Here is a 106,982-nt window from a genome sequence, read left to right as displayed (position 1 = left end):
AGAGGGGTGTGTTAGGCAGAAGATAAAGAACCTTGATGAAGGAATACTCCGCTAGGATATCTTCCTCAAGGCCAGGAGGGTGAGCAGGGGCACTGTCCTACACCAGCAGGCATTTCAGAGGGAGGCGCTTCTCTTCCAAGAATTTCTTCACTGTTGGGCCGAAACACAGATTTACCCACTCGGTGAACAAAAGCCTCTTTACCCAGGCTTTCGCATTAGCCCTCCACATCACTGGAAGCTTCTCCTTAAGCACTTTGTGGGCCTTGAAGGCTCGAGGAGTCTCGGAATGATAGACAAGTAGGGGCTTCACCTCACAATCCTCACTGGCATTCGAATAAAGTGCGAGCGTAAGCCTGTCTTTCATAGGCGTATGCCCGGGTAGCTTCTTCTCTTCCTCTGTGATGTACGTCCGACGAGGTATTTTTTTTTCCAAAAAAGGCCAGTCTCATCACAGTTGAAGACTTGCTGAGAACTGTAGCCTTCCTTGATCACCATCTCGTCGAACGTCTTTTTAAAGGCTTCGGTCGCTTTCGTGTCTGAGCTGGCCACCTCCCCACTGAATGGATGCCAGTCCGTTTACGGAATTTCTCGAACCACCCATGCGAAGCCTTGAAGTCTGGGGTTGACGTTGATGTCCCTTCTCACCCGTCGTCTTCGGCCTGGGCAATCAAATCGACGAAAATAGCACTGGCCTTGTGGCAGATTGCCATCTCCATTATCGTATCGCCCGCGATTTCTTTGTCTTTTATCCAGACAAGAAGAAGCCTTTCCATTTCATCGTGCACGTGGGTCCTCTTGCTGGACCAAATAGTGACGCCCTTGGTAGGTGTAGCTGCTTTGATGGCATCCTTCTGCTTAAGGATGGTGCCTATTGTCGACGGATTTCGGCCGTATTCCTTGGCGATCACACTCGATCGCATACCATCTTCATTCTTCTTGATAATCTCCATCTTCGTCTCCAAAGAGAGCATCCTCTTCTTTCCGTGAATTTCAACTTTCTTGGGACCCATGACTACGTATACACTACGTAATTATGTTATGTACTACGTATACGTATGTAGTAAAGTTCTCACACAACACGATAATGTATACTACAACGAAATCACTAACGAATTTACGTTAATAAACGAAATCGTAAAAACGAACGAAAACCCCGCGCGTACGATACAGATGATGCCGAGCAGTGGCCGAAGAAGCCCGCCGCTACATAGATGCATCATGGGAGGGATGCTGACCAATAGGAGAGAAGGATCTCATGGCGGTGACTAGCATCAGGAACCAATGGGAGAGCGGGAGGATGGTGGCGAGTCTACTCAGTTGGCGGCGCGCGAGTTTCAAAATTGTTATCGGTGGTCAAAGCGAATCTCGGACTTTACAGCAACAACCCTTCGTATCTTGAGCAATTTTCGTACGTAGAGCCGTAAAATTTTTCGTATTTGCTTTCGTATCTCGAGTTTTTCGTAAGTTGAGCTTTTCATATCTCGAGGTACCACTGTACTTGATAGCCTCCAAACATGAAGAGACAGGGATTCTACCGACTGGTGGAACCTTTCCGCATGGGGCTGACACAGATGATGTCGCCAAGGGGGAATCTCCTGAACCTCTGACAACAACGACAGCAGGTCTGGAAACCATTCCGCCTGAGGCCAAAAAGGGGCTACCAAAGTCATCCTGAGACCCTGTGAACTCATCAGCCTGTTCAGAACCTAACGAATCAAACAAAACGGAGGGAAGGCATACACCTCCAGGTAGTCCCAGGGATGTTGGAATGCGTCCTCTGCCAATGCTAAAGGATATGGAACCACTGAACAGAACACCTCCAGCTTCCTGTTAAAGCATGTCGCGGAAAGGTCTACCATGAGTTTCCCCTAAATCTGGAAAAGCTGGTCTGCCACCACTTGATGAAGGGACCACTCTGTGCCTAGGATCTGATCCCTGCAACTGAGTTTGTCTGCGACCACGTTCCGTTTCCCTGGGATATACCTGACTGAGAGCTCTACCGAATTGCTGACTGCCCACTGGTGAAGCTCGACGGTCAAGGCGTGAAGTCGATGTGAAACCAGGTCCCCCTGTTTGTTCCCATAGGCTACGACCGTGGTGTTGTCCGACATCAGAATGACCCTCTACCTTCAAACAAAACTCTTTCAGACGCAGGAAAGCCGCCTTCAACTCTAAGACGTTGATATGTTGCTGCTTGTCCTCAAAACTCCAAACGCCTGAAGCGATGAGGACACCTAAATGAGCGCCCCAACCTGCGAGGAAGGCGTCCAAGAACAGAAGGCAGTCCGGTGGGAGAGAAAGCAGAGGGACACCCTTCAACAGATCCTGGTTGTCCAACCAGAATCTGGTTCCAGAGACAGAGGAACCCTAAACAGGGGAGAGTCCCTCGCCGGAGACCAGAATTCTCTCAGTCTCCATTGCAGACACCGAAGATGAAGACGCCCATGAGGGACCAGCTTCTCCAGGGAAGACAATACTCCCAGAAGAACCTGCCACTGATGAGGTGACTGATGTGACTTTGACAGGAAGTTGCACGCTACCGCCCGTAACTTCAATCTCTGATCCGACGGGAAAACTTTTGCCAATGTCATATCGATGACCATGCCCAGGTAGAGAATCCTTTGAGTGGATACGAGGTTAGACTTTTCCTGGTTGACTAATATGCCCAGGTCCAGACTGAACCGAAGTAGACGATCCCCGTCCTGCAGCAGTTTCTGCCTGGAAACTGCCATGACTAACCAATCATCGAGGTACCTCAGCAAACGGATACCCTGAGCATGGGCCCAACTTGACACGAGAGAGAAGACCCTTGTGAACAGTTGAGGGGTCGTCGTCAGCCCGAAGCACAAGACTTTGAATTCGAAGATCTTGCCTGCAAGAGAGAAGCGAAGGAACTTCCTGGACGTGGGATGAACAGGGATTTGAAGTATGCTTCCCTTAAGTCTATCGACAGCATGAAGTTGCCTTCCCTCACGGCTGCCAGCACCGAGCAGGGGATCTCCATCTTGAACCGTGTCTTTCTGACAAAGTGATTCAAGGTGGATAAGTCGATCACAGGCCTCCATCCTCCCGATGCCTTGGGCACCAAGATGATGTGACTGTAAAACCCGAGGGACGGATGCACTACTTCCTCTATCGCATCTTTGTCCAGCATTTTCTGCACTCCTCCCGAAGAGCCAAGAACTTCAGAGAATCTGGAGGATATGCCTTCCTGAGCATGTGGCTTGTCCAACAGAGGAGGATGAGAAGTCGACTGGCAGTAGGTATCCACCCCAAAGGACATCTACCACCTACTTTCTTCCCGCCCCATAACTCTGCCACTTGGCCCAATGGCCAGCCAGGCAATCCCCCCAACCCGTGTGCAGGGAGAGGGAGAGGCGCCTAACCTACTGACGACCCCCTTTACCTCTGCCCCTTGGGGCCCTTCTTGGCTTAAAGGAACGAGAGCAAAAGGGGCGTTGATCTTATGACTTGGGCTATGTCGAACGGGAAGGCCCTACCGAACTTGAGGTCCTCGACAGCCTACGAGGCGATGATCTCCTTGACTGTTGCTGGACAGGGGGAGGAGGAGGAGGGCGTCTTTGAGGACGAGACTCCGACTTAGACACGACCTGGCGCACCAGTTGGTCTTTGGTATCGGCCTGGCGCCGGTCTATCGCATTTTCGAGTTCTGTCCGAGGAAACAAAGATTGAGACACCAACAGATCTCCATTCCTCAATGCCAGCAAGGACTCGGTGTTGAGCGATCTCTCCAAATTAGACACTGAGGTGAGCCAAATATGAAAAAGCCTTGCCCCCAGACTGCAACAGACTGGCAAGCGAGGAGGCACTCACCAACCCTTCCGGAGACCTGTCGGAAGCTGTCTTGGCAATAACCGCAGACCAGAGATCCAGCCAAGAAACCGTCTGCAACATGGAGGCCGCCGTAGATTCCAATGCCGAGGCATCTTCCGGAGACAAGGACGGAGCCACCAACCTCACCTGTTCCAAAGTCAAACCCAGCTTCAGGCGAATGACATCTGGGTTAAGATGGCGTGACAACAAAAATGCAGAGCTCGTAGCATAGTACTTCCCATGTCTCGTGAGAGGCGGGGGTAGTAGTTTGGAAGAGCCCCTAGAGCGAAGTGACCCGTCCCGGTCTGAAACAGAGGTGTTACCCTTCTGCAAGGTCGACTGAACGTGCCCTTACAAAGGAAGCTGAAGAGATGATTTGGGGTCCTGAGTAGCTCCCGCCAAGGCTTACAAGCAAGAAGGAGTGTAAGACGACTGAGCCTTAGTCCTACTTTCCAAATTGTTAAACCCATGAATGAGATCAACAACTTCCAAAAAGGAAGACAGAAACTCTTGTCTGGGCTGGGTCCAAGCGTCGGCCACCGAGACGAACCCATTATAACACTAGGAACATCACTTACCTCAACAGATGACTCCTCATGTCCATGAATGATCACAGGCGTGGCGGATGTACGTACATGAGATGGGGGGAAAACTTAAACACTCGAGATCGAAGGAGAATCCCTTAGAGTCGAACTCTTGGAAGCACCAGTGAGAGAGGCAGGCAAACACTCCAGCTGCACCAACTCCGTGCTCACTACCTTTGACCTTTTGACAGGCGGCATGAGATCCTTACGGCGACGAATAGGCCTTGGAGAAGGAGCACTAACATCACGTGCACGGGCAGGGGAGGTTGCAACACGCTCGTGATGTGCATGGATGGGATGGGGGGGGGACACGCGTCACTCCGACTCGAAGCGGCAGCAGACACTGGTGGAGCAATACAAGATGGCCGACTGCTGCTACCCACTAAGACGAGGCCGGGAGGAGGGGGGGATGGTCTGGCCAGAACAGGAAGGAAGGGTGCGAGCCTCCACAAAATGCACTAGCAACCCCTCCAAGGACAGGGTACCCCCTAGCCCAAGCATCTTCCAAATCGCCGCCATTTTGGACGCCTCCGAGTCTGGAAGAGAAGAGATTGATGAAAAAGCCTCACCCTTCTAGGGAACCAAATAACTCCCGGGGAAGGAGGGGCTACATTACAAACATTACCCTGGAGGCCTCCCGATACTTCCACTGACGAATCAATGGAAGAAAAGGAAGGAGATGCAGGGACAACGCTACTAAGAGGGTTGGCTACCGCGGAAGACGAAAACACGGGAATAGGCGTAAAACCCTTCCCAAGTAGGAAGAGTCGAAACCCTCCAATGTTCTCTCTTGCCATAAAACGACCTCCACTGCCCCTTAGGCCATGCCCAGCATTCCGTGCAAAGATTCGTAATAGTACAAAAATTAGAACGACATCTACTGCATGTGATGTGTGGGTCGGTCACTGCCGAAGACAAAATATGAGAACACGAAAAACCTGGAACTCCAGAGCCCATATGCTAACGCTGAGAAGGAGCAGAAGCCATAATACCAGCCAAACACATAAACACACACACTAAAAGAAACGAAACGGGCAATGAACCGGGAAAAGGCCAAGAAAGGTGAAACACAACTCTCGCCCAGGTGGTCAAAAGAAAGACTGGCGTAGCGGCGTGGTCCTTGACCACTCCTAATCCAAGCTACGCATGCGTTGCCAGATATCACAAGATTCCTTGCTTTCATCTGCTTTTTAACCGGATCCAGCTGGGCGCTAGAAATGATCCTATTGTTAAGACCGAAGGTTCGCGTATGAACAAAAGCAGAGAGAAAAATGCTTTCGCTGCAGTAGTGATGTTCAATTACACTCTTGGCCCCACAGTTCTGAAATCCAAAAAATTCCAAAAACCGAAACGCATCTGGCCCCAAGGATTTCGGATGAAGTATTGTGTACCTGTCTTGATGTTTACATTAATATTTGAAAATTAGTAAATTATTTATTTATCATACAAAAAACATACATCTCTGAGAGAGAGAGAGAGAGAGAGAGAGAGAGAGAGAGAGAGAGAGAGAGAGAGAGAGAGAGAGAGAGAGAGAGAGAGAGAATTATTGTATAAAATTTTCTTATTAAAATTATCAATACAATATTAATCAATACCTATTAATATTTGAAAATTGGTAAATCATTTTTGTTTCACAAAAATATATTTAGTCATGAAAATAACTTCAAAATACAATACTAATTATTGAAGATTTATCATCAGAAAAGCCCGCAAATATGCAAATTTCTCAAGAATAATGGGTAGATATGGTCCAAAGAAATATCCGCAAGTGAGTCCACAAATCTCAAGAACGGGAATATAGGTGGTTGATTGTATTACATACACAAATTTTTCTCGTGTATGATGTGACCCCTTAAAGTTAGATTCACAATTGAATTTTCAAGTTATATGAGAGTATATAAGGTAAACTCTTTAAACCTTAAATTTGCTGCTTTATCATCCCCCTCCTCTTCAAATTTTTAGTTAAACATAGCATCAACAGCCTCACACCGTAGTATGCCAACGACGAAGTCAGATGACCAGATCTTGGTACAGTACGTGTCCAATTCTTATCTTGGTACAGTATGTGTCCAATTCTTATCTTGGTACAGTACGTGTCCAATTCTTGTTTGTTTTCTTATCTTGGTACAGTATGTGTCCAATTCTTGTTTGTTATTCAATTTCTTTTTGTACGGAATAATCAAAGTCATTCTACATTGACTCTCCAGAATTAGCTGATAATAATCACTATACCATATATGTATATGGTAGGCAGTCCCCGGCTTACGATGGCTCCGGCTTACGACGTTCCGAGGTTACGGGTTTTCTTAAATATTCATTGAAAAATCCACCCTGGGTTATGACGTTTGCTCCGAGTTCACGACGCTTTTAAAAAACGCATACTATGATAAAAATCCTTTATAGTTTAGCACAGTATATTAATAAAAATAAGTTTCCGGTTAGATTACAACAAAAATTTTGAGGTTATGATGATTTTCAACACTTTTTTTATGTCGTATCATATGCGAACTAGTTTCCGAGCGAATGGCTACTAGCTTATGATGTTCCAAGTTTACAACAGTTTTCAATATAATGCATACTATATAAAAATAATCATTCTTGTTTACAGTAATAATAAAAATGATATTGTTATGTTACAATAAAGTTTCATACATACTTACCTGGCAGATATATACATAGCTAAGACTCCGTCGTCCCCGACAGAATTCAAATTTCGCGCCACTCGCTACAGGTAGGTCAGGTGATCTACCGGCCTGCCCTGGGCGGCAGGGACTTCTAGGAACCATCCCCGTTTTCTATCATATTTTCTCTCTCCACCTGTCCTCCTGCGGGGAGGCTGGGTGGGGCCTTTAATTGTATATATCTGCCAGGTAAGTATGTATGAAACTTTATTGTAACATAACAATATCATTTTCATACAATCAACTTACCTGTCAGATATATACATAGCTGATTGGCACCCTTCGGTGGAGGGTAAGAGACAGCTACTATATGGAATAGACACGGTAAAACAACATATGTTGTAGGTATAAATAAAAAACCTTGGTTCCTACTGATAGGTGGTAGACTTCGTGGGTGTTTGCCCAGTAGTCTGCATCACCTCAAGAAACTTTAGCGAGATATGTGATCTATGGCCAAGAGTTCTTGTGGGTCTGCCGATGGGGTCTTACCCACTTACTCAGCAGAGCCTAAAAGGACTTTGTCAATGGGTGCTGATCACTTATATGACAATACACCTTATGAAGGAGCACACAACCAATCCCGACCACCTGATCCTAACCATATGTTAGAACTAAAGATTGTTACGAGTTATCCCCGAACTCGTCACAACAACCGTAACTCAAAACCACTACGCACATACATAATTTTCAAAAAAAAATTTATACTCAACTAATGGATATGACAAGAATTCTCTTACTGAACAACATAGACGGCCGCCCGTGCTAGCCTAAGTCCTCCATTGTTCGAAGAGATTCGATCATATCCAAACAGAAGAAAAGTATATACATTTAAGGATTGGTGTCGGCTCCCGTACCCAGAATCGTATCTGCCGATACGATAGGACCTAGAGAAAAGCACTTCTCATACGTCACACGCACGTCTTTCAAGTAATGAGATGCAAATACTGAGTTGCATCTCCAATATGTCGTATCTATTATGTTTTTAAGCGACATATTCTTATAAAACGCGAGAGACGTCGCAACCGCTCTTACTTCATGAGCTTTTACTCTCAGTAGTTGTAATGTTCGTCAGGACAGACCTTATGAGCGTCCGTAATGACGTTTCTTACAAAGAACGCTAGAGCATTCTTGGACATCAGTCTTGTGGGGTCTTTTACCGCGCACCAAAGACCTTGTCTAGAGCCTCCCCAACTGACGCTTCCTCTGAAGATAGAACTTCAGAGCTCTAACAGGGCATAGAGACCTCTCTGCTTCTCTGCCTACGAGACTCGACATTCCTTTGACTTCGAATGACCTAGGCCAGGGATTCGTGGGATTCTCGTTTTTCGCGCTAAAAAACAGGGTCTTAAACGAGCAATAGCCGAGTCTCCCTTGAATCCTACTTTATCCTGCAGAGCTTGTAACTCACTAATTCTTTTTTGCTGTCGCTAATGATAAAAGGAATAGGCATTTTCTAGTTATGTCTCTAAAGATGCCAGATGCGGAGGCTCGAATCTATCCGAAGACAGATATTTGAGGACTTCGTCCAAGTTCCAGTTCGGAGGTACTGGTTCCTTAGACTTTGAAGTCTCAAAAGATCTTATGAGATCGTGGAGGGATCTTTGTTATTTGCCAGATCTAATCCTCGTTCCTGAATACAGCCGAGAGCATACTTCTGTATCCCTTTATTGTGGATACGGCTAGATGAGATTTTTACTCTCAGGAATAGCAAGAAATCAGCAATTTCCGCTATAGAGGTAGAGGAGGAGGACAACTTCTTGGCTCTACACCACCTTCTAAAGACCTCCCACTTCGACTGGTATATCTTTCGTAGTGGAGGTTCTGCGAGCTCTCGCGATCGCGCTTGCCACTTCGCGAGAAAAGCCTCTCGCTCTGACAAGTCTTTCGATAGTCGAAAGGCAGTCAGAGCAGAGAGCGGGGAGTTTGATGGTACCTTGAAGTTGGTGGGTTGTTTTAGAAGATCCGTCCTTCCTGGTAGGATCTTGGAAAGTCTACGATCCACTCTACCACCTCCGTGAACCATTCCTGGGCCGGCCAAAAGGGGGCTATTAATGTCATCCTCGTCTCTTTGACGCCACAAACTTTTTCATTACTAACCCCAGGATTTGAATGGGGAAAAGAGTAAAACGTCCACTCGAGACCAGTTAGCAGGAAGGCGTTCTACCATAATCGCTCTTGGATCTTCCACGACCGAGCAAAACACTGGGAGCCTTTTTGAAATGTATGTTGCGAAGAGATCCACATGAGTAGTTTCCCCACAGAGACCAGAGATCGAGACACACTTCCTCGTGCAGAGTCCATTCTGTATGAAGGACCTGGTTCCTCCTGCTGAGCCTGTCCGCCCTCACATTCCTTACTCCCTGTACGAACCTTGTCAGCAGGGAGATGTTCCTGTGAGACGTCCAAAGTATAGGTCCCTCGTGTTCGTAAAGGAACGAGGAGTGTGTCCCTCCCTGTTTCCGAATGTAGGCAAGTGCGGTGGTGTTGTCCACGTTTACTTGCACTACCTTGTCTCTCACCAGAGGTTCTAGGCTCTTCAAGCCAGGTGTACGGCGAAGAGCTCTTTGCAGTTTATGTGCCAGGACACCTGTGCTGGTTCCCAGGTGCCTGACACTTCCTCTGAGCCTAATGTCGCTCCCCAACACCCGTCTCCGACGCGTCGGAGGAACAACACTAGGTCTGGGTTCTGTGTCTTAGAGAGATCCCTTTGTTCTCTTCCAGAGGTAGCAACCACACTGTAGGTGTGCCTTTATCTCCACTGGAATGGGAAAAAACGTCCGACAGTTGTCCGTTTTCCAGCTCCAAGACTTCTTGAGGAAGAATTGAAGTGGACGGATATGAAGTCTTCCTAGTGGGAAGAACTGTTCCAGCGAGAAAGCGTCCCCAGGAAGGCTCAACCATTCCCTCGCTGACGTTTGTTGCTTCTCTAAGAAGAGAGAGATTATCCTCAAACCTTTGCGGTTCTCTCTTGCGAAGGAAAAACTCGAAAACCCCGAGAATCCATCCGAATCCCCAGATAGACTAGGTCTTGTCTGGGGGTCAGTTGAGACTTCTCGAGGTTCACAAGCAATCCCAACGCCTTGGTCAAATCCAGAGTTAACTTTAGGTCCTCCAAGCACTGTCTCTCCGATCTGGCCCTGATGAGCCAGTCGTCTAGATACATAGAGACATTCACTCCTTTGAGATGAAGAAATCTCGCCACATTCCTCATCAGGCTTGTGAAGACCTGAGGAGCTGTGGACAGGCCGAAACACAAGGCTCTGAACTGAAAGATCCTTCCCCCGTCATGAAACGGAGGTACTTCTTCGACGAAGGGTTTGGAATAGGGACGTTGGAAAGTAGGCGTCCTGGAGATCTAGAGACACCATCCAATCTCCTTGTCGTAATGACGCTAGGACTGAAGCAGAAGTCTCCATGGAGAACTTCTCCTTCTGAACAAATTTGTTCAGAGCGCTGACGTCTAGTACTGGTCTCCAGCTTCCCCGAGGCTTTCGCCACTAGAAAAAAGGCGATTGTAAAACCCCGGGGGAGTTTTGATCCAGTACTAGTCTATTGCACTCTTGTCCCCACATTTGTTCCACCATCGATCGAAGAGTATCCCTCAGCACAGGGTCCTGTACTGGTGATAGTTCCCTTGGTATTGACGTTAGGGGAGGAGTATTCAGGAAAGGGATACGATATCCCTTCCTTATGATATTCAGTGAGACGCGTCTGCGGTCTATCAGTGTCCAGGCCTCCACGAATCCCAGGAGCCTGGCACTACTGTGCTTGGAGGAGAAATGTTTCATTTTCCCTTTTTAAAGGGACGAAAGGCGGACCTACCTCTCTCTCTGGAGCCTTCCTTCTTGCGGGAGGTCTGGAGATCGGACCACCTCGAAAGGGCTGCATAGAGAGCTAGGTTCTTTCTTGTCAGAAACTAAAGCAGGTTTCTTCTTCCTAGCCGACTGCGTCAGAAGATCCTGCGTCGCCTTCTCAGTTAAAGAGTGAGCCACGTCCTTCACTAACTGAGAAGGGAACAAATAGTCAGACAGAGGTGCATACAGTAGAGCTGCCCTCTGAGCATGCGAGACTGCCTTTGTAAGAAGGCGCCATACACCGTCCTTTTCTTCAAAAGACCTGCTCCAAATAATGAAGAGACTTCAAAAGATCCATCCTGTACCGCTTTGTCGATGCAAGACAAAACGCATAACGGGCTTCAGTTCGATTCCCTGTGAATCGTGAGCTTTCTTGGACATCACCCCAAGGGACCAATCTAAGAAGTTGAAGACTTCCAATACATGGAAAAGTCCCTTGAGGAATGAATCCAGTTCTGAAATACTCAGTGATTATCGAGCAGAATTAAGACTTGGACGCCTTGAAGCGTCAACTAACGTCGAAAAATCTGCCTCTGTTGTAGAAGGGAGAGCGATACCCATAATCCTCCCCGTCTTGTACCATATGCCTCTTTTCCCAGCTAACCTTGCGGGAGGCATGCAAAATACTGTCCTGACTAAGTCTTTCTTCGACTTCATCCAGGAGTCTAGGCGTAAAGCCCGCTTCATCGAGATGGTGGGCTTCATCTTCAGAAAAGACGAGGGCTTCTTTGCCTTCGCACTCGAAAAGAGCGAGCGCGGAGAAGGAGGAGCAGCCGGAGTCAACTCGTCTCCGTATTCCTCCAGAAGCATGGTAGTCAACACCTTATAGTTGGACAAGCCTCTCTTCCATGATCGTCATCATCCGAGTTTTCCTCCAACTCTGGATAAATCTGAGTTTCCGTTCTCCTTTCGAACTTTCCTCTTCTGGAGGAGACAAACTCCTGATAGGAGAGGGCTAAGGGAATGAAAGTCTTTTTCCCCTTTCCTTTTTCCCGTTGTTTTTTGATCGACTTGGAAGGCGTCACAACCTGCGGCTTCTCTTGCGCTTTAGAAGACGTCTTGTATGACGCTTCCCGCGCTCCGAGCGTCATGTATGACGTCTCTTGTTGACGTCTTGATGACGCTTCGCGTCTGGAAGACGCTTCGCTCTCTAAGGGCTTCTACTCGGCGTCACAATCTTGGACGGAGCGTCACGTCTAAGATCCGCTTGAAAATGACGCTTCACTTCTAAAAGACGTCTTTCGTTTCTCTTGTCTTACAAACACTCTCGTCAGCCCCCGTTTTCTTCGAGCAGGTGCGAGAGGACGAGACTTCTTAATGTAAGCGTCACGTTCCTTCCGACGGGGCGCTCAAAACCAAAACCCACAAGAGATGACAGTTGTTCCTGAACCGCCATGATGATCTTTCTTGACGCTTCTCCACGTCTAGTGCATGACGTCTCTCGTCATCACTCGGGGAAGAAGCCTGATGGGGTACTTCCTCGTAAGCGTCAGGTGACGCTGACGCCACCTTCGCTTCTTAATAGCAGACGGGGCGTCATCCGAGAAGCGCTCTGGACTCGAATCAATGTCTTGCTTCATATGACGCTTCAGCGGTCTCGATAAGTTCGACTCCTTCCACCCTCGTTTAGGTGAGGGACGAGGGAGAGGACGAGAAACACTCGCGAAGGACGCTTTTCCTATAGCGCCCTTGAGCTGGCTGCCATGAAGCAGAGCTAGCTGAAGGGACGTCTGACCGTTTGGGGATTCCCCACGACCCCCTTAAGGCTTTCGACTTTCCTTTCCTCTGGGCCATTGTGAGCTTGGAAGAGGTCTAGGCCTGGGAGCGTCGCAGGGACGATCAAACGCCCCTCCACAACACTGGGAGAACTCACTTCACTGAAATGTTCACTCTCACTAGCCTTACCTTTGGAGTCAGCCATCTTGGACTTCATGTCTCTAATAGTAGCCTTCAGATTGGCGTATTTCCGATGCCGAATCCGAAAAAGCACTCTGAGAATGAGATATATAGGGAGAATCTACATCCGTAGGATTAGAATTATCCGTGAAAGGCTCAATAGGCCTTGAACACACACCTTTCAGTCGTCTAACTCTATCCCTCTCTAACTTCTTCAAATAAGAAGTCAAAGTCTTCCACTCTTCTGCATTCAATCCCTCGCATTCCTTACAAGTATTAATAGCAGAACACTGGACCCCCCTACATTTACGGTATACAGTGTGAGGATCAACCGAAGCCTTCGGTATCCTCACCCTGCAGCCTACATTCACACACATTCTCACACTCACATTAGAATCAGACATACTGAGAAAAATCCAAAAGAGTTATTCCAAAAACAGTCCACAGTAAGCAATAGCGAATGCCAAAACACGATCCAAATACGTCACCAAAAAGCCGAAAACGTTGATCAAATGTTGAAAAATGAATCTAGTCAGGAGGTAATAACAACAATGTTGATACACCGGCGACAGAGAAAATATGATAGAAAACGGGATGGTTCCTAGTCCTGCCGCCCAGGGCAGGCCGGTAGATCACCTGACCTACCTGTAGCGAGTGGCGCGAAATTTGAATTTCTGTCGGGGACGACGGAGTCTTAGCTATGTATATATCTGACAGGTAAGTTGATTGTATGAAAAACTAAGTTTGTGGTTAGATTACAACGCAAATTCAAATGTCACAACGTTTTTCGATGCTTTTTAGTGACGCCTCATATGCGGAACTATAGTTTCCGAGCGAATGAATAATAGCTTACGATGCGCAAAGTTTACAACAGTATTCAAAAGCGCATATATATGAAAAAATCATTGCTCGTTTCCAGTAATAATAAAAAAACTAAGTTTCTGGTTAGATTACAACACAAATTCAAAGGTTACAACGGTTTTTTTATGCTTTTTAACGATACCTCATACGCAGAACTAGTTTTTTGAGTGGAGGGCGCATAAATTAATTTACGCTATTAACTGTAAGGTAAACTGACCGTACAACGACCTAGCAGGATCAAGGACGCTGTGCAGCGTAACAATACCAAACAACGCCACTTCAATCGCGTGGTTGCCTTCATTTCGCTAGGTTGTGTCTTGCTACGTTGCTGAATTTTTAGCATTTTTCGTGCCTTTACTATGGCTCCCAAACGGCAGAGTACTTCCTCCGATGATAGTTCATCAAAGAAGAGGAAGGTCATCACCATGGAGGTAAAGTACGACGTCATGAAACGTTCTGAGAAGGGAGAGACCAACACCGAGATAGGTCGTGCTTTGGGCCTTAGCAGGACGACGGTGGTAACCATAGTGAAGGATAAGGAACGCATTCTCAAGCACGTTAAGGATGCTGCACCGATGAAGGCAACGGTGATTAACGTGAAGCAACGTAGCTAGAGCATTGTGGAAATGGAGAAGTTGCTGATGATCTGGCTGGAGGACCAGAACCAGCGACGTGTTCCAGTGAGCCTAAGTGTGATCCAGGAGAAGGCTAGAGAGCTGCATGAGGCAGTAATGAAAAAGTATGGAGAAGGCAGTGCTAGTGGTGAATTTTCCGCGAGAGGTTGGTTTAACCGTTTTAAGGCTCGTGCAAATTTGCATAATGTGAAGCTACAAGGTGAAGCTACTAGTGCTGATAGCGAAGCAGCAGAAAGTTTTCCTAGTGGTTGTGCTGAAAATAATTAAGGATGGTGGTTACACTGCTGACCAAGTTTTTAATGTAGATGAGACTGGCTTATTTTGGAAAAGAATGCCCAACTGTACGTACCTTTCCAAGGAGGAGAAGTCAGCACCTGGCCATAAAGCTGGTAAGGAGCGACTGACTTTACTCTTTGGGGCCAATGCAAGTAGCGACTTGAAACTTAAGCCCTTGCTGGTGTATTTGGCCGAGAATCCGAGGGCTTTCAAGGGCATTTTCAAGAGTCAACTCCCTGTCATTTGGAAGTCGAACAAGAAGGCTTGGGTTACCTTGATGGTCTTCGAAGATTGGTTCAATGACCATTTCGTGCCAGCAGTGGAACGGTATTTGTCTTCGAAGGGTCTGCCTTTTAAGGTGCTTTTAGTTTTAGACAATGCCCTTGGTCACCCTTCAAATTTGAGCAACATGCACCCTAATGTGAAGGTGGTGTACCTTCCACTAAATACAACATCACTGATACAGCTGATGGACCAGGGAGTAATTGCTAACTTTAAGGCTTACTACCTTAGAAGGACAATACGTTCTGCTTTGAGGGCCATCGAAGGTAACAAGGAGTTGACTCTGAAACAGTTTTGGAAGGGCTACAACATTGCTGATGCAGTCAGGAACATTGCAAGTGCTTGGGACGAGTTGAAGACGACCACTTTAAATGGGGCCTGGAAGAAACTGTGTCCACAGTTTTGAAGGCTTTGACCAGGCAGAAGACGTCGAAACTGTGACGAGGAAAATCGTAGGGCTAAGCAAGAGGCTGCAACTAGATCTGGAAGCTGACGATGTTACAGAGCTGCTGGCATCCCATGGAGAGGAATTGTCAGCAGAGGACCTCCTTGAGCTGGAGCAGCAGATGATTGAGGAGGAGTTAGAGGTACCAGACCCAAAACCGAGGTCATTAACTGTCAAAGGCTTGTCAGAGGGTTTTACTCATCTGGAGGGAGCCTGGGCTTCTTTTGAGGGAGAAGACCCTAACGTTGCCAGGTTTGACAAAATCCGGAGAGGGATCATGGATTTGGTAACTTTCTACAAGGAGACCCTGAAGGAGAAGCAGGTGAAGAAAAGTGTGCAGTCTAGGCTTGATACTTTCTTCCACAAGTCTCCAGTACCACCTCCCACTCCTAGTCCTGGTAAGGAATTCTGAACTCTTTAACTAATTTATTTTGTTTACATACTGTAATATAAAATGTGTTAATTTTTTAATGTACATATACTAAATGTTAGTGTAATTGTAACTTCATTAATTTTCATCATTTGTATTTTATTGCAGAAGTGGTGACAATTCCAGATCCCCCTGTACTACCTGGACCCTCTGTAGCAGCCTGTCCACCTCTAGCAGGTAAGAAATTTCATTTTTCTCATTTTCATGTTGGAAATTGTTTACTACATTATGACATACATACTATGTACACTACTACAATGTGTTAATTTTATGTTGCCTAACCTAATATTTTTCTTTATGTATCATTCCAGACCCCTTTGATAGTGAGGATGACCCAGATGACCCTGAGCCTTTCCATGGTTTTGATGTCTCGCCCTATTCATCAGGTAAGGAATCCTTAACAATTTTTTAAAATGTATTATAAATTGCTAATAGAAATTGTATAAAAAAAAGTGTACTATGTACACTAAGTACTACTACTCCACCTTATTATGTACCCTATCATTCTTCCAGATCTAGATGTAGCCTCTTCAGAGCCCAAATCAGTTGATACAACAACAATGACCTCTCCAACTCCATCAGGTAAAAGAATTCTTCATTTTTTTAATTGTACATATGTCAAACAGTAAATAATACTACTACATACATATACCTATTGTGTGGAGAAGTTAATACTCTTATCTTTTTATTTTTTATCATTCCAGACTCCCAAGCACCTGCAAGTTCCACTCCATAGCCAGCCACTCTCATCTACCATATGCCCATCCCAGTAAGCAAGCAACACTAGAATTTGGTAAGTAAACTTTTTTTTTTTATGAATGTTTATACATTACATAGTAATATTATACTATGTACATATTGCAGTGTACTACTTTACTAATAATATGTACATTATCATTCCAGACTGACATGCACCTTGTAACTTACATAAACCAGACCTCTACATAGCCTACATCTCTTCATTTCACCAAAGGTAAAGAATTCTCAACTGTTTTTAATGTGTATAAATTGTTAATTATGGAACAGTACATTTTGTACTTGAGTGGTTACATACTGTCCTTTAATATTCTATATCATTCCAGGCTGCCCATCATCTTTTCAAGCTCTCTCATCCTAGCCTGTCATCTGTATAAAGCACACTGAAGTTAGGTATGGAATTCATCTTTTTTTAAGTTTTTACTCTACCTAGTAATAAACAAAGCTTTCTGAAATATACCTGAAATAATACATATAGAACTTCTATTACTGTACATACACATATGTACATACTACCCTGTAATTATCCTTATCATTGCCGGCTCCCTACACATGCATACTATCTCCATCACCATCTCCCACAACCTAGCTAACAGCTTTGAGACTCACAAGTATGTAAGGAATTCCTAACTAAGTTTTATACATGTTATATCTTATAAACCACTGTATGGCATACTGTATGTAACTTACTATGCATAGAGGACTTACTACATATGTACAGTACTATTAATATATTTTTTTGTACATTCCGAATCCCAGAAAACCCCCTGAATGAGGTAGCTATGTGGCCACAAAAAACTTTGTCCAGGGTTACATAGCATACAACTTTAAACAAAATAAAAGTAAGGAAAATTATACATACATTCACTCTTTTTACTCTTGATATACTCTAATTTACATATTGCATTCAGGACTTTGTGTAGTATTTTGTACTAATTGTGTACTTTTACCTTCCAGAACCACCATTTTTGGATGAAAATAACTCCAGGTTGTACATAAAACTTCAGGAAACTACATGTAGTGTACCCAAAGGATTACTAGTAAGGTTTCTATAACTTTTTTTATTAGTTTAATACATTTATCCGACGTTCTGGCTTACGACGATTTTCGGGTTACGACGCATCTCAAGAACGGAACCCCCGTCGTAACCCGGGGACTGCCTGTATACTGTAGTGTATGCTAGGCTACCATATATGTATGTATAGATAGTACCCAATACCCTAGTGTGGGCTAGGCTAAATTCGCGATAAAATTTTAACAACAAACAAAGGGGTTTTTGGAGCCTAACCCCATTGTAAGTAGGACAATATCTACTTTCATGTAAATACCTCACTATAGGAGGAGGTATTCTTATCAGGTAAAATATATAAAATATTAAAATGTTAATAGCTTGGTTCTTGGATGAAAATAATTTAACTTTTTACATCTGTAAGTTATAACATCATAATATACCACTAGATAACACAAATCTTTAAAACTGTACTTACCTGCAGTATGTGAAATAGGAAGCGACTGATCACGTACGCAAAAATCTGAAACTGCATTTTCATCCAAAGAATCAGAACCATTCTGATGTTGTGTTGCTTGACTATATGCTTCACAGACAAGGTTACTACAGAACTCTTCAGCAGCATGAGTCATATACGCTTCAAAAATATCAGGACTATCCATACACCTGAAAAGTTATTGGTAAAAAACCATGACAAAAAATTGGTGTTGTAAATGAAATCCTCGCTTTAAAATCCTATAGCCCCACCAATTAAACAGGAAACTTGATTTACACTAATGAAATTAACCTCCAGTGGATAAACTTACAGGATGCTCCAATCACCAAAGAAGAGAAGTTGAAAATCAGTTTGAAAATTTCAGACAGTTTAGCAAACAAAATTATCAAGTATTACTGCTCAAAAAAATTATTTCAGAGAGGCTTGCAGACAATTCTGCTCACCAATTTCATGCCTCGTTGAGCAACAAATTTATTATTTGATCTTCTAATCCCTTTACAGGCAGTCCCCCAGGTTACATCAGGGGTTCTGTTCCTATGCCACGATGAAGCCAATAAACGGCATATCCAGACATCTTTGAAAATCTTAAGAAAACATCACTTTTAATCCTGTGGGTGTCTTGAAAACAACATAACCTGCATATGATTGAGTTTTTCATCAAAACACCTCCAAATTTTGACTACTGTCATTTTGGAGCCCCATAGTTCCAGTATGCTGTTGGACTGACAACATAAACCCAGAAAAACCAATGTTACCCGGGAAATAATTTTTGATGAATACGTATATTTAAAGAGCAACGTAACCTTAGAACAATGTAAGCAGAGTCTAATATAACCAGGGGACTGCCTGTATTTGGATATTGTCAATTTTACTTCAATGGCCTACCAACACATCACTTTTTAATAGAAATAGCTATTTACTGTAGTTTACTGATGGCATAAAAAACTTACCAATAGAGAATGCTTTACCTTTTTTAATTTTAATTTCATTTTAATTTGATGTGCAGAATAAAAGCATGTATCTTACATAGTAAACACACGCTTACTGTGTGTAGTGGTAATCTTTACCTACAAAGAACCTACAAAGAACACTTTACCTATTAATTTTTTTGGTCTGAATACTGTACTGTATATTACGGTATTCCTTTTTGACCATTTACTCTTCTTAAACATTTGATACTGTACATATATAACACTTATCTAGAGAGAATAGTTAACTTTATGCACTATCATCTTATTTTCAATATTTAACTTTTTAGTTTCAACACTATATACTCTATATTACATTACTTCTTTTTAAACACATGATACAGCATGACACTTCCCTAACGAGAACGCTTAAATATAAGTATACTGTACCCTTTTTTTCATTTCCAGTAGTAGGGGTACATATTTTTAATGATTAAGTAAAGCACAGAAGATATGACATGGCTTAGCTACACAAAATAAGTTATCTTTAATTTTGCATTTGAAACATTATGAAGCTGCATACTTTTCATAGTTAGTTAGTGATCACAGAATAGGACAAGATGACATCACAAGTAATCACATTTACCTGTACATGTTTTCCTCCTCTTTCAACTTCAGTGATGCTTTACTGCGTTTTTCTCTGTTGCTACTATCACTATATAACATTGCTTAGGGAGCATTATAGTGTCATGATGAAAATGCAGTATGAAGGGTCTTTTATTGCTTTTGGCATGTTTTAGTACCATTTGTAAATATTAACCCTTAAAGGAGGGGTATACTAATATATGTATATTAAGCCCACCCCTTGATCATGCAGACTTTTAGGTTGGTCAATTTAAGAACAAGACAAATCAGAAAAGGGGAAGATATGCAAATGTGTGTATATAGATTTTTGGCATTAAGCCAAGCACTGGGGCAACTAAGGCCATTCAGCACTGAAATGGAGATTGACAGTAAAAGGTTACAAAGGTGTAACAGGAAAACCTCGCAGTTGCACTATGAAACAATTGTAAGGAGAGGGTGGAGAGTAAGATCTAAGAAAGACTATGAACAGAGGTACAGTAAAAGGAATGAAAGTTGTTGCAGCTGGGGGCCGAATGGACGCTGCAAAGAACCTAAAGTAATGCCTACATTGCACCAAATGTGGTGCACTGACAGCACTAACCCCCCTACAAGGAAGATATGCAAATGCACAATGTGTAAGGAAAGTAAAAAATAAAAAATCTCAGTACCTTCCATGGGAAGTTCAAAGTTCATATTTCTAACCTTGTGTGGGGCCTCTTTTCCAAGGCAATTGTAAAAACATGCTAATTTTAGTTATATATGTTTTTCTCTAATAATATTTGCTTTTGCCTTATTCTGTAAAATTATAATTACAGCTCACACAGTACCATACATAACATAAGAACTAAAATCAGTAACAAATTCTGACCATATTTATTGTAAAATATTTACGAGATGTACTCAGATGAGGGGATGCAGTACCTTTTTTGTGAAAATATACAAGTTATTTTGTGTTCTGCTTTTCAGCAAGTTCTGATGTTCATTTGGACTTTCAGATCACAAATTGTTGGCATACATTTGCAGCATGCACATAACAACAACTGGAGAAGACATTTTCAAGGAAGTACTGAAAACTTTGCAAGGCTATAACATTCAATGGAACTGGCTTCGACGTGTTAACAGTTGGAGGAAAAAACATGGCTGGAGTGGAGGGTCTGGTGGGGTAGATCAAGACTAAGTTGGAAGATCTTCAATTCTTGGGAGCTCTGTTTATACACTGCATTATATATCAGCAAGAGTGAGAAAGACATCGAATGAGGTTGACTGATGAATATTTGTTAGAAAGCAATTCTCTTGGTTGGATGCAACAAATCCAAAGCAAATATTGATGATTTATGAAAGCTAAATGCCAGTTTTACAAATCTCACTAACCTTTTTTGCTTGCTGCTTAGTCTGTCAGATTTAGATATGTACACAATGGGTGTGATATGACCATCTTTTTGCTAACATCGCCTTCTTTGATAACATTTTAGTGAATATGTTTCTTTATTTTTGTGTATTTTGCATTTTGTGTACAGGCAGACCACAGCTAACAGCAGGGGTTCCTTTCCTGAGGCCTGACGCTAACCGAAAATTGCTGCTAACCGAAATTTTTAAAATCTATGGGCGCCCAATCCACCTTACAGTGCCCTAGACTTGTTAACAATGCCTTAGACAGTGTCACAGCCAGATATTTTGCCCTAATATGTAGAAACTCTTTATTGAAAAGGTGGAATTTCACTTGCCTAATCAATTATTATGGTCTGCATGGTAGTTCTACAAATGTTTAATGCCACATTCGATGAACTTACTGGTAAATCTTGGCCTAGTAAGAGTGTGAGAGAGGGAGGGAAAAAAAAAAAAAAAAAATTTCAGGCTGTTAACATTTCCTCTATCTCTATCATATCTTCTAGTAAAATATCTTCTAGTACAATAATTTAAAAAAGCAAAAGAGAATAATGAAAGTATCGTTAGTAAAGTTATAATCATTGCTCAACCCTTAAACTCTGATTGGGCGTGTTAAACATCAACGAAAATTGTCTGACAGGTGCCTAACCGACGTATGGTACATCGATGCAAAATATTTTTTTTTTTTTTAATTTGCAGAAAAATAATTATAGGCCTACTAGGCAAAAACTTATGAATCACGCGCCTTGAGGGATGCTGGGAGCTCATGGATCAAGCTGTTGTTTTGTTTACAGGCATTACCCAGGTGCACATGCGCGAAATGCTTTCTTCTTGCACCAGCAAGCATCAGCAGCGCGTCGTCCGAGAGCAATCTTTTGCCGCAATCGTGTTTTGCCGAACTTTTGCGAGTTTGAGTATTTGTTGTGGTACAAGACATAAGTAGAGATGTCTGAACATTGAATGGAGCGTGAAAGGCACGTTTTACCTCTTGGGAGGCATTGTGTGAGACGTATTTTGGACTTGGATGCTGGCGAGAGACCCATGCTCCTCAACGCCGTTCCGTGCGGCCTCGTGTGGCCGAAAGTGTTCAAGCACCACATCATGTGCCTCGCGTGCCTTTTACAACCCCTAGGAAGCATCGGAGTGTCCTGAAGGGCACTCATAGGCATTTGGGAGGCCTCAAACCAAAAAACATGGACGACTACTTGTTAGGGCTTGATCGGGAGCATGTCGCAAGTCCTCATTTTGATGGCGGTTGGTCATCTAGTGACGAGGACATCACTCCCGATGTTAGTGATGATGAATATTTGCCTCCAATGTCTGTACGAGGGTCTCAGGCTGAAAGTGAGTTGGAGTTCAGTGGTTTTAGTCATAAGAGGGGGAATCTGAGGAGGAGGAGGAGTTGTCGTCGTCTAGTTTTGTTGTCGATGACGACACAGAAAGCAAGGGCCTAAGTGAGGGAGATGGGCCAGTGGGGGGATTTCCAGTGCGAAACCATGCCCGAGCATGTAGAAGGTCGGAGCGTCGCGCAAGCCAAGGTGAAGGCCGGTTATCTGAGAGCGACGAGGGGTGGTCGGAGGACCCCACCCCACCTAACATGCACCCATCCACGGCAGCACCTGGGCTCAACGTACCTGTTCCTCTCACTGCTCTGGGGTTCATTCAGCTGTTCCTTACGCAGGAATTGCTGTAATACCTGGTAGCAGAGACGGCAGACTACGCCCGGTACTGCCTTGACGAACTACGGACGACATTGTAGCATCGCTGGCGGGGCTGCCACCTCACTGACATGGCTCATTTTTTGGGGCTCCACATTGTTTTTGGAATGATGCCTGCTGCCGATGTCAGGCAATATTGGAAGCGGAATTTTTTTTAAGTACGCCCAATGTGCCTGGAATTATGTCCCGTGATAGTTTCCTGGTGTTGGACAGGTATTTCAACGCCTTCAACCAAAGGGCCATACCGCGGAATAACCCCCATCGCCTCATCTTAGTCCGCCCAGTGTTGGAGTACATTCGTGAACGGTGCCAATTTCTCAAGGTTCCTGGTAAGAACCTTTCTTTGGATGAGGGGATGATGCCTTACAAAGGACGTCTGAGCATAAAAGTGTACAACCCCAAGAAGCCAAAGAAATATGGTGTGAAATTGTTCTTTATTACAGAGTCCAACGCTAGATACGTTGTGGACTTCTCAGTGTATTCCAGGGTCTTCTCCACGCTGCGTGACACTGTGTTCGGTTTTGTGGATCGTTTCGGTAACCAGGGATAACACCTGTTTATGGATAATTATTATAACTCAGTATTCCAGGCCCAGGAACTGTATGAAGCAGGTGTGCATGTCAGTAGTACCCTTCGGCTGGTGCGTGGGGCCCCAAATGTCCTCAAGAGGTTAGTTAGCCAGCCGCAACCTCTGGCAAGAGGAGACAGAGTGGCGGCGGAAGGGAGCTGTCTTCGTCATCTGTTGGAAGGGGGTCCAACTCGTCCCCATGATTACGACAAGTCATGAGCCCATCCAAGAAGAGGTCGTCCAGCGGAAGAAGACACGTCGGCAGGGCCGAGTTATGTATGAGGAGTTTTGTGTCGAGCGGCCTACCGTCATTGGGCACTACAATAGGAACATGGGAGGAGTTGATCTCTTTGATCAACTCATCCAGTATTATCCCTTTGCCAGGAGAACCAGGAGGTGGACACAAAAGCTCCTCAAATACATTCTTCAGTTGGCCCTACAGAATGCCTACATCCTCTACTGTGGGTACTATAATTTAGACCTCCGGCGGTTGTCCCACATCCAGTTTCTCGAGGTGGCCGGGAATGCCCTCATCAACTTTAATCTTGATGAGTGGCCTTCCATCACCGGCCCCCCTGCCCCGAGCTCCAGATCTGCCCCTAGAGGAAAGGGCAGATGTTAGGAGGGCTAACTTTGGTCATCCTGCTCCTGCCGCCACCCTTGATGATCCCGCCCGCGCTCAGATTATGACTTCTTGTCGGATAGTGGACCCTGTCTGTTGGCTGCAGCCAGGGGATCACACACTGGAGCTCCTAGAAGGGCACAGGCAGAAACAGTGCCGGGTGTGCCATATGAATGGCAGATGGAGAGACACCCGGTTCTTCTGTCGCACCTGCAATATAGCTCTTTGCAGGTTATTCGGGGAGTGTGACTGCAAGCCAACGACCATAACGCGGTCATTTATATTGGAGTGCGCCTGCCATAGGGACAACGGAGGGCGCAGAGGGCCGCCCTTTCAGCAGTAAGGGCACGCATCTCCCTCCTCCACCTGTACCTCGTCATGTCGAGAGGAAAAAAAATGCAAGACTCTTTAATGGAGGAGGAAGACAACAAGAATAGAACGAAGAGTCATGATTATGAGTGAGTATTCTGCATTGATTTTTACATTTAGTTTTATATTTATTACAAGTTTTTATACATCTGTATTTACTGATGTATTTTATATTATTTCATTTAATGCAAAAAGAAAAGTTTTTCAACAGCATTCCTTTTAGTTATGCATTTGTACCAGAATAAAAAAAATGTAATATATATATATATATATATAATATATATATATATATATATATACTATATATAATATATACATATATATAGATATATATATATATATATGTATGTATGCATCATATAGTATATATGTATGTATCCGTATTTATGTATATTTATTATGTATTAATATATATATATAATATTATATATATATATAGATTCTATTATATATATATCTAATATATATATATTATATATATATATATATATATATATTATACATATATATATATTATATTATATATATATATCTTTATATATATATATATATATATATATATATATGATATATAATATTATATATATATATATAGATATTATATATATATATATATATAGATATATAGATATAGTGGATAATATATATATATATATATATATATATATATAGAATATATATATATATAGATATATATATATAGATACATATATATATATATATACATTATATATATATATATTTATACGTTATAGATTCTCTTATTATACCCAGTAATCAATTCATTATTGATGCTTTTGTAAAACAGTCAGCCATAGTCCTCTAATTATCAGCTGATTTTAGGTGGGAAACCAAACCACTCCAGACCAGGGATAGGGAATTTCCTGTGAGAAGGGAGAATATAGTCTTTTGTCAGCTTTAGGGACGTATCTCAAAGGGAAGGATGTAGGCAGACTGGTACTCTTAGGCCTATATCTTAAGCTCTTTTTCCTGTGAACCCTCTGCTGGCTGTATGTTCTGTTTCCAGGATGCCCTGCTCGTGGGGGGGTTAAGCTGACCCCCACCACCCAGGCAAGACACCTGCGATTTTCCTCAGACCGCTACAGTTCGTGACCTCGGACGGATGTCCGACCACCCGCCTTCCATTTAGGCCTATCCATGGCATTACTGGCGCGCCCGAGCCCCAGACCTGAGACAATGCCAGGCCGCATTTTCTACAAAGATCCACTGGAACATGGCATCCCAGGTACGTCTTGTGAAACAGCATATTGCCAGTCCCTTACATCCTAGTGCCTAATTACTCCCCATTTTCCCAATTCAAACCTCTAAACCAAAAAGAACTCATCCCTTTGTTTCCTCTCACTTCCTCATGGCCGCATGCTTCCCCTTGTGTGATCGTCCCAGACCAATGAAGTCTCCAGTGCATACCTCAGTGAAACATTAGAGTTCCTTTGCCCCAGTGTTAGAGAACAAAACAATCGTAATTTGGGGCAAGAAATCCTTTTTCTTTTGTCTTGTCTAATCTGGAATTCTTTTCCAGATTCCCTGAGTCATGTGTCAAGTCTATCTGCCCGCAAGTGTTGCACTGCCGCAAGATATCGAAACCTAGCTTTCATTACTTGAATCACATTTTGGCCAGCTATCCATTTGTGAGAAATATATGGGTCCCAGCGGGGGGACACGCTGCATTTACTTTTCTCCAGGCCAGTAAGGGCCTCTTGTAAATAAATAGCTGTAAAGTAATTGGCTGAGTTTCTGGCGACCTTTCCTGTAGAGTAAATTATCACTATAAATCCTTTTACGGTAAGTTCAAGTAAATTTCCTTTATTTTCCCTCAACTATTTCTGTTTACGTATCGTAGTTCTTTCAAGGCCGGGCTCATACGTAAATATATATACAGTGGTACCTCGAGATACGAAATTAATCCGTTCCGAGACGGCCTTCGTATTATGAGTTTTTCGTATCTTGGAAAAACAACATTTTACATTTAAAATGGCTAATCCGTTCCAAGCCCTCCAAAAACACCCCAGTAAATATATTTCCAGGCCTAAAACACATGTTCTAGGGTTACGACAGAAGAAACTATGTCTCCAAAAAGGCAAAATACTGTACATACTTGAGTAATATTCAACTGCATGTAATGTTTCAAACCCCATTTTTACTGCATATATTAGGACTTTAGCATATGTCCCTTAGCAATAAGCCTAGCCTATGTTAGCGGTTGCTACTGTAGCCTAGTCTATGATTCTGACATCTAAACCTAAGAGCTAAAAGCTTAGAATATGCCAATAAAATGTATAAATATCAGTATGTACTCATTTCAAATAATTATTAATTAATCATTAACTATAATACACAAACAAAGAAAAAACAAACCTTCTAATCGATTGTTTACATTCTTACGAGTATCGAATGAGCGGCAAGCAATCATTTTTCCTAGCACACAGTAAGCCATAAATTGTCATTAATATCTCTCTTCAACTAATGAAACCACCAAACAGTATAATAACCATTCATTTTTTTCTATTCTTTATTCTATCTTTACCTAATGGAGATACCGAGTTACTGACAGCTGTAATGAAACATACGTAATACGTAACGTAAATAATAAAACAGAAGAAGAATTCTAAAAAAAAAAAAACAAAAAAAAAAAAAAAAAAAAAAAAAAAATACCTATTTGTTGGCAGACTGATTTATTTTATATTTTCTGATATCTAATTCACAATTTTTTTATTAAATCTAATTGGCCATGGGTACTCCATTATTTCAAATAACTTTATTAAGTAACCATTAACTATAATAAACAAAACAAAACAAAAAAAAAGCTTTCCAAACGTCTGTTTACATCCAGCACTTACTAGTATCCGCAACGATCGCTCCAAGCAAATCACACTTTTACACAGTAAGCCATAAATTTTCATTATCTCTCTTCAACTACTGAAACTACCAAACAGTATGATAACCATTCATTTCTATTCTTTATTCTATCTTTACCTAATTTTTTTTTTTTTTATTAAATGTATAGCATAAGTTTTTCAATTTACAGCAACCTTTTACCAATAGAATACTTAAAGACAAGGGGTAGATGCTGACCCAATAGGAGAGCAGGACCTTATGGGGTGACTAGCATCAGGAACCATGGGATAGCGGGAGGATGGTGGGCGAGTTTACTCAGTTGGCGGCGCGGGAGCATTTTTAAAATTGTTCTCGGTGGTCCAGGCGAATCTCGGGACTTTACAGCAACAACCTTTCGTATCTTGAAAACTTTTGTCATATAGAGCAGTAAAATTTTTCGCAATGGCTTTCGTATCTCGAGGTACTACTGTATATATATATATATATATATATATATATATATATATATATATATATATATATATATGTTTTAATATATATTATATATATATATATCTATATATATATATATATATATTATATATATATATATATATATCTATATATATATATATATATATATATATATATACTATATATATATATATATATATATATATATGTATATAATATATAGATATATATATATATATATGTTATATATATATATATATATAGTATATATATTATATATATATATATATATATATATATATATATATATATATATAGATATATATATATATATATATATATATATTTATATATATATATATATATATATACTATATATATATATATATATATATATATATCTATATATATATATATATATATATATATATATATATTATATATATTATATATATATAGATTTTATATATATATATATATATATATATATATATATATATATATCGAACTACATATGTCCTTTAATATCTAATTCGCTTCTACCTCGGAATTAATATAGTTTCATATTATACTTACAACCGAGGGGGAATTTATTAATAGAATTGGCCATCGACAGGCGCGAACCAGCGACCTCCCAATTCCAGGACTGGCAGGACTGGGGTTTGAGTCCCCGTCGAGAAACGGATGGGCTCGTTTCTTCACACCCAAACCGATCTGTCCACCTAGCAGTAGTATTAGGGACCCCCCAGTGTTAGTCGACTGTTGTGGGTTGCTTTTGGGGTGGTACTGAGTCCTGATTCAGATGAAAAACTTGAAAGATGTCCTGTAGGGGAATCACTGATCTAGACCAATATGGCGGCGCGCCTGTCGATGGCCAATTCTATTATAGCTTATATTAAATTCCCCCTCGGTTAAGCATATATGAAAATATATTAATTCCGAGGTAGAGCGAATTAGATATTAAAGGACATTTGTTGTTTGATATACGTATATGAATCACAGTAATGTGACTTTTATATATATATATATATATATATATATATATATATATATATATATATATTATATATATATATATATATATATATATATATATATATATATATATATATATACACACACACAGTAGTACCTCGTGATAAGAAAGGCTCAACACCTTACGAAAAATCCAAGTTACGAAAGCCAATACAAAAAATTTTACTGCTCTACATACGAAAAGTTTTCAAGATACGAAAGGTTGTTGCTATAAAAGTCCCGAGATTCGCCCGGACCACCGAGAACAATTTTAAAACTCCCGCCCCACCAACTGAGTAAACTCGCCACCATCCTCCCGCTCTCCCATTGGTTCCTGATGCTAGTCACCCCATAAGTCCTGCTCTCCTATTGGTCAGCATCTACCCCCTTGTGCTTTAAGTATTCTATTGGTAAAAGGTTGCTGTAAATTGAAACACTTAGTATTCATGCAATACATTTAATAAAAAAAAAAACATTAGGTAAAGATAGAATAAAGAATAGAAATGAATGGTTATTATACTGTTTGGTAGTTTCAGTAGTTGAAGAGAAATAATGAAAATTTATGGCTTACTGTGTAAAAGTGATTGCTTGGCGATCGTTCGATACTCGTAAGTGCTGGATGTAAACAGACGTTTGGAAGCTTTTTTTTGTTTGTTTATTATAGTTAATGGTTACTTAATAATTATTTGAAATGAGTACAGTGGTCCCCCGTATTCGCGGGGGATTCGTACCAGACCCCCCGTGAATAGTTAGAACCCGCGAATGTTTGGAACCCCTATAAAAATGCTAAAAACAGCCTATTTTTTTAGTTAAAACTCAAGTAAAACCCACTAAAAATTTTCATACATGGTTTTTTTAATAGTTTTATCACAAAAAGTGCATTTTATGATGAAATTCATAAAAAAACCCAGGAATTTGTGGATATTTACCATAGAAAAATACCGCGAATGCACGAATTTTCCGCGAATAATACAGGGAAACGTTCTCGAGAGAAATCCGCGAATGTGAGAGTCCGCGAATCTGGAGAACGCGAATACGGGGGGTCCACTGTACATGCAATACATTTAATAAAAAAAAATGTGAATTAGATATCCATAAAATTATAAAATAAATCAGACTTGCCAACAAATACGCATTTTTTAGAATTCTTCTTCTGTTTTATTATTACGTTACGTATACGTATTACGTATGTTTCATTATAGCTGTCAGTAACTCGGTATCTCCGTAAGGTAAAGATAGAATATAGAATAGAAATGAATGGTTATTATACTGTTTGGTGGTTTCATTAGTTGAAGACAGATACTAATGACAATTTATGGCTTACTGTGTGCTAGGAAAAATGATTGCTTGGCGCTCGTTCCATACTCGTAAGACGGGTAATAGCTGAATGTAAACAATCGATGGAAGGTTTGTTTTTGTTTGTTTGTGTATTATAGTTAATGATTAATTAATAATAATTTGAAATGAAATGATACTTACTGATTATTTATACATTTTATTGGCATATTCTAAGCTTTTAGCTCTTAGGTTTAGATGTCAGAATCATAGACTAGGCTACAGTAGCAACCGCTAACATAGGATAGGCTTATTGCTAAGGGACATATGCCAAAGTCCTAATATATGCAGTAAAAATGGGGTTGAACATTATATGCAGTTGAATAATACTCAAGTATGTACAGTATTTTGCCTTTTTGAGTCATATTTCTTCCGTCGTAACCCTAGAACATGTGTTTTGTTTAGGCCTGGAAATATAATTTGACTGGGTGTTTTTGGAGGGCTTGGAACGGATTAGCCATTTTACATGTAAAAATGTGTTCCAAGTACGAAAAAACTCTTGATACGAAGGCCGTTCTCGGAACGGATTAATTTCGTATCTCGAGATACCACTGTATATATATATATATATATATATATATAATTATATATATATATATAGATATATATATATATATATATATATATATATATATATATATATATATATATATACTATATATATATATATATATATATATTGGTATTTTTGGTAAGCAAAAAATCTAAACATTCCAGTAATATTCAATCATTACCTTCATTTTGAAGCAAATTGGAAGTCTCTAGCACCGTATTTTGATTTATGGTGGATTTTTGAAAAAAAAATACTTTTTCTTTTTCCTTCCCTCCGCGTACGGTATCTCCACCGCAAATCTCCGAAATTGCTTACGTCATGTTGTAGTAATATTTGCACCGTTTCATATTAGTCGTAACATAGAGTTCTATACATGAAAATGTGTGCAATTTCATGTAGAATACAACAAAAAATAATTCATGGTCATAGCTTTTATCAGTTTTAAAATATTTGCATATAAATCACGATAAATAGAAAAAATCGACTTCTTTGACTCGACCGAAATGGTCGAAAAATGCAATTGTAAGCTAAAACTCTTACAGTCTAGTAATATTCAATCACTTATCTACATTTTGAAACAAATTGGAAGTCTCTAGCACAAAATTCCGATTTATGGTGAATTTTTGACAAAACTTTTTCCTTCCCTCCGCACGTGGTATCTCCACCGCAAATCTCTGAAATACTTACGTCACATTGTTGTAATATTTGCACCATTTCATATTAGTTGTTACATAGAGTTCTATATATGAAAATGTGCACAATTTCATGTAGAATACAACAAAAAATAATTCATGGTCGTAGCTTTAATCCTTTTTGAAATATTTGCATATAAATCACGATAAATAAAAAAAAAGACGTTCGGTCAACTTTGACTCAACCAAAATGGTCGAAAAATGCAATTGTAAGCTAAAACTCTTACAGTCTAGTAATATTCAATCATTTATCTTCATTTTGAAACAAATTGGAAGTCTCTAGCACAAAATTCCGATTTATGGTAAATTTTTGACAAAACTTTTTCCTTCCCTCCGCATGCGGTATCTCCGCCGCAAATATCCAAAATGCTTATGTCACATTGTCGTAATATTTGCACTGTTTCATATTTGCCATTATATAGAGTTCTATATATGAAAAATGTGCGCATTTCATGTAGAATACAACAAAAAATAGTTCATGGTCGTAGCTTTTATCAGTTTTGAAATATCTGCATACAAATTGCAATAAATAGAAAAAAATCGACATTTGGTCAACTTCAACTCGACCGAAATGGTCAAAAAACGTAATTGTAAGCTAAAACTCTTACAGTTTAGTAATATTCAATCATTTATCTTCATTTTGAAATAAATTGGAAATCTCTAGCACAGTATTTCAATTTATGGTGAATTTTTGAAAAAAAACTTTCCTTCCCTCCGCACACGGTATCTCCACCGCAAATCTCCGAAATGCTTACGTCACATTGTCATAATATTTGCTCCGTTTCATATTAGCCGTTGCATTTTGTTTTATGTATGAAAATGTGCACAATTTCATGTAGAATACAACAAAAAATAAATCATGGTCGTAGCTTTTATAATATTCGAAATATTTGCATATAAATAACGATAAATAAAAAAATCGACATTCGGTCAACTTCAACTCGACCGAAATGGTCAAAAAATGCAATTGTAAACTAAAACTCTTACAGTTTAGTAATATTCAATTATTTATATTCATTTTGAAACAAATTGAAAGTCTCTAGCACAATATTTCGATTTATGGTGAATTTCTGAAAAAAACTTTTTTCACATCCACACGTTACGAATTCATGCATCATTTTGTGGTAATATTTTCTCAGTGTTGCTTTGATTGTTTTACAATGTGTTATATACCAAAATGATTGCAATTTACTGACCATTTGAAGGCCTGCGAGGCATAGGTTTTCTTAAATATCTTTTTAAATATCAACTGTATCTTCTTGAAATTTTGGCCCAACATGTTTTAGACCTTCCGCTAATGTATGCAATATAACTAAGTATCTAAAATTATTAATAATGGCACTTTACTCTTGAACATTTCCAATTTTCTTTGCATTTGACAGAGACTTTCGGACACCGTTAGGAAAGATGGCCCGCCCACTTCTTTCTCTCCCTTTTAACAAAATATAAATGATGACGTATAGTGTTGTACATTTTTAAATTACTTTATGGATTATTGTTTTATGTATCCAAATTAGTTTCGGCAATAAAGGTTATTTGTGTTTCATTATTTTGGGAGATTATTATGACCTCTTGGTTTATTTAGAGTATATATATACTGGAAAACATACTCGCTAAAAATTAGAGGGGCAGTAGTTACAACGTGTTCAGGTGTGTTTACATTGTCGTCCGGCTTCCACCCGCCCATCCTGAACTCAATGCCATCGAGCAGGTATGAGCGCATATGAAGCTAAATGTACGTTCATCGTTACAGCATTTCACCAGGGCAGACCTAAAGGCCAGACTGGAGGAAGCAAGGCTTTCTGTCTCTAAACAGGTGTGGGAAGGAGCTGTCCAACGAAGTCAAGCTTTCGAGAACGAATACTGGCTTACTGACAACGTCCAGGATTGCACAAATCCAATCGTTGTCAACGTCGCCAGTGATGACGAGGACGATCTGTTTTTAGACAGTAATGGGGAGTGAGCTGAAATATCCTTTACGTGTGTATATATAGTCCTCTAATTAATAAGTTTTGATATATTTATCCACCAGTTTTTTATTTTGTATGTCTATGCTGTTTTCATGGTTACTACAAAAATTTACTTCAAAATCTGTAAAATATCTGTATACTATATTGTACTTTATTGGATCTATATAATAAAATAATGTATATAGTGATCTTACTTTTAAATAAACTATGATAAGTTTTTTCCTTCCATATTTATATCTCCAATAAGAATCTAAAGTTGCCACTACCACACCATTCTCATGGAAATAAATATGAAAGGTACATGATAAATAAAAACATACAAATGGCTTTATGAAAAGTAATCAGTAAAAAATGGTAGTTCTTGTACATTTTAAGACGTAAAAAAAAACATATGGTAGTACACTATTCCATTCATAAGTATCAGACAGAGTAAGAAAGAGAGGGGTGGGCGGGGCTTCTTTCATAACTCTTTGGCTAAGCCAACGACAGGTGTTCGTATATTTACAACTAATACTGAGGAAATTGAGAAAATTTTCTAAGTAAAGTGCCTTAATTATTAATTCAGGGTACTTAATTATATTGCCATATATTAGCAGAAGGTGTAAAACATGTACCAAATTTTCAGGAAGATACAGTTGATATTTAAAAAGATATTTAAGAAAACTTATCCATCGCAGGGCTTGAAATGGTCAGTAGTGTACAATAAAACAAAAAAAGTAAATCGTAAGCTTTAACCCTTTTGCTCACAGCGCGATTTGTATAATTATATGTGAATTTTTTTTGCGCTGTCATATATTCCAATATTTATATATGATAATTATATTTTTTTTCATTTCTGATGGTTGCATACTAAACTTCAGGCAATGACAAAATAAGGAACCAAAAATGAACTCTTAATCTTGAAAACTAAGCGTGCTGTGATTTAAAAAAAAAAAACTTTTTTTTCCGCTTCGCGCTCACTCCCGAACCCCACCGGCATACAGGAGACGATTTCTGAAATACCGCTTAGGCGTTTAAGGGTTAAACGCTACAGCTATAAACAACTGAACGATAACAGTTGTGTTGCTACAACAACCAAACCGAATCCGACCACAACAATGTTTTGCTTGCATTTCAGCCATCATATGATAGTAAAAAATTACTGTAGTTATGCTACAAATGATGTTAAGTAGAACAGGACTTCAATATTTTTGCATTATACCTGTACTGGCTATGGAGGAAATATTGGCAACGAAAAATAGTAGTACTGCTAAATTTAAGCTGCAGTTGTAGCTGAACCTAAGAAAAATTATGTTCACACTGCTAATGACCATAAATTATCATGCATCAGGAAACATGGATGAAACTCGACTGCAAATAATCGCGGAGAAAAAGTTTTAATAAAAAATACTGGCCATGAAAGAACACAGTACTGTTGTTTTCACTGATAAAAGATAAATACAGTAGGGCCTCGATAATCGCGGGGGATAGGGCCCAAAACACTCCATGATAAGTAAATACCTGTGTTATCCTGGTACCCCCCCTCAAAAATTGCTTAAAACTGCCAGCTTTAATAGTAATCCCACCCAAGATCACTATTTCAATGTTTATAACTGACTACTTTAGTTCAAACACCAAATATGTCTTCAATTATCACCTTAAACTAAATTCAAGACAGTTTCAAAGTCATTTTACAACTGTACATATGTAGCCTACTAGCCTATGGATTACAGCTAGAAGCCTTCATACACATGTACTATTACGTACTCACGTGGGCCTCTTTCCTCTTATAAGGCAGGAGAGAGAGAGAGAGAGAGAGAGTAGAGAGAGAGCGAGAGAGAGAAGGAAGGAAGATAGAGAGAGAGAGAGAGAGAGAGAGAGAGAGAGAGAGAGAGAGAGAGAGAGAGAGAGAGAGAGAGAGAGAAATATCAAAATTATGTAATTCATATGGGTAATCACCAACGATCTATGTTGATAAAGATGGCAACGATTTTGCAGTGCAATCAGATGAATAATAAAGAAATGCTACCAGCAGCATGCAGCAAAACATCTCTTCCCTTCTTCTCAACACGTTAATATATTACATGTAATAACTTTCATTTGACGTTTTAAGATTTTTTCCCATAAGAGTAAAAGAATCAGGACTTTTGGATGCCACATAATTAACTCGTTTTTATGGGTACTATTTAAAGAACGCAGCATACAAGTACTACATGACTTCAATAATAACATAAACAAAACGTGGGTAGGCCAGAGTTGCCAAATGGGAATGGAAATTTCTTGCTAGATTTTGCTATTTAAGTGCTAAAAAATTCACATCATGCACATCAATGCCACCCAGCCAATTTCAACAGACTGCTCTCTTTTCCGATTCAAACATGTTTCTAACATACACAGTGTACTTGTACATTACGTTACATGATTCCTAATAATTTCGAAACCTATTCTGTTCAATTCCTGAAAATGGTTTTGCAATATTTTGTTCTTTTTTCTTACATGATATATAAAACATAGTAGAATAAAAGAAATATTCAACTTAACATTACAAAGATTTGATGTCAAAATATGTATGCTAGATGTATTTGTGAAAACAAATGCAAGTTGTCCTGCCACATGCTAGACTGAAAATTTTCTTGCTAATTACCTCAAGAAAATGAAAGCTAGCATTAAAAATGCAAAATTAGTAACACTGGACTCAACAGATCCGCGCAGCATACTGTACTAGCAACCGTAATTAATTATGTGAAGATGGTGTTAGTAGTACAAACGATAGTTATTGTATCATTAAAAATATCAAAATAAACGAAGTCGCAAACCCGATTCTGTCATGTTTTTCCTAAGCACGTGGCCTAAAAGGAAAACGTTATTTTGTTTGGTTCATCGCTGCCACAAACCCCTAGCAATGCAGAGTACATAATTATGATAATTCTAAACTATTATTTACTACCAGAATAACAATGATATTTTGTACTGAAAATGAATGTTACGTATATCCCAAACATTATTACTACCATGACTAGTACTATTAAAATTTCGTAAGATAATCTTGCTGTGAATGCTATCATAATTCAATTTTCATGTGAGTACGTACATTTGTCAGCTGGCTGGCCTCACATAGATAAAAAGTTGATTTCACTGATATGAAATTACTCCATGAATAGCCTTTTTATTAGAAGATATGACAACATTATATAAGGTAAAAAATGGTTTAATATTTCGTTTACGCTTCGTCACAGAGAGAGAGAGAGAGAGAGAGAGAGAGAGAGAGAGAGAGAGAGAGAGAGAGAGAGAGAGAGAGAGAGAGAGAGAGAGAGAGAGAGAGTTAAAAGAATTACGATGGCTCAAAGACTTATTAGTTCATCCGAAGAGACATCATGTGCTCAGTTATTCATTTTATTCAGCCTCGGCTATAACTTGCAGCTTCTATTTACTGGGATTCTTTCTCCAGATCTCCATTACATGAAGAATGAGTAAAAATGTATTTTATTTTACTTTTGGAAGCCACCATTGAACATTGCCAGTGACAACTTAAACTCAACTCGATAAACGCTTGATAGTTATGGCAGATGACATCAGCAATCAGCCGTTTCACTATAGAGAAAGAGGTTGTAACATTGACAGATATCCATTAGCGAAAGTTGAATAATAGTTGTGTATTGAGAATAATGATCATTTTAATAAAACTGTTGTTTTACTTTGTCTAATCATATGCATGTATTACCATATTATAGTATTATGATATGAACATAGCAATCTACCATTTGCATTCTGGTTTAAGAAACTGATTTCATTTTACCAATATCATCAGTGTTTTTAGTTGCCGAATAGAACTTAATTCAGAGATATGCCTATAATATATAAGGTGAGAATGGTTTATTACCTTTATTGTCAGTTAATATCATAATGTGAATCTGTTCACGTATGTTGGTGTTTATCGCACTGCAACTAGGCTTAGCCTACCAATGAACGTCATACATATACGTACCTTGAATAGGCTATTTATTATGAAGATATGCGAATAATATGATATTGTAATGATACAATTAAGTTTGTTCATACTTACCTGGCAGATATATATATAGCTGTATTTTTCCGAATCCGACAGAAATTTAAACACTTACGACACGACAGTGGGAGTCAGGTGGTTAGTACCCATTCCCGCCGCTGGGAGGCGGGTATCAGGAATCATTCCCATTTTCTATTCATAATTTTTATTTCCACTGTCTCCTGAGGGGAGGTGGGTGGGTACTTGATTATATATATCTGCCAGGTAAGTATGAACAAAACTTTAATTGTATCATTACAATATCATTTTGTTCATGAAACTTACCTGTCAGATATATATATAGCTGAATCCCACCTTTGGTGGTGGGAGTAGACAGAATAGAAGATTTTAGGAAACATATATATGCAGATAATTGATATCTTGATTCCTTACCTGTTAGCATAGCTGACTTCGTGGTTACTGCCGCGTAAGTCTGCTTGTGCTACTAGAGTTGCCAGCGAGGTAGAGACCTATATAGCTGGTGCACTCCAGATGATCTGTCAACAGGGGCGAGACCACGACGTGACTAGACCATTGACCATACAAATGAGGGCAACGAAGTAAAAACCAAACCACCTGGCGTAAGCCTACCAAAAGTATCCCACATAGACTAAGCTAATGGAAGGGAGATCCGCCGTAGGCGGTCAACCCCACAACCATAACACAAGTTTTTAAAAACTCCCCTAAACCATTAAAGGATAGGATGAGCGCTACCTCCTCCCGCCCCCAAAACAGTGTCTGCAGCGACGTATGGTCCGAGCGAGTAACAATTTTCGTATGTTGCTTTCACCTCCCGCAGGTAGTGTGAAGCGAACACCGAATTGCTTCGCCAATAAGTGGCGCCCAAAATATCTTTGATAGCCATATTTTGTGAAAAGCCACCGAAGTAGCAATAGCCTCAACTCGTGGGCTTTCACTTTCAGAAGCTCCATGTCACTTTCACTACACTTTTCATGGGCTTCCTTAACCGTACTTCTTAAGAAGAACGCCAGTGCATTCTTCGACATCGGAAGATCTGGTTTTTTCACCGAGCATCCACAAGTTCTCCGAAGAACCTCTGCATGCTCTGGTTCTCTGCAAATAAAACTTGAGAGCCCTGACAGGACACAGGACTCTCTCAGCTTCAGGTCCCACTAGCTCCGACAACCCCTTGATCTCGAACGTCCTCGGCCAAGGGTTGGAAGGGTTCTCGTTCTTTGCTAAGAACGTAGGACTTAAGGAACAAACTGCACTATGATCCTTGAACCCAATATGCTTGCTTATGACTTGAATTTCGCTAACCCTCTTCGCCGTCGCCAGAGCGGTTAGAAAATGGTCTTCTTAGTAAGATTCCTAAGCGAGGCTAAATGGAAGCGGTTCAAATTGACTCGACATGAGAAACTTCAGTACCACGTCTAAGTTCCACGGTGGTACTTTAGGTTGGAGAACTTTCACAGTCTCAAATGATCTAATGAGATCATGAATGTCTCTATCATTCGCTAAGTCGAGTCCTCTATGTCTGAAGACCACAGAAAGCACGCTTCTGTAGCCTTTAATCGTGGGAACGGCTAGTTTCGCTTCTTTCCTAAGGTGAAGAAGGAAATCTGCTATCTGGCTCACAGAGGTTGAGGTGGAGGAAATGCCCTTCCTTCTGCACCAACTTCTAAAGACAGCCCACTTTGATTGGTAAACTGCGATTGAGGAGGGCCTCCTTGCGGTGGCAATCGCCGTTGCCACGGTCTTGAAAACCCCTCGCTCTGGCCAACTTCTTGATAGTCTGAACGCAGGTCAGACTCAGAGCGGGGAGGTTTTTGGTGGTACCTCTCGAGTGGGGCTGTCTGAGTAGATCTTTCCTTAGGGGCAGAGTCCTCGGAAAGTCTACTAGGAAGGACATCACCTCCGTGAACCAGTCAGTCGGCCGCTGGCCAGAAGGGGGCGATGAGGGTCATTGTCGCTCCTTCTGATGCAGCGAACTTCCTCATTACTTCCCCGAGGATTTTGAATGGGGGAAAAGCGTAAATGTCTAGTCCCGACCAATTCCACAGTAGGGCGTCTACTGCCACTGCTCCCGGGTCCAGAACTGGGGAGCAATACAGCGGAAGTCTCTTCGTTCGGGAAGTTGCGAAAACGTCCACATGAGGACGTCCCCACAGCTTCCATAGCGCCTGGCATACTTCCTGATGAAGGGTCCATTCCGTCGGCAGAAGCTGTCCTTGCCGACTGAGAAGGTCCGCTCGCACGTTTTCCACGCCTGACACAAACCTTGTCAGAATCGTGACGTTTTGCGACTTCGCCCAAATCAGGATATTCCTCGCGATGACGAACAGAGAAGGAGATGAGTTCCCCCCTGTTTCCTGAGGTATGCCAAGGCTGTGGTGTTGTCCGAGTTTATCTGAACCACTTTGCTGGAGACTTTCCTCCTCGAAGAACCTTAGAGCAAGGTAAACCGCTGAAAGTTCTTTTAGATTGATGCCAGGACCTGTTCCCCTCTCCAGGTGCCTGACACTTCTCTCCCTCCCAGTGTTGCTCCCCAACCCGTGGAGGACGCGTCGGAGAACAACACTAGGTCGGGTTCCGAAGCTTGAGCGAAAGTCCTTCCGCAAGCTTCTTTGGATCCAACCACCATTTGAGGTGCGTTTTTCACTTCTTCCGTCAAAAACAAGACCTCTTCTAGATCCTGTTTGCGTGACCAATTGCTTGAGAGGAAGAACTGAAGTGGTCGGAGGTGCAACCTTCCCAGAGAAAACAAACTTCTCCAGTGAGGAAATGGTCCCCAGCAGACTCATCCATTCCCTCACCGAGCATGTTTCCTTCCCTAGAAAGGCCGACACTTTGTCCAGGCATTGAAAGTTGTCGCCCCTGGGACGGAAAAGCCCGAAAAGCCACTGAGTCCATCTGAATCCCCAGATAGACTAAGGATTGAGAAGGAGTCAGATGCGACTTCTCGAGATTCACCAGAAGTCCCAGGGACCTCGCTAACGACAAGAGTCGTGTGAAGGTCCTTCAGACACCTGTCTTGCGATGAGGCTCGAATAAGCCAGTCGTCTAGGTAGAGAGAGATCCTTATTTCCGCAAGATGGAGCCACCTCGCCAACGTTCTTCATAAGAACGGTGAACACCATCGGCGCCGTGCTGAGACCGAAGCAGAGTGCCCTGAATTGGAAAATCTTCCCTTTCAGGACAAACCGCAGGTATTTCCTTGATCGGGGATGAATGGGGACGTGAAAGTAAGCGTCCTGAAGGTCTAACGAGACCATCCAATCCCCCAGTCTTAAAGCTGCAAGCACGGATTGAGGTGTCTCCATCTTGAACTTCTGCTTGGTAACGAAGCGATTTAGACTGCTGACATCCAGAACGGGGCGCCACCCCCCTGACTGCTTCGGCACTAGGAACAGACGGTTGTAAAACCCGGAGAACTCCGGTCGAAGACCTGTTCCACTGCCTGCTTCTCGATCATTTGATCTAGTAGATCGCGAAGCACTTTCTGCTTTTCTCCCTGATACGACGGAGACAAATCCTTTGGTGTCGAAGACAGCGGGGGTAACATCAGGAAAGGAATTCTGTACCCCTTCTTGACGATGTCAGAGACCAAGCGTCGGCACCTCTCTCTTCCCAAGCTTTCGCGAAATGTAGAAGCCTGGCTCCTACCGGTGTCTGAAGGACTTCCCTCTCACTTCTTGCTCTTGAAGGAGCGGGAGTCTTGCCTCTGAAAGAGCCTCTTCCTCGAGGGGCTGGCTTCGAGGAAGAAGCGGATCGAAAGGGCTTCGATTTCTTCAAAGCAGAGGACCAGAAGACGAAGAAGTAGTAGGCTTCCTAGAAGACTGTGCCAGAAGGTCTTGAGTTGCTTTCTCCTGGAGACTGGCAGCTATGTCCTTTACCATAGACTGGGGGAAGAGATGTTCTGAGAAAGGAGCGAAAAGAAGATCCGCTTTTTGCGCTGGTGAGACCGACTTTGCAGTAAAATTGCAAAAAAGTGCTCGTTTTTCTTAAGAAGTCCCCGTGCTGAAATGAGCAGCCAATTCCTCAGAACCATCCCTGACGGGCCTTGTCCATGCAAGACAATACACTGGACAGCTCCCCCAGACTGATGGAATCAGAACTCCTGGACCTGGCATCCAATACTCCCAGGCACCAGTCAAGAAAAATTAAAGACCTCTAGTGTCCTGAAGAGGCCTTTAAGGTGAAAGTCTAACTCGCTATGTGTCCACGAGACTTCGAGGAAGACAAAAAAGATCTTCTGGTGGCGTCTACAATACTACCAAAGTCTCCTTGAGCTGAGCTGGAAGCTTAACTCCGACGTTTTTCTCCCGTCTCATACCACATACCAGCTTTGCCACCGAGTCTTGAAGGTGGTAAAGCGAAAGAAGTCTTGCCTGAAGCTTTCCTCTTTTCCATCCAATCATGGACCTTTCTAAAAGCTTGCTTCGTAGAAAGCGACTTCTTCATTCTCACAAAGCCCGAGATCTTAGGCAGCTTTGGAAGACGAAAACTGAGAGGGAGGAGTACGTGGAGCTTCAGGTTGGAAAGTGTCCGCAAAGACTGACTGTAGTAAACGAGTCAAAACCTTGTAGTCCGTCGAAACTGGAGCCAACTGCTGTTTCTTCGTCCACTTCGACGAAAGCGTCACTAATTTCCTCTTCAGACATGGGAGAAGTCGGAGGAAGTAAAGAAGAGTCCCGAGCTTTCTCAAAAGAGAAAGAACGGCGAACAGGAAGGGTTCCCGCCTCCGCTTGTGCTTGCGGAAGTGGAAAACTGACGTCCGTAGGCGCGCGTTTGGCGTCCGAAGCCAACAAAGTTCCGGAGAACAACTTGGACGTGAAGCGTCCCGAACGCGAGCCGTCCTTTTCAGCGGACGTGATGCGGTATGAGAGCTCCACCCCTTGCGCGGGGAGGAAGCTTCAGAAGAAGAAAAGCACTCCTTGAGAAGACGTGCACGCGCACGCTCCTTGGCAGTCTTGGGTAGGTTCGTCAGAAGCTGCCGAAGGCACGCCAGATCGGTGGGGTTCCTCGTAACCCTCCTTCGACTTTCGACATGCTCTCTCCCCGTAATCTGGGAGTCAAGCAGAGGTCTAGGTCTAGAGCGGATGAGGCCGATCTGACGCACCCTCCACTACACAAGGGCACTTTCACTGCACTTCTCTTCACTTTTGCTCTCCAGAGCTAACACTTTTGATTCTAAGTTACGAATCGATTCAGAATTAGCGATAATGTATTACCTTCTACCGACACTGTCGCAGGGGCCGGAGGCAACACTACAGGGGTAGGAGCATAATCTACAGAAGGAGGGTTAGCAGGAGAATAATTTAAATCTTGCCTACCTGAAACACTCCTGGAGGAAGACCTCCTTAACCTATCTCGCTCAAGTTTCTTAAGATAGGTTTCATACGCCTTCCATTCCGACTCTGTAGTCTTTCACACTCCTTACAACGACTTTTCAAACGTACATTCATTCCCCCTGCAAACTTTACAAACAGAATGTGGGTCTACTGAAGCTTTCAGTAGCCTACCTCTAACATTCAGACATGGAACAAAATCTAGCGTCTAGCAGAACTAGACCCTGACATCTTGATCAAAGAAAATCAATACCAATTCAAATCAAACCAAAGTCAACTGTGCCAAGCCACCGATCCAATTCAGATACCAAAGAAAAAACCAAAAGGGATACTCAAGTAGCTAGTAAGTTTCCAAATCTGGACGGAGGTGCTGCAAACAGGTGTTTCCAGCACCGCGACAGAAAAATTATGATAGAAAATGGGAATATTCCTGATACCCGCCTCCCAGCGGTCGGGAATGGGGTACTAACCAACCTGACTCCCACTGCGTGTGTCGTAAGTGTTTAAATTTCTGTCGGATTCGGAAAAATACAGCTATATATATATCTGACAGGTAAGTTTCATGAACAAAATATAGGATGAGAATGGTTTTATTAGCTTTATTGTTAGTTAATATCATAATGAGAGTTGTTTCATGTATGTTGGTGATTATCGGACTGCAGCCGAGGCTTAGCCTACCGATAAACATCGCATACGCAACACGTTTGTCCCGCGATGCTGAGATTCATAACAGCGATGTAGCACAAGAAGCGGTCCAAGAAAAAACCTGTGAATGACTGATTCCGTGATTGCTGATCCGCAACTAAGTGATACCCCAATGTATGTAAATCTCGTACTACAGCAAAATAATCTTACCTCCGCTCTCAGCTGATTTTTCCAAACTAAAACATTGATAGCTTGTTTGTATTTTATAATACTATGGCAATATGAGACTACATACAGTCTTCATTGGATACAGTGAAGTAAAGCATAACTTTAAAAGAGCCAAGGAAAAGATGCAAATTCTTCATAGTATCTGTATTTTTTATAAAGTACAAGCAGTTTAGTGCTGTACTGTTTTTTGTTTTTATGGTATTTACATTTCATGGAACCAGTGGTTATTCAGCAACAGGACCAACAGCTTTACGTGACTTCCAAACCACATCGAGAGTGAACTTCTATCACCAGAGATACACATCTTTAACCCTTCAATGCCCAAGAATCGAACTCGCTGCCACCGGTGTGGCAGGCCAACACCATACTGACCAAGCCACTGAGGCTCTTATTTTTAAGTGCTGTAGAAAGTTATTTCAGGGGAAAAAATTGTCTTCATGACAGGAAATACGGCACACCATGAGGTAACATATGCTAATTAAGAGTCAGTACAATACTGAAAACATATTGGGCGGCACTAAAAGTCTGATTGATCTGATTTGATTTAATGTAATTTAATTTTTAACACACAAACAGGGGGATGAACTTTATGAGTAAGAGCTACCCAGGCAAGAATACCTTTTGATTTGTTATAAAACTACTGAGCACCTGCTACATCTTATCTGCCCTTCAAAAATAAGCAATAAGATCAATTGCAATTTACATGAACATAATTATATTTTACAAGAAGTACTTGCAGTATATAAAAATTTATATCTCATTACTACTTTACATCATATCTCACACAACTGCAGTTCTACATTGAACTTATAATCATGTTAATACCATATTATACATAATAAGATAATCTTAAAAAATATTAAGATTCAATGACAAATAAAAGGTGTGTCATTTCAAAAAGATGAAAAACTTACTCTGGCAACTTTTGTAACTGTTGAAAAACTTCTGCGCATGATTCTCTTACATGATTCAGTGAGAATGTACTTGCCTTATCATGAGATATATTTGCTTCTCTACCTGCAAAGCAAAACCAAGTGTATATTGCAAGAGTAATAGTAATATATGCAACTACAATACATTAAAAAAAATTTAAAACACAAGGAAAGCAACAATAGAAATTAGACTGGCACCTAAAAAAAAATGAATGATTATAGGACTTTTACAGAATTTTTATGATCTAAAGTTACTGGAAATCTAGAAAGCAAAAAACATAAGGACTTTGAAGCTCCATCCCTTTTCTAGAGTTGCCAGGTGTGGTATTACTAAGCAACAGGTGTCTGAAGACTTCAGAAAAACTGTAGTGGTACCTCACCTCAAACTTCGAACTTAATAGGCTCCAGAAGGCTGTTTGAAGTACAATGTGTTCAAAATGATATTGTTATGATACAATAAAGTTTCATACATACTTACCTGGCAGATATATACATAGCTATCGACTCCGTCGTCCCCGACAGAAATTCGAATTTCGCGGCACGGCTACAGGTAGGTCAGGTGATCTACCTGCTGCCGCTGGAGGCAGGACTAGGAACTATTCCCGTTTTCTAATCAGATTCTCTCTTCACCTGTCTCCTGCGGGGAGGCTGGGTGGTCTTTAATTGTATATACTGCCAGGTAAGTATGTATGAACTTTATTGTATCATAACAATATCATTTTCATACATTCAACTTACCTGTCAGATATATACAATAGCTGATTGACACCCTATTTGGTGGAGGGCAAGAGACAGCTAGTTACTGACTAGACAGGTAAACAACATATGTTGTAGGTTTATATAGACCTTAGTTTCCTCTGTGTTTCTAGACGAAGGATTGACTTCCTAGCTATTGCATAAGAGTCTGCTTCATCTCAAGAGCCTTAGCGAGAGTGATCTGTGGCCAAGAGTTCTTGTGGATCTGTCGATGGGGTCTCTTCCACTTACTCGACAGAATCCTAACTGGCGTTTGTCAATGGGAGCACATTCCGCTTATATGACAACACGCACTTATTTAAGGAGCGCAACACCGATCCCGATCACCTGTTCCTAACATGAGGTTCGCGCTAAATTGAAAGAGAGTTATCCCCCAAACTCCTTTCAAACCTCCAATAAAAATCATTGAGTTAAAATATTCAACTCATTATTAAAGGATCAGTGTCGGCTCCTTACCCAGCAACGTATCCGCTGATACGTATAAACCAAGAGAGAAGAATCTCTCGTAGGTTACTTGAAGTCCTTCGTGTAATGAGTAGTCAACCCATAATTGCATCTCCTATATGTTAAAGCTAATATGTCTTCCTGACATATTGTTACGAAAAGAACAAGAATTTGCAAAAGCTCGCACTTTAGAGCTTTTTAAATTCTCAGCTGTTTGAAGGTATCATCAAGTCACTTATGAAATGCTTTAGAGATCACATTGTTTCAAAGAAGACTAGGACTTTCTTTGAACTGGATCTCATCTGGATGAAGCCTACGCCTGGCTGCGCCTGGCTGGCGCGAGGAGTATCCTGTTTAGAATACTCCTGGCGCCTGACAGTCGTAAAAACTCTTCGAATACTCCTGCCGTCTGGAAGGCGCATCTTGCTCCAAATACTCCTGGCGCCTGTTAGGAGTATTAAGCTCAGCATACTCCTGGCGCCTGGCAGGAGTATCCGCGCTTCGAATACTCCTGGCGCCTGGCAGGAGTATCGCGCTTCGAATACTCCTGGCGCTTGCAGGAGTATCGCGCTTTCGAATACTCCTGGCACCTGGCAGGAGTATCGCGCTTCGAATACTCCTGGCGCCTGTTAGGAGTATTAAGCTCAGAATACTCCTGGCGCCTGGCAGGAGTATCGCGCTCCGAATACTCCTGCGCCTGGGAGGAGTATCGCGCGATCGGTAATACTCCTCGTCCTCAGATACTCCACTCCTGGCGCCTGGCAGGAGTATCGCTCTCCGAATACTCCTGGCGCCTGGCAGGAGTATCGCGCTTCGAATACTCCTGGCGCCTGTTAGGTAGTATTAAGCTCAGAATACTCCTGGCGCCTGGCAGGAGTATCGCGCTCCGAATACTCCTGGCGCCTGGGAGGAGTATCGCGATCCGTAATACTCCTCGTCTCTGAATACTCCTGGCGCCTGGCAGGAGTATCGCTCCTCCGAATACTCCTGGCGCCTTGAGGAGTATCGTGCTCGGAATATCCTGGAGCCTGGCAGAAGTATCGCTTTCCTAGGAGGAGCATCGTGATCGGAATACTCCTGGCGCTGGTAGGAGTATCACGTTCCGAATACTCCTGGCGCCTGGGAGAGTATCGTGCTCATCGGAATACTCCTGGTGCTTGACAGGAGTATCGCGTTCCGAATACTCCTGGCGTCTGTTAGGGAGTATTAAGCTCAGAATACTCCTGGCGCTTGGTAGGCACATCGCGCTTCGAATACTCCTGGCGCCTGGTAGGAGTAAAAAGTCTAGAATACTCCTGGCTCCTGGGAGGAGTATCGAGGTCAGAGTCTCAAGGCGCCTGGCAGGAGTATCTCTTCCCGAATACCTCCTGACCTATGAAGGCGCATCCTTAGTTCCGAATACTCCTGTGACTTGGTCGGAGTATCGCTCATGGAATGGCCTTTCGAATGGCAAGTATATTGCGCTTAGCGGGCGCTATACTCCTATCAGGAGTTCTCTCTTCTCCAGTTGGCTCTTGTTGCTTGGATGAAGATCTTGGCCTATAACGATCTATAGTAAAGTCAGGCTCTTTGCGCCTACTTGGCGCCTGGCTCCTAGTTGGCGCCAGACGCTTGGCAGGAGTTACTTTCCTTTCCCACGTCTCGCCTGCCTAACGCATCGCTCCCCCCAGAGATGGCCGCTTGTGCGACAACATCCCCTGTAGGGTTCGTCGCGCCCGACAGGAGATCGGTATTTTGGATCTCTTAATCAGAAGTCTATCATCCTTTTTACGAGTAGGATCTTTAGAAAGTACTCCTACCAAAGACGCTAATTGCTCCTGCACATTCATCACAATTTAGTCCGCTCCATCCCGTAGACAATAGGAAATCTCAAAATTCCAAGAGACAAGTCTTCCTCCGAGGAGATCATTATTGCATACTTCCGTTGCTAACGAGTTCTCCTCCTACATGTTGATGAGTTTTCTCGTTGCAGAAACTTCCCTATCCTTGCCCGAAGGAAGGGAAGGAGCTTGGACTTTAAAGAGATTCTGAGCTGAAATTGGTTGATTTCTAGCTCTTAAATGTATCTCTCTGAACCTTTTGGGAAGTAGTATTTGAGCCCTTCTCGCGTTCCAAAGACTCTGTCAGTAAACGTTTAAACCTTTTCTTCTTCTGTAGATGACAATGTCACTACATTACCCGGACAACGAAACCTCTATCTAACAGCGTTGATCCAGGAATAAAAGGCTTTAGTTCTCTTGCCAAACCTACTATGCTGGCCAGAACCCATTGCCGAGTCGTCATAGAATTTGATTCCAGATTCTAAAGCCCAAAATTTCACTTGTCCTCTTGATCGTTTAGGACCAAGAGAAACATTTGATTAGGAGCAGTTCCATCTTGTCGGACCACGGAATCTGAGGCCCAAATTAGGATCCCATTCTAAGTATAAGATCTCTTAATCTTATCGTATAGAGGTATTGTATAAGATCCCGAAGATCTTAATTCTCTACTATCTCTAATATTCTTTGTCTAGACAGAATATATCTTTTCACTGTGTTCATTGATAGCATAAATTACCAAGGTGATTCTTCCCTCTGAAAGGGAAGAAAATCCTTATGTAGTTCACAGAGGTATCGGAAGAGGACAGTTTCCCCTTTCTATCTAGCACGATCTGCAGCAACTCTATGTCTTTCACATATTTAAAGGAATTATCAAGCTTCCCTTGAAAAATCCTCTCATTCATATTTACTTCTTGTCAGTCTGCACGCAGACAGACTCAGAGTGAATAGGTTTTTCAGGTCCAATATTTATAATAGATTCCGATCAAATCTCTTAGAAAAACCTTCCGACACATGCTGAAAGAAGAACGTGACTTCTGTGAATCCAACCTTTTATTGCCAAAATGATGCATTCATCTTCTTCCTTAGATGCCCATTTATTTTAATATGTGTTAAGAATATATACAACTAGGGGAAAAAAAACTAAAGTTTATTCCCCTCTTAAAATTTAAAGATGGCGTATCTTGCTACCTCTCTTGTTTCGAGGAAAAGGAAGCAATCTATAAGAAGGTCGTTCATCTTCTGCCTTGCGAAGATATCTGTGAATATTTTCCGCAGGGTCTGACAACTCTTTCCAATGAATGTTAAATCGTGCTCTGCCGAATTAAAATTCTTTATAATCCTATCACATTGTGGTAACAGCATTCATCTAGGAAACTCTGTAAGGATAGTAGGAGCGCTGTAATTAAACCACGGTGTGTGCATAAGGCTTAAGCGTATCGTTATCTTAAGGTGAATTTTCTATCTACTATTCTTTCCTCCCCGAGGCAGAGAGATATCCTTAGCAAAACGAATACGATGTTATTCATGTTTGCCTAAAAAAATTCCCTCAATTCGTGGTTAAGTCCCTGATTTTATGGGGAATATACGGTGAAGCATTCGATCCTTTTAGGAGAGAAGATGTAACCAACCGTTCACGACCGAGAACCGGATGGTACTAGATTGGCTCACAATTACAGCCGTGTCGTTCACTGCCTGGCTGCCTTCATTCTGAGTTGCCAGTTACTCCTTTCAATGAATGGATATAATAAAATTATTCTCGAGTCTAAGAAAACTCTCAATAATGCAAATTTTGTTTAGGCAAACGACCTTTGTTAAATACCGAGGCTGAATAGGTATTGTCGTAATAAACCTTTTAAGCGAAGTCTTTACTAGTAAAATCCTTTAAGGATATAGACAATTCCGTAGCGAACCAGAAAGGCAACTATGGTATGCGTATTATGACTTGTCATTCAGTAGACATATACAGCAAGCCTTCTACGACACTCTTTCCTTTCTGACATGCAGAGAAAGAATAGAATCTTACTCTCTTCGTTCATTTCGTCAATAATCCCGAATGAGTATTAGTCGAAAGATATTGCAAATGACAACCGAGGATCGAAGAGAATCTCTCCAGCTTTTATTATCTTGGAGATAAGTCCGTATTTTTACGCCTTTCTTATCTGGAAGAGCCTCTAATCAATGAATGAGAGCTCGTACGAATCTTGTTCAACTTCCAAACGATTGCCCCTCTTCTGTAAATGGTTGGTTGCAATCTATTTTAGACGGAGGATGATTTTAATATCCTCTTACTAATACTGAACTAATTCTCACAATTCTGCTCTATCTTCCATTCCTCAATATGGGGCAAGATTGAGCAACCGAAGGAGAGCCCTTCCTTTCGAAAGGTGAAGGGCTATTCGCAGTATCGACTCTAACCTGACAAGGGCTACGGCAGCCTGTGCTACATCTTGAGTCCCTGCCTGGAAAAAACCGAACTTGCTCTAGCCTTTATTGCAATAAGACGATCCTGACAAGGGCAACGGCCGCCTGCGCGACAACTCCCGTCCCTATCAGGAAAAGCCTTGAATGTCTTTCACCCTTCGTCTGGAGGACTCTCGGCGGTTGTCAGGCTCTTCTTGTAGGAGAAAGTGTCTGGCGCTAAGCAGGAGTATCTTGCCTAGAATACTCCTGGCGCCTGGTAGGAGTATCACGTTCCGAATACTCCTGGCGCCTGGGAGGAGTATCGTGCTCGTCGGAATACTCCTGGTGCTTGGCAGGAGTATCGCGTTCCGAATACTCCTGGCGCCTGGGAGGAGTATCGTGATCAGAATACTCCTGGATCCTAGAAGACGTATCGCCCTTGGAACGTTTTCTTGTTGGAAAGTTCCGAGCATCTGAAAGGCGATCCTCGCCTGGAAAGTTCTGTACGTCTGGAAGGTTATTTGAATCTGGAATCTTCCGCCTTCTGGAAGGTTCCGCTTGTGCGGAAGGTTTTGTGTGCGGAAGGTTCCGATCTCTTGTATATTTGTTCTTGTTTAGAATTCGACAATACTTCCATTTTCGACATAGCCCTCCTTTCTTCTTAATGAGAAGGACTTCCATTTTATTTCCGATGAAGATCCTGGTTCATCGTGCTTCAGGCGCTTTGCGCCTCGTTTCAGACGCTTTGCGCCTCGTTTCAGACGCTTTGCGCCTTGTTTTCAGACGCTTTAGGCGCATTGAGCCTCGTTACCGGAGCTTCATGCCCAAGGAGCTAGAAGCTTAAAATTATATATATGTGTGTAATCACTAAACGAGATCCATATAATTCATTCGATCAACAATATCCTTTAATATCTAATTCGATCTTCTCAGAATAGATATATTTTTCATATACTATACCGATGAGGAATTTATTGAAATAACTATTTCAAACCCCCATGGGATAGAGCCCCCCCCCCGTCCAACTGTACGGGGGGACGAACCCGGATAGGGCAATGCCTCTATACCGCAACTCCTTTCTCCGTCTCTTCTGAGGTTCCGATAGCCAGACGAGATTTTATCTTGCATCTTCATTAATCTTACGCCGTTGAATGTTTTTACACCCATTCGTCAAGACGATAATAAAAAGGGGAACACATTGAATTAGGATGCCTTTCCAATGGCTATCCCTGGCAGTCTGGACGTTCTACAGAACCTGCCGAGGGGACGCCTGAACGGTGGGGGTTCTCCATAACCTCCGTACGGCTTTCGACATTCCTTCTCCTCCGGGCCAGGGAGCTTGGAAGAGGTCTAGGCCTGGGAGCGAGACAGAGCCGATCAGACGCACCCTCTAATGCAATGGGGAACACTATAATCACTTCTTACCTTATAATAGCTCGTATCTTGAGCTACATTCCTTTATCTTCAAATTGCAAATGAATTTGTAGTTTCTGTGAAGTAAGAAGGTGATGAGGAAACAACACTACTAGTACTGTAATATTCTAACTGCTTGTCAGAACGAGGGCTATTAAAGCTTCTAAAGAAAGCATATCTAGTTCTATGTTTTCTGACTTCCTCAAATAGGAAGTTACCTTATTTTCCTCAATCAAATTCTAACATTTATTACACTTCATCAATGAATAATATTTATATTTCCCTTTCTTGCAAACTATGTAATTGTCTACCGAAAACTTCGGTAGTTACACATACTCTATTCTTCGAAAACTTCGAAGTTAATTCATTAAAAGTTATTAAAAAGTTATTAAAAACGTATGCCAAACCACCGATCCAGTACTTCCCTGTAAAAGTCGGCCCAGAAGATCGATGGCGATGAAACACGAAAATCAAATCAGGAGGGAAAGCAAACATATGTTTACCTTCCCAGCGACAGAGAGAATCTGATTAGAAAACGGGAATAGTTCCTAGTCCTGCCTCCCAGCGGCAGGCAGGTAGATCACCTGACCTACCTGTAGCGTGTGCCGCGAAATTCGAATTTCTGTCGGGGACGACGGAGTCGATAGCTATGTATATATCTGACAGTAAGTTGAATGTATGAAAATATGAACACAAATATCCCCATAAAAAAATAATGGGAATCAGGATAATTCGTTCCAGCCAACCCAAAATGTCCCCCTTTTCGCATTTTTTTCTATTATTAAGTCGTTTAAAAGTTAAATTAAGAGTGTAAAATAATGAAACAGTACGTAATATGAAGTAAAATTGTCAAAATGTTATTTTTCCTGTGTACGATTTACGAACTGCTTGGTGAAAATAGCGCCCGGCTGGCTGGGGGATGGAGGGAGGAGAGATAGGAACCCTTTGAGGAAACCAAATTAGTTGCAATATGCAAAGGTTATAAAATCAATTTTATTCATATTGTTTGCGGACAATTGGCTGACAGACAATTGACCGACAGACAGTTAGCCGACAGAACAATTGGTCAATAAGACAATTGACCAACAGACAGTTAGCCGACAGACAATTGGGCGACAGGACAGTTGGTAGATAATGCATACATTGTTACTATACTATACTAGACTACTAATTGTTAAGATTGTTATTCTAAACCACTTATTTTCAAATGCTTTTCTAGACCAAACTTTCATCTTGTTTTTACTAAGTTCATTTTTCCAAGCCCTTCAGTATCAGTCATGGAGTTTATCAAAACGGAACGAGGAGGCAAAAAACTTCTTTTCAAGGGATACGCCTACATTATTGATAGAACCAGAGAATCTAAAACGTATTGGAGATATTGCGAATCGTAATATCTGCAATGCAAGATTGGCTAAGATTGACAAAGTAATTAGCAGAACTCCTGAACACTCCCATCCACCAACTCCTATTGAAAATCGAGCTTTAAAAGTTAAAGAAGAAATAAAGCTTATTGCGGCACGATCTGAGGAAATGCTGAGCTCTATTATCGATAGTGCAACTTCAGATATCCCTGTGACCATTGCTGGAGCTTTACCAAAAAAGGACTCTCTCAAACATACAGTGCGACGGAAGAGACCTGGTCTTGAAGAAGATGAGCTATATAAGACTCCGAGAGGTGATAATTTTTTACTCTTTGAAAATGAAGAGGTTTCTATTTACGGAACTTTGAAAAATCTGGAAATCTTATCCAAGAAAACTGCGTGGTTCTGTGACGGGACTTTTGACTCTGCACCTTTGGGTAAGCAGCTATACACAATCCATGCTCTAATTACTGAAAAAAAAAAAAAAGTGCTGCTACTTTATTGCTTGACAAACAGTAAATCTGAAGCGGATGATTTAATATTTAACTTCATTAAAGAAGGAAGAAATGTTAATGTGACCTCAATTACAGTAGACTTAGAAAAAGCAGCTATAAACTCCATTAAATGCAATTTTCCTCACGTTTCAATTTTTGGTTGTTTTTTTTTTTTTCCTTTGGACAGTGTGGCACAAGATACAGACTACGGGTTTAAATTGTGGTACACGACCGCCGAGAAAATGCATTTATTGTAAAAGAGCTGCAAGCACTAGCTTTCGAACCACCTGATGATGTACCTATTTTTTTTGTTTCTTTGAACAATTTATTAATTCTTTAGATTGCACAAACTGATGAAATTTTGGAAGATTTCTTGTCTTGTTTTGAGTGTTACATGGTTAGGAATCGTGCAGCGAGGTAGACGTAAACGACCTTTATTCGACATTTTGTTATGGTCATGTCACTACAGTGCTGAACAATCTGCCGAAAACCAACAACTCGCTGGAAGGGTGGCATCACACCTTCAGTAGAAGAGTAAATGTCCATCCCTAACTTATCAAAATTAATTCAAAAGCTCGGGATTGAACAATCAAGCCCAGAAATTCTAATAGAACAGGCATTATCAGGAGCTGATGTTTCAAGGGAAAAACAAAAACAAAAAATACATTCGTATTAAGGAAAAACTGAAAAGACGGTGTGCAATTTTTAAGAGCTTGTGCACACAATTTATCAATTAAATCGGTTTTTTAAATCGAGATGAATTTTATGCTTTTATCTTCTTATGTAAGTTTTTATTTTTCTTAATAAACCGTGTATGTTTTAACCCTTTTTTTAGATCCTTTTTGAGATGTCCTGTCGGCCTATTGTCTGTCGGCTCACTGTCAGTCGGTCAATTGTTTTATCAACAAATTGTCCTGTCGGCCAATTGTCTGTCGGCTCACTGACACAAGGGTAGTCAAAGGAATTGCTAGTGTGTGTGTGTCTGAGAGAGAGAGAGAGAGAGAGAGACCTTACCTTACAGTTCGTTCAGGGGTTCGTTTCCCCCAGGTCCCTCAGTGTGAGGCACCTCTAATGTCTACCAGAGAGTTGCTAGGACATCTTCCGGTATATTTTGCATCTTCCAATCTTGGATGGTCTGGGATGCAGTTTAGATATTTGTCGAGCTTATTCTTAAACACATCTACGCTCACTCCTGATATATTCCTCAGATGAGCTGGCAACGCATTGAATAGACGCTGCATTATCGATGCTGGTGCGTAGTGGATTAGTGTCCTGTGTGCTTTCCTTATTTTTCCTGGTATTGTTTTGGGCACTATTAATCTACCTCTGCTTGCTCTTTCTGATATTTTTAGTTCCATGATATTTTCTGTTATTCCTTCTATCTGTTCCATGCCTGAATTATCATGTAGCGTTCTTCTCTCCTTTCTAGACTATATAATTTTAATGATTGTAGTCTTTCCCAGTAGTCAAGGTCCTTAACTTCTTCTATTCTAGCTGTAAGGACCTTTGTACACTCTCTATTTGTGCAATATCCTTTTGATAGTGTGGGTACCATATCATATTGCAATATTCAAGTGGACTACGAACATATGTTTTTATAAAGCATAATCATGTGTTCGCTTTTCTTGTTTTGAAGTGCCGTACAACTTCCCATTTTTGCTTTACATTTTCCAAAGAATTGCTATTTGATCATTGCATAACATGTTCCTATTCTCCATCACACCAAGGTCTTTAACTGCTTCCTTATTTGTGATTGTCTCATTATTAGGTCCCCTATATGCATATAGCTTTCCTTCTCTGTCTCCATAATTTATTGATTCAAATTTATCAGAGTTAAATACCATCCTATTTTCCTCTGCCCAATCATATACTTTGTTAAGGTCTCTTTGTAGAGCGTTCCTATCTTCATCACAAGTAATTTCTCTACTTATTCTTGTGTCATCAGCGAAACTACTCACTACCGACTCCGTTAACATTACTGTCTATGTCTTCAATCATAATAACAAACCAGTATTGCAGCTAACACCGTACCTTGTGCACACCGATATTACCTTGGTTTCATCCGATTTCTCATCGTTTGCAATAACTATCTGTTTTCTGTTGTGTAAAAATTCTTTTATCCATCTTCCTATTTTATCTACAATATTGTGTTTTTCTAATTTTCTTTGCTAATATATTATGGTCTACTTTGTCAAAGCTTTTGCAAAGTCTAGATAAACCACATCTGTTTCATTTCCGCTTTTCATATTTTTTGAATATGTTCTCACGGTGGACTAACAGTTGGGTTTGTGTACTTTTTCCGGGTACGAACCGTGTTGTCCTATATTAAACAAATTATTTTTTTATTAAATGTTTCATAATATTTTTCTTCATTACCCTTTCATACACTTTCATAATATGTGATGTTAGACTCACAGGCCTATAATTACTTGCCTCAAGTTTTGATCCACTTTTGAAAGTAGGGGTGAATATATGCTAATTTGTGTCACTCATAAATCTTGCCTGTATCTACACTTTGGTCTTAATATATTGCAAGTGGCTTTGCGATAGAATGAACTACTTTCTTTAACAAAATAGCAGGGATTCCATCAGCCCCTGCAGCAGCTCCATTTTTAATTTCATTAATTGCCTGCACAATATCAGCTTCATTAATTTCTATGTCAGCTAAATATTCACTATTTTTGTCCCTTACTTCTATATCATTATCTTCATTATCTATTCTAAGGGGTGAATTCTCTCTTATATCGTTCTGCCAGTATGTTGCAAGTTTTCCTTTTTTTCATTCCGTTAATCTCCCTTCAATTCTCAGAGGGCCTATTTCTATTCTTCTTTTATTCATCTTCTTCGCATATGAGTATAATAGTTTGGGGTTTTGCTTGATATTTAATAGGATTTTTTCTTCCAATTCCCGTTTTTTCATTTTCTTTTGATTGTATAATCTTTTGTTCTGCATTTATATCTTACTTTTTTAGTTCTATAACCCCCTTTTCCATGCATTGTTTTTTTTTGCAAGACCTTTTTTCCACTTTCTGATTTTCTGGAACAAGATCCTTCTGTCTCTTGGTATGCATGAATGATGTTTACTTTTCTTCTTCGGTATATATTTATCCACTATTTTCTCTAATATTTTATATAATATCTCCGTATTTACCCTTATGTCATCGCTTACGAAAATGTTATTATCCCAATCTTTGTTTAATTCTTCATTTATTTCTGACCATTTTATATTTTTACTGTAGAAGTTTGTATTTTCCATATCCTTCCCACTTTTTCATTTCTTGCTTATCTCTGTTTTCACTTGCTTTGGAATGAACTGTTAATTCTATGACATTATGGTCTGAAATACTCGCATTATAAACTATTAGTTTTTCTTTAACATAATTCACCTCGTTCACAAATACTAGGTCTAAAGTATTTTCCTTTCTTGTTGGCAGGTGATTTATTTGTTGAATGTTGTATTCTAGTAGCATATCTAATAGCTTTTCGAATTGCCTCTTATCTTCTGCACTACTATTACTCTCTTTTTTATATGTATAAGTACATCCACAATCTCCCCCTATTCGTTCTTTCCATTCTACGAAAGGAAAGTTGAAGTCACCAGATAGGAGAATAGTCCAGTCCTTGTGATTTCTACTATATCATCCAATTTTTCCATTATTAAGTCAAACTCTTTAGTATTAGGAGGTCTATATATTACTATGTTCATTAATTTTTCAGATTCAAATTCTACCGCTATTAGTTCACATTCTGAGTTACTATATTTCTCATATATTTTTCCTTGTTTTTTGTCTTTCCCATATATTGCGGTTCCCCCTTGATTCCTATTTTTTCTATCTGATCTATAAGTTTGGAACCCTTTTATTGGATCATCATTCCCATTCTCTTGGGAATACCAGGTTTCACTTATATTCAAATTATATCTATTTTCTTTTCAATTTGGGTTAGTTCTTCTAAGTACTTTATTTTCTTTTTGAGTTACTCGTAAACTAAACCCTGCGCATTCTCACTATGATGGTTTGCGTGTTTTCTCCTTCATTTAATATTGGTAGTAAGGAACGGATTTCCCATGTCTCTTTCCTGTTCTGGTATGTTGTTCTTTTTTTTTCATTCCAGAAATTCTGACATTAAAAAAATCCAACTTTTCCATAATATTTGATCTTGCCTTCATCATAATTATTCATTTTGTGTCTGAATCTGCAATTTTCTCCGTTTCTGCAATATCCTCTTGCATAATAAATACAGTTATTATCCCTTGAGTAGATTTTGGAGCTGATGCATTGAAATTTTTTGCTGACATCTCTGCATACTCATTGGTGGTTTTGCTTTTCTACACCTGATATTCTTGATTTCTTTTTTATTTATTTGTTTCTTTCTTATTTTTTGGATTTTATTACTGGTTGGTTCTATTTATTTGATTATGATTCATGGCTACAGGGTGCATATATTTGCATTTTTTGTCGAACTTACATCCTTTTCCTTCTTTTAGGTTTTTGGCAATATTTTTGGATGCAGACTCTCTGCAATCATCCCATATCCATTCTAGGTATGCCACATTTACCATATATTTCATAGTTGTGACATACCTTAGGATGTTTGTAGTAACATCTTTCTCCAAATCTGCATTCCCTCTTTTCAAAAGGTTGCAGATTTTGTCTTTCTTGTCTATTTTTTTCCTCTTTCCCGTCATTGTGTAGATCTGGGTAGAGCCTCTTCGGGATTTGCTTTTCTGTTGCCATATCGTAATTAATTTCTTTTTCTTCGTAGGTATGCTGCTTATTGCCTCATGTAGTATCAATGAGTATCTCTGCATCCATACTTTTTATCTTGTTCTTTGTTTTCCTTATTTTTTTCTGTCATTATTTCTTCTTCTTCTTCTTCTTCTTCTTCTTCTTCTTCTTCTTCTTCTTCTTCTTCTTCTTCTTCTTCTTCTTCTTCTTCTTCTTCTTCTTCTTCTTCTTCTTCTTCTTCTTCTTCTTCTTCTTCTTTCTTCTTCTGCTTCTTCTTCTTCTTCTTCTTCTTCTTCTCTTCTTCTTCTTCTTCTTCTTCTTCTTCTTCTTCTTCCTTCTTCTTCTTCTTCTTCTTTCTTCTTCTTCTTCTTCTTCTTCTTCTTCTCTTCTTCTTCTTCTTCTTCTTCTTTTTCTTCTTCTTCTTCTTCTTCTTCTTCTTCTTCTTCTTCTTCTTCTTCTTCTTCTTCTTTTTGTTCTTCTTCTTCTTCTTCTTCTTCTTCTTCTTCATTGTCTATCCATATAGACATGTTGAACAAAAAAATTTTTTGTATCTTTTCTCATATCTTGTATTACCTCAGCACACTGTGGATGGGTCGGAATGTTGCATGCAGCACATTCTGATTATTAGGTTTTGTGGATTGACTATGCTATACAAACCTTACACAGTTTGCATGCTTTTGGCATTCTTTTTCCTAATGCGTCAATTAGGATATTCACAAGATTCACCTTATTCATTTTCTTTGTCGGAATATGTTGGTTTATGTATATTTTCTTTATGAGTCTCTTGACCACTTGGATTTTATTTGGAACTTCTTCAATTATTTTCAAGATGTTTTCATTAGATTTGTTCCAGTTTGAAGGATTATATCCTTCTAATATATCTATGAATGCTTTTGTATCTTTTTGGTTAGGACTGTTGCTGATTTCATAGATGAGAAATGCCAGTTCCCTTCCTGCTACCTCATCGTATTGCGAATCTGCTAAACACGCTAAATTACGCCATCTCTTCCCGCAGTTGGAACTTACTGCCATCTTGTTCTGATTTACAGTATTACACTTGATAAACTAACTTAGAAGACGCTTTATCCTACTATTTTCACACTAATCTTATCACCGATAGTTCACGAACACTTCTAGATATTTCTCAAATTCTAGTCGTATGTTAAACTTGTGATATCTGTTGATTAATCTGATTTCACGCGGGAACGTCTCACCAAGCAAGATGGCTACTACGAGAGAGAGAGAGAGAGAGAGAGAGAGAGAGAGAGAGAGAGAGAGAGAGAGAGAGAGAGAGAGCGCGTAATCAGCATGTTTACACTTGGATCTTAAGTGCACCAAAGAGATTAATTATGCCACAATACATGAACTTACTGTTGGCAAATGGCAGACTTTTAAAACAAATGAGGATTTTGCAAACTAATAAGCAACAAGTAAAGACTGCAAGAAAAGGAAAGAGATCAAATAACTTTTCATGAGGAAGCTGTTTAAACAAACAATTGAAGGCATGTTTATTACAGAGCCGAGTTACTTTTGCAGTAGTAAAAAATTGTAAAAAGCAAATGTCACTAGATAGGTATTTTACCATAAAAATTAAAGTGATTTAGGCAGATTGAGTGTAAGTAAAAGAAATGGGTGAATTATCATCCCAGCCCACTGATAAGTTTGTGGGAAGCAGAGCCCTTCTTCCCTCTCTCTTTCGTCTCACTCAGCGCACCCAACACTGACTCGAGCAAGGTTTTTTTTTTTTTTTTTTTTTTTACTGTATTGCATTTGATTGTTTTCATGTTTTATCATTATGTTAAATTTATTGTGAAATTACATTTTATTTTTTTATGTGAATTGGTACTGCTTTTACGTATATTTTATAGTAAAGATTTTACTGTCTTCTCTCCTCAACATTTATGGTCAATTAAGACTTTTTTCCCCTCTCTTTTTTTCTCTTTTGCATAACTCATATTTTATCATTACATTAAATTTATTGGGAAAATCCCTTTTTTATGTGGAATTTTATTGCTTTTACATACAGTAATATTTTAACTCTCTCTTCTCCTCCTCTCCTCAACACCAACACTCCCTAGTTTAGTCTCAAACCAGCTGGGCGTGACATCACCCTGGTTACGTACGATTTTAAACATCTTTAATGCTAAATGTTATATTGATAGCTAAATTTTATATTAAATGCTTTATACTTATATTTATTTTGTCGAGTATGGCTATATATTGTAAAAGAATTTTTTTTTTTTTTTTAATACAGTTTAACTTGTAAGACCCAGTAGGCAGTCGAATACAAGTATAAACTAGATAATCAGTCAGTTCGAAGTACGAGCCATTTGTTTGACAAACTACAAAATTTTCTCAAAAATCTCGTTCGAAAAACGGAAAGTTTGACATAACTGTTCAACAAACAAGGTACCACTGTGTCTTCAATTTTCTTGCCAATAGTATGTATGTACATATATACATAAGTATGCATGTGTTATATGTGTGTGTGTGTATGGGGCTTGTCTAGCGCCATAAAATCAGCAATTCATGGTGCCACAACGTGCCAAGTTTCAGTTATCGGCACCATAAGTCCCTTAAATAACTGAGTTTCCGTTAATGGCAGTTTTCGCTCATCAGTACCCCACTGAGAACGGACACCCCCCCACCAACAATAACCGGGGACTGCCTGTATGTATGTATGTATATGTTATTCGAGCTACAAATGTCCTTTAATATGTAATTCGCTCTACCTCGGAATTAATATATTTTCATATAATATGTAAACCGAAGGGGAATTTTTTAGTTGATAATAATTTTGTCCTCTCGTGGGTTCGAACCATTGCCCAGCGGACAGAGAAGAAATCAGGACGTCAGTGACATTATCAACAAAAAAATTCCCCTTCGGTTTACATGAAAATATATTCCGAGGTAGAACGAATTAGATATTAAAGGACATTTGTAGCTTGAATAATTTATATGAATCACAGTATAGTATAAATAAATCCATGAAGGAAAGAGAAATGATGGAGTTCTGCAAGGCCTCAGTAAAGGAAAAGAAGTCAAAAGGCCTTGCAGAACACATCGTTTCTTTCTTTTACTATTTATATATAGGTATTTATCACGTTCCATATTTTCGTAATTCAGTTATACATATAAAATATTTCTCTTTATATTAACAGTGTGAATGGGTATTTCAGTTGATTGTCACCTATATCCATGGAAACTGGGCAATGAGAAAGGGTAGAAAACTCAAAATACTTTTTGTGATAAAACTATATACTAAAATAATCAGGTATAGGCATTTTTAGAGGGTATTCTTGTGTTTGAACTAATTTGAACAAACAAAATAGGCAGTTCTAAGCATTTTTTGAGGGGTTTTACGCATTCACAGATTTTAGCTATTCGCGAGGGGGTCTGGTACGCATCCCCTCCGAATAAGGAGGCCCACTTCAAGTCACAAAAGATCTCAAAGTTCAATATTCTTTTCTTGTTTGAGTAAAATCATATTAAAAACTCCCTTTCATAGTTTGTACCTTGTAAGATGCTTCACAAAGTTTAATTCCACTTAATAGAGCACATACCCAGTTGAACAATAAAGTAGTCTTCAAAATTGTAAATGTGTCAACTGAAGTAAATATTTGGATGAATAATCAAAACAAACATTTATGGTATTTCAACTTACTAATTGATGCAAGGAGAGCTGCTGTTAGTGTTTCATGATGAACCACTGATTTGAAACTTTCCTCAGCAATATTTTCATACGTGCAAGAACTGTTTACTGATGAACTAGGCAAAATTGACTGCAATTTCTTGATGTTAACCTTTAAATAAAAAAGAAAACTTTGCCTGACTAGAGGGTTCACAACAATAGATTAAAAACACAATACAGCACAGGATAAAACAACTTTCAGATGTAATACTAATTATAACCAACTACATATTACAAACATGACCAGTTTTGTAAACAAAAATATTTCTAAAATATAAGCTATGTGGCAGCAAAGACATTGTACTGAACATACAAAGGTATAAGGTGCGGAGATGGCTCTAATACTTGATAATTATTATTTTGCCCCATGATATTTGAACAAATTTTGCTGGAAAGCGTCAAAATCACTTGAATGGGCCATACATACGTATTTACCCTTAAATATTTCCAGGGATTGTTACTGGCTTTAGTTATCTTTTCCAATAGTATGTAAGTTGTAATTGTAATTTTGCAATGTACAGTACAAAAAAATATTATACAAAATAAGTACAGTCCTCCCCCATTTTTACATAGGAATAGGTTTCAGAACCTACCCCGTAAAGACAAAATCCACAGAAATGCAAAAATCCCCTTTACACGCTTATAACTGCCAAACACCTTGTACCCCTTAAACTAAAATCATTATAACTGCCTATTTTAACATTTTACTGCTTAATTAATAGTTCAAGCAAAAATATACCTTAAATTATCATAGTAAAGCAATTTAATATTTCAAATCAAAATACACAACAAAAGCATCATCCCAAAACACCCCTAAAATGCTTAAAACTGCCTAATTTAACAATTCATCTCCAAATTTGACAGTTCAAATAAAAATATACCCAGATTATCATCCCAGAACATCCTAGTATAATTTCAAAGTCGCGTTGTAAAATTAAGTTCAAAGCCTACAACTGTTACTCTTAAGGGATAAAGTTCCCTATCATTCAGACATGCACATTTTCTTTGGCCTAGTGCATAACTTTGCGCATCATTCTGCTCATACTGTAATGCAATGGGCATACATTTTACAAATATTTTCCTGTAGTATGATTTTTTTCAAATATTAACAGTACAGGTACATATGTTAGGATAGTACTACTGTATAGAACATTCCTAAAAGACATGGGTAATTTAGACTGACAGACACGTCCATACCTCAAAACAGAATGCTAGGTTGTTAATTATGTAATTAAGTATTTTCGTGATTACGTACAAATACATTCAAAAGAAAATGTACTACAATAAGTTATTTTTCAGTATCATTCGTAGCTATTTTATTTGACTACCAAATGAATAATATATACATAGTGTAATTACAACATTTATGGATTTCTATAGTAAATTATGTGAAATTTTAAACAAATACTTATTCCCAATCTTTTCTTAAAGCTCTGAATTGAGGGGGGAGGTTAGACCTGTCATATATATCAGATATCTGACCTTCAGAGCTTTAAGAAAAGATTGGGAATGCATTCATTTTTGTTTAAAATTTCACACAACTTACTAGAGAAATATGTAAATGTTGTAATTAAAGTACATATATCATTATTATTATTATTTAAGCTTATTAATATTTGAAAATTAGTATATGGTAATTATTATTAGGTAATTCACTTATCATACAAATGTGGTCAGTCCTCAAAGAAAGTTCATGGTGCTACCCCTTCTGTAAAAAAGGCAACAAAATAGAAATTAAGAAAGAACTTGTAGCAAAGTGTTGGAGGTGATAATTTGTGAAAAAGCAAGGATGTTGCATGTCGATCTCAGTAAGAAAATACCTACAAGTGCTGCTCTTAGTGCATTTAAGGCCGGCAGAGGTTGGTTTGAAAAACTCAAATAGCAAACGGGCATACATGTGCCTAATTCATGAATTAAGGACATGTTTGCAAAGTGAAGAGATATCAAAATAAAGTTTGTAGTTCGTGGAGAATTATCATCCCAACAAAGATGATGTAACCCGTGTCTCCATGTTTAATGATAATGCCTTGCTACACTTTGGGCAAATTTGGGGTATTGTACATTATGCCTAGCCTATAAGGGTTAATTATCTCACTATCATTTACCAGTATATCAATATACTATATATAAACTACAATATTTGTAATCTTTATTTATCCCATTTAGTATTGTTATTCATGTGTTTCTGCTGCAGTGATTATGTTTGATGATGCAATGCTACCTGACTCAGGGTGCAGCTTCAATTCCAAACTCAATAAAAAATCCAAACACTTGGATCCAAGAATTTCACAAATTGGATTGCAAACCGGTACTACTAACAATGTATACATACTCTGAATATGCCACCGGCTATCTGCCACAGCAATTCAATGCCATATTTCTAGATTTACCGTACCTCTAAAGACTTCAACAGCAATGTCTTTCAGATTAAGGCATCTAGTGCAATGCCCCTGGAATAATATCTTAAAAGCAGATAGTAACTACAGTATTCTTTTCTTAAATTTAAATGGTTTCAATTTGACAATATTTGAACCAGGAGAGAGGAAGGAAAAGGTTTCCGAATTCTTGGAAAACATTAAAGACTCCATTAACAACACCAGAAGGAAAGGAATCGCAAATATCCACACCTCCCAACCCCCAAGTAAACCACTTGTTAGGGCAGAGACTACTATTACATGAATAAGATCATCCAAACACTAATTACTCGTATACCTAGTATACTGCCTAGAGTCCTATCACAACCATCAGCCAGCAACCCCTCCAAATTCAGCTGCAATAATTAGTCTTACTTTTGGAAGCCAAGAAAGGTGAATCACTGGGGTGATTAAACTAATTAATATTACATTAAAAAATAAAACAAATGCATGTATACACACCTTTGCACTTTTCCAACCTCCACATGAAATTTTGTGGCCTTTCATGCCAGACTCTGAAATTTTAGATTTTGTACGAGCAGACTGAATTCCTGTGAGGACTGGCTTGTTTTCCTTACTAGCTTCATGGTCTTTCATTCTTCTCCTCTTAACACCACAAATCCTTGATGTACTGCTAGTACTGTTTGTGCCTGCTGACATTATGTATAATGGATAGATAAAATCCAACAAGACACTGAAAATAGAGGGTAATAGTGCATTAACATTCATTTACAAGTAAAACACACAGGTTGTCAAAAGCAACAACCAGCATCCCTATTACACTGGGCAAGTGGTCACGCCTGTGATTGATTAAAAGAAGGGTGGGGTAGGGTGGGGAGGGTGGGGTGGGGTGGGGTGGGGTGGGGGGGGGGGGTGACATAATTAAAGGGGGACGATTTCACACTGGCGCGGCAATCTGATGATATATTTGGAGAAAAATAAGAAGAAATGCTGTGAAATACTGAGTAATTATGTGAAAACAAAGGGTCTTGCAATCGACATGAGAATTTCTATGAATTTAAAGAAATCCTATTTTAAACGAAATACCGGTCAAGACAAATGTTATGGGAGGGGCACCTATTTTACATATTTTTAATGCATACATACACACATATATTCACATATTAGTATCAAATAGACATCTATACTATATCTATATGGGTATAAATTATGAAATGGATAGAAATTGCCTGTTCTTTCAGGAAATACAGATAAAATATTATTACAATTAAAGTGTAATTATGTATTATTAATAGTATTAGCATTATATATGTTTCTGTAAATCTTATTTTTATATTAGACTTAATTCCCAATGTTTATATTTTCTCATTTATATTTCTCATTTGTGTTATCATTTTGTAAATATTTGACATTATTATGTTGCCATTGTTTTTCCATGTCAATCTGGTTGGGGTCTGAAACAAACCCCCTTAAAGAAACCTAGAATGAAGGTTATCATACTAACCTAACCTAACAGGCCATGTTACCCTGACCAAGGGTGCTTCATACCCCTGGACCAGCCTTTACAGGAAACCTAAATAAATTTTGTTATCATACTACCCTACCCTCGCCTAACCTAGTATGAGGACCAGGGATTAAGACAGGTAGCTGGGTACTGATGATTTCTTTACAGACGAACTGGGTTGACATAGACAGGTGCGGATGGATAAGTAGTACAGACTCGCAACGAGAGCAGAAATGACTCTGAGACAGTAGATTTATGTTTTCTTACAATCATACATTTAAAGATAATAAGGCGTACAAAAAAAAAAAAAAAAAAAAAAAAAAAAAAAAAAACAAAAAAAAAAAAAAAAAAAAAAAAAAAAAAAAAAATTGAATGGCTGCCCGGATGACTGTAGTTTACCTGTTCTCCACCAGGTGTGTTTCAAATGTTTTAGCTCTTGTCAGAATTCTCCTTGACAGCCCACTAAGTTGTGGGGAGGCTGGGTGGGTCTACTTTGAGTAGGTAAGTATCCAAATAATAAATTTTATTATGAAAATTTATATTATTTGATATGAATCTTACCTACTGTTAAATTTAGCTGATTCCCACATGACGAAGAGGATGGTGGGTAGTGCAGCTAGACAAAATTTCGCTCAGCCATTCAAGCTAAAGGTTTCTTATACGAAACCCAAAACATTCTCACCTGATCTGGAATCCATGGAGGGTTTACTACAACCACAAGTGGATTCCATTCAGGGAAGCAAGGCTGGCTTCATATGTATGCAGCAAAGAGCAGCCTTGCGGAGAAAACCGCTTCGATTCAGCCAGCATGAAACGCAACCGGTATGAGGGACCCCTGTGCCTGGGTCCAAAAGCCCTATCAAACGACAGTCACTTAAAATGAATATCTTTACAATATAAAGGTACGCTCCTATACAAAATTTGTACCTTCACGCTACCCAAAATATTAAAACCCGGGATTTAAACAAAAGAACCTAAAGAATTGCTCTTATTCGGTTCAGGAAAAGACTACCCACTACTATTAGTGGATTAAGGGCTTTACTGTTTTCAAACACAATTCTGTATATGTATACTTAAGGTAGAGATTGGGCAAAACTGAATTGTACTCCTACTGTGACACATCAATCCTATTCTGGAGTGACAAATTGACTTAACACTCAATGAAGTTACAACTTCTGCTCACATTATGAATGTTTAACTTCAATAAGGTAGAAGATATGGAGCTAGTTCTCATGCACTAGCCTATCCATTATGTCACTGAGGACCTTGTTGTTCCTTGACAAAGTTTCTCAAATTCATAACACAAACGGTTAACTTTGCCTCTTCCAGGCTTAACCTTCACAAATACATTCTAGGTTTTCTAAAACCACAAAACAAAAGTTAACTTTGCCTTCAAGTTTAACCATTGGCAAAGGCATAAGTTTCTAAAATCGCAACACAAAAGGTTAACTTTGCCTCTTCCAGGCTTAACCTTCAACAAATACATTCTACGTTTTCTAAAACCACAAAACAAAAGGTTGACTTTTGCCTCTTCCAGGGTAACCTTTACCACACCCATATATGCACTTTCCCATTGATCTCCTTCACCATAGGATACATAGTAATTCTAGGGTAATAATTCTCCCCATGGTCTAACCCCACCAAAAATCCCACATTTCTTACGGGTCCCCCTTACTATATAGTATAGAGTGCTAAGGAAAATTACAGATTAATTATGGTTGACTACCCAAAAACTATCAGTAAATTCTTAATAAACAACCAAAATATAGGCAAATGATATTGTTAAGATACAATAAAGTTTGTTCATACTTACCTGGCAGATATATATATAGCTGTATTCTCTGAAGTCCGACAGAATTTCTAAAAACTTACGACACACGTAGTGGGAGTACGGTGGTTAGTACCCATTCCCGCCGCTGGGAGGCGGGTATCAGGAACCATTCCCATTTTCTATCAGATTTCTATCTCCACTGTCTCCTGAGGGGAGGTGGGTGGGTACTTAAAATATATATATCTGCCAGGTAAGTATGAACAAACTTTATTGTATCTTAACAATATCATTTTGTTCATGAAACTTACCTGTCAGATATATATATAGCTGAATCCCACCTTTGGCGGTGGGAGAGACAGAAAAGGATTTAGGAAACATATATATGTAGATGATTGACATCTTGGTTCCTTACCTGTTAGCATAGCTGACTTCGTGATTACTGTCACCCAAGCCTGCATCTGCTTCACTAGAGTTACCAACAAGGTAGAGACCTGTGTAGTTGGTGCGCTCTAGATGATCTGCCAACGGGGACGAGACCACAATGTGACTAGATCATGACCATACTCAAGAGGACAACGAGGCAAAACACCACCACCTAAGTTAGCCTAACCAAATACTCCCATATACCAAAGGCTAAAAGAAGGGAAGACCGCATTCGGCGGCCGACCCTACAACCATAAACATTACGAACATTAAAAACTCACCTACCCTTTTCTGTGGGAAAGGATGAGTGCTACCTCCTGCCCCCAAGATAGTGTCTGCGGTGACGTATGGTCCAAGAGAGTAACAGTTCTCATATGTCGTTCTGACCTCCCGTAAATAGTGCGAGGCGAACACCGAGTTACTTCTCCAAAAAGTGGCACTTAAAATATCTTTGAGAGCCATATTTTTCTGAAAGGCTATAGAAGTCGAAATAGCCCTTACTTCATGAGCGTTAACTTTAAAAGCTTAAAGTCACTATCTTGACAATAAGCGTGCGCCTCCTTAATGGTGTTCCTCAAAAAGAATGCCAGTGCATTCTTAGACATGGGCATATTAGGCCTCTTAACCGAACACCATAAGTTTCTCCGCAGAACCTCTACACTCCTTTGTCCTACAAGATATTCTTTAAGAGCCCTAACAGGACACAGGACTCTTTCTGGCTCTTGACCAATGATTTCTGCCATACCTTTGATTTCGAACGTCTTAGGCCAAGGTTGGAAGGGTTCTCATTCTTAGCCAGGAATGACATACTCAAAGAGCAGATTGCATTATGCCCTTTGAAGCCGACGTGTTTACTAATCGCCTGTATCTCGCTAACCCTCTTCGCCGTCGCCAGAGCAGTTAGGAATACAGTCTTCTTCGTCAAATCTCGCAAAGAGGCAGAGTAAATAGGTTCGAAGCGGCTTGACGTTAAAAACTTGAGAACCATGTAGGTCTTTATTATTAGCAAGGTCAAGACCTCTATGTCGAAAAACTACAGATAAGACACTTCTGTAGCCTTTAATGGTTGACACTGCGAGCTTCAAATCTCGTCTGAGATAAAGAAGGAAGTCGGCGATCTGGCTCACAGAGGTCGTGGTAGAGGAAACTCCTTTCTTCCTACACCAGCTCCTAAAAGCTGCCCACTTCGACTGGTAAACTGCGATTGACGAAGGTCTTCTCGCGGTGGCGATAGCTTTAGCCACAGGTTTCGAAAAACCTCTCGCTCTGGCCAACTTCTGGATAGTCTGAACGCAGTCAGACTCAGAGCGGAGAGGTTTTTGTGGTACCTCTCGAAGTGGGGCTGTTTGAGTAGATCTCTCCTTAACGGAAGAGATCTCGGAAAATCCACCAGGTAGGACATCACCTCTGTGAAACCAGATCGCTGCAGGCCAAAAGGGGGCGATTAACGTCAACCTCGTCCCCTCCGAAGCTGTGAACTTTCTCATCACTTCCCACCAGAATCTTGAAGGGGGGAAATGCGTAGAGGTCTAGGCCCGTCCAATCCCATAACAGGGCGTCCACTGCTACTGCCCCCGGATCTAGAACTGGGGAGCAGTAAAGAGGAAGTCTCGCCATCCTTACGGTTGCAAAAACGTCTACCAAGGGGCGTCCCCAAAGACTCCACAGCTCCTGGCATACGTCCTGATTGAGGGTCCACTCTGTCGGCAGCAACTGACCTTGTCGACTGAGGAGATCCGACCGGACGTTCTCGACTCCGGCAATGAACCTTGTCAAGATCGTGATCTCTCTCGCCTTCGCCCAAATCAGAATTTCCTTCGCTAGAGCGAACAGGGAGCGAGAGTGAGTTCCTCCTTGTTTCTTCAAGTATGCCAGGGCTGTGGTATTGTCCGAGTTGACTTGAACTACTCGACGGGAGACTTTGTCCTGAAAGAACTGGAGCGCTAATTGAACCGCTGCCAGCTCCTTGAAGTTGATATGCCAGGCTACCTGTTCCCCTCTCCAGGTGCCTGACACTTCCTCCCCCCCTAGTGTTGCTCCCCACCCCGTGGATGACGCGTCGGAGAACAACACTAGGTCGGGGTTCCGAAGCTTGAGGGATATGCCCTCTGAGAGCTTTAACGGATCGAGCCACCATCTTAGATGGCTCTTCACCTCTTCTGAGATGGTTAAGATCATATCAAAGTTGTCCTTCTCTGTCCAATTGTCCGACAGGAAGAACTGAAGAGGTCGGAGATGTTTAGCCTGCCCCAGGGACAAACAAAACTTCTCCAGCGAGGAAATGGTCCCCAGCAGACTCCAATCCATTCCCTCACCGAGCCATGAATCCTTCCCTAGAAAGGCTGACACTTTTCTCGATGCCTTGTTTGCTGACGTTTCCTGGGACGGAAAAGCCCGAAAAGCCCACTGAATCCATCTGAAATCCCCAGATACACGATGGACTGTGTTGGGGTCAGATGTGACTTTTCGAAGTTCGCAACCAGAAGTCCCAGGGACGCAGCTAAAGACAGAAAGTCATTTATTCAGGGTCCTCCAGGGCACCGGGTCTGCGAAAGAAGCTCGGATGGAGCCAGTCCGTCCAAGTAGAAGCGAGGAGCCTGATGTTGGAAAAGATGGAGCCAACCTCGCCCATTCTTGCATTAAGATGGTGAACACAAATGGGGGCCGTACTCAGACCGAAACACGAGAGCCCTGAACTGAAACACCTTTCCTTTCAGGACGAACCGACAAGGTACTTCATAGACTGGGGGTGTATCGGGACATGAAAGTATTGCGTCCTGAAGATCGAGTGATACCATCCAATCCCACCCCCGGTCCTAAGGCCCCCAAAAAACTGAACTGAGGTGTCCTCCATCTTGAACTGTTTTGATTTTCTATAAAGAGGTTCAGACGAACTTACGTCCAAGGGACCAGGCCGCCGACCCTCCGATGTGTTTTCGGAACAAGAAAACAATCTGTTGTAAAATCCTGGCGTAACCAGGTCTAAAGACCTGTTTCCACTGCTCGTTTTCTTTCCGAGCCCAATCTGCTCGAGCAGTATCGAAAAGAATCCTTTGCTGTTTTCTTGATGGATACGAACCGGGGACAAGTCCCTGGGAGTCGGAAGTCAAGAGGGGGGATGGCTTTACGAACGGAATCTTGTACCCCTTCTCTATGGATTGTTGAGAGACCAGGGTCTCTGCCTCTCTTTTTCCTATCCAGCTCCTCCAAAACAACTGAAAGCCTTGGCTCCTACCGGTGACTGAAGGCACGCATTCTCACCTTCTTGCCCCTGGGGACTTAGCCTGGGGGCTCTACCTCTAGGAAGATCATCTTCCTCGGGGTACAGATCCTAGCTGAACGATCACCTCACGAAAAGGGCTTCTGCTTTCTTAAGACTGAACTCCTGAAGACGTGGAAGGGACAGCAGAGGACGCCTCGACGAACTGTGTCAAAAAGGTCTTGAGTGGCTTCTTTTCCTGTAGGACTTACTGCCAGATCCTTCACCAAAGCCTGGGGGAAAGAGATGACGCGAGAACGGGCACACAAAAAGTTCTGTCCTTTCTGGCGGAGGGAGGGGAGACAGACTTAGCCGCCAAAATTACAATCACAGCGATCTCTTCTTCAACACGCCTGCTGAAAAATGTAGATGCTTAATTCCTCTGAGCCATCCCTGACGGCCTTGTCCATGCATGACAAAACACTGGAACAGCTCTCCCACCCCCAAGCTGAGCGAATCTGGCCTTACGAGACTGGTTTGTCTAGCACTCCGAGACACCAGTCTAAGAAGTTACAAATACTTCTAAGGATCTAAACAGACCCTTCAACAGATGATCCCTCCATCTTGGACATAGGTCCCACGACACCCCTTCGCTGGAGGCTAACAGAAGCTCTTTTTGAGGCATCTACAACGCATGGCGAAATCTCCCTGTGCCGACGTCGGAACCTTCAAACCTAAAATCCGCACCGGTTTCCATACCAACCACCCATACCACATCCCTGCCATTACCGCTAAGCCCTAGACGGAGGCAGGGCGAAAGTGGTGCTTCCTTTAGCTTTCCTAGTACTCCATCCACCAAGTGGTTAACTTTCCGGAAAAGCCCTCTTGGTAGACAAGACGTTTTCACTTAACAAATTAACAACCCTGGTGTCTTTCTTAGCTTTCGACGACGAAAACTGCGATGGAGGAGAAGGAGGAGCCGAAGGATAAGGAAGCGGTATTCTCCAAAAGAATCACGGAGCAGCCGAGCCCAAAACTTGAAGATCTGAAGAAAAGACGACGTATGAGGTGGGTTGTTCTTCATCAACCTCCTCGCCGAAGAACAGCTCAATTCCCCTTCTTCCTTACTCCGAAGAAACGAGGTAGAAGACCTTTACACTCCAAGTCTTCCTATCAGAACTGATTGACGAGAAGAAGAGGGTAACGTATCCCTTAAACAGAATCGATTAGCCGACACAGGATCAAGCAAAGCACAACTTGAGTAGAACGCGAAGTAGAAGGAAGGGACGTGTTAGCGTCAATCTAAACGGACTCTGGGAACAATGGCCCGATCGTGAGAGCGAAACTTCCGTTAACTCTGCGTCCAAGAACGCCTCTTTACGGACGATGGGTCTTATTAGAGTCCATCGGAGCGTCTTCTAACCTAGCGTCCCTCCCGGAGAGTCCAACGAAACGTCCAAAAGCAGCAATGAGCGGGAAGCGTCCCTCCAGCGTCCCTCTGAAGCGTCCCGCAAAGAGACAGGAATTGACACTTGACGGACGTCCACCCGATGAACGTCAACAACAAGCATGACGAAGCGGTAGCGGTGACGTACCAAACTTCCGTCCGCCAGAAAACTAAAGCATCGTTCATCAGAAACGTCGATGTTCGGAACGCCGAGCGTTCCTCACGTCGAGAAGAATGATAAGGGCAGGCAGAATGAAGAAAACCTCTCTCTCTCCTGACGGTTTTACTTTCCACCCTATGACGAAACGCTTGGGGGAGAACGAAGCTAAGAAGACGAAAATACCATGAAACGGAGACGAAAGACGAGCAGGCGGAGAAGACTGGTCTTGATCTCTTGATCGGAAGTCTATCGTACCTTCTTACGGCCAGAAACCGTTTCCTTGCTGCTTAAGTAAAGCATCCAGTTGTCGCTGCATAAGCAAGGGATTATCTCCGTCTGCTGAAGGTTCTAGTATCGAGGAGGAAGAAAGCCATGCCCGTCGCGAGAAGGTGAGGTGGGGCGAGGGGACGCCTTTCTTCCGTCTCCCAGGAACAGCCTTAGCTCTAGAGCCGGAACTGGGGGCGCTCAAAGCGTCATCATCGGAAGACGACCTAGGCCTTCCTTTCTGGGGCTGAAAGGACACGCTTGTTTACCGGAGAAGAAGAATGCCAATCAGACAAAAGCATGACAGTGAAGCGTCCTGATATTGAAACGTCCCGCTTCAAAAGGTTCGCGATAATTCCGAACGAGATTCCCGACCCCTTGGCGCGGGAAGGACGCCGTCGGAAGAACGAGAAACCCAATACCTTTAGGACACGTGGCTCGAGCACGCTCCTTAGCAGCCTGGGAAAGCGTTCCAACATGGTACTGCCTGAAGTGGACGTCAGAAATCGGTGGGGGATCCCCGTAACCCTCCTTCGGCCTTCGACATTTGCCCTCGCCCTGAGGTCCTGGGAGGTCCGGCAGAGGTTCCCAGCCTAGAGGCGCTATAGGTGTGGTGGGCCGATACTGACGCCCGCCCCCTCCACTTCACTAGGGGCACTATCACTACCCAATTAGCACTTTTCCCTGTTTTTTCAAGGGCTAGACAACCTTAGATTTGCCAGAAGTTTTCAAAGAATCTAAAATAAGAGACAAGGGCATTACCCTCCGCAGACACCAACTTGATGGGCCCGAAAGGCAACACTAACCCGGGGGCAGGGTTAGTTGGAGTTCACAAAATAAAATAAAGATTCCAAAAGGGTTAGAGAAGGGGTTCACATTATTACCCTGTCTACTACCCGATTTACCTCCTGGAGGAAGACCTCCTGATCCTAATCATGCTCTAATTTATTTACGATAGGATTCCAATGTCTTCCATTTGAGCATCATTCAAACTTTCACACTCCAGGTGCAGCGGAAAATCATAACCTTACACACTTGCCCCCTACCAACCTTTAAACAACTGTGTGGAGGATCAAACCAATAAAGCTTTTTGGTAACCCTCACCTTGCATTCGTCTTTCATACACACTCTTTGGGAACCTAGCCCGTAACTAGAACCTGACATATTTAAGGAAAAAACCAAGCCAAATTTCAAAAAACAATCCAAAGTTCACGTATGCCAAAGCTATCCGGGATCCCAATAACCAAATCAACCAAAAAAGTCAAAGAGGGATAACTCAAGCAAAGAAACGTTTTTTCCAAAATCCTGAGACGGAAGGTGCTGTCAAACAGATGGTTTACAACAACCCCGGCGACAGGAAAACAAAAAATTCTGATAGAAAATGGGAATGGTGTTTCCTGATACCCGCCTCCCAGCGGCGGGAATGGGTACTAACCAACCCTACTCCCACTACGTGTGCGTAAGTTTTTTTAGAAATTCTGTCGGACTTCAGGAGAATACAGGCTATATTTATATATCTTTGACATGGTAAGTTTCATGAACAAAAATGCAATTTCCCAGGAAATCCACCCGATGCAGAGTTATTACTTCGGGTTTTTAAATAAAAAAAAAAAAAAAAATAACCCCAGCTAAGTTGACATGGCGGCCAGCTCTTTCCAGAATCGCAGCCACTGTTCCTGAAAAAGCGCCTTGGAATCATGCCATTTTAATTAACAATAATTTAGGACCGAGAACAACTTACTTCGTGAGGGAGCATAGAGGCCACAAACTTTTGTCTGCTGTTCCATGGCCAGAGAAGTTTCAAGTTACTTTTTTTTAAGGTGGACCAAGAGTGCGTTAGAGATGGCCGCTAACGATCACCCACTCAGTTCATTTACCCTAAATCTACCTCCCCAGAAAATTTTGCAAACAGCCACAAAAATACCACGCAAAAATTTACATTTACAGTTCCTCATTGGACGAGTGCGATTTAGCGCCTTGGCTACCAATCTGGTGGTCCAAAAGTTCCGATTCTCGGCTCGGCCCAACACGGGAACCAGAGGAGGAATCAATTTCTGGTGGATAGAAATTCAATTTCTTGGATATAATGTGGTTCGGATCCCACAATAAGCTGTAAGTCCCATTGCTAGGTAACCAATTGGTTCCTAGCTACATAAAAATATCTAATCGTTCGGGCCAGCCCTACGAGCTCAGTGGTCTGGTAAAACTAAGATATACTTAACTTACAATTCCAAAATGCAATAGGGTAAAGGACTGAATGGCAACATAGCAGCCATCTGTCTCATAAGTCAGAACAGACACTTCCCGAAAAAGCACTTGAATTATGCCATTATTTTGTAATCTGGGAGAAAACATTTCGAGAGGAGCATAGAGGTCTCGGTGTGCTGCCTGGATGGCTCCGTTCCATTAAGGTCCCATACACTGGACAACTGTGTAATCAATTGTCTGTATCGTTCGCAAAAACATTGTGTATGGGCTTGTCTGAATGCAAAAGTGGGCGGAGTTTTGTGGTCTGAATGATCTCAGTGGGAATCTTTCAAATCCAGGTTGCTGGCTTGCGACTCAAGTCTGTCATACACAGGTTGTTCAATGTGTTGTTCAATGTATGTGTTTGTCTGCCATCATAACACTGTCACGCACGTCTCTTCTAGAGATGATGCGATGTCTTCAAGACAAAATCTTTGTTCAGACTGAAATCATAGCGGAGATCGTTCATGCTGTCTAAATAGCGTCTGTGTTTGTCGATAACAACAATCGTTCTGACAGTCGTTCAAATTTAACCTACTGCCCCATGTTCAAACTCATTTGAAGGTTTCTGATGTTCATTTTGAGGTACCAAATTGGAATGAAAGGAATGAAAGCTCTGCACCTCACATGAATAGTGTGCCTGCTTTGCTTCTTTACAATCTCTGCTTCTGTAAGCAGACAAACTGCCCATCTTTTCATTGTTTTCCACAATCATAAATATTTGACATAGCCTAGCCTAGGGGAAACAACTAACTGGACTAGCTGATCCAGTTTTCACCGTGTGGATTCACCCTCCGAAAAAGTACTTTAACACGTCCTGGCACTGGAGATGGGTACTAGTCATGAGTCATCGGTGGTGAGAATAACAGCTTAAGGCCTCTACTATCCTTTTGAAGTAAGTATTTTCTCCACAATTAGAAATTAAGGCCATATTTTAAGATTAAACAGGGGTTAATGAAAGTCTAGCCATGCACAGTGCAAACATACCTCCAAAACGCTTTCGAAATTTTTACTTATAACACCAAAATGTAGAAGATTGACGCCATCTCGATGTTTGCGGAGTCACTTGTGTCAAACTTTCCATTCCATGTTCTAAATCCACACACCACTTGTACCCATAGACACTGGGGCACTTTCTTCACAACAATCGAAAACAATGACACCAACCACGGCAAATCCAAGGAAACTACAATGTTTTGTTAAAAAGAAGAAGCATGCACTAGATAATCATTTAAATAAATAGTTAAACAGCAGTATAAGGTCATGAATTGCATAAGTTTTTTACATACTATTCATGATTATTAATTTGAAAATATTTGTTGTTGAGTAAGTAACTAGATCCCTGACTCTAATATTAACAGTTTTGCTGTGAACAGTACCTACAGAGTTGTTCGCGCTCTTCTATTGTTTATCAGTGTTGCCAAATGGTATGCGTTTACCCTCCAAACTGGGTATAAGACTTAAACAAAACCGAGGAAATAAGTGAAATTAGCTTATCTATTTGTAGTATATATACATATTAGAGCAATTCTATCATTATTGCATTACTATGACAACTAGAATTCATGGAAACAGTTTGTTAATGCATCGGCGTATGTGTGAAGCTCCACTAAATTGGCAACGATGACATTTTGCTGTTGTCTGCTCCTATCTACTTTACAAATATCTGTAATTTTTCGGGGTTAATTTGGTTGCAAAAAAGGGATAATAGACATGAATTAAAATAAACATTTTTAAGTAGCAAAGTAAAGTTAAACTTATTAATGAATAAGGTAAGCAATTAAGAGAATAAAGCTTTGCACCTCATAAACCATGTAGTCGTGTGCTGCCCTCAACTGTGTTTGTGGAGTGAGCGCTTAGGAACCAGGAACAACAACGTAGTTTAGGTGCAATTTAGAGTGAAGTAAGACCAAAATATGTATAATTACAATCAAATAAGCACTGTGGAGTTTCAGTTATGATGGCAGTAAGGATAAAACCACTGATTACAAGGTAAAAAGGAATTTCAGTTCAAACCATGACCCAGGGAATAAGAAGTTTCATACTTTCACTAATATAGACAACAAAATGTTGTTTTATTGTGCTGATTACAACTGCAATCTTGAGTAAGATCAATAAAAGTTACATATATACTCTTAACATTGTTCAAATGAGTACTGGGAGGGCTGGGAAAGATGTTGGATCCTTAGCGGTTACAAACGGCACCTCAGTCAGTGGACGCCATACTGTATTTAAAAACGGCCTTAAAAACAAATTTTACGAAGACCTCACATGCCTATTTTAGTTCGTATGGCGCTTTCATATATCACATTATGTTGACGAAACTTCCTCCATTTAAATGGTATGCTTAAAGATGGGGTAATTCTAAGCCTTCATTCCGCAGTAAAGTAGACTATGGCGGTTGACGTTTTCCTACGTTATTTACCTTACTGGACAAGAATTTAAAGTAATATTTATTCGGACGAATGTAATTAACCCCCAGGGGCCAGTACTAAACACGACTTAATACATTGGACGCCCCAATCCCTAGTGGATGTCGTATCCACTAATTTTTAGAATTACCCTGCAAGAAACGTAACTGCGAATACGACATCCACTAGGGATCGGGGCGTCCAATGTATTTTGCCTTGTTTAGTACTGGCCCCTGGAGGTTAATTACAGTCCTCCGAATAAATGATACTAAAAATTCTTGTTCAGGAGGTAAAACTGCATAGAAAACCACAACTGCAATAGTCTGGGCCGCCGCGGATAAGTACCCTAGATCTACCTTGTATTCTTGTTTCACCTATTAAATATCAAGTGAATTAGGCTGATCCACCCGATGATGATGGGGAACAGGCTTATTCGGACCTTTATCCAGGCTTATTCGGACCTTCATATGATTGACCGATTTTTCTATGCAGTTTTACCTCCTGAACAAGAATTTTAAGTAATATTTATTCGGACGACTGTAATTAACCCCCCAGGGCTTGTACTAAACACGGCGAAATACATTTGACGCCCCGATTCCTGGTGGCTCTCGTATTCGCGGGGACGAACGATACGGAATGCTTAGGCTATATAGCAATACCCATTGCTATAATATAGTAAGAATATTGATTTACCTAATCTAGTAAACCTTGCAGTTGTAAGGGTATACCCTGCTAAGAGGTAACTGGGGATGCCCTTTGCGAAGTACTTAGGACTCGGTACCTTTGAAAGGTTAGGCCTAGTAGGATGACACAGGCGGTAATTTCGTAATTTCCTTTTTTCGATTTATTACGGATTGGGTGCGGTTAGATTTGGGGGAGATGGCCGTCCTGGAAGTGACGCATCCCAAAGCAAGCAACATGGCGACATTAGCTATATGGCCAAATGATCGGGGTTGGACGAGGTTCAATTTCCTTCAAGGAACCCAAGTCCCTCTAGGTAATTCATGTTATACAGGCCTATACTACTAAGGGGCTGGGAAAACACCCAAGATGTGGTGTGCACCAATAATTACGACCTAAGACAAAACGGGAGTGTTTATTTCCATGAGAAATTAAGAGTAGGCATCATGATTATCAAAGATAAAATCGTGACATCACATTACCAATATGGCTACCTGAAGATGGATCTTGGCACAAGAATCTACCAAATTTCATCTATAGATCTCTCACAAAGCGTCTAAGTACGCGTTAAATCAGATCCAGTACACATGACTTTTTACCTTAGTTGAGCTTTTTGTAGACAGCTGCGGCAGTAGATAAGTATTCAAGTAAAGCAACTGCAGTTGCAAATGCAACGAGTCCAGGAACACACTGTACACTGTAGTGAAGTCAAGTATGATTGGCGCACAGATGCCAGTTCGGCCATTTTTATTAAAAAAAAAAAAAAACTTTTACGTCGTCTATTTAATCGTATTTAACACGTTATCGCATTGCAACACGTCAGTGAGTTCGATACATTTCAAGCAATTATATATAAATTGACATTTACGATGGATATCACTGTAATTGAATTAATAGGGGTGAAGACGTTCAAGATGGTAGTCTGAACTCGAGTCAAGTGGTAATTTCATCCCATATTGCATAAAAGGGAAAAGCTAAGAAAAATCAAACAACACATTTATATAAAGTCTCTGGTTTAATGAAATGTCTCGTTCGTCAGTCTAGGAGCCATTTAAGTTCTGTCGGTAGTCTTTATAACATTAAATTGTGGCTTTGATTTTGGCGGGAAACTATGTTGACGCTTCACTGACATGTCAATCTCTTGCTTTTTTTGTGATCGTTGACAAATACCCTTAATTAATCTCAAATAATCAATATTAACACGGTAAAAACTACTTCATAAATATCAATTCTTACTATGATGTCTGATAAAAATCAAAATAAACCTTTAAGTTTAAAGTGTCCTCTGGAAACAATGAAACCATAAAAATGATTCTTGTTTGTACGATAATTATCGTTGATGTGAAAAACAAAGCATCGACGTAAGAAAACATTGAATTGTTGAAAACGTTTTTGAAACGTAAAATAAACGTATAGACATAGGTATATTGAAAATTTATGTCGATATGCAAGTATTTTTTCAGGCTATCTTACAAAGTTAGATTTTTTCATTTTACGTCAAGGAAGTAGGATACAACAAATGGGATGCGTTACCTTGTAAGTTATCTGTATGTGTTGGACAATATGCTCTCATGTCCAGGGACTCTTGGATGGATATTTTTTTTCATATAAATGTAACCAATTGCTAATTTATGGTCATAGTAGTAGGTACTGCTTTGCTACATAAATTGACAATATTTTGTTTAAAAGCTTTCGGTTTACTGGATAGGAAATTGAGAGCAGAAAGGTTTGAAAGGTCCCGCAAGAGGAAAGCATCGTAGTTGCACTATGAAACAGCCGTTATGAGGTGGAGGTACTAAGATAGAATACGTGAATGAAAGTACATAAAAGGAATCAAAGGTGTTAAAGCTAGGGATCGCAAGGATGCTGCAAAGACCTATAGTATTGCCTACAGTGCATCACCCGAGGACCACTAACGACACTAGACCAATATACGGGATCGCCTACTTTATTCAAGCGAATATCTATTGTTGTTTGGTGTTTTTACGTTGCGTGGAACCAGTGGTTATTCAGCAACGGGACCAACGGCTTTCCGTGACTTCCGAACCACTTCGAGAGTGAACTATCACCAGAATTACACATATCTCACTCCTCAACGGAATGCCGGAGAACCGAACTCGCGGCCACCAAGGTGACACGCCTACACCATACCAACCACATCACTGAAGCGCGTAGGGTAGTAAACCATTGAAACCTATGAATATTTTGGCTTTATGGAATCCTACCATTACACTTTTACAAAATGCTGCAGGTATGGCCAGGTACACAATTAAGGGAAGTGCACAATATGTGTTTACTATACAGTTTCTCTTGGTGTTTACGATAGGTAAAACTAATAGTAACCCACTCCAAGTGTAACGGGACAATTTCCTTAAAACGCTGCCTTCTCAAGTGAATAGGTAGGTACTGTATTTATGATGGAAGGTCTATGTTAAAGGGTACCTACCTGGTCCCGGTTTTAAAAATGACATTACATTGTTTTGTTTATCAGTTAATAACACGAGACTATGATATGTATATTAAAGAAATAAATGCCTTCAAGTTGAGGCCATTGATATAGTATGAATTCACCTTTCAAAACATCAGAGTCTGCAAGACCCTGAGTACTATAGGTAAAATAATTTAACACTAAGTACGTATTGTATATTTCCTATTATCATATACAATCTTTCATTTTTCAGGGAAATAACTTTCATACTTCTATATATGTACTGTCTTTCCGACAATTGATTACTTGTATACTTAAAATAAAAGTTTTGTCAATAATAAATCTGCATTTATCTTGTTACCAATTACTCTGCCATAGCTAACACACTAAATGTTATGCTGTCTTTCGTTGGTACGAGTGTACGTAGATGTTCTGTCCAAAGCATTTCTCAAACGAGCACATTCAGTGTTTGATTATTCCGGAAGTGCAGACTAAACACCAAAATTCTTTCATGAATAAGCATGTAAAGGTAAAATTATTTGACATTACCAAAAAACATCTCTTGGAACACAATTATTTTCTTTCTTGGATGATTGATGATTTATAGATTTAAGGCATACTTGCCAAGAACTGGGGCAACTAAGGCCATTTAGCACTAAAACGGAAATCGACAGTAAAATGTTTGAAAGGTTTAACGGGAGGAAAACCTCGCAGGCGCACTATGAATCAACCGTTTTGGAAAGATGGAGGAAAGAGAATATGAACAGCGGTGCAGTAAAAGTAATGAAAGCAGTTGCAGCTAGGGACATTTATTAATCATAACAATTATAGTTTTTTAGAAGTTTGTTGTGTTGAGTTGAGTTGAATATAGACTAGGCCAAGCACTGGGACCTATGAGGTTATTCAGTGCTGAAATGGAAATTGACAGTAAAAGGTTTGAAAGGTGTAACAGGAGGAAAACCTCGCAGTTGCACTATGAATCAAGTATTAGGGGAAGGTAAGATGAAGAAAGCGAATATGAAAGGAGGTACAGTAAAAGGAATGAAAGTGGGTGCACCTAGGGGCCGAAAGCACGCTGCAAAGAACCTTAAGTAATGTCTACAACACACCACATGAGGTCCTCTGACGGCACCCCCTTACAGGGAAGTTTATTCTTTGAGTAGTTAATATCAATATTGTCCGTCATTGTTGATTAATAATAAAAAAGTTTGCATGTATACACAGAAATCTTGTAGCATAAAAGGAATTTTTGCGTGAAAATAAAGTTTATTTTATGTTCAATGTTTGTCTACAAAGTCATTGTCAAACTATCAACTTAATAAATTTTTAAAACACTTTTTCCTTTACCTCTATTTTTAAGTGGTACGTATATCTGAAAAACTTTACACAAATTTCATATTAAAATGAAAAGATGTATGACGCAGAATAACTAAACAATTAATAGCCCAGAAATCTTAGTTAATGGCCGAGAGTAAGCAACCGCAACTCTCACCCAGGCGGTTGAGAAAAAGAACAAACGCAGTAGCGTGGGTGCACAGTCTTTGACCAGTTTACACCCGATATATGCATGCATTGCCAGATCTCACTGATTCCTTGCTTGTCAATCTCCGATTGTGTAACCGGATCCAGCTAGGCGCTAGAAAATTATCCAATTGTTAAGTCCCAAGGTTTGTTCACGTATGAACAATGCTAATTGTAGCCCACATGTATCATGATGCACCACTGTTCATTGATCCAAAATGGAATCCTATACGTTTACAAAAGGAACATGTACCTGAAAAGCAGCCTCAGTGCTTCTGCTATAACAATCAAGAGTGAAAATGCTGAGACTGTCAAACTGTCAGGTCACATACATACCTAATCTCCAGCTGAACTGAGAGAAAATTCAACACATTCTTGAGGAGTTTAGTTTTGCCAATAAAAAGAAAGAAAAAAACTATCTTTCAGGAAACAGAAAAAATTAATGCTACTGTAACTGAACAGCAAAAAGCAGCACTGGGTGCATATAGTACACCAACCATACAGACATACATGTGTAACCCACATCGACTATGAGCCACCAATGACCCAGATTCAAAATGGCACCTGATGGAGCTCAAAGTCTCAGTTTACAACGTCTCCGACAGTACTAAAAATATCAGTAATTCTGCTTTAAGAAACAATAGCCTTAAGTATAAAGGAAATAAATTATCATTAGCATTTTATACTTAGTAGCCAAAAAGAAGAATAACCCAAAAAGAGTAGAAAAGGGGGAAAATAAACAAAAACGACCAACAATTGTTTCATGCTTTAGGTTATGGAAGAGATCATCTTGTTACATGAGGCATCTGAAACTAACTTGAAAGAAGCTGAATAAAAGTGGGGCATGCCAGGACATCCTGAAATTTTGGAGAAAGAGAAGAATGAAAGAAATGATTTTTTACCATATAAGGAAAAAATTAACATTATGAGTGGAGTTCAGTGCGGGGTGGCAAACGAACTGCTATCCTGTTCACAGATAATGAATATCATTTAAAAAAAAAAAGATTGAAGTATATCCAGATGTTTGTATAAAACTTCACCATAAAAAATTTGAGCACCGGTATTACAAAGAATGTATGAACATTTTATATAATTGTTACTAACAATAAACAATTCCAAATATCAATTCAAAAAGGACACATGAAATTTAATTATCAACTCAGATTGGAAGTAATGAGAAGAAAATTGACACTACTACATTCAAGACAAATGTCCATATCAAATCACAAAACACAATTACTCTAGAAGACTGATTCCCAATAAAACAGCACGGTATCAGTCTTGGTGCTAGGTTGAAAAAAAAATTGATTATTTTGTTAATAAAGATGGTTTAGTGCTAATTAAGCTTCAAATGATTACTTTTTTTCAAGTTACGAAATACTCCGGATAGGATAGGATAGTCTTCATGGCAAGATCTCACTGACTTGATGAATTACTTCATATGAAGCATTAATTTCAGCTTTAACCAATAAGGAAAATGCAAAAGAATGGAAATGCATCAATCACTTGATATATTATAAATTAAAATGTTACTGTTACAATTAAATACTAGAAATAAAAAAGAACCTATAAAAGAAAGTATGTAGTAATGGAATGATAAGGCCCAAGAACTCTAAATTACAAAAAATAAACAATTCTAAGCAACAACAAAAATAACAAATTATGAGGAAAAATTTTATAACATCAACTTTTGTAATGCACAAAATTCTCACCACTCTTATCCAAGACATTCAAAATCATTGAATGTAAATTTCCTTAACACCAAATCACACCCTGGGAAATAAATCTCCTCCTCACAAACTATGCACACACCATTATAATTACAACATGTAAATACTGGACACTAATATGTACCATCAATAGACCACTGATTCTAGCAACAGCAACAAGAAGAAGGGGGCAACTTAAGGACTAGTACAATATAAACACAAAAAGATAAAAACTTTGAATCTTACCTATTTACAATTTTCCACAATCACCTACAAATAGAAGACACTACACACCACTCCAACCTGCATTAACATCCAAACCAAAACTCCAAAAAGTAATTCACCAGATCTTCCAGGAAATGTATTGGAACAGATTATGAATTCAAAATATGTATATTTGAATTACTTTCCAATTCTAATATCACTTACTATATAATAATCCCATTAAACTTATTCATGAAAATACCCATCAAGTTGACTGGAAAATATACCATTTATAAATCACAGTATACACTATAGTTTTATAATCATTCTTTGCTCAGAAATTTCTTCATGAAGAATGGCATAACTGACTGATTTATGAAATTCGGACAGTCAACCAAAGTATCAGGGCACTTACGCCCATTCAATCTTTAAGATAGAAGAAAAAAGAAGTAGGAATGACAGGAAGATACAGAGATCCAGAAAATAATGGAAATAAGGACCTGAAGGTGAACCTGGGAGAACCACGACAGAAATAACCACTAGAAGTGCTGGACAGCTAAACTAAAGAAAGGAAGCAGGAACAGAGTGAAAGTAAAAGGTTAAAATGTTGATGCAAGTGTTGAGTAATGTCAAAATTACTATTACCAACTCCAAACCAGAAAAGCCAAAATTATAAACCAATTTCTCTAACAACAAAAATAACCCATGACTACCAACCCAGTTTGGATCCACCATAGACTCACTATCCCAGCAAGATGATCACATCCATAGAAGATTTTCAAAAAATTTATTTTAAATACAAGAAGCCTGTACTACATGGTGATACTCAATATTAAAACATATTACACTAAGATATACTGTATTATACATGGTCACTTGCCAATTTTCAATGAAAACTTTCTAACACCGTCTTCACATTGGCAATGACTGATAAGTCTTCTACCATTGCTGGAATTAAAAAAAATAGTGTTTACAAGGACGATTTTCATATGTATACTACACAACATCAAATGTAAGACGTGCTAAACATATCAACGTCGCTACAGTAAAAATAGACACGAGCGTCATCAGCAGGTTTCTATTTCTCCACAGAAAAGATCACAATAGTTGTTCTGCAAAAATGTAGTGTAAAAGATAAAGAGGTTGTCTTCAGGATTCAAGATCATTACATCCCATTAAGTCAAAACAGCAAAGTTCTTGGACATTATCATTAACACCATTATAGTCTATGTAGAAGCCAAATGCAAAAATGCATTAGATATAGAAATTCTCTCATAAATTGCAGAGCTGACAGACCAATTTTGACAATGCTGCACATAGCAACAATTGCATTTGGTCTAGACTAAGGAAGTCTATATAGTATACAGTTCAGCCAAAAATATTTAAAAGTCTGGATTCTATTCATAATGAGGTATTTAGAATATACATGGAGTTTGCAAATCTTCCCCTTGCATTTTTATCATAGTTTAAAATTTCGTATGGTGTTTTTATATTGCACAGAACCAGTAGTTATTCAGCAACGGGACCAACGGCTTTACGTGACTTCCAACCCACGTCGAGAGTAAACTTCTATCACTAGAAATACACATCTCTAACCCCTCAGTGGAATAGCCGAGAATCAAACTCGCGGCCACTGAGGTGGCAGGCCAAGACCATACTAATCACGCCACTGAGGCGCTTCAAGTTTAAAAGTTGTAAAACATCTTTCACCCTTCATTATGACTTAGTAATAAAGCAGATCACATTAATTCTACAAGTCATTCATTCACAAACAAACAAAAAACTTGGCCAGAGATATATTTATAAATTCACCAGCTTTTTTATTTTGAGCCAATAAACTGTTTGGGTCAATAAATATAGACATGAAAATTTTCCTCCAATAATAGAACTATGTATCTCCTCCTTGGATGGTTATGCATTAATATATGAACTTGAACAAACTTGAAATATTTATCTGAAAACTATTCATGTACCTCCCGGTCATAAACTACATGCAACAGAACACGAAGTTTATATCATACCATATACATGACTGATGGGTCCAAATCTTTGTCACCCTTAAAGCAAATCAATTTTCCTTGCCCTAACAATGCTTCTGCCTTCAAAGCAAAATTAAGTGCCACAGGATCAGGAACTAAATTATGGGGTCAGCAAGCAACTAGAATTACATATTAAAAATATACCATTGCAAAAATTAGTTTATAGTAACTCTTGAATTGATATAGAACCCCTTAAAAATTACAGCATAATCGTAAAAATACACTTGCACAACATATACTTTCCCAAACTCGCACATAATCAAGATCGCATAAAATGACTGTTGAATTACAATTACCCCTGTCCAATCATTATCTAGTTTTTTTACTTCTTCAATGAATGAAAAAGACTAACAATAACCACGTGGCATTTTAAATTTTAATTACCAGAAGTCCATTTAAAAACAACAATTAAATTAAAACAAACAATTTTGGTCAATTACATTACACTGACTGGGTAACAAGAAAACAATGTAAATTTTTAAAAAATATTTAAAAATATAGCTGGTATCAATACAGTATTCCATGGTAAGCCCTAGACTGACTTTGTTAAAATAGGACATTACTTAAATGAACATTTCACTTTACAATTAACCTAAAGCAAAAGACTGGGTAGATCCAAGTTAAAACTTTTAAAATAAATAGACAATACAATGACAACAATTATCAAGAGTAACATCAACGGATATTGACGTAAATGACCTGTTAACTTTATCTTCAGTAAGAAAACAAGAATTGTAGACAAAGTATTGTAAAAGCTGTGACATGCATATCTGTTTCTTTTTTCAAGATATCTATGTTACATGCTCTGTACTTTACGTTATTACTGTGTGTTTATATTGTAACCTAATGGATTACTGAAGAAATGTCATCTTGATGGTCTTATTGTGAAGCGAGAAACACAAAATTTAAAATGTAAGAAATTCATCAGTGATGGCTCCACCGTCACCCAATGAGAATTCTCCTTAAGGTTTCAATAGGGTTTAAAAATCGTAGCAGGGCACCATAATCCCAATATTGATCGACGATAACCTCACCTACATCCATTTCAATATCGTCCTCATCTGAAGAGAAAATAAAATTCTATCAAATATCCCTCAACCTTGAAAATGTTTAGGCATAGTACATATAATGAAAGGGCATACATTTACACAAAAACCTATTTATGTTATAGTGTGTGCTGTAATTTAACAGTGATCAGCAAAAAGTGACCATAATGAATTTCATGTCAGAGGAAATGTGAAGTGGCAGTAAATAAAAAAAAAAAAACTAAAAATACACCTACCAAACAAATAAACGGCCGCTGCACGTATCACGTACGTTATGCAAGTTGTTGCAATTATCTTTAAGATTGGTAACACAACACCATAATAAAAAATCGAAAGAATAACAAAGACTACAAGTCCCAATTTCAATTCACTTGCATACAACAGATTTATGATGGAAGGGATGTCATCCTGGAAAGAAAAAGGTTAATTTAATTGATAGTTCAGGTTCTTTTCATAGTTTACCATATCTTTACTTAGTATTTGGCACTATGGTTGTTATTAGTAATATTATCATCATCATCATAGCCCACCCCTAGCCCTATGCAGGTGGGTTTAGTTGGCTCAATGCGTCTTCTCCAATTATTGCTGTATTCCTTTTCCTCTCTAAATCCTACTTCACTTGATCACTTCAACTAACCCAACCTAATCCTTTGACTCTTCCTTGAGCTTCTACCCTGATCAGGTTCTATCCGAGTCCTCTTCACTCCTTCATTCTCACTCATCCTTACCACATGCCCAAATCATCTTGGTCTCGACACTAACATAATATCAGTGATCTTTACTACCCTGACACCTCTAATTCTTCATAACCATAACCTCAAGTTTTACTCACTTTTACCTTCATATCACCCCAGTCAAGATACTCCTACCATTCTCTCACCCTTCTTAGCAATTTCCCCACCTATGCCAAAATAATCAATTCAATTATCTTTGTATTTTAATAATTCACTTACATTTTTAACTACCTATTTGTTACTGCGTTATTTTTTTTCTATAAACAGATCTTTTTCTTTCTGCATTTCCTGTTACCATCTGTTACTCCTTTCAAATGAACACTATATTTGCTGGAAGTCTCTCTCTCTCTCTCTCTCTCTCTCTCTCTCTCTCTCTCTCTCTCTCTCTCTCTCTCTCTCTCAAATCTTCACCAAATGTTCTGATTCCTCTATAATTACCATACTCCATAAAATCTCTTCTGTTTAAACACATTTACCATCACTCTCTCCCCATCCACTTGGCATTGCTTCCTCCTACCCAGAAGCCAAGTCTTTGGATCAGTTTACTGCTTTTTGTTTTTAGGCTTAAATATACAAGTATAAAATCTAGTGACTAATGTTCATTGAATAGAACATATAAGATGTACCAAAACATAAGAAAAAGAAAATATAATCCATGAGATGTCAATCTCTTTCACTTTCCTCTTGGCAAAGGATTTTCAATTTAATTTTGGTGGGCATCATTCTGCAGGTTTCCTTATTTTCCCCTTTAATCTCTTTTTTAATAAGTAAATAGCCCCTTTAAAACTCTTTTTTAATAAGTAAATAGCACTTGTTCAGTTTTTCATAGAACTCTTGGATAGGTGGACTCTGTAAAAAATACTCTGGAAGTATAACCTCTATAAGAGCAGCAGCAGAAAATTTCTCCCTCAAGAAGCAGCAACAGCAGACTGTTCCTCCAGAAGAGCAACAGCAGAGACTAAACCTCTCTCAAGGAGAACCTGCAAAATACTGGCCCCTCAAAGGAGAAGCAGCAGAAGACTGGCCATCCTAGGAGCCTCCAGTGACAGGATAAAGAGAATGATGTTGTTTCAACTCTTGCAATTTAAAACATATTTGAGTTGTGTGAATAAATAATAGTACACAGGTATTGTAATCTAAAGGTAAGGTACATATTCTAAATTTTTCTAGTTCATAAGTTCATGTCACTACAGTATTACTGTCAATACATCCAATGACATACAGGATTTCTGATGGAAGGGTAAAATATAATGAAAAAAAATTACATACTGCTCCTACTGAATTTTATGCCCAATTCCGTAGAATAGTATAGAATTGAAAGATGGGAAAGTAAGGGAAGGCCAGGCGGAGGTTTAAGGATAAATTATAGTTTTGACATGGGGCAAGAGAATATGTTACTTTGCTTCTACAAGAATCTGGCACTGTTATCCGATAAGGCAATTAATTTCATCTTGGAAATGCACCTGGGACTCATCCTAAACTTTCAAAAACACTGCTCTTAAAGTGCATATTGCTTGTGTATTCCTTCTTCCTTAACAGCATAGCATGTATCATGTTTATATTACCTACTGATTGTGCTGACATTGCGAACCACCTGCTCTGATCCAAATTCATTTCTCAATCTGGAAGTCTATTACTTTTTCTACTTCCAAAGTCCATGATAAATTAATATGTACTGTGTGCACTATTAGTGGCACAGGTTCCATCTAATTTTATTTTCCCTCAATAAAATAGTTGTATGTACTATTATCCTATAAATTTCAGTACTATTTCCTTTTGGTATGGAGAGAAATATTTTTTTAAGAACAAAATAGGCAATTCCCTTTTGTGAAACCTGATTAATAAGAGGTCAAAGCATGGGTTTATGTTCTGAGGTTAAAAGTTATGCTATGGTGGTACCATAAAGGACTACTACGAAGTCTCCAATTTTTAGTAGATAAGCAATGTATGCACCAAGGATCTCACAAGTTTACCATACTAGTCAGGGTAGTTCTAGAATGAGAGTAAAATGAAAGATCTGATACAAATGTAACAATAGGCAGGATTCATGAGCCAAGTCAATCACTCAACCTTCCTCTCCTTTCAAGAATAAATGGATTTACCTGCAAAACTATGTCAATGAATTTGCCTACACAAGTACAATGGCTGAAAACATTTCTATAAAGCTTAATCACAGAATAACAAAAACCTTGCTCTCAGTAAAAAATTAAGATTATCTACTGAAATTAATCTGATATCCAATGTTCTTGTAAATTACTTAACACGGATATTTTTTATTTTCTTACATACGGTGTAGCACATTTCCTGTTGTAAAACTTTGTTCCTTAAATTAAAAATGATTTTTAATTGAAATCTGCAAATTTTCTCAGAATATGCACTCAAGGTCATTGCTTCATATCACTAAAACTCAAAATTAGTAATTACTTAATGCAAAGCCTAATTCATAGAGAAAAAGAAATTCAAGAAACTATTAACTTACCAAAGTGCGCTCATGGGTATTTCCAATAGACGCTTCCCTAGCATATGTGAGTGACACTGCCGATATCCTTTACACAGTTTACAGTGCTTGTGAGCCATCTGGAATAAAATAAAAGTAATTTGTTAATGCATAATAGTTCTAAGCTACAACAATGTTTAGTGAAAATTTCATAATGTCTATAGGAGTCCATCAATTTCTTACTGTGTGTGCTGTTTCTAGGAGCACACTCTTCTGCATGAGTCCTGGACCTACACCTCAGCCTCTAGTTTTTCCAGGTTCCTTTTCAGGGATCTTGGGATCGTGCCTAGTGTTCCTATGATTATGGGTACAATTTCCACTGGCATATCCCATATCCTTCTTATTTCTATTTCCAGGTCTTGATATTTATCCATTTTTTCCCTTTTTTTTTCTTCAACTCTGGTGTCCCATGGTATTGTGACATTATTATTATTTTTATTATTATATTACCATTATTATTATTATTCAGTCAATGAAACCTATTCATATGGAAAAAGTTCACAGGGGCCACTGACTTGAAATTCAGGTTTCCAAATAATATGGTGTTTATTAGGAAGAAGCTAAGAGGAAATAAAAAGGAAAAATAAAGGGATTTTGACAAAGGAAAAATCTATTTCTGGGGGAACACCTGTGTCGCCCGGTGAAAAATCCCTGTAGCTTATTTTTCAAGTATAAATAAACTCTAGATATACCAGAGAAAAAGCTAGCATGGTATGTTGAAGTTATTACCTACCCTCAGCGCGATCACCCCGAAGGGTGTCGGTATAAGTAAAGGGGCGTTGTGGAAACCACAATACACAGGGCCTTCGCCACTTAGAAGATTCCTTCCCAAAATCCCCTTCCGCGGTGGGAGCCGTCACAACGAAACCCACCGCCAACTCCTCTCGCCACTACTACTAATACCCACGCACTCTTCCTCTCATTCCTGTACTAGAGATTGAGTGTGATACACGCATTTCGCTGCTCCAGGATTTTCCCCTTATTTGGTTTATAATGGCATCGCTAGGTTCTTCTGCTTCTAAGTTGAGTACCCCAATTTGGTTTTTCATTTATCATTTAGTCGAAAATGTTATTATTTACTGCCTCGGCAACTCAAAGATATGTTGTGGGCCCGCCGCCGGCTGAGCGCCATTTCGGTAGTTCAAGCGCAGCACGTGGTGATTTCACACACCCAATCTATCGAGAAGAATTAGGTTATAGAACGTTATTTGACCATTATTTAAGGGTCTGACGCTCGTCCCAGAGTGAATTCGTCTACTTAATAAGGAATAGTTGATTGCATTTTTGCTTAAACTTCTGAAGTTCCAACTGCATGACATCCTCTGGGAACTTCTGAGTTCCAACTGTGATATCCTCTGGGAGGCTGTTCCACAGTTCAATGTTGTAAGAAATAAAGGACCTCTGGAACTGAGAAGTTTGACACCAAGGCACATTTGCTGCATTTCGGTGCTGCTGTTCTGGGAATCTGGTTGCTCTTGGCAGATAAAGAAAAAAAAAGGGATGAGGGATCAATTATGAAATGCGAAAGATCTTTGTTGAAATAAACTTATGAAAAAGTAATGAACAAAAGACCATCTGTTAATCGTCCAAGTCATAACTGCTACTGTTAACAAACATAAACCTACCATCATTTTAGAATTTTCATTTGTGCATAATTTGTGAAAGGTCTTGAAAAGTTCTACAACTGACCTCGTTTAGTTGATCATTTTAACCACGATACTACCAATTTCTTAAAATTTAAACTAACAGGGCACCTAAAACTTTACCACGAGTGAATATCTTTTGTTAGGTTAAAAGTACTATTAAGATAAAGTGACTGCCAGGCTCTTTCATTTTCTTCTTTCTTGAAATGATGTCCATTCTCTTTCTTAAGCTTTAGCTTAAAACCCTTTTGCACTGAGTTAACAGACTGCAAACCAAAGAGGGCTCCAAAGGGAAATCAGCCTGCAGAGAGAGACAAGCCACAGGAAAGGGTAATAAATAGATAAGAGAAAACAGAAAATAAAACCAATACACCTGTATTCACGAGGTGTCAGCAGAAAGCAAGAATGAATTAATGCTTTCTTCAAACAGATTCCACAACTATACTAGGTATTCAACATATTAGTTGTACCAAGTAGTATTAAACTTCATACTACAGTGGTACCTCGACATACGAAATTAATCTGCTCTCAGGCGGCCTTTGTAACCTGAGCTTTTTGTATCTTGAAATGCATTGTACATGTTAAATTGCCTAATTCGTCCCAAGCCCTACAAAAACTCCCCAGTAAATTTTATAATAAAGCTAAATTGACCAATAAACAATGAAATACAACAATATGGACCATTCAATACCTAAACTTAATACGTACTAATAATATGTACCTGTAAATTAAGTGTATTAGTGTACATGGTATACAAGAAATACTGTACGTACATACGTACGTATGAATAAAAATCTGGAACCTTACCTTTCGAGTGAGGCTATCTCCGAAAGTGACGACAGAGGAGGACAAAACGGCAGAAAATTTGTTACGTAGTACATACACTTAGCTTAATGAAACACATTATAAATGTCAGGAAACATAAAATAAACTTTAACACATTAACAAAACCGTAACACTTAACTTTACAAAAAATGACAATTTGTCGAAAAATACCAAATTTGTAACTAATTTGATTTTCATAACTAACAAACCTGAGGTCTTAACATTAGGATTTACTAGCGCCAAGCTGGAAAACCGGTAGAATTAAAATTACACTTGTGAGATCCAGGGACTAATGGCATCTATACCAGGTCACGGGGCATGTATACCCAGAATGCCCACGGCTACCTGTGACCCATCAGTTATATTTCTAACCCAGTTTAGACTGCTAGAGGGGTGGTTCGAGGTGGGCCTTTAAACTGTTAAGACCTCAGGTTTGTTAGTTATGAAAAATACAAATTAGTTACAATTTGGTATTTGTTCATACACGAAACAAACCTTCGTCTTAACATTAGGATAGACTTACTATTGGAGGGAGGTAAGTCTCTACAACTGACTGGAAGTTTGCCACCTTATCCATTTCCGAATATATAGGGAAATTCTAGAGAATGGACAATGAACCTAGGACCAAAGATATAAGCGGATCTATTGGTTTCCTCCCACTGGGTGTAGATACCATTCTACTGTTTACTCTTGTCCCTTGCGACTGGATCCACCTTCACCCCTCTTTCCTTATTATCCAGAGGGGTGTGTTGCTACTGAAAAGTATATCATCAGCTAAGATAGCTTCACAGTATGGCTGACCATCTCACCTGCATCTAGTCCGTTCCAGCACATGACGGTACTCTCCTTCATATTGCCCGTAGTTAAAGGAGTAGGAAGAAAGTAGTAAAGAAAAAAAAGACCAGTCATCCCATTCATTCTACTTTCATACCTTCATCTTAGACTACCAGACTAGACGCAAACTGACCCGCCAGGGGCACTGGATGAACTATATCACTTGTTGGGCCGCCACCACTGGACCCAAGGAAAAGGTGTCCAAGGATCTATGGGCAACATCTTTCAAATAAAATGAGGTGAAAGTTGTTTGGCGCTTCCACACGCCAGCTTTCAGAATTTTATCCACAGACATGTTCTTCTTAAATGCCAGGGAAGCACTCACACCCCTGATGTCATGAGCTCTAGCTCCCACCTGGCTATCTGACCCTCTGTCTTCTGCAGTATAAGCATTTCTGATTGTCTCCCTTAGCCAAAATGATAAGTATTCTTGGACACTTCCTTCTTGTTCCGTCCTGTACTTACGAACAACCTCTGGCACCCGGCCTGAGGTGCCTTGTTCTCTTTAAGTACTCCCTTAGTGCCCTGACGGGGCACAGGAGCATTTCAAGCTTTGGTAGTTTTGGGGGTCTACAAAGTCTGCCAAGGAAGGTATGGTAAAGGAGTCGAATCTGCCGTCTACTATTGTTGCATTTTTGGGTTCTTTGCCATGGAAAAAGGGGGGGGGAAATTCTGGGACAAACTCACACACCATTGATCTCCAACCTCTCGAGTGCTTTATGAGATATGAGAGGCCATGTAGCTCCCCCACCCTTTTGTGAAGCCAGGGCCAATAAGAAGACTGTCTTCAGGGTCAGGCTCCTATCCGTGGACTGCCTTAGCGGTTCGTGGAAGGGGGTTTTGGCAGACTACTCAGTACCTTGGTCAGATCCCAATCTGGGGCTTTTAGCTCCTTTGGTGGGCATGACTGTTCAAAGCTCCTCATCAGCATGGCCAACTCCATGAAGACGATATGATCCACTCCTTTCATTCGTAAGACTGAGGCTAGAGCAGCCCTGTACCCCTTCACTGCAGATACAGACATATGTTTTTCTGTTCTGAGATATATCAGAAAGTCTGTAAACCAATCACAGTATGCTGACCCACTTCCCTTGGGTATACTGTCGCAGATGATTTTCTGATATTACCTGCCATCTGAGTTGCTGCTTTCTGCGAAAAACCCTCGCTCTCGGAGGAGATACTTGACAGTCTCCACCCGTGAAGCGATAGGGACTTCACCGACTGGTGGTACCTCTCCACGTGAGGCTGACACAGAAGGTTGCTCCATGGAGGTAACTCTCTTGGCACATCTACTAGGAGTTCCAGTAGGTCTGGAAACCACTCTGCTTTCGGCCATAACGGGGCTACCAGGGTCATCTTGAGGTTCTGAGACCGCATTACCCTGTTTCAGAACCTGACGGATTAGACAAAATGGAGAGGAAATGCGTTACACGTCCAGATTGTCCCAGGGGTGTTGTAGCGCATCTTCTGCTGCTGCCTCTGCGTCCGGGACGGGATACTGAACAATACACTTCCAACTTTTTGTTGTACCTGGTTGCGAATAGGTCTATGATCGGTCCTTCCCACAACATGAGCATCCTGTCCACTACCTGTTGGTGTAGGACACTCCGTTCCCAGAATCTGATCCCTGCGGCTCAACTTGTCGGCCACTATGTTTCTTTTTCCCGGAATATACCTGGCCTTGATGTCTACCAGGTTCTCTATAGCCCACTGGTGAAGTTGAACTGTCATCACATGTAACTGCCGAGAAACTAGGCCTCCTTGCTTGTTTATATAAGCTACTACTGTGGTGTGTCTGACATCCAACCCTGAATTACCAACGAGTGTACCCAGATTTTACTCTATCTACCTGGAATTCGTTGTAGAGCCAGGAAAGATGCTTCTTTCAACTCCAGCACGTTTATATGGAGTTCTCTGTCCTTGCAACTCCATTTTGCTGACACCATCAACTCCTTCCCATATGGGCTCCCCCAGCCTTCTAGTGACGCATCCGAGAACAGCAAGAGGTCTGGGGAGGATTGTTGAAGGGGGACACCCCACTGTCAGATTGTCGTCGTCCACCCACCACAGCAAGTCTTTCCTCACTTCTGCGACAAGGGAATTTGCTCGTACGGGTGATCTACTGTTGTGACCAAAACTCCTTCATCCTCCATTGTAGGGACCGAAGGTGTAGCCTTCCTTGTGGTACTAGCTTCTCCAGGGAGGTTAGGATTCCCAGCACCACCTGCCACTGTCTTGCTGGGCTGTGTCTGCTTCCCAGGAAAGGCATTCACCACTTGTTTGCATTTCTGTACTCTTTGGTCTGTCGGGAATACTTTGGCTTGTGTTGTGTCTATCACCATTCCCAGATATTCCAAATGTTGACTTGGATCCAGCTGCGACTTCTGCTTGATTCACCACAATACCTAGGCTGTGACAAAGCTGCAGGAGGGCCGCCCTGTCCCTGAGTAATTCTCCCTGGACTTTGCTATCACCAGCCAATCGTCCAGATATCTTATCAGCCTGATCCCTGAGCGTGCGCCCACGCCGACACGAGGGTGAAACACTCTTGTAAAAACTTGAGGAGACGTTGTCAATCCGAAGCACAGGACCTTGAACTCGAAAGCTTTCCCTGCAAGACTGAAGCGGAGAAATTTCCTTGAAGATGATGGACTGGTATCTGAAAGTATGCGTCCTTTAGATCGACTGTCAGCATAAAGTCTCCGATTCTGACTGCTTGTAGAACCGTTTTCGGAGTTTCCATCTTGAAAACTGGTTTTCCTTATAAACAGATTCAGCGTTGACAGGTCTATTACTGTCCTCCACTCCCCGTTGGCTTTGGGTACCAGGAAATCCTGCTGTAAAAGCCTTTTGTCGGACTGCATACTTGTTGCACAGCTCTTTTTCCATCATCTTCTTCACTTCGTCCTGCAGAATAGATGGCCTTCTGAGATTTGTGGGCATAAGTGACGTGGGGTAATGGTTGATCTGTCAGGGGCGGGGTTACCTCGAACGGAATCAAATACCGATCCTGAGAACATCCACCACCCACTGCTCTGCCCCTAGTTTCCTGCCACACCTTCCAGTGATTTGCCAGGTCAACCCCCCAAACTGGTGTGGCCGAGTGATGGGAGGCGCCCATCCTATCTTCTTGAGCCTCTCCCCCTTCCCCTATTGCCCCTTCCCTTCCCCTGTTGGTTGTTTCTATTGTGAAAGGGACGAATGCGTTCTCCTCTTTGGGGAAGAGGGTCTTGTGACTCTATTAGGGATGCTATGTCTCACTGGTTTCTTTCGAGACACTTGCTGTTGTTCTTCCCTTCCCTCCAAAGGAATAGTTTGACTGTAGAGGTTTTTCCTAACTGCCTGTTGCACCAACCTATCGTTAGTGTCCATCCTTCTTCTATCTATCGCTTCTTCCAGATATACTCTGGCAACAGTAGTTGCGATTCCAAGATATCCCCATTCCTCATTGCTAAACAGGGAATCCAAATCACATTGCGGCTTAGTCTAGCCAATGCTGCATCTCTCCTCATTAGCAGGATATTTGCCCAAACATTGGCACTTACGTTTGTCAGGTACGCAATCGCCTTGGACCCTGACTGTAGTAATCTAATGAACAATGGTTCATCCACTACTTTCCTTGTTGCTTCCGAGGATGCAATTTTCGCCACTGCTGTTGACCAAAGGTCTAACCAGGACGCAGCCTGAAAGACAGAAGAAGCTGTTGCTTCTAACGTGGCAGCCTCTTGGTACGTCATCGAAGGGCACTCCATTTTAACCTGATCCAAGGTTAATCCAGCCTTAACCTTACAACATTAGGGTTCATTTGTCTAGACAGCAAAGGGACCTTCGGTGTCGTATAATATTTCATTTGCTTTATCATTGGAGGGGGAATAAATTTAAATGATCTATTAGATCTTAAGGAATTATCCCTCCCTGCAATCTTTGCGTTTACGTGTTGCAAGACCGATTCCGCATGACTCGAACAAGGCAATTCATACGACACCTTGGTATCCCTCTTTAGTCCAAACGCCATGTCAATTCCAGGAGGAAGCATACTGGCCGGTGTTTCTGTCTTCTCCGAAAGGCTATTGAATTGACGAATCAAATCAATAACCTCTGCATACGAGGCCAGAAACTCTTGGTTTTCTCCTTGCCTCCGCCCTCTAGTGTACCACTCTCCGTCACGAGAGATGTTGTCTCGCCTCTATCTTCTGACAGACTGCCCGGAATTCCACGGCCGCCTGCCCTACGGCCGCGGGCCCTCTTTGATCTTTGCTGGCCGCTGTTGGCTCGATCCCAGATAGTCAGCAGGGGAACGAGAACGTCTCACATTCTCTGCTCACGGATCTAGAGCGAGAATCTCGTCTAGATCTCCAAGATGAAGGCTCCCTTAAGACAGAGGTAAGTTCGTCTTTATTAGCATTGGCATCGTTTTCGAGCGTCGGCGAGCCCGGCCTCGGCCTTCTATCCAGACGGACACTGCCTTCCACGAACGTATCCGCCGAGGTTGCCAACTCTCTATTTTTCGTACTTTTTAATAGGAGCCTTATCGTCCTTCGTACGTATTTTTGAACGGCCTTACGGGCGAAACTGGGACCTGCATTCCATCCTCTGCTGCACCTTTCGCCGCCAACGTCGATTTTACCAGAGGTATCGCAGTTTTTGCGATCCGAACTGGCAACTCCGCCTCGGCCGCTAGCTCGCCGGCCGTCACCTCTCTCGCTTGTTCGGACTCTTGCGAACGGCTTCGTCTGGCAACCTTGTGCTTAATAGCCACTGATTTTCCGACCTTCTTGCTGACTTGGAAAAGACAGTCTTCGTCCGAAGAAGAGGAAGAATTGATTCTTCTCCTCTTGGCCCGAGGATCCGCTAGGAACTCCCGAATCCTCCTCCAACGCTTGACTGGCGCTCGCCGTGACGTTATCGGACTTAGCGATGACGCCGAACTAGAGGAAGAAGACGAAGAAGGCGAATCACACTTTCTTTTTGTCTCTTTATTCATTCTCTCCTCTATATCCTGTAACTTCTGCATTACAGTTTGCATGACGGATCAGAAGGCGTATTAGCGTCTGGGAGCCGCGAAAAAGGCCGAGAATCGGTCTGTGACGTCATCACGCCTGCCATCTCAGAGTGTGACGTATGTTGTGACGTCATCCCTCTCGTAGGGAGAGACTGAGAGGTTTCCTGCTGGTAACCGCACGTTTGCTGCCAAATTACCTCCCACGTTCTGCATCGCTGTAAATACTGAGTGGGATGGTGAAGCAGCGGCATTAATTCCCATAAATTGCAAGCCCGGGGGATGAGGAACATTCAGCGCTGCCGGACCCTGCTGGAACCGTGACGTCATATAATGCGCAAGCAGACCATCCAAGGTTGGTACGCCTGTAGGCCTAGCGCTGACCACGTACCATCTAACCTATGCGCTTGCGTAGCAGGAGCCTGGAACAAAGATGGCGGATCTCCCCCTCTACTTGCTGGGAAGAAAGGAGAGTGCAAATTATTCATAAAATTACCCAAGGCACCCTCCCGACGTTTCGATACAGAACCGCTAGGAGAAACCGAAGGGGTAGAGACAATTCAAAAGCAGGTGGAGAAACATATGGAGCAGCCTGGTTTATTACCGATACAAAGAAGCCGGTAAGGTTTGGTCATCCAAAGATGGCGTCACCCCCTTTCTTTGTATTGGCTTTTCCCATAGAACTTCTTCCACTGTTCCACCGACCAACCGCGACAAACAGAAACGGATTAGTAACCGTACATACGTTTTCCCTGCACCTACTACACGTTGATGAGGATCCGTCGACACCGAGGTTAGGAACCTAGAACAAGGGAAGACCACTGACTCCTGGGCATTTCCTTTGTCTCCTCTTCGAAGCGGTAGACGATCCCGATGTGAGGCAAAATTCTCCATCATACCACGTATACACTCTTACCACACACTGATCACACTTGGAGAAAGAAAAGGAATGAAAAATAAAAAATGAAATGGATAAAGAACGGGCAAACTGAAAACCGGCTTTAAATGAGATAGACAGTAACACGTCTTATCTTAAAGGCGGTAGGAAAATAACTGGTGGGTCACAGGTAGCCGTGGGCATTCTGGGTATACATGCCCCGTGACCTGGTATAGATGCCATTAGTCCCCTGATCTCACAAGTGTAATTTTATTCTACCGGTTTCCAGCTTGGCGCTAGTAAATCCTAATGTTAAGACCGAAGGTTTGTTTCGTGTATGAACAATTGCATTTTTCCTAACTATACAAACCTGAGGTCCTTTAACAATAGGAAGTACTAGCGGCAGCTGGACGGTCGTAAGCTTCGAACAACGGGGAGAAACGGTAGTTAACTGCTTGTCCGACAGTCGCGCGCCGCGCGACTGGGAGGTAAACAAATCACTTTTGCTTTTGGCCCATGCAAAATACGCAGAGTGAGGGGTGGCATGAGGAGGGACTATATGTAAAGGACCTCAGGTTTGTATAGTTAGGAAAAATGCAATTTTCGACAAATTGTCATTTGTTCCGATACGTAATACAAACCATCGGTCCTTTAACAATAGGAAGACTCACTTCTTGGTGGGAGGAATCTGAGTCTTTTGATGAAGCGAGACTGGTGTTCGTCCATCCCTGGAGGCCATGCCTCCCTGGTCGTAAGAGCGAGGGAGGGATCCAAGCCTCTGTCCGATTGATCGGGGTGTGCACCGCAGGATCAATGGTCAGACCTCTGGGCCGAGTACTAAGAGAGAGGCAAGCGTTATCTCTTCGTACCAGCAAGCAAGAACTTGTTCCTGTTTGCAAGAGGCAACATAAAGTATGGGTTGTCTCAAGCTGGCATCCACTTCCTCCCCCTTGTTGGAGGAAGTGGTGGATATACGCTCCTATCCCTAGTGAAAGGGATAGGATGGGGCTCTGTTGAGTAGCTCACCTGCATCTTGTCCTTATCAGCAGGGTGACGACCGTGTTCCTCTAACCACAGGTAGAGGGAAGAAAAAGATGGAAGAGGAGCCAGTCACACACTCATTCACTCATCCATTCTTATGGTCACACCAGGACTCGATGCTGTTCAGCCTGCGAGGGTCTGGGTTCGCTACACAACGTTTTGAGCAGCCACCACGGGTCCCAAGGAAAAAGATCCAAGGACCTGTGGGCAATATCCCGAAGGTAGAAGGAAGGGCATGTGGTCTTGGTTGGACCAGACCCTGCCTTCAGTACCTGCGCCACGGAGAAGTTCTTGCGGAACAAGGCAGCATCTCCTTCGCATCGAAGGCGGTGAAGTCCATTAGGGAGGGGATTGTGAACGACTCGAACCAATCGTCAGGGGACCGAAGGGGTTCTGAGTCTTCGCTACGAAGTTTCGGTACGAAATCGAGCGTCACGGATCCCCATCCCCTGGATGCTTGACTTCGCAGGAGAAGTCATGCAGATCCTCAGAGGAAAAGAAGGAAATAGTCGCATGACCTATCCCTCTTCTCTACTTCGGTGATGTCCAGTACCCATACTGGTCTGTCCGTTTGCCACGAAGTCTCTCGCATCCTCCTATCCCCATGCAGCGAAGTTCTTCGGTAGTGGGATAGGACACCGACACTCCATGGTGGGTGTCAATGGTATGGGTACTGTGACAAGCTATTAAAACGAAGTAATGATTGCTGTGTAACAACCGAACTAAGTCAACAGCGTAGTTCGTAACTGACTCGGCCGCTCTGACAGCTGCCGACTGACTGCGTTCGGTAGGAGGCAAGTTGTCAAAGCATCCGAGTAAGTCACGTGACCTTTTCGCCTTTTAAAAAGGGTTTTATTGCCGAGAGACCAAACAAATAATGTTAGTTTTGGGTTTGGTCACCAATTGGCCGGACAGCGAGGGTGATGAATTTCTCTTAAGGCATGTGCCCAACAGGCGAAAGTCAATTGCCTTCTAGAGACCGAGGTCCCTGAAGGTAAAACATCTCATGGTTGTTGAATCTCAGCTAAGGAGAAACAACACTATGTACCGTGAAGACGAAGGTAGATATTGAATGCAACCTACGTCTTCACAGAATGAATCGAGAGAAGGATTCTCAAGATTCATAACCTGCTTACAAATGACTGAAAACGCTAACCGCTATTTCATTGCTGTCCGGTGAGAAGTCGTAGTTGCAATGAAAGCGGGGCGTTCTTCAGTAATGAAAACACAGGGGAAAGCCGCCTGAAGAACTGCTTCTCATGGGCTGAACTTTATTTGGAAGTAGAGCTGTCAGGTCGGAGAGTAGGCGATGTCTTCTGACACATCTCGTAATTCGGGTTGAACAATGAACAATTGTACACCTACGAATACGAGATATTTTGAAGACAAACTCAGATGTCTGCAAAATCATTCGCATTATCGCAGTGCGATGCAGCGGGAGACTTGTACAGAATTCGTTTACCGTGCGGTAAACAGAAAGATGAAAGAGTCCAAGAGATATCTGTTGAAAATTCTCGCAAGGTCGAAGGCGATGGAATCTAGCGTCACAGCAGTAGATGGTCCTTCATTATTGCGAGAATCCCCATTAATCAGAGACCTAAGTCCATGATTGTTGGCAGAGATACGGTTCGGTAGTCAATCAAACCAGGGGAGAGAGAGCATAACTGACCGTGCATCTCGGAGGCCCAGCTGATACTAAGCTGCTGTCAGGCAGTTCAATACGCAGTAGTTGAGCCTGAGCTCTCGCCGACTCGTCATCCTGAGTTGCCATGTAATCCATTATTCCCACGAAGGAATGCGTTCGGCTAGAACTACCGAGCATAAAAGATATGCTCGAGGCAATTATATTTAGGCGAAACGAATTTCGGTAATATAAAAGTTGAAATGGTGTTGTCGTGACAAAACCATAAGTATATAAAATTGAAACTGAAAACTCCTGGGAGTTGCAGACAACCCCGAGTTGCAGTTCAATTAGAATACTTCTCTTCTAAGTCGCAATCCGTAGATAAACTAGGATATGCGCCTACCCCTCGGACAATTCAACTGCTTAGTAGAATCATGTCGCGAGGTTAATATACGTAGTATATTTGTAGGATTCTGAACAACGATCTCCATCCTAAATTCTTTCCTTCAAGAAAACAAAATAAGGATTGGAGATCGACCACCTTCGATCTCTATCAGAGAGAGTGAAGGAGAAGTCTTCCTCGAAGGAAAGCTTCAATGGTGAACAGAATACTAAGACGATAGTTCAAGCCAAACTGGATATTCCCGTCCGATCTTCTCTATTCCAGGTTGGTCGGCCACTGTGAGATAGTTTCTTTCAGCAGCAGTCTTCTTCCCAATGCTAGAAATTCCAGGAATTCGAGCATAGCGAGGTTCCCGATTATCGTGTATATCGGGATTCTCGTCTCGCTCACGTTGGACCTGTCTCGCGTAAGTGTTTTGGAGATCGTAAAAAACTCGAACACTGAATGCGCTAGAAATTCCGTAGAACTCTAAGCAGTCTGCGAAACCCCCACCGAATTCGTCAAACGATATCGGCTGTGGTTCCGGAAAAAAAAACCTCTCGATTCCCGTAGAAATCGAGAATGGGGCAGGATTCCTCCTCAACGACCGGGGCTTACGTCAGGTAGGACCCGAAGGTCCCCCCCGGTAGCGCAGTCCGCCCGAACGTGGGATCCTACAGAGAAATCTCTGTAGGATCCCTCCCCTCCCCTTTCCCTCGTAGCCGTAAGGAGAGAGGGAATGGGGGAGGAATTGGATACTCGCTCGCCTTCCCAGTGGAACTAGCGGTATGGAGAAGGGTAGGAGCAGCCATCGCCTTGCGGCGATGGCCTCTCAGCTCTGGGAAAACGTATCGTCAGGAGAAAACGTTTTCCCGCGGAGGGTTACGAAACTCTCACTGTAGGTAAGGGTCTGCCGCCACTGTCGTCTGGGTGGGGCTGATCGACACCTGACAGGAGAGAGCCGATACCGTCCTCCGACTCATTCCAGTCCTCGTCGAGGTCGAAAACCTCTCAGGAGGACCGAAGAGTATTTAAATACGGTGTCCGAAGACACGTAGAAACGCCGCTGTCGCAGTAGAGGAGGTGGAAGTTGCTTGATCGATCGGCCAGAACTGAGAGAGCCTTCTTGTCCGGAGACGAGAGACTCTGGTTCGAGACAGAATCGGCAAGCTCCGATCGCGGCAGACCCACCGTCGGTTTGGGTTCCCTCTCGGGCCCCAAAACGACTCGAGCAGAGACGTGGGCTCTGCTGGTGGGAGCGGCAACCCTTCCGCAAGGTCATTATGCTAACGAATCAGCTTAATGACTTCTGCAAATTCCTCTGTATCTCGGGAGTAACCGCGTCTTGCGGAGTAGGACCGTCCAGTCCCTCCAACAAGAACAGATCCCGAGATACTCCTCCTTCAGAAGGAGGAACAGCGGCAGACCCCTGACGGTCGCCTCCAGCTACTTGCGCGTATGTCCTGGTCGGTCCTAGAACCGTGCCTGTCCATACGGCGTCATAGCGGGATCGCGAGCGGCGCACCTCTCGCGATCCCTCATAGGGTACTCGCTCCTCCGGTGTAGCCCGAGGAGGTTGAAGGTACAGGAGAGGCAGACCTGACGCTCCCCCTCCCCCCTAGCTCGCTGGCAGGACCAGCGTGCTTGGAGGGCTGCTGCTGATCGTCCACCCGCGGTGGCGATCGAGCAGCAGGCCTAGCTTTGCCGCTCGCCTGGGGCGAGAGGCTCGGCTAAGAACATCGACGCTGATCTCTAGCGTCAGGCGAGCTGTTGCTGGTTACCGTCTCCGCCCGGTCCCGATGGGAGCGGCGTCAGGTGACCATGCTAGGCGGCTCGTTCGCGAGACCGACGAGCGTCTCTCGGCGCGTCGAGCCGCTGGTACCAGCCGTGGCTGGTACCTGTACCGACGGCCGCGGGGACCCCTTCCTCGCCTCAACTCGTGGCTGGTCAGCGACCGTCACGTCAACCCCCGAGCAGCCAGCTGGTCGCTGCTGCGAGAGCGTCCACTGGCCTGGCGAGAGTCGTCTTGCACGACACTCGCCAGTCTTCTGCTCCGCGCTTCGGTCTTGACGGCGAGCGAGCTCGGGTGTCAAGACTTTGGCTGGACGGTCTCCCGGCCCGGGGAGACCGTCCACTCGGTACTTCTCGCTAACGAGAAGCCGAGGCGGATCCTGGTTTAGCGGCAGAACCGCTAGAACCAGGCGAGGAAGTGCCAGCCGAAGCTGGTACTCCTCTGGTCCCCGTCTTCTTCTCCTTGCTTGATAGAAGAAAAGACGGGCCCTGTTCCCGAGGGAGCAGGGGGACCAGCAGAAGAGCTCCCCGAATCGCCGGAGCGAGACGGGCCCTTAGAAGGTCCCGAAGGAGCCTTCTTAGGGGGGAAAACCCGGGTTACCAGCTGGTCGCTGCAAGAGCGGCCGCTGGCCTGGCAAGTCACCTGAGCGTCTCTCACCAGCCTTCTGCTCCGTGCCGCGTCTTGGCGCCGAGCGAACTCTGGCGCCGAAACTTGGCTGCACGGTCTCCCGAGGGAGAAACGTACACTCGGGATCTCTCGCGAACGAGAGACCGAGCCGGAACCTGACGTAGCGGCATCGCCGCTAGCACCAGGCGAGGAAGTACCAGAGCTAACCGATACTCCTCTGGTCCCCGTCTATCTCTTCCTTACGGAAGGGGAGACGGGCCCCGCTCCCGAAGGAGCAGGAGGACCAGCAGAAGGACCCCCGTCCCACCGGGGTGGGACGGGCCCTTAGAAGTTCCCGAAGGAGACTTATTAGGGGGGGAAGGCAGCTCTTCTTCTTCGGCTTATGGGCCTTAGAAGTCGAAGGGGAAGAGGCAGCAGCAGACGATGAAGACGAAGATGACAGCTTCTTCTTCTCCTCTTCCTCGTCAGCTCACGCAGGACAGTCGTCAGGTCCTCCATCCAGGCCGGAGCCGGGGCTATTGCCGAAGCAACACGGCCCGACTGCACCTGTCCGGAAGGACCTGGGACTGGGGAAGACACACCGTGGGCAGGACCAGCATGGACAGGCTCAGGAACCAGGAGCGACAGGAACAGCAACCAGCTCAGGAGCGGCAGGAACAGCGGCAGCGTAGACCCAGAAGGGACAGCCAAGCCAAACAGCGGGAATCACATCAGCGGCAGGTACGGCAGGCCCAGCGATCGCCTCGTAGAATCATCGGCAGCCAGCGGAACCTGGGTCCTGGCGGCCGGTCCAGGGGCGAGCTGCTGGAACAGCGGAAGTCTGGGGCAGGCAACACCGAAAGGGGAAACAGGCGGCTTGCGGCAACCCCACCTCGGTACGGCGCGGCCCTAGTAGCGGCAGACGGCGTCATCGACACAGCATGGGAGTGTAGACCAGGACGGGGGGGGAGCAGCATAAGCGGGCCGTGGTAGTAGTGGAGACCGCCCCAGACCTCGCTAGACGCTGCAGCAGACGTGGATGCTAGGCACGCCCTGCCGCGCGGTGGTCCATACCTGTCCAAGGTCGTCTCCACGGATGTAGCACCTGTCGGTAACATAGATAGATTAGTAAGAGGGGTTCCCTCACGCACGGGGGGAAGACATGCCCCATCCGAACGCAAGGAAGACCCCAAATACAAAATACAACGAAGAAGCTGAGCGGGGGGGGCAGGAAGGAGGAACGAAGAATCGGATACCAAGGGAGTCGCGGGAGAGCTTTCCGACGACTTCCTGGCAGACCTTCGCTTCCCCTACCCTGCACAGCAGTGAAAAGTAATATGAAAATGAAACAGAATACTGCCCTTGCGATTCACTTCATAAAACCTAAAGGGGAAAAGATCAATTCCCGGGTAAGAACGGAAACTTGATCCAATAATATGATGCTATCATAAAAATATATATGAAAATGAAACCGAATACTGCACTTGCGATTTCACTTTCACATAAAAAAAAAAACGTAAGGATCAATTCCCGGGTAAGAACGAAAAATTGATCCAAATTAAATTTCATGCAAATAAATAAATGAAAATGAAAAGAATTTTGCAATTGCGAATCCACTTTCATTGCATTCTATTATACAAAATTAAAAGGCTCGTGCCGAGCGCAATCACACTCTCGGTAACGAACGCACAGGGCAAAAATATAATGAAAAGAGGTACTTACATTTTTCAATTACACACTTTCGCCCAAAATACATGACTCGGCGCGAGCGCGCCCGCCCTCGGCACCGAGACATAATTCAAGGGTTCAATTCATGAAAAGAGAGGAAATCGCCGCATCTACGGCGATAATTCCATGTTGGTTCATAATTAAGTAATGAAAATGAAAACAGTGTACTTACAGTTTCATTTTCAAGTCAAACAAACCATTAGTAGAAAACACAATATAAACAAAGCATACGACGATGAAGCGGGCAGAGAGCGATGACGAACACGTCCTTCACACCCGCGGCCGAAAGCAAAAGTGATTTGTTTACCTCCCAGTCGCGCGGCGCGCGACTGTCGGACAAGCAGTTAACTACCGTTCTCCCCTTGTTCGAAGCTTACGACCGTTCCAGCTGCCGCTAGCTACTTCCTATTGTTAAAGGACCGATGGTTTGTATTACGTATCGGAACAAACTTAAAATTAAATTTTTTTGTCTTTTTTTTATTTTTATTTTTTTCACTTTTTATACTTATTTTTTTTTAATTTTTTTTGTTTTTTTTTTTTTTTTTTTTTTTTTTTTTTTACAAAACTTCAATTTCTTCACCACTTTCAACTTTGTTTTTCGTAGTATCAATTGGATC

At 41.2% G+C, this 106,982-nt stretch overlaps 2 protein-coding genes and 1 long non-coding RNA gene across 3 annotated transcripts in view; 1 reads left to right on the top strand and 2 right to left on the bottom strand.

The window, feature by feature from the left end:
- Window positions 1–14,676: 14,676 nt before the first annotated feature.
- Window positions 14,677–16,514, top strand: LOC135210685 (tigger transposable element-derived protein 1-like). The gene is made up of 5 exons (XM_064243460.1): window positions 14,677–15,241; window positions 15,408–15,746; window positions 15,887–15,955; window positions 16,292–16,360; window positions 16,483–16,514. The coding sequence occupies exons 1-5, from the start codon at window positions 14,677–14,679 to the stop codon at window positions 16,512–16,514; spliced, it is 1,074 nt and encodes a 357-aa protein (XP_064099530.1).
- A 445-nt stretch (window positions 16,515–16,959) lies between these two features.
- LOC135210684 (uncharacterized) lies at window positions 16,960–78,751 on the bottom strand. The gene is made up of 6 exons (XM_064243459.1): window positions 78,436–78,751; window positions 64,231–64,462; window positions 61,328–61,466; window positions 44,231–44,333; window positions 18,022–18,209; window positions 16,960–16,994 (listed from the first exon to the last, which is right to left on the bottom strand). Exons 2-6 carry the CDS (start codon window positions 64,426–64,428, stop codon window positions 16,960–16,962), a joined length of 663 nt encoding a protein of 220 aa, XP_064099529.1. The 5' UTR covers window positions 64,429–64,462; window positions 78,436–78,751.
- Window positions 78,752–86,099: 7,348 nt separating this feature from the next.
- LOC135210709 (uncharacterized) overlaps window positions 86,100–106,982 on the bottom strand; it is a 29,154-nt gene continuing 8,271 nt past the window's right edge. Inside the window, exons 2-4 of the long non-coding RNA XR_010313566.1 lie at window positions 89,997–90,094; window positions 87,020–87,191; window positions 86,100–86,798 (exon numbers count right to left, since the gene is read on the bottom strand). This is a non-coding gene — a long non-coding RNA (uncharacterized LOC135210709). The remainder of the gene's footprint in view (window positions 86,799–87,019; window positions 87,192–89,996; window positions 90,095–106,982) is intronic.

This window comes from Macrobrachium nipponense, chromosome 4 (assembly GCF_015104395.2).
Source record: "Macrobrachium nipponense isolate FS-2020 chromosome 4, ASM1510439v2, whole genome shotgun sequence".
NCBI classification, from domain to species: Eukaryota; Metazoa; Arthropoda; class Malacostraca; order Decapoda; family Palaemonidae; genus Macrobrachium; species Macrobrachium nipponense.
Note: the sequence above shows the minus strand (reverse complement) of the source record. Positions and strands in the feature narration are given on the sequence as shown.

What these genes read in the sequence shown, in the direction of transcription:
- LOC135210685 (XM_064243460.1), top strand. Translation starts at nt 14,677, where the DNA reads ATGCCCAACTGTACGTACCTTTCCAAGGAGGAGAAGTCAGCACCTGGC. An exon ending in TGCAGTCAGGAACATTGCAA is followed by an intron (nt 15,242 to 15,407) that starts GTGCTTGGGACG and finishes ACGATGTTACAG; the next exon opens with AGCTGCTGGCATCCCATGGA. An exon ending in ACCTCCCACTCCTAGTCCTG is followed by an intron (nt 15,747 to 15,886) that starts GTAAGGAATTCT and finishes ATTTTATTGCAG; the next exon opens with AAGTGGTGACAATTCCAGAT.
- LOC135210684 (XM_064243459.1), bottom strand. Translation starts at nt 64,428, where the DNA reads ATGTCAGCAGGCACAAACAGTACTAGCAGTACATCAAGGATTTGTGGT. An exon ending in AGCTCTCCTTGCATCAATTA is followed by an intron (nt 44,334 to 61,327) that starts GTAAGTTGAAAT and finishes TTTGCTTTGCAG; the next exon opens with GTAGAGAAGCAAATATATCT. An exon ending in CAGTTACAAAAGTTGCCAGA is followed by an intron (nt 18,210 to 44,230) that starts GTAAGTTTTTCA and finishes ATAACTTTTCAG; the next exon opens with GTGTATGGATAGTCCTGATA.